Source organism: Mobula birostris, chromosome 15 (assembly GCF_030028105.1).
Source record: "Mobula birostris isolate sMobBir1 chromosome 15, sMobBir1.hap1, whole genome shotgun sequence".
NCBI classification, from domain to species: domain Eukaryota; kingdom Metazoa; phylum Chordata; class Chondrichthyes; order Myliobatiformes; family Myliobatidae; genus Mobula; species Mobula birostris.
The window spans coordinates 20,828,418-20,947,720 of record NC_092384.1 but is presented as its reverse complement, the minus strand read 5'-3'; the positions used below and the strand labels follow the sequence as shown (position 1 = coordinate 20,947,720).

Sequence of the window (119,303 nt, the reverse complement as noted above, 5' to 3'; positions counted from 1 at the left end):
GTGAGAATGGGCAGGCAGGAGGGTGGGGGAGGAGCACAAGGTGGCAGGTGATAGGTGAGAGTGGGAAGGCAGGAGGGTGGGGGAGGAGCACAAGGTGGCAAGTGATAGGTGAGAGTGGGAAGGCAGGAGGGTGGGGGAGGAGCACAAGGTGGCAAGTGATAGGTGAGAGTGGGAAGGCAGGAGGGTGGGGGAGGAGCACAAGGTGGCAAGTGATAGGTGAGAGTGGGAAGGTGGGGTTGGAGTACAAGGTGGCAGGTGATAGGCAAGAATGGGCATCAAGAGGGTGGGGGTGGGGAGTGGACACAAGGTGACAGATGATAGGTTAGTCCAGGTGAAAATATGAATGCAGGAGGTTGGGGAAGGGGAAGGATTTGAACACCTATTAACTTCCAACTTGTGGTTCTCCCCCTCCCCCTCCCCTTACTATTTTGTTCTGCATTCTGCCTCTTCCACAGGACATCCCCTTAGAACAGAAATGTTTTTTTCTTTTAGGCAAGAGGGTGGTGAATCTGTGGAATTTAATTCCACAGTCAGGTGTGGAGGCCAAGTCATTGGGTAGAATTAAAGTGAAGGTCGATAGGTTCTTCATTGTCATGGCATCAAATGTTATAGGGAGAAGGTAAGAGAATAGGGCTGAGAGGAAAAATAAATCAGCCATGATGGAATGGTGGAATAGACTTGATGGACCAAAAGGTAGAATTCTGCTCTTACTGTAAGTCTTAAGGTCTTTACAGTCCCAATGAAGGGTCTCAGCCCACAATGTCAACTGTCCCTTCCCCTCCACAGATGCTGCCTGACCTGCCGAGTTCATCCAGCAGTCCTGGCAGGGAGGTTTCAGTCATGAGTGTTACCACAGGAGAACAGGTCGTGAACTCCTGCCCTTCGGGAAAGGATGCAATTCCAGCAGATCCCTGTGCCAGCCTCTCCAGGCTGAAGGGAAAGGAAGACCTGTGGCAGTGATTAGTGGCAACAGCCAGGAGTAATCCTGAGTCTAGGGAGTTGAAAATTGGCCAGGAAGTAGAAGAGAACACCTTTTCTGACTAGAGAGGTGGAGAGTCTCGCTGGTGAAGACTCTTGGGCAGTTCATTTTTATTGACGTAATTTGGGAGAATTCCATGTCAAGATAAATCTCACCAAAGTGTCAGGGTTCAAATTACGTTCAAAGAACGAACGTAAATTACTAGTGTATACTCCTGCTGAAAAATCAGGATGTACAATTGATGCCAGTGACGACCAAAAATATTGACAGAATATTGGTTAGTTATGGATTTGGTTGTTTCATTGCTGGAGGATGGTGATTTACCACAAAGTAAAGAATATCGCTAGTGTTGGAGAGGTTCACGGACCAGGCGGAGCTCATTCAGCCCACTACGTTTATGCTGGTAAAAGATTGAGGTTGACCTTACTTCCTGGCTGGAGCCTTGGCTCTACATGATTATTATGCAGAAGGTCTCATCCTCATCCAGTTATCTCCTCAGTCTGGTGAAGGTTCTGTCTCCAACTCTCTTTCAGCTGGTAATCCATCCATAACGCTGCAGGAGCTCTCAGCAGGTCAGGTAGCATCCATGCAGAAGAATAAACAAACCAAAACCTGATGAAGGGTTTCAGCCCAAAGTATTAACTGTTCATTCCTTTCCACAGATGCTGCCCGACCTGCCGAGTTCCTCCAGCATTTTTTTAGATTATGAAGACACGCGGTCCTCTTTTATTGTCATTTAGTAATGCATGCATTAAGAAATGATACAATATTTCCTCCGGTGTGATATCACAAAACACAGGACAGACCAAGACTGAAAAAACTAACAAAACCACATAATTATAACATATAGTTACAACAGTGCAACAATACCATAACTTGATGAAGAACAGACCATGGCACAATAAAAAGTTTAAAGTCTCTCAAATGTCCCATATCTCACACAGACAGGAGAAGGAAGAAAACTCTCCCTGCCATGCTGACGACAGTCCGACTCTGAGTCATCCGAAAACTTTGAGCCTCCGATCAGCCCTCTAACACCAAGTAATGAGCACCATCTTTATCCAAACGATTCGATCTCAATCTCGGTCACCAGCAGCAGACAAAGCCAGGGATTTTGGAGCCTTCCCTCCAGAAGATTTCTTGATCGCGCAGTAACAACGGCAGCGAACTGGCATTTCAGAAACTTCTCCAGATGTTCCTCTGTGCTTTCACATCTGTCTCCATCAAATCAGAATTGTCCACGACCCCTATTTAACGGATATGATATCATTTTCACCAGAGGGCTGCGCGCGTGCGGCGCACTGCTACCTCATCCTCCCGCCATTTTGTGTGTGTTACTCTGGATTTCCAGCACCTGCAGAGTCTCTTGTGAGCAAGATCCATCCCACCAGTACTCTGAGTGAGAAGCTGTTCCTCTTTGTTACCCTCCATTACCTCATTTCAATCTCCGTCCTCTCCTGGAGGGCCTCCCTATTCCGGAGAGCAAGGAGCACAACCGATCATGAAATATCATTGGGTACGTGTAAGGCAGTGGCACCTCTGGCTGAGAAGATCACACATCATTCCAAAATTGTTGAGCTGTGCACTTGGGTGTCTGGACTGCCGAGCTTGAAAAGGAGTCTTGTCCTGGACCCATTGTTCTAAAGTTACAGCCCATGGCTGTGGGATGAAGCATGCAGAAAAGAGAAGGGGCTTCTTGAGCAGGATAGCTGTGAGGCTGGAACTTCAAGAGCAGTGAGGAATGAACTGGGACCTTCTTGTGTCATCGAGCTACGACGCTGCTCTTGTTTCTTTGTGAGACTCCTGCTGTGTGTTGTCAGTGATTTACAGTTTACTGCCCTAATCAAAATGGTAGGGCGGTATGGTGACATTACGCTACTACAGCACCAGGAGTTCAGTTCCCGCCACTCTCTGTAAGGGGTTTCTATGTTCTCCTGTTTCTACATGAATTTCCTCCCACATTCCCAAAGCACCCAGATTAGCAACAGGTTAATTGGTCACATGGTTGTAATTGGGTGATGCGGCTTCGTTGGGCCGGAAGGACCCGTTACTGTTCTGTGTCTCCAAATAAAAATGCAAAGCAGGAAACACTATTAGAAGCTGTAGTTCCTGTGGTGGGGATGTGGTTTAAAATCAACCGTGCTTTATAAATGTATTTTTGCATATATTGAGGAATTATGAAACTAGAAAGCCACCTTATCATACATGCAGGAGAACCAAATCCAGCACATGAAACTAAATGGTGAAGGAGTAGAGCTAGTTGTTGAGAAGGAACCTTTGTGTTTAATCTGGTGTGTGCATCATCGTGCAATAATGTGGCGTTCACAGCAAGTTCAGCTGTGTATTGCTGGCCTGCAGAGTGTTATCAGCAGAATTGGATCCAGTGATTCCATCAATCTTCCTCGTTTCTCTGCCAGGGCCTTTATCTTCTTCAAACAACTGAGGTAAGAAGAAAAAAAATCCTGTTAAAATTCTGAGTGAGATCTGCAGCCCCACAAGCTAATGCACATTTCAAACTAATATACTGTCTCAGTCTATTACATCTCCTTTAATTATGCACCTCAAGCCAATAACATTTTTGGGGTTACGTTTACAGGAAGTGGTGAATAGACTGGGTCAAAGTCATTTCATTATCAAAGTCTGATCCTGATGAAGGGTCTTTGCCCAAAACCTCAGCTCTTTATTCCTCTCCAACACTGCTGGCCATCCTGCTGAATTCCTCTGGCATTTTGTATGTGTTCCTCTGGATTTCCAGCAGCTGCAGAATCTGTGTTTATATACTACCTTAAGATTCTGTTTCTTCAGGGCAGAGGTTGAATTGACAGAGGTCTTTAAAACTATAAGCATAACTAGCATTTATAGGAGGTAACAAAATGCCCCAAATTGCTGAACCAAAGTGAATGGTTTTTGGTTGAAAAACCAAAAAGAGAGGTGGCCAATCGCTTTGTCAAAGGAATTGGTTTCACTTTGTCTCTTCAAGCAGGAAAGAGACTGAGGAATGTGGAGAAATTCTGAGCTAGGGCCTTGGCATCTGAAAACAAGGCTGCTGGTAGCAAAGTGAGTCAATTTAGGGCGGGTTTAGTAATTGGAATTGGGGGAGTGCAGAGCCAACACATGATTGTGGCTGAGAGAAAACTACGAAGAAGATTGAGCAACGATGCTCAAGGCTGCAGACACTACATCCTGACACATGTACATTCAGCTGGCAAGGCCGAAACGCTACTCACTTTGTTGTATCAGTAATTAATGGCAGACCACCAAATCTGCCAGCAATGGGACTCCGCTGCAGGTTTGCTCCTGCACCTCCTGTCATTCATTGTGCACCAATAAAGGCCATTCTGATCAAATGATCTTCATCCCACTTAGCTCCATCTGACACCATCAACACTTTATTCTGAAGTCAGCCCGAAGCTTCTCATACCTGCACGGCACCGTTGGCCACAGTTCCCTCCACGGAAGCCATTGTGTTAGTGGAAAGTGTTTCTGAAGGGCCGGCCCTCTCTCTCTCTGCTTTACAGCTAACCAGTACCTTACCTGGTGCTTGAGGGCCTGAAGAGACTGATACTCAACTCTGTCCATCCTCAGCTTCACCCACTGTGGGACGTCGGGAATAGCAACCGCTAAAATTACCTTTATAACCAGCAGGACATGCTGAAAGACAGAAATAAGACGAAGTAAGCAGCAGATGGCTCGTTGTCAGAACTGAAGGTTCACGAGACAAATCATTAAGCCTAAGGTACACAATAATTTTTGCGAATTTTTTTAAGATTCAAAGCACCTCCAAGGTCCATGATTCATTCTAACCACACTGAGCTGTTTGTATACACAAATGCGAGATTCTGTCATTCCCCTACATATCAGGGGCATTTTGCAGTGGCCAGATAACCAGCCAACCTGCACATCTTTGAGATGGGAAAATAAACTCATACTGTGGCAGGGAGAACACGTGAACTCCACACAGACAGCGTTGGAAGTCAGGATTGAATCTGGATCATAGTTCTACTAGATGCACTACTGTGTTGCCCACTTTGTCAGGGATGAGAACAGCATAAGCCCTTTTATTTCAAGTTTAAGATTATTGTCATGGCCATGGTACAAATAAGGTATAAATACCATTTAAGTTAGTATTACACAGCAGCAGCAGCACAGCACATTACAATCGTGACAAGCATAAGTTAACATAGGCTTAGCATAAACTATATGCACTTAGACAAGAAAATAAAGATAAGTATCTTAAACTAAAATTCCAAATTATATAAGACCTGTACCAATAAGTGCGTCAACATTCTCATTCTTAAATGTCGTAGATGCAAACCCATCTTATGTTCTAGCTGATGTGGTGCTGTGCATGTGTGTATCATAATGCAGAAGAGTGAGCCAAATGGACATTCACTTACCTCCACTCCAAGGGCCCAGATTAACACACTATTAGCGGTTACATTATTTTCTGTGCAATACTCTTTCACTTGAGGGGAAATACTAATTAACAAACAGTTGGTGATGACTGACATGAATCCTAAAGTCTCAAATGCAATCTGTGAAATAAAAAAAACGTATAATGAGAGATATACAGTGTTGTGTATTTAATTTTTCAGCAATATTTGAGTAGTATTGTAAATATATTGCTTGATTAAGCATTCTTGTTGTTTACATAATTATTATGGGTTATATGTAAAAGTATGTGAATGGCATGTGTCATCATGCCACCATGTCAGATGCCGCACTTCGCTAAAGTGAAGAAACGTACACATTCTCCTTGTCTCCCTGTGTTTTTCTTTCAAGTAGTTTTTTTTTCTTTTGGAGTTACAAAACACAACAGTGGTGATGAGGAAGGTTTAAACAAACCTGAGCTGACTACCTGCTTGTTGAAGCGTGGCATGATGTTCGAGTTAAAAACTGCGCAGTAAGACATTTGAGTTTTTAAAAAAACACAGCAAGACATTCAAGTTTTTAAAAAAATCACAGCACATGTTCTTCGGGAAGAGACAGAGGTGGTCAAGTTGAAAACAAAAGGCAATAAGTGGATGGAATTCGTAGGGAAAGTGAGCAGTATTTTGAAGCAAATGAAATAGCCAATGAAAAGTGGGTGGCAGTTTGCTGAGTGTATTGGGTGAAAAAGCAAACAATTTACTTAGAAGCTTCTAAGTAAGCCAAAATGAGCTTTGCTGGTATCATGAAAGTAGTGTAGGAACATTTAGAACTAAAACCATTGTTGATTACAGAATGCTCTCAATTTCATAGCAGAATTAAAAGGAAGGAGAGTCTATTTCAGCTGAATTGAGGAGTTTGCTTTAGCATTCTCAGTTCAGTTATGAGCTTAGTGATGCACTGAGAGGTCAGAGAGTTTGTGGAATCTTACAAGAAGGCATTCAAAAGTGGCCCCTAACAGAAGTACAATGCACATTTAAAAGAACAATTGAAATTGCTATCTCAATGGAAACAGTGGCCAGAGGCGCAATTCAGTTGCAGTCAGGAATGAAAATAAGCATGAAAAAGACTGTAATGTCCAAGCAGAAACCTGCTTGGCTGAACAAATTATGTTAGCATTGCTGCAGAGGCTCACATGCTCTACACCAGACCAATTCAGGTTTCAAGGCAAAACTTGCAGAAAATGCAGCAATGTAGGACACATACAAAAAAAAACATGCTGGGCAGACAAAAATAACTAGACTGCACAGGGAAGATAATAGTTAAGCTGCAGTTTCAAAAAGAGCTCTAATTTGTTGTTAATGAAAAATCTGACAATGATGAGATTAACACAGGACTGAGTAGTCTTGAGATTTACAATGTAATAACTAACAGGAGACAAGCAACATGGTTCACACCAGAAGTGAATGTCAAATTAATTAAAATGGAATTGGGCACTGACTTGGCTATTTCAGTCATTCCACAAAATGAGTTGGAATGATATTTCAAAGATGCTGAACTGAAGCCTGCAGATATCCAGCTAAGAACTTATACTGGAGAAAAGATCATTCCTGTGGGATTAACATTCGTAATGGTGAAATACTACAACCAACAAGCCACATTGGGCTTGCATGTGGTAAAAACAGGAGGGCCAGTATTGAGGGAATGTGAGTGGCAAGATAACTACAACTTGATTGGAGATCCATCCACCATTTTCATGCCATATCAACTGACTTCCAAAAAAAATTCCTATTTTTTGCACTACTCATTTAATTTGATTATATATATACTGTAATTCACAATTTCCTTTTTCTCTTCATTATCATATATTGCATTGTACTGCTGCAACAGAATTAACAAATTTCACAAGATATGCTGATAATATTGAACCTGATTCTGATTCTGAGAAGTACAAGATTGAGTTCAAGAGGACAACTAAACATAGAAATGTTAATGGATTGTCCCATTTACCTTTGGAAAATTTACAAAAGACGACCCTCGTCTTGACATAAACTCCCTAATGCAAATTGAAAGCAGAGTTGATGCAAATAAAACCCAGAAAGGATCCAGCACTGTGTCAGGTCTACACAGAAACTCAAAATGGCTGGAATATGATGCAGAAATTCCAGTTCCTCTATTTTTTTACCAGCTTTGGGATGAACTTGCCCTTGATGGAGGTCGCCTTATGTGGGGATTGAGAGTTGTTGTACCATCCAAGCTGAGAACTACATCTTGGGCATCTAGGTATGTTCAAAATGAAAGGCTTGGCTCCAAGCTTTGCTGGTTGTCTGGGACAGGTCAGCAAATCGAGCAGCTTACCATGCGCTGTTCAGGATGCCAACACTTTCCCAAGAAAGGTGTCCAGAACTGTCGGAATCACTTCCTGCAGTCCCAGGGTCAACTCCTACAACCATTACGGAGGAGGCCCCAGAACCTGAGATTGTTTCACAGCCAGAAGCCTCAGCTGGCAAACAGACTGATCTTTTCCCCTTGTCAGGAAAGACTAAGAGTAAGAAATCCTCCAGAGTGATTAGTTATTTAGGCCTGAATGGAGCAAATCAGAATAATTTGGAATTAAACCAGGAGGAATTAGTTGCCTGCACACTGTCTTTCATCTTCCTGTAGTGGATTAGTTTGATAATTATGAACACTGCTTTAACCCAATTTAAATGTGGAGTACGGCCTCAATGTAATAATTCACATATTCACACATTGTTGCAATTGTTTAGAGCTAAATTGTTCCTATTCTAACTATCTGTCTATATTGTTCTTGATACTCCTTGATAGCAGGAAAGTCATAAGAATGTTCAATTTAAAAGTGGGCAGTCAGGGAAATGATCTGAAATCTGCATTTCTTTATCTCTTCCTCCCTATCTCTCTCACCGTTTCTCTCTTCTGCCTTCTCCTTCTCACTCCTTCCCTTTTTCTTTCTCTATAGATCTGTCTATTTATTTATTTAGAGATACAGCACAGTAACAAGTCTATTCTGCCCAATCACAGACATGTGATCAAGTAACCCATAACATGGGAGGAAACCCGAGCTCCTGGAGGAAACCCACATGATCACAGGGAGTAGGGGCAAACTCCTCACCTCTCTGCCCACTGAGCCCACAGCAATCCTCCATCCTCACCTGCCAGGCTCCAATATTTGCTGCTGGTGAGATGAAAGGCTTTCGGAAAAGATGGCCCAGCTTCAGGGCGTCGGTGCGGATTTCCACGATGTTGTTCAAAACGATGAGTATTGCTGACAATGGGTAAATGCAAGAGAAGAGGCTGACATATCCGAACTGAACGAAAAGCTCCATGTATTCATCAAACATTCCCTGGACAATAACATGGAAAAGAGCTCAAATGTCTTTATTCTGATTTTAAGACTTTGCTTACACATCTATTGCCCGGAGCTGGAGATGGTGGTGTTTTCCTGATCTTTCTTCCCTTCTTCTTTCTTACCTGTGGTGTAGTTTGGGAAGTGCTGTCAGAACAGCCTGGGCCAGGAACTGCAGAGCATTTTGTAGATGGTTCACACTGCAGGCCGTGCTCACCTATAGTGAAAGGTGTGAATATCTAAGGGAGACAATTAAGGACGATTTTGTTACACTCCTGGCATAGCTTCCTGCTGGGAAAAGCATGGGATTTAAAGATGGAAGTCACTCGCTGCAGGACTGCAGGATGCTTGGCCTCAGACCTGATCTCCCGGCCCCTGTATTGTAACGGAGTCCTGGTCAGTGCTGACTCTCAAGACATAAAAGTGTAGTACTAATACACTGACTGGAAGGTTGGAAATTGAAAGCTAATTCCCTCCACCCTCCTCACAAACACCACCACCTCCCCATTATTCCCTGCCCACATCACCATGGCATGTTAGATTAGTACTCAGTGGGTTGTTCTATAGAAATTGGAAGATCATGAGCACAAGCTAATGGCAGCTTAGTGAATTCTGACTGCTAGACCTGGCTCGTGTGAAGAAAGAGCTTTTGTTCCTCTTTGCCCTTTGAAATTATTTCATACAGCGATGCTGGTGACCTTCGACTTAATCAAATAAAGTTCTGAGTTACACATTACTCCCACATAGTGGAGACCAAACTGCCCCAGTCAGTGCTCACAGAGCTGTTGAGATAATCCTGCTCGGGGACGTGCTCCTGCCACAATGTTTCCTTGCCGCAGGCATCTGCACCATGATGACTTCTGCACAGACAGCGCCTTCAACAGACCTTGTCAAGTCTAATCAGAACGTCGGAGAGCACAGCAGTCACCACCGAGGAACTGTTCCGTAAATAAAAGACTGATAATGTTTCAAAGAAAGTTTGGCTTTTCCTGTTCCTGAGATATGGAGCACTCACTTCCGTGAGTTAGAGGTAGAGCACTGACTAAAGCCTAAAACGATCTCACTAGGTTTGATTGATGGGCGCTTCTGGGACCTGCAAACAAGAGAAAATCTGTAGATGCTGGAAAACAAAGCAACCACACACAAAATGCTGGAGGAGCTCAGCAGACCAGACAGCATCTATGGAAAAGAGTAAACAGTCGGCGTTTCAGACCAAGAGGCTTCATCAGGACTCATCAGGATTCACCAGGAGTCCTGACGAAGGGTCTCAGCCTGAAACATCAACTGTTTACTCTTTTCCATAGATGCTGCCTGGCCTGCTGAGTTCCTCCAGCATTTTGTGTTAGTTTGGGGACTTGAACTATTTTATTCCTGTAGCTCCTAAAAAGTAAGTTCACATTTTCCTCTTTAGGTTGTTATAATCCTATTGATTGTGCAAACCTCCTTAGAGTCATACAGGACTGAAACAGGCCCTCCGGCCTACTGAGCCCATTGCCACCATCAAGCAGCCAGTGCCACTAACCCTACACTGATCCCTTTGTATTCATAGAAACCATAGAAAAACTACAGCACAGAAACAGGCCTTTTGGCCCTTCTTGTCTGTGCCGAACATTCCTCCCATCTTCTCATTAACTCCACTCAGATTCTCTCAATCACGTAGAAACATAGAAAATAGGTGCAGGAGTAGGCCATTCAGCCATTCGAGCCTGCACCGCCATTCAGTATGATCTTGACTGATCATCCAACTCAGAACCCCGCCCCAGCCTTCCCTCCATACCCCCTGATCCCCCTAGCCACAAGGGCCATATCTAACTCCCTCTTAAGTATAGCCAATGAACTGGCCTCAACTGTTTCCTGTGGCAGAGAATTCCACAGATTCACCACTCTCTGTGTGAAGAAGTTTTTCCTAATCTCGGTCCTAAAAGGCTTCCCCTTTATCCTCAAACTGTGACCCCTCGTTCTGGACTTCCCTAAAATCGGGAACAATCTTCCTGCATCTAGCCTGTCCAATCCCTTTAGGATTTTATACGTTTCAATCAGATTCCCCCCTCAATCTTCTAAATTCCAACGAGTGTAAGCCTAGTCAATCCAGTCTTTCATCATATGAAAGTCTTGCCATCCCAGGAATCAATCTGGTGAACCTTCTTTGTACTCCCTCTATGGCAAGGATGTCTTTCCTCAGATTAGGGGACCAAAACTGCACACAATACTCCAGGTGTGGTCTCACCAAGGCCTTGTACAACTGCAGTAGTACCTCCCTGCTCCTGTACTCGAATCCTCTTGCTATGAATGCCAGCATACCATTCGCCTTTTTCACCGCCTGCTGTACCCGCATGCCCACTTTCAATGACTGGTGTATAATGACACCCAGGTCTCGTTGCACCTCCCCTTTTCCTAATCGGCCACCATTCAGATAATAATCTGTTTTCCTGTTTTTGCCACCAAAGTGGATAACTTCACTTTTATCCACATTAAATTGCATCTGCCATGAATTTGCCCACTCACCCAACCTATCCAAGTCACCCTGCATCCTCTTAGCATCCTCCTCACAGCTAACACTGCCACCCAGCTTCGTGTCATCTGCAAACTTGGAGATGCTACATTTAATTCCCTCATCCAAGTCATTAATATATATTGTAAACAACTGGGGTCCCAGCACTGAGCCTTGCGGTACCCCACTAGTCACCGCCTGCCATTCTGAAAAGGTCCCGTTTATTCCCACTCTTTGCTTCCTGTCTGCTAACCAACTCTCCACCCACACCAATACCTTACCCCCAATACCGTGTGCTTTAGGTTTGCACACTAATCTCCTGTGTGGGACCTTGTCAAAAGCCTTCTGAAAATCCAAGTTGATGTGAAACTTGGTGGGGGGGGGGCAAAATCGAAAAGGGTGACAAATACAGGACGGAAGGTGTTATATTTGAACGCCCACAGTTTACGGAATGAGGTAGATGATCTCGTAGAGTAGATAGAAACTGTCCAGTATGACACTGTGGCCATCACTGAGTCATGGCTGAAAGAAGATCATAGTTGGGAGGTTAACATCCAAGGATATGCATCATATCGAAAGGACAGGCAGATCGGCAGGGGAGGTGGGTTGGCTTATTTACCACTTATTTCTTAATGTTCTTATGGTATAACTTTAGAACATAGAACATAGATTAGTACAGCACAGTACAGGCTCTTCGGCCCACAATGTTGTGCTGACCCTCAAACCCTGCCTCCCACATAACCCCCCCACCTTAAAATCCTCTATATACCTGTCCAGTAGTCTCTTAAATTTCACTAGTGTATCTGCCTCCACCACTGACTCAGGCAGTGTATTCCACGCACCAACCACTCTCTGAGCAAAAAACCTTCCTCTAATATCCCCCTTGAACTTCCCACCTCTTACCTTAAAGCCAAGTCCTCTTGTATTGAGCAGTGGTGCCCTGGGGAAGAGGGGCTGGCTATCCTCTCTATCTATTCCTCTTAATATCTTGTCTACCTCTATCATGTCTCCTCTCATCCTTCTCTCCAAAGAGTAAAGCCCCAGCTCCCTTAATCTATGATCATAATCCATACTCTCTAAACCAGGCAGCATCGTGGTAAATCTTCTCTGTACCCCTTCCAATGCTTCCACATCCTTCCTATAGTGAGGCGACCAGAACTGGACACAGTACTCCAAGTGTGGCCTAACCAGAGTTTTATAGAGCTGCATCATTACCTCGCGACTCTTAAACTCTATCCCTCGACTTATGAAAGTTAACACCTCATAAGTCATAGTCATAGTCATAGTCATAGTCATACTTTATTGATCCCGGGGGAAATTGGTTTTCATTACAGTTGCTCCATAAATAATAAATAGTAATAGAACCATAAATAGTTAAATAGTAATATGTAAATTATGCCAGTAAATTATGAAATAAGTCCAGGACCAGCCTATCGGCACAGGGTGTCTGACCCTCCAAGGGAGGAGTTGTAAAGTTTGATGGCCACAGGCAGGAATGACTACCTATGACGCTTAGTGCTGCATCTCGGTGGAATGAGTCTCTGGCTGAATGTACTCCTGTGCCCACCTAGTACATTATGTAGTGGATGGGAGACGTTGACCAAGATGGCATGCAACTTAGACAGCATCCTCTTTTCAGACACCACCGTCAGAGAGTCCAGTTCCATCCCCACAACATCACTGGCCTTACGAATGAGTTTGTTGATTCTGTTGGTGTCTGCCACCCTCAGCCTGCTGCCCCAGCACACAACAGCAAACATGATAGCGCTGGCCACCACAGACTCGTAGAACATCCTCAGCATCGTCCAGCAGATGTTAAAGTACCTCAGTCTCCTCAGGAAATAGAGGCGGCGCTGACCTTTCTTGTAGACAGCTTCAGTGTTCCTTGACCAGTCCAGTTTATGGCCAATTCGTATCCCCAGGTATTTGTAATCCTCCACCATGTCCACACTGACCCCCTGGATGGAAACAGGGGTCACCGGTACCTTAGCTCTCCTCAGGTCTACCAGTTAAGCTCTCTTAACTACCCTATCTACCTGTGAGGCAACTTTCAGGGATCTGTGGACATGTACCTTCAGATCCCTCTGCTACTCCACACTACCAAGTATCCTGCCATTTACTTTGTACTCTGCCTTGGAGTTTGTCCTTCCAAAGTGTACCACCTCACACTTCTCCAGGTTGAACTCCATCTGCCACTTCTCAACCCACTTCTGCATCCTATCAATGTCTCTCTGCAATCTTTGACAATCCTCTACACTATCTACAACACCACCAACCTTTGTGTCATCTGCAAACTTGCCAACCCACCCTTCTACCCCACATCCATAAAAATCATGAAAAGTAGAGGTTACAGAACAAATCCTTGTGGGACACCTCTAGTCACAATCCTCCAATCTGAATGTACTCCCTCCACCACGACCCTCTGCCTTCTGCAGGCAAACCAATTCTGAATCCACCTGGCCAAACTTCCTTGGATCCCATGCCTTCTGACTTTCTGAATAAGCCTACCATGTGGAACCTTGTCAAATGCCTTACTAAAATCCATATAGATCACATCCACTGCACCACCCTCATCTATATGCCTGGTCACCTCCTCAAAGAACTCTATCAGGCTTGGTAGACATGATCTGCCCTTCATAAAGCCATGCTGGCTGTCCCTGATCAGACCATGATTCTCTAAATGCCCATAGATCCTATCTCTAAGAATCTTTCCCAACAGCTTTCCCACCACAGACATAAGGTTCACTGGTCTGTAATTACCCGGACTATACCTACTACCTTTTTTGAACAAGGGAACAACATTCGCCTCCCTCCAATCCTCCGGTACCATTCCCGTAGACAACGAGGACATAAAGATCCTAGCCAGAGGCTCAGCAATCTCTTCACTCACCTCATGGAGCAGCCTGGGGAATATTCCATCAGGCCCCAGGGACTTATCTGTCCTAATGTATTTTAACAATTCCAACACCTCCTCTCCCTTAATATCAACATGCTCCAGAACACCAACCTCACTCATATTAACCCACTCTAAGATCAATGTAACCCTCCCCTCCTACATAGCCCTCTATTTCTTGATCTTCTGTGTGTCGATATAAGTGTTATTAAATGTCATTAATGTAGCTGCCTGTCCCATCACTCCTGGCAGTGCATTTCACAGGCCTACCACTCAGAAAAAACTGACCTCAGACACTCCCCCATAATGTTCCTTAAAATTACACCCCCTTGCATTTACTATTTCTGCGCTGGGAAAAAATGCCTGGCTATCCACTCTGATAAATGGCATTTCAGACCTGTTCTGCTATCTGAACTAGTAGAATCTTGTCCAATGTAGGAACCACATTACTCCCAGCCTATGCAAATCCCTGATCTTCAAACCACTCCTTCTCCATCAATATAGAGTACTGAGACCCTAACACTGCCTATTAATATTCACTCTTCGTAAGCTTCCATGTTTATGCTGGTAATGGGACTGGATTTTTGGAAGCCTTAGAACTATAAACCAACTCATCCTTGTTCTAAGTCATACCAATACTCTTGTCTCTTTCCTGTCCCTGCCTATGATCCTTAGTTATTAGTTTACTATTCTCATAAGATTGTCTGTGCAATTTTCCCTGTGTGCATCCACCACACTTTTCTCAGTACCGATACACAACCTCCAGGCCTCGTCTCTAGTGTTTCCAGTCCCAGTCCTGGTTTCCAGTGCTCTGAAGTTGGTGTGCTCAGTAATGTTGCAACTTCCATCTTAAAAAATATCCTCCTAACTGCAAGAATTGCCAAGGGGATTGATGGTAATTGCTGAAAAATATAGTGGTAGATGATGACCAAAATGAAACTGAAAATCAAACGCAGTCAGCATCAGTTCACATTCCTGTGAATCTTTATTGCCCTCATGTGGAGAAAGTTTGCAGTCCCATAATACAGAAACAGACCCTTCACCCCATTGAGTCCACAGTGACTACCTACCATCTATTTGCACTCACCCCATGCTGTTCTCCCCATTTTCCCATCAATTCCCCTCAGACTTTCTACCAACCTACTCTAGGGGCAATTAACCCACTGACCCACATATTTTTTGGATGTGGGGGGGGGAACTGAACACCCTCAGAAACCTCCGTGGCCACATGGTGAACATGCAAACTCTACCCAGACAGCATCAGGGGTCAGATTGAACCCAGATTGCCTCAGCTGTGAGAAAAGGCACATCCAGATAAGCAGAAAGAAAACGAGTGAGGGAAATTAGAGAGCACAATGAAAGATGAGTATTTTATATCAGAAGCAATAACAGAATCTTAAATTAATAGTTGTGCTCATTTTACTTGGATACTATTGACAAAGGACTACACAACACAGGAGGGAAGCGATTGCTGTCATCAGGGTCAGTCGACAACCCACAACCATTATTCAAATTTAAGGTGTGTGCATTTCCATCCTTCTTTAATTATACTTAAAATATTTACTGAGTGTAATATATTGAAAGACCTAATAAAGAAGGTTGAAAAGGATATACACTCAATGGCCAATTTATTAGGTACATCTGTACACATGCTTGTTAATGCAAATATATAATCTGCCAATCAGGTGGCAGCAACTCAATGCATAAAAGCATGGAGACATGGTCAAGATGTTCAGCTGATGTTCAGACCAAACATCAGAATGGGGAAGGAATGTGTTATAGGTGACTTTGTGGAATAATTGCTGGTGTCAGATGGGATGGTTTGAGTATCTCAGAAATTGCTCTTCTCCTGAGATTTTCACACACAACAATCTCTAGAGTTTACAGAGAATGGTGCAAAAAACAACCAAAAAAAATCCAATGAGCGACAGTTCTGTGGGTGGAAATGCCTGGCTAATGGCAGAGGTCAAAGGAAAATGGCCAGACAGATTCAAGCTGACAGGAAGACAACAGTAACTCAAATAATTCATGGTGTGCAGAAGAGCATCTCTGAATGTACAACACATTGAACCTTGAAGCGGATGGGCAAATGATCATGAACATACAATCAGAGTATTTGTGATTATTAGTCTTCTGGCAAATCTAATGGAGAATAGAAAATCAGCATGTCTGAATCTTCATCTCAAACACCATGCAGTTGTCTAAAGCCACGGTGGAGAAATCAGCATTCTGCGCTAGTATAAGAGAGTCTAAGAGATCAGAACTATCTGAGAGGGAACTGAATTCAGTGCCATTTCGAGTTCAGTGCAAGCGTTTGAAATTAGTGCATCACATCTCCGTGGGAAGCTGCATTCATTGCCATCTCTAGCTCTGTGGGAGAGTCCGACCTCAAGGACAGTTCTGTTCTTCCATTTTGGAGACCAGGTATAATGACATTCCTTTCCAACACATTTGAAGAATTTTGCCAACTCTTGGCCAGGACACAAGTAGAAGGAACATGTGTCATTAGATTTAAGATGAGCTGAGAAAAAAAAAAATTGTGAAGTGTGGAGGAGCTATCAATAGAAAACTCTCTGAAAGCACATTTGCTTGTCCCTGTTTTAAGGAGTTTTATGGTTATGAAGGGATAATGACAACCAAGAACACCAGACAAGTGGTAAATATCATTTGGAATAAAAAGCAGTTTTTAAAGTCTCCTTTACTTCAATATTTTGAAACATAGAACATTTCAGCACAATATAGACCCTTCAGGAACTTTTATCTTTCTCTAAGATCAATATAAACCTTTCCTTCCACAGAGCCCTCCATTTTTCTATCATCCATGTGCCAATTCAAGAGTTTCTTAAATATCCCTCATGTAGGTAACTCTACTACCATTGTGTTCAAGGCACCCACCACTTACTGTGTTAAAAATTATTATCTCTGACATCATCCCTATACTTTCTGCCAATCACCTTAAAATTATGCCCCTCAAATTAGCCATTTCTACTCTGGATAAAAGTCTCTGGCAGTCCACTTGATCTATGCCTTTTACCATCTTGTACACCTCTATCAAGATACCTCTCATCCTCCTTCACTCCAAAGAGAAAAGTCCCAACTCTTTCAGCCTATCACCATAAGACATGCTCTGTAATCCAGGCAGCACCTTGATAAATCCCCACGGCACCCTCTCAAAAGATTCCATATTTTTCCTATAATGAGGCGACCAGAATTGAACACAATATTCCAAGTGTGGGTATAATCAGAGTTCTAAAATCTTTGCAACAACCTCCATTTGAAGTTTTTGAAACTGTGTGATTCAATGCTTCTTTGCTAATTAAATCCTATATTTCCTGAATGTAATTGTAACTTAAATGATAAACTGTCTGGATTTTTTGTTAGATTATTCAAATATGCTCATTAACACAAAAGATAATTTTCACATTGATTCCTGGTTTTGCAGACTTTTAAGTTGATGATTACATTACTCTCCAAGTTATTATTATATGAAAGAAAGTTGTTCAAGCTTACACACTATAGCAGTGCAAAAGATAGCTGATAATTCATTTTTGCAAATGATAATAGAATTGCTTTGAACATACATTCTAAAATTTGCAGTGGTTGTTTTGGAGGCAATAGTACAAGCTTCACTTAAGTGAAGCTGCTCTCATGAAAATACTTACAGGAAATGTTGCCTTTTGTCCTTGTAGTTTTATCTTGTCAATATCTGGTGCACTTTCCTCAGTGCAGACCTCCAGACCTGCCGCTTTCCCACTAAGTGTCTTGAAGAAATAGGGCAGCAGTGTCTCTAGGAACTGATTAATGATCTGGGTCAGAATGAGAAGCGATGCAAGTTTCTAGGTTGGAAGGAAGCAGAGCCTCGTTAAACAAGTAGAACATCTAAACTAAAGATAGATTAGAGGCTACCATCAGTGAATATACCCACTAGCAAAATACCTGCCATGAGCAATTTTGATAAATGGGTTAAGAGGGTGTAAAGCTGGAATTCTCCTGCCAAAATTAGCCACTGCTAATGTTTTGGTCTTGATCAAAACGTAGCTCAAGAGTGAGAAGGATATCCCAGGCAGTTTAATTACCTACACAGCCTCAGCAAGCTTTAGGAAATCGCAAATTTTCATTTTACAATCAATTGACAGCTAAAGGTTTTTCTGTCACTAGCATACCTACTGTATATGCGTAAATTGAACATGTGCCTGATATACTGTAGGAATGCTTGCTTGCAATGTTCTTATCCTTTAATTCATTATAAAATAATTAAATTATAAATAATAATCTAAATGATAATAAATGTTTTATATTTTCAATCTTGCATTCAGTGCAGGAGTAATACCTTAGGACATTAGGACATATCTTTCAGGTTTTCAGAACAATAATCTCCTGATTCAGTGGTGGTGGCGGGGAAGCTAGTTATCTCAATATTTTGATTTGCTTTGAGGCTTCAGCTTTCATGCTTTTCACTCTGAATCTGATCAAGAAAAATGTATTTGGCATATTCCTGTTGGATGACACCATGAAGTTGATGGTTGATTTAAAGTGCTGGTCAAATTGGTTGATAATCATCCTTTCCAGGCTGTCATCCCCGTTACTTTCCAACTACATCGCAATTATAGTGCCCTGGACCTGAAGACCATTTGCAAATGCCTACCTTTCTGAGGAGGTTGAGGTCCTGGAGGTAGAAGGAGATGTAGAACAATGCGGAAAAGCAATTGACAAAGCGAAACTGAAAATGTAGAGCAATATTAATAGTTGTCCTTGGATTTTACATATTTTAATAGCAACACTAATTACTGAGAATATTTGAAACCTTTTTGATATTGTCTTTGAAACTTTTCCAATGGAGCTAACTTTATTTGATTCCATTATCAGATGGACTGACACCCCTTCTGTGTGTTAAGGGGTTAAATGTAAATAGAGTGTCAAGGAAGAGTGGTGACACAAATTGCTCATATTGGCTCAAAGTAGGTATGAGGCCTCAATGTGTGATCACAATGGTTGATTATCAGCTCAAGTATGCTGCATAGGGCTCACCTTCCATCAAAGTATTGGGTGCTCTTCTGCCACAGAATAGCGACAAGCACCACCTATCTGCAGCACTGACCATGAAATAGGAGCACGCACCATCAGACTGCTAGGTCTATCCATTTACTGCAGCTTTTGGTGAGACACCATTGCACTGAATGACAGTGCAAAGCTCAAGCCATAATTGTCCCTTGTGGATAGACAGCTGGCTGTGATCCAATTAACACACATAAAGTGCAAGAGGAGCTCATCAGCTCCAGTAGCATCTATAGAGAAGAATAAACAGTTGATATTTTGGGCTGAGACCCTTCATCTTTCATAGCTGTACGTTATGAATTCTTCTACTAAAATTAGCCATGAATGTTCTTGATGAAGGTTTTCAACCCGATACAGCCAGTGCTTATTCCTCCCCTTAGATGCTGCCTGACTCGCTGAGTTCTCCAGCATTTTGTGCGTCTTGGTCAAGATTTCCAGCATTTGCAGAATCTCTTGTGTTGGTGACCCAGTCAAGGTGGCAATTGACCTTGTTGGAAAGTTTAAGGAGGCCCCATCCTTGTCTTTGCAGCAGAATCTTGAACCAGCCTCCTTTGAAGAAGGGCATTCACAGCTGAGGTCACATCACTTAAAAACACTACAGATTTGGACATGTAGTGTGTGCTTAGGTACACTTACCACCAATACTTTGACTGTCAAATAGTTTTGGAAAGAGGATTCTAGTCGATGATTTTCTGGAAAAAAATGATGCAATATATTCTGTCAAAAAAATGTCCTCTAATTCTTCCATCCTTGTTAGCCTTTTTGTATCTTCACAGCTTTCATTCACACTAGTCACCACCATCAATCCCACCCCCTCAGCACAGTCATTGTTGCAATAGACAAGTTTTGGCACACAGTCACATGAGCAAATACCACCCAACTGGCAGGAGATGTTTGTTGGGAGTGCATTCCATTAGATAGCACAAACGGATCCTCTAGGTCCACCTAAGGTGGAGATTTGGCTCTCATTTGATGAGAAGGATGGCATTTTTGTCAAGGCAACACTCCCCCTGCACTGCAGTCTGCTGATTTGTTTAGGGAGGGAGCAGACGGCCTTCTGACTGGGAGCGGGTAGTGCTATCACAGAGTGGTGTCACCCAAGTACAATGCTGTCATTCTACCAACCCATTAGGATGTGCTGCCAATAGTTGGCTAGGAAAATCAGCAACATTTTAGGGATATTTAAGGAAGTATGGTGGCCCAGGAAACAAACAAGCCACATCCTGGAACTTTGCAGAGCTCCATTTCCTAGTCATGTTGCCAGATGAAGAGAGGTAGCACCTCTGTAGGAACAACATAACCCTGAAACCATTGATAGCTTGCCCAAAGGCTTCCTATAGAAGCAGGGGTTGTGGGCAGTGTGGCTTCTAGTAGTGCCACTTGAATGCAGTCTTCCTCAACTCTCAGCACAGCCTTACCCCATTCTGTAAGCATTTTGGCGACTGTTTTGTACCAGGCGTTGAGGACAGTGATGCAGAGAGTGTGAAGAATGCTTGGGATGTACAGCACACAGCTCCAATAGTTTTCACGTTCGCTGTAAAAGGCCTTGACCCAAGCTTCCATCCAGAAGAAAATAATCATTGTGCAGAGAGAAAAGGCGAGAAACAAACATAGGACTGGAACAGAAACAAGCCAAACTTTCACTTTACGCTTCCATGCGGGGTAATATGGCTGTTGGCGAAGGGTGATGGGGTTGGTACTCATTGGGCCTTCGTAACCCATACGGGGCTCCTCAAATTGACTGTTCATCTGCAGTGTGCCCCAAGTGTAGGATAGGACGAAGCTATGACGTTTCCACAACTCCATGATCACCGTTGACCAGATTATATTGAAAACCGAAAATAGGATGCATTTATCGACGGTGTCCATCGAGAGGGCAACCATCATGGCACCGAAGATCGCCATTGGTGCAAGTGAACAGGTGAAGAATTCCAGAAAACTGAAGTACATGGCGACAGAACCACCGTAATATCTGTAAATAGAATCTGTAAAGAAAAAAGTCACACAATAATGAGACAAGATTCAAGTTTATCATGTGTACATACAGTGGCCACTTCATTGCGTACCTTCTGTATCCAATAAATTGGCCAATGAGTGGATGTTTGTGGTCCTCTGCTGCTGTAACCCATTCACTTCAAGGTTTGACATGCGCAATCAGAAATGTTCTTCTGCACACCACTGTTGTAACATGGGGTTATTTGAGTTACTGTTGCTTTCCTGTCAGCTTGAACCAGTATGGCCTTTCTCCTCTGACCCCTCTCATTAACAAGGCAGTTTTGCCCATAGAACTGCCTCTCAGTGGGTGTTTCTTTTCATTTTTCACACCATTCTCTGTAAACTCTAGACTATTGTGTGTGAAAATCCCAGGAGATTAGCGATTTCTGAGATACTCAAATCTCCACCCATCTGGCACGAACAATTACTCCATGGTCAAAGTGACTTAGATCACATTTCTTCCCCATTCTGATGTTTGGTGTGAACAGCAAATGAACCCCTTGACCATGTCTGCATGCTCTTATGCATTGAGTTGCTGCCACATGATTGGCTGATTAGATATTTGCATTAACGAGAAGTGTACAGGTGTACCTAATAAAGTGGCCAATTAGTGTAGGTTCCTATAATTTATTGGTCATGTTGTCTGGATCTACATGACTGTGATGCTGCTGCAAACAAGATTTTCATAGAACCAGGACCTCACCATATTTGTACACATGGCAATAAACTTGAGAGCTATAATCAATGTCAAGTCCCATAATATATAGGATCCTTGCCCAAAACCACACTTCAAAAAAACTTAACTATAACCATTGTCATATCCCATTATATATTCAATCCTTGACATAACCCACAATATAGAGTCCCATCAAGTGTGTAGAACGTCTGGCAAGGAAAATGCAGTTTAATGCTTTACTTTCGTATTGGTATTTTATCAAGTTGAATGATTGAACTTACCCAGGAAAGTAAGTAAAAGGAAGAGAGAAAAACACACCAATTATTGCCAGGCAAGAGCAGTGAAACTAGTAAACATGAGCACTGGCAGTTGAGCAACTGTGAGTTTATGCCATAAGATCACATTAACTGGGATGAGAACAGAAACAGAGAGAGTTTGGATGAAGTCTAGACTTGTTGGTAAGGTGGGTTTTGAGAAGATTCTAGACATAGCTGGGAGGGCATCTTGAGCATCTGGCTGACAATATGTGGAGGGGTGGAAAGAAGGCTGGACTGACAGAACCAGTCCCGCTTCCTGACTTTGGTCTGCTCACCAACGGGTTGTAGAGTTAGCTTCCTGTGAGTATGCCAGTTTGATTCCAGCTCACTCAGCAGTTCCTCATGATGCAATGGATAGAAGGCATGCAGGATCTTGCTTTTCTGCAATCTGTGAACTAAAGCCAAACATGTTTGAGAACTGAGCACACAGGCACTAAATCAAAGCGGTCAAATGAAATTAAGTGAAGTTCTCCCTGTGGCTATAAAACTCTATAGCTCCTCTTCCTTAAGTACTTACATACAGTATATGGTTTCATTGCTCATCTGTATTTTGCATTATTACTTTTTAATGCACATTTTGTAGTCTTTTTTATATCACATTTTGTATTTTAAGGTATATATAACTGACTGAGCACCCTTGCAACAATAGTTTCCTTCAGGATAAATAAAGTTTTATCTTATCTTAGCTTATTTCCTCCAGATCATATTTCATTTAGGTTAAGGTGTCCCCCATTTTTTTTCCGATATCGCAGCTCGGATTGGTGGATCTTCTCTGCTCACTCACCAGCACACCAGTCTCCCTTTAGTTTCTCAGTGACCAGAATTAGGACACAATACTCAAGGTATTAATGGACCAGAGCAGCAGGCTATTGGACTAAACAATATGTTTTTATATTTCTCTTTTCTGCTGAATGTATTCTTGAGCATGCTCCTCAATTTACACTATTAAGTATGAAGAAAGCTTCATTTTGTGTTTCCAGACACACAAAAGATGCTGGAAATCTTGATCAAAATACACTAAATGCTGGAGGAACTTAACAGCTCAGTTTGTATCTGTGGAGTGAAAGGAGCAGTTGATGTTTCAAGCCAAAACCCTTCATCAGGATTGGGTCTTGGCCCAAAATGTTGACTGTCCACAGATTCTACCTGACCTGCCGAATTCCTCCAGCATTTTGAGAGTGTATTGATCATGTTTTCCAAGTTCTTTTGTTGGTTTTATTCTTGAGCTGACAGAAAGCACTTGCAATGCTGTTATTTTGTGTTGAATAAGAATTGTATGGCGTGGTCATTTCTCTGAATGAATGGCAACTGCAATGCACAGATCACCATTTCACTTCCAACATTTTTGTGTCATCCACTTTATGAAAGATGAAATAACTTGAATGGTATTTATATTTCAAAGAGTAAAAACACCTCTTTCTAATAGTCTTAGAACTTACAAATTGCTTCTCCTGGATAGAGGGTCTTTGTTGGATATCCTGGAATATACTCTTCATCCACGGCTTTTATGTTCTCCAGTGTTCGTAGAATGATGAACTGACGCTCGGCTAAAGTCAGAAATTCGTCAATGTTATCTGAAAGGAAGATATAGGAGTGAAAACATTGTACAACCACAAAGCAGTAGAAGTTTCTCAATGTGAAAATGATACCTGAGTTTTTAAAATTTCTTCTGTCCCTGTAGGAAAATGAGATCATGGAGCCATCTTTGTAGAGCTTGTAAAATCCAAGAACCTCAGCAGCCCTTAGGAGGACATGTTGAGATGCAGAAACAATGAGCATGTGCCCGTCGTCATCTTCACCAGGATGGACCATTAGTTCTGCACCTGCTCAAGGAAGGAGAGGGAGCTCATGGATACAAATGAAACTATTTTGTCTTGTTAGTCTTATCCTTTCAGAATCCCAGTGCTAGTGGCTTCCCTGTATGATGTCCGGAGGAAGTACAACAGGGAGGTCAGAGAGGCAGCTAACAGAAGAAATAAAAAGTGATGTGAAAGCAAAGTAATGCAACAAAGTGGTACATTCTACATTGCTTGATGTACACTGGCATGTCACCAAAATCTCTCACACATTTCTATAGACGGATGATGGAGAGCATTCTAACTGGTGACATCACAGCCTAGTTTGGAGGCTCCAATGTGCAGGACTGGGGAGAGTTGTAGACTCCATCACCTTCTTCAACGGCACAGCTCTCCTCACCATCAAGGGCATCTTCGAGAGGCAGTGCCTCAAAAAGGTAGCATCCATCATCGTGGACCTTCAGCATTTGGGACATGGCCTCTCCTCCTTACTTCCATCAGGAAGGAATACAGGAACCTAAAGACCCACACTCAACGATTCAGGAACAACTTCTTCCCCTCTGTCATCAAATTTATGAAAATTTTCTTTATTCCTTGGACCAAATTCATTATTTGTTTTTTTTGCACAGTTTATTTATTTTGTTGTACCTTTGCACTAGATTGCTGCCACAAAATACAAATTTCATGCCATATGATTCGGTGACTGATTGCGTACATAACTGAGTGGGGTATAGAAAGACAGAAAGGAAATTGAGAGACTGAAGGAAGAAATGGGACACAGAATGAGAGGTGTGAAATAGTGAGTGAGAAAGAAAATAAATGGAAATGAGGAGTAGCAATGGAAAGAGGAAATAGAATGAGAGAAAAGGAGCATCTTTGGAGGAAACGTATGCACTGGATATTTTCATTAATAAAAGAGACAGAGTGAATATGAAGGAAGAGTGCTATAATGTGGAGTGACTCAGCTGTCAAGACATGCACATGACCATCATGAGTGAGAGAAATAGAAAAAGTCTACACATTGATTTCTGCTAATCCTTGCCTTTTGACACGTCCGTAGAAGCTTTTACAAGCGTTTTTTTGTAAACACAAGAGATTCTGCAGATGCTGGAAATACAGAGCACACACACAAAATGCAAGGGGAATTCAGCAAGCCAGGAAGGATCTATGGAGGGGAATAAACAGTTGGCATTTCAGGCCATTACCCTTCATCAGGACTCGTGTTTCTTGTTGGCCTTCTGTTGCATTCTTTATCAATCTCTTCATCCTCTTCTGCTGAATTTTGATATTCTCCCAATCCTCAAGACTGCTGAATTTTACCTATCCCCTTTTTTCTTGATTCAGTACGACCTTTAACTTCTCTTGCTGAACGTAATCACTTTTCGACTTGCTTTCTTTTCTTCTTTGAGGATGTATATAACTTGTAAACCACACATTATTTTGTCAAATGTTAGTCATTATTGGTCCAATGTTATGTCTTTCAAAGTACCATAGACAAATCACGTCTCATGTCTGTGCTGTTTACATTCTTCAGATTTAAGGTCTTGGTTTCAGATTGAACTAAACCATTTCAAATCTTTGTAGTTACAAAGGGTCTTTTGACTTGAAACATTAACTCTGTTTCTCTTTCCACAGATACTGCCTGACCAGTGTGTGCTTCAGATTTCCAGCATCTACTGCTTTTATTTTAATTCCAGTCAATGCGAGGGACCTGACATGCTGTCGATTGTCTACACACTGAGTGAGGCAAGCTATGACAACTCCACACAGGCATTAAAGACTCATCACTAGTTTACAAAAGCAGACACTGAACAAAAATAATCATTCCCTTCCACTCACACATGATTGGAGCACTCTCAGCACTGGGAGGTGGGGTTGGGCAAGAAGGTGTTCACTCATGCACAGGAGGTAGATGAAGGCCAAACACTCACTCAGAGTCCCTCCACTGACCCAGCCGCGGAGAAAAGGTCAGTCTCCAAAGAGGTACAATCTTGATTAAACATGGAATTTTGGGAGTGGTGTTTATTGACTAGAGATTAATCAACTATTTTCATACCACCAGCGGCCTTCTCGGCCTGGATCCTGGCCATTAGCCATCGTTTGGTTTCCATGTTGACGTCCTCATTCATCTCCAAAGCGACCAGAGGCTGCACTGGTCGGGATATACAGCACTTACACGTGAGTCTGGTCCAAGAGCCCATGACTGCCAGCTCCAGGGGAAAGAATGCAGAGAGTTAACTGACCAGAGCATACTAACCATTGCCATCAGTCAAAGAAATACAGTGCAGACTAGAGTGTATACAATAATCTCTCCATGATAACACTATATGTACATATGAGTGAAGCTGTTAGTTTCACACAATGTTTTAATGATAGGCAGGCAGTTTCTGTTTGAAAGATCTATGATGTTTGTAGTTGTATACCAAAGCTAACATCAATCATAACGGTATTATCAGTTTGACCCGGTGACTGTTCTGAAAATAGTTTTGGGATGCAGGGAGAAAGAGGTTACAGAGATACCATTTGTTTTGTGCATTAGTTATTGATGTGTTCCTGCCTCTTGGCCCAACACTTTTGTGGAATTGACCTGATATCAAGTCCTCCTCGAACCCTGGTGATAAATTGAACAAAAGGCCACTGATGCAGCTGTCGCTATGGTAATAAGGAAGCAGTGGGGGACCTCTGCCAGCCCTCATTTCACAGTGATGAATCGCAGTTCAAATTCTGGATCATTTTTCACGGCTGCCTAAGCGTTGGACGCACACAGGTGGTGCGTCCAATTAGCAGCTGATGTGGCGGATAGCTGTTGCTCCGGCTGTACTTTCCCGCTGAGCTGACAAAGTGGAGGAGGTATATCATTCGTCCTCTCTCCCTGGTGTTACTCCAAACCTTTGGAGGGTGACAAGAGATCGGAAGCCTCTCTGGGTTTTGATTTACTGTTGTTGATTTTTTGAAAAATTTTATTTAGAGATACAGTTTCTAACAGGCCTTTCAAGCCTATCGAGACCAGGCAGCCCACTTACACTCATGTGGCCAATTAACCTCAATGAACACAAGAGATTCTGCAGATGCTGGAAATCCAGAGCAGCACACACAAAATGCTGGAAGAATCCAGCAGGTCAGGCAGTATTTATGGAAATGAATAAACAGTTGACGTTTCAGGCCGAGACTCTTCATCAGGACTGGAAAGGAAGGGGGAAAAGCCAGAATTAAGAGATGGAGGAGAGGAGAAGGACTAGCTAGAAGGAAACAGGTGAAGCCAGGTGGGTGGGAAAGGTAAAGGGATAGAGAAGAAGGATAGGAGAGGAGTGTAGACTATGGTAGAAATGGAAGAAGGTGGGGCACCAGAGGGAGGTGATAGGCAGGTGAGAAGAGGTAAGAGGCCAGAGTGAGGAATAGAAGAAGGGAGGAGGGAGGGGGAATTCTTTTTATTGGAAGAAGAAATTGATCTTCATGCAATCAGGTTGGAGGCTACCTAGATGGAATATCAGGTGTTGCTCCTCCACCCAGAGGAATGGCCTTGTTGTGACAAAAGAGGAGACCATGGACCGCATGCTGGGATGGGAATAGGGATAGGAATGAAAATGTTTGGGAAATTATGTGTTGGGCAGATGGAGTGAAGGTGCTTGACAAAGTGGTCCCCAGTTTCTCACCAATTTAGAGGAGGCTACATCAGGAGCACTGGATACAATAGACAAACCCCAACAGATTTGCAGGTGAAGTGTTGCCTCACCTGGAAGGACTGTTTGGAGCCCTGGATGGAGGTGAAGGAGGAGGTGAATGGGCAGGTGTAGCATTTCTGTTGCTTGCAGAGGTAAGTGCCAGGAGGGAGATTGGTATGGAGGGTTGAGCGGACAAAGGAGTCACACAGAGAGCAATTCCTGCAGAAGGCAGAGATGCGAAGAGGTAAAGATGCGTTTGGTGTTAGCATCCCATTGAAGATAGTGGATGTTGTGGAGGATGATTAGTTGGATGTGGAGTCTCATGGGGTTGTAGGTGAGGACAAGAAAAGAAAAACTCCGTCCCTGTTAAGGCGGTGGAAAGATTGGGTGAGCACGGATATCCGGGAAATGAAGGAGATGTGGATGAGGGCAACAGCAATAGTGGAGGAAGGGAAATCCCGTTCTTTGAAAAAGGAGGACATCTTTGATGTCCTGGAAAGGGAAGCCTCCTCCTGAGAATCGATGTAGCAAAGATGAAGGAACTGGGAAAAGAGAATATCATTTTTTACAGGAGACAGGGAGGGAAGAGGTATAATCAAGATAACTATGGGAATCAGTAGGTTTATGAAAAATGTCATTTGACAGTTTGTCTCCAGAGATGGAGATAGAGAGATCAAGAAAGGGGAGGAAGGTGTCAGAGATGGACCAAGTGAATTTATGGGCAGGGTGGAAGTATTCCCCAAGGAAAGCTTGGAACATGGACTGTTCTACATAGCCAATGAAAAGCCAGCCATAGCTAGGGCCCATATGGGTGCCCATGGCTACCCCTCGAGTCTGGAGAAAGTGGGAGGAGCCAAAGGAGAAATCATTGAGAGTGAGGACCAGTTCTGCCAGTTGGAGGAGGATGCTGTCGAAGGGGAACTGGTTGGGTCTTTTATTGAGAAAGGAGTGGAGTTTTAAAGCCTTCATGATGGGGGATAGGGAGTGGACATCCATGGTGAAAATGAAGCAGCCAGGGCCAGGGAACTGAGATCGAGAGCATGTGAAGTGTTGCGGATGTAGATGGGAAGGGACTGAACGAAGGGGGATAGAATAGAGTCGAGGTTTGCAGATGTTTAGTAGGGCAGGAGAGGCCAGAGACAATGGGCCTACCCAGACAGTTTGGTTTGTGGATCTTGAGCAGGAGGTCGAAATGAGCAGCGCCGGGTAAGGCAACTATGATCTTGGTGGCAGTGGATGAGAGCTCTCCAGAGCTGATGAGGTCAGTGATGGTGTCAGAGACAATTTTCTGATGGTCCGGGGTGGGGTCCATTTCAAGGATTGGCAGGAAGACTGTGAGGGGATCCAGGAGTGCCCCTATTAACTGTTTGAAGAGAGACAAAGAGAGACATTTATCATTGATGGTTTGTTTGGAAAGGAGAGAGAGACAGAGTTATTTACCACCGATATGTTGCTTTTGGAAAAGAGAGAGAGAGACGAAGATTAACAGTTGGACTGTCACTTTAAGGCATTGGAAGTAACTTCGGATTTTTACTGAGCTGGAATTGGAGACAGCACCGAGCAGCTCGAAGGTTGCTATGGTGATCAAAGGCAAATTGTTGATATTTCTTCAAGGACTTGTTGCCTGCTTGTGCACTCCTTTACAGACAAAGGAAGGAGGGACTCTTTGAATGGCAGGTGATGCTGAGCCTGGTGAAATAAATGGGAGGTCAGATGATACAGACCTCAGACTCATGATCTGGACGCTGAATGAGCATTGTTGTGCCCGCAGAGAAAGTGGGTTTTGGAGGATCGATCAGGCGGATTGATCCAAGTTGCTATTCCAGTTTGAGGAGAAGGGGTTGACTGGTGGGGAGTTGTCTATGTGTCCACCCTCGCCTGGGTGATAGCTCCACCACAGAAGACTGGTCCCCCTGGTTAAAGTCACATCGGTGACTTGTAAATGATTTCGGAGGACGACGAGAAGATCGACGGCGTCAGCTCACCTGAAGACTCAACTCACTCTCTCTCTCTCTCTCTCTCTCTCCATCACTACTCAACTAAATACCACGAACTGAACTGAACTGAACTTTACTCTACATCGTAAGACTGTATCTTTTTACCCCTAGACTTAAAGTAGCTTGGTTTTTTCATACATATATATTCCATACTTATATTGCATAGTTACTAATAAATATTATTAGTTTATAGCAATACTGGACTCCAAAGTGTTTTCCATCTCTGCTGGTTCTTTATCCCCGTCACAGGGTACGTGGCAAAGACATACCTGAGAGTGTCCGCCTGGCCTCAGCAAGGTAGAGGTCAGTCCTCTGGGAGTTGCCCCCCCGGTCTACTAACCTGTACGTTAGTGGGAGGAAATCGGAGCAGCCTGAGGAAATCCGTGCCCTGGGGAGAACAAACAAACCCTTCCAGGCAGTGGCAGAATGAACATGGTCACCGGCGCTGTAATAGTGTTACGCTAAACGCCACATAACCATGTCCACACCAAAACCTTTCTCAGCCCCAAACTTTCATCCCAGTCTCTAAATGTCACGTAATCATATCCACGCCAGAACTTTTCTCAGCCCCAAACTTTCATCCCAGTCTCTAAACGCCACAAAACCATGTCCACACCAAAACCTTTCTCAGCCCCAAACTTTCATCCCAGTCTCTAAACCTGGAATTCTCTGGGAAAGACTGTGGGGTAGATATTGGAGGAAAAGAATAGAGCTTGCATCTAAAACTATACAAGATAATTTGTAATAAGTAGCCGAGGGCCCAAATGCTAACATTCTAATACAGGATCACCAGCAGGTCACCAGTTAAGTGATTGGCCAGATACTGTCCACCAACAAACAGCTTCTAGGCAGTGTGAGGAGTGGCAAGTCTGTTACTAAATATATCGAAGAGGTGTTTGCTGACAACTCTAGTGGAATATAACTTTGATAGAAATTTATTTCTACAGAAAGTCAAAGTGAAGGCAGACAAGGAAGTACGGCATTTGAATTCCAACCAGTTAGTACAAAAGTAAGCCTTACCTGCTGGGGTGTGGATTTCAGGTGGAATCCTAATCGCAGCATAACAGGGGAAGGCCACTGTGGGTGAGCAGCGTTGTCAACTGCATTCTTCCATCCAATAACAAGATGCTGCTTTGCTTCTATCAACACGTCCAGGGTAAATGCAAACAGGTTCGACAATTTTTTTGAAATGTTGTCGCTGCTTTTCCGATCACTGGATCAGTGCAAACTCTCCTAAGTGAACAAGAGGGAAGACTTAAATACAAGGATCTCCAGATGCTGGACATCTTGAGCAACACACACAAAATGCTGGAAGAACTCACAAGCGAGGCGGATCTTGGAGAGGAAGTACAGGATGAGAGGGCACACAGGAGTGAGATATGCCAACTAGTGGAGTGGTGCCGCAGCAACAACCTGGCTCTCAACGCCTGTAAGAAGAAAGAGCTGATTGTGGACCTCAGGAAGGGTAAGATGAAGAAGCACATACCAATCCTCATAGAGGGATCAGAAGTGGAGAGAGTGAGCAGCTTCAAGTTCCTCGGTGTCAAGGTCTCCGAAGATCTAACCTGGTCCCAACATATCGATGTAGTTATAAAGAAGGCAAGACAGCAGCTATACTTTATTAGGAGTTTGAAGAGATTTGGCATGTCAACAAATACACTCAAAAACTTCTATAGTTGTACTGTGGAGAGCATTCGGACAGGCTGCATCACTGTCTGGTATGGAGGGGCTACTGCACAGGACCGAAAGAAGCTGCAGAAGGTTGTAAATCTAGTCAGCTCCATCTTGGGCACTAGCCTACAAAGTACCCAGGACATCTTTAGGGAGCGGTGTCTCAGAAAGGCAGCGTCCATTATTAAGGACCTCCAGCACCCAGGACATGCCCTTTTCTCACTGTTACCATCAGGTAGGAGATACAGAAGCCTGAAGGCGCACACTCAGTGATTCAGGAACAGCTTCTTCCCCTCTGCCATCCGATTCCTAAATGGACATTGAAGCTTCGGACACTACCTCACCTTTTTTAATATCCAGTATTTCTGTTTTTACACATTTTTTAAAATCTATTCAATATATGTAATTGACTTGCTTGTTTACTTATTATGTTTTATTTTATTTATCATTTTTTTCTCTCTCTCTCTGCTAAATTATGTATTGCATTGAATTGCTGCTGCTAAGTTAACAAACTTCATGTCACATGCCGGTGAGAATAAACCTGATTCTGATTCTGAATAAACAGCTGACTAGCCAGCTGACACCCTTCATCAGGACTGGAAAGGAAAGGGTAAGAAGCCAGAATGAAAAGGTGAGCTCTATTGTTCTATCCAATGCCAAGAAGTTGAATTGCTCCTATCAAATCCGAACGGGTTTGACAATTTTTTCTTTTGGAACGTTGCAGTTTTTCCTGCCCCAGGCTCAGTGCTCCTTCCCAGGGGAGGGGAAGGAGTACAGGCTGGGAGGTGATGGATAAAACAAGGTGAGGGGGAAGGTGGGTGGGTGGGGGAGGGAGATGAAGGAAGAAGCTGGGTGGTGATAGGTGGAAGAGGGAAAGGGCTGATGAGGGAGGAAACTGAAGAAAGGGAAGGAAGAGGAGAACCTTAGGGTGGATATGGACAACTGAGGAGAAGAGAACGGATGAGAGATAACCAGAATGCTGAAGGGAAAAAGAGAAGGAAAGAGGGGCAGAGTAACATAGAAACATAGAAAATAGGTGCAGGAGTAGGCCATTCGGCCCTTCGAGCCTGCACCGCCATTTATTATGATCATGGCTGATCATCCAACTCAGAACCCCGCCCCAGCTTTCCCTCCATACCCCCTGACCCCCGTAGCCACAAGGGCCATATCTAACTCCCTCTTAAATATAGCCAATGAACTGGCCTCAACTGTCTCCTGTGGCAGAGAATTCCACAGATTCACCACTCCCTGTGTGAAGAAGTTTTTCCTAATCTCGGTCCTAAAAGGCTTCCCCTCTATCCTCAAACTGTGGCCCTCGTTCTGGACTTCCTCAACATCGGGAACAATCTTCCTGCATCTAGCCTGTCCAATCCCTTTAGGATCTTATACGTTTCAATCAGATCCCCCCTCAATCTTCTAAATTCCAACGAGTACAAGCCCAGTTCATCCAGTCTTTCTTCATGTGGAAGTCCTGCCATCCCAGGAATCAATCTGGTGAACCTTCTTTGTACTCCCTCTATGGCAAGGATGTCTTTCCTCAGATTAGGGGACCAAAACTGCACACAATACTCCAGGTGTGGTCTCACTAAGGCCTTGAACAACTGCAGTAGTACCTCCCTGCTCCTGTACTCGAATCCTCTCGCTATAAATGCCAGCATACCATTCGCCTTTTTCACCGCCTGCCGTACCTGCATGCCCACTTTCAATGACTGGTGTATAATGACACCCAGGTCTCGTTGCACCTCCCCTTTTCCTAATCGGCCACCATTCAGATAATAATCTGTTTTCCTATTTTTGCCACCAAGGTGGATAACTTCACATTTATTCACATTAAATTGCATCTGCCATGAATTTGCCCACTCACCCAACCTATCCAAGTCACCCTGCATCCTCTTAGCATTCTCCTCACAGCTAACACTGCCACCCAGCTTCGTGTCATCCGCAAACTTGGAGTAATTACTATAAGTTAGAGAAATTGATGTTCATGCCATCAGGTTGGAGGATACCCAGGCAGAAGATAAGGTGTTGCACCTCCAACCTGAATTCAACCTCATCATGGAGTAGAGGTGGTCTTGGAAAGACATGTCAGATTAGCAATAGAAAGTTGAATAGAAATAGATAACCACAGAGAGATTCTGCCTTTTGCAACAGACAAAGGAAAGGAGCTCAACAAAGGAGTCTTCTAGTCTGCATTGGGTCTCAATGGCATAGAGGAGTTTGCACCAAATACCAGTGCCAGTGACTTCGCTTTAAGTGTCCAGAGCAACTGGTCCTGAACGGAGGTGAGGGAAGAGTTGCAGGGGCATGTGTAGCACTTGTGTTTACCGGGATAAGTGCCGGGGAGATCAGTGGGAGGGATGAACGGACAAGGGAATCGCATGGGCAGTATTCCCTATGGAAAGCAGAGAGTGGGGAGGGGAAGAGGGAAAGGTGTATTTAGTGGTAGGATCCCAATGGGGATGGTAGTAGTTTCAGAGAATATTGCGTCGGATGCAGAAGATCATGGGATGGTAGATAAGGAAAAGGGAATCCTATCGCTGTTCTGATGACAGGGAGGATGTGGTGAGGGCAGATGTGTCAGAAATGGAGGAGACTCGTCTGAGGGCAGCATCGACGGTGATGGGAGGGAATCCCATTCATTGAAAGAAGAGGACATCTCAGGTGTTCTAGAATGGGAAGTCTCACCCTGGGAACAGATGTGGCAGAGACAGAGGAACTGCGAGATGTAATTACATTTTTACAAGTGACAGAGCGGGATGGGGTATAGTCAAAGTAACTGGCAGAGTTAGTACGTTTGTAAAAGATGTCAGTGGGTAGTCTGCTTGTAGGAATGAAGACAGAGAGATTGAGAAAGGGAAGAGAGGTGTCAGAGATGGGCTAGTATAGTTGTGGGCAGGATGTAAGTTGCAGGCAAAGTTGATGAACACAGACGGCTGCAGGAAGCAGCATCAATGAGGTGTAGAAAAAGTTGGGAAACATTACCAGTGTAGATGTAGAACATGGACTGTTCCACGTAATTGATGAAAAGGCAGGTATAACGGGGGCCCACACAGTTACCTATTGCGACACCCTTTGAGAAAGTAGGAGGAGCCAGATGAGAAATTGTTGAGGATAGGACTAGTTCTATCAGACAGAGAGGGTGATGGTGGAGGGGAACTAGTTAGGTCTGTTGTCTAGAAAGAAGCAGAGAGTTTAAAGTCTACCAGATGGAGGATGGACGTGTACAGGGACTGGGTGCCCATAGTGAAAATAAAGCAATCAGGGTTATCGAGAGATGAAAATGACTGAAGGGATGTAGGTGGCAAGGGACTGAACCTGGTGGTGGGGTGGGGGAACAGAATGGAGTCAAGTTATGTAGATACAAATTCAGTGGGGCAGGAGCAACCAGAAACAATGAACCTAGCAGAACAGCTGGGTAAGATTTAGAAATGAGTAGCGCAGAGTACAGGGACTTTGGGGTTGGCGGCAGTGGATGGGAGGTCTCCAGAGTTGATGAGGTTGGTGGTGGTATGGGAGACGATGGCCTGATGCTACTTAGTGGGGTCCTGCTCAAGGGGTAAGTAAGAGGAGGTGTCTGAGAGCTGCCGTCTGTCCTCGGAAAGGTGGAGATCAGTCCTAGTACTCCCCTTGTCGGTGGGTTTGATGGTGATGTTCGGATTGGTGTGGTTTATGAAGAACACTTAGACAACTATAATGAATACTGATTACAACCGATGTCCTTAGGTTGCTTGCAAGCTACCAATGGAGGCAATAATTTTGCTCATGAAGAATCTGCTCCAAGATGGAAGCAGGTGTTAGTTAGTTGTGCTCAGTATCCTGCTATCGGGAAGCAATTCATCAAGGAGATGTTTCTCAGCATGAAACGCGGACTGACCCTTTCATTCCATAAATGCTGCCTGGCCTGTTGAGTTCCTCAAGTCTATCATGTTATGTAATACTGTAAATACATGGCCTCATGGCAATTCTGTCAATTCCGCTGCAGACTTCTAAAATTATCACCTGAACCAGAGACTGTAAGGACCTACGCCTTGACAGCTATTATAACTGTGCTTAATCTGCCCCTTTATCTTCAGCAACCCAGCCACCCAAAACAAAGTAACATTGCCATAAGGAAATGGACAATTCGTCAGTGGTCTCTCACAGACAACCCTCAACCAACCAGAGCTGCAGGGAGTTCTCAGAATTTGCAACGCCCTGTGAAAAGGCTCCTGGCTTCGCTTCTAGAACACACCAGGACAGGTTCAGTGAAAATGCGTAAGCGAACCAGGACTGCAAACTTGACACATTCCTGGAGTGGAAATTCTACCACAGCCCAAAGCCAAGGTCCGATGGAAAACCTGCAACTAAAGGGAGATGCTGGGTGGAAACAACATGGGGGAACACAGAATGCAACAAACAAAAATTTTAAAAAACCAGAAAATATTGGAAATCTGAAACACAAACAGTCAGCGGATTGAGCAGCATCTGTGGAAAGAGAAAAAGAGTTAACATTTCCTGTTTGTCAGTTTGAAACGTGCAGCAATTTCAAATAACCTGCCTTTCTGGTTTAAATCAATACTAATAAGCATCCAGAACATTCTCTTCATTTTTTCTTTCCTTCATCTGCTGCTTGATAGGCTGAATTCTTCCATCAGTTCAGAATTTGTACCAGCAGTGATTTGCAACTCCAATGTGCGTGCCTTCAAACCAGCATGGCTTTTAGTTCCTTTATTCTTTCTCCCACTTCTCTGCTTTCATAGACACAAGGGATTCTAGAAATGCTGGAAATCTAGAGCAACATAACAAAATGCTGGAAGAACTCAGCAGGTCAGGCAGCACCTGTGGTGAGTAATAAATGGTTGACATCTTGGGCCTGATGAAGGGCGTTGGCCCGAAATGTCAACTGTTTATTCCTTTCCATAGATGCTGCCAGACCCCCAGGGTTTTTTGCTTACTTCTGTTCCACCCTTTAAGAAGGGAGGAAGACAAAAGAGAGGAAACTATAGGCCAGTTAGTCTAGCCTCAGTGGTTGGGAAAGTGTTGGAGTCCATTATTAAGGATGAGGTTTCGGGTACTTGGAGACCAATGATAAAATAAGTCAAAGTCAGCATGGTATCTGTAAAGGGAAATCTTGCCTGACAAATATGTTAGAGTTCTTCAAGGAAGTAACAAGCAGGGTGGACAAAGGAGAGACAGTGAATGTAATTTACTTAGATTTTCAGAAGGCATTTGATAAGGTGCCTCACATGAGGCTGCTTAACAAGTTAAAATCCTGTGGTGTTACAGAAGATATACTGGCATGGATAGAAGAATGGCTGACAGGCAGGAGGCAGTGAGTGGGAATAAAGCGGGCCTTTTCCGGTTGGCTGCCAGTGACTAGTGGTGTTCCTCAGGGGTCAGTATTGGGACCCCTAGTTTTCACATTGTTTGTCAATGATTTGGATAATGGAATTGATGACTTTGTGGCAAAGATTGAAGATGATACAAAGATAGGTGGAGGGGTAGGTACTGCTGAGGAGACAATGCAATTGCAGCAGAACTTAGACAAATTGGAAGCTTAAGCAAAAAAGTGGCAAATGGAATACAGTGTTGGGAAATGTATAATAATGCATTTTGGTAAGAGAAATAATAGTGCAGACTATTATCTTAATGGGGAGAAGGTTCAAACATTAGAGGTGCAGAGGGACTTAGGAGTCCTCATGCAAGACTCCCAGAAGGTTAATTTACAGGTTGAGTCTGTGGTAAAGAAGGCAAATGCAATGCTGGCATTTATTTCAAGGGGAATAGAATATAAAAGCAAGGAGATAATGCTGAAGCTTTATAAGACACTAGTCAGGCTGCATTTGGAGTATTGTCATCAGTTTTGGGTTCATTATCTCAGAAAGGATGTGATGTCATTGGAGAAAATCATGAGAATGATTCTGGGAATGAAGGGGTTAATATATGGGGAGCGTTTGGCAGCTTTGGGCCTGTGAGAGGATGTTTCCTATGGTGAGAGTATCCAGACTAGAGGGCACAGCTCAAAATTGAGAGGTGACCTTTTAGAACGGAGATAAGGAAGAATTATTTTAGCCAGAGAGTGACGAATCTGTGGAATGCTCTGCCACAGACTGTGGTGGAGGCCAAGTCCGTGGGTATATTTAAGGTGGAAGTTGTTAGTTTCCTGATTGGTCAGCACATCAAGGGATATGGCGAGAAGACAGGTGTATGGGGTTGAGTGGGATCTGGGATCAGCCATGATGGAATGGCGGAGCAGACTCGATGGGCTGAATGGCCTAATTTTGCTCCTATGTGTTATGGTCTTATGTTTTCATCTATCCCCTTCTATGAGCTTTCTCTCTGCGCTGTCTGCAGTTAGCAAGGGGTTGCCACCCTCCCTCAGCCAGCACTGCCATAGCCTCTCTTGTTCTCTGCCCTTCACAAGCTCTCTCTCCGTTCTCTCCGCTTCTCCTTCACTGCAACATGAAAAATGTCTGATTTCTAACTCTTTCCCAGTTCTGGTGAAGGGTCATCGAGCTGAAACGTTAACTGTTTCTTCCTCCTCAAATGCAGCCTGATCTGCTGAGTATCTGCACCATAACCTGTCTTCTTGTAATTTGAATCAGATTTTAACTTCTGCAGCTTTGCATTCTGTACTCTCTGGGAGAGGAGGATGCACTCCTGGCACCAAAATGGGCCATTATAAAGAGCATGTGAATGTGCAGAGAATACAGGGGCATGGACATTATTTAGGCGGAAGGGATTACTTTAGTTAGGCTTTTAGTAACCAGTTAATTAGTTTGGTGCAACATTATGGGCTGAGTGGCCTTTTCCTGTGCTGTACTCTATGTTCTATATAGAGAGAGATTCTCCACGGTAACAAGTTCAGGGGTCAGAGAGCACCATTTGAGAGATCTCAGGGCAGTAAAACCAAACAAAGAGAGGGGAAGATGACAGTTTCACTTCCAGCAGGAGGTCCTGAGAGTGGCTGGTCTGACAGGATGAGGAAGAGGGGCTGTGAGTCCCTGGCAACGGCCACACCCTCTCTGGACGCAGCCCTGAGCCCTTCCCCACCCCCCACTGCCTCCTCAGCACTACGTAGCTGTGCAGACACCCGGCACCAGCCCATACAGACAGCCTCTCCGCACCGAGTCATGGGGGAGACGGCGAGGGAACCCATGTTTCTGGCACAGCAGTGAGTGGGAGGTGTGAGGAGCAGGGGGTTGTTTCAGATTCTAATCACAGCAGAGCCTGGCACAGGTCAATGTATTCGCCAAGGTTAGAAGTGGTTATATCTAATAAGCATTCAGACTGGGGGGCCAAGAATGCTATAACTAATCAGCATTCTGCAGGGTGACTCCAATGTATCTCTTCGGCCAGCCCTAATTCCATTATTTTTTAAAGACTACTACAGTATATCCCAGTGTTTGATGGTAGCATGAACTGGAATTTTTATAGATTCCATCTACTTGTGAGAATATTCCAATCTTCCAACTCAAGTCAGACGGAATGAAATACCCAATGGCTTCACCTTCTCACCCAGCCTTAAGCTTGGTTTGATTGAACTGGGACTGTCTTTATCCCAGTCCAGCAGTTAATCTTTGAAATCGTGCTGAGAGGGGAATGTGAAGGAGTAACACAGATGGCTATTGGAATTCAATTGTTGACCATTAGCTGCTCTGAATTACTGAAACACTAGGATCTGCTCCTGCAGTGAACTGAACCAGGAAATGAGCTGCTCTATACTTCCACCATGTGAGAGGTGCTAAGGAATGTTTTATGTCCTCTATAAGATCCTATTTCTCGGGTGGGGCTGACTTGGTCTCATTCACTTGCCATCAGTGACAGTAAAGGAGTGAAAAGGGTTTTAAGTCCGCCTTGGTGAGAATCTGTGTAAAAGGTGTTGGGAGTTTGCTGGAGAAGGAAGGAGACTAAGCTCATTCCAGCTGAGGCATACTAAGTCCAAAGATGCAACACGGCCCTGAAGTCTTCGAGTTGACGCCAGCTTCCTGGCAGCTTACACTCCTCCTCAGTCCACCGGTCACCTCAGACTCCTGTCTTGCCACTTTGTACCGGTCACATCGAGCCTCCAGTCTCACTCCGGATGCAGGGCTTCGAACTGACACATTGGCAATTCTTTCCCCAGCCGTGCCGGCCCCCTTCCTCCCTCCACAACAGAAGCTGCTCCTCCGTCCACTGAGTTCAGAATCAGAATCAGGTTCATTATCACGAACAGATCGCGTGACGTCTGTTATTTTCTTGCAGCAGGACAGGGCAGGACATAAAAAGAGACTATACAACCATATAATAAATAGATGGGTAGATGGATAAATCAATAAACTGCGTGAAAGAGGGATAGTAAGGGATAGTTTTCGAGGACTGTTCAGAAATCTGATTGCAGAGGGGAAGGATCAGGGTCCTGTCCCTCCTTCTTGATGGTAGTAATGCAAAAAGAGCCTGTCTCGAATGAGGAGACCTTGAAGCTGGATGTGCTCCTCTTGACGCACCAACTTTTGAAAATGTCCTCAGTAGGGAGGGTTGACCCCACGATGGAGCTGCCGGAGTCTACAACCAGGAGACTGTTAGTTGTTTCAGTCAGCCCTGATTCAACGGCCTTTAGATATTAAGCACCGGCCCTCGGGGACTATGCAGATGTAACCCGTCCTGGCGTAAGAGCCCACAGCTACAAGAGGTAAAGGCAAACGGGAAGTGGAAGTGCCGCTGAACGGGTGAGTCAAAGCTGTAGCGGCAACTATTTGTCAGCCGTATCTGCGGGGATTGTCACTAACAGGCACAGGGAACTGACAATGTAATCCAAATGCAGCAAGTGGTAGTGTCGACGGGGGTGGGGGGAGGTTCAATGGGGAAGGTGACTGAGAAGGAAGCAGCCAGTTGCCTGGAAGCACCATGTGACAGAAATGTGATTTTCCAAAACAGCTTCAATAGTCCAAAATGTGACAAGAACATCAAAAATGACAGCGATATCTCGAGCATAACCCTGCCAGGGTTGTCAGTGCTCTCAGCTGGAAACAGTAATGCTATAAAAGCAGGGGATTTTTAATGGTGATTTGGTTTTTGATTAAAAAACATCACTGAGACAGATCATCATGTCAGGGTGCTGTTTGTGTGTAAATTCACGAATCATATAGCATTTCCTCCGTTTGGTTTTTTCTTGAAGATACTATCCATTCTAATCAAAATCAATGGCCTTAATTTGCATACAAAGTCAGTGCAAGGGATGATGGGGAAAGAAACCAATGGCTGACTTTCTACTTTTCAACAATATCTACTGACACTACCGACCGACGGGTGACGCAATAGCCATTGCTCTACATACTGTCCTTACAAATCTGGAGAAGAAGGATGCTTATGTGAGAAAGCTGTTCTGGGCCGGCTGGTGACGCAACGACATTGGCGCCAGACCCGGGAGCGGAGGTTCCCGGGTTCAAAACCAGTCAGGTCCTCTCCCGAGTACGCTTTCCATCCGTGCCAGGTTGAGTGTTGAGATCGCAACTCAACCTCATAAAACAAAGGGAAAATACTGCGAAAGTGTGAATTAGAGCGGCGAGCCACACAGTCTCTCGTTCCGCACCATGTAAAAAGCCATGAAAAGGACATCATCATGGACACATGCACGCAGACGCACACGCACAGACACGCACACACAAGCAAACTCACACACACAAGAAACTCGCAAGCACGCAGGCACACGCCAAAAAAAAAAGGGAATGCTGTTCAGCATTCAACACCATAGTTGACAAGAAGCTCAGAGACCTCGGCCTTCACCTTGCCTTGTGCAGCTGGATCCTGAACTCCCTGTCAGACCGCCAGCAGGTTGTAAGAGTGGGCTCCCTCACCTTCAACCCTCTGACTCTCAATACAGGAGCCCCTCAGTGCTGCGTACTGAGTCCCCTCCTTTACCCCCTGTATACCCATGACTATATCGCCACCCACAGCTCCAATCTGCTAATTAAGTTTGCCAATGACACTACATTGATTGGCCTTATCTCAAACAATAACAAGGTGGTCATAGGGAAGCAGTCATCTCTCTGACACAGTGGCGTCAAGAAAACAACCTCTCCCTCAATGTTGCAAAAACAAAGGAGCTGGTTGTGGATTACAGCAGGAATGGAGAGGGGCTAACCCCTATTGACATCAATGGATCTGGGGTTGAGAGGGTAAACAGCTTCCAGTTCCTCGGCATCCACATCACCGAGGACCTCACGTGGTCTGCACACACCAGCTGTGTGCCTCTTTCACCTCAGACCATTGAAGAAGTTTGGTATGGGCCCCCAGATCCTAAGAACTTTCTTCAGGGGCACAATTGAGAGCATCCTGACTGACTGCATCACTGCCTGATATGGGAACTGTACCTCCCTTAATCACAAGATTCTGCAGAGAGTGGTGCAGACAGCCCAGTAAATCTGTAGTTGTGAACTTCCCATGATTCAGGACATTTACAAGGACAGGTGTATAAAAAGGACCCATAGGATCACTGGAGACCCAAGCCATCCCAACCGCAATCTATTCCGGCTGCTACCATTCGGAAAGTGGTACCGCAGTATAAAAGCCAGGACCAACAGGCTCCAGAGCAGCTTCTTCCATCAGGCCATCAGACTGATGAACTCACGCTGATTTGAGTGTACTCTACATTACATTGACTGTTCTATTTATTATTAATTAATATAAGTTACTATGATTACACATTGCACATTTAGATAGAAATGTAACATAAAGATTTTTACTCCTCATGTATGTGAAAGATGTAAGAAATAAAGTCAATCAATTCAATTCAAATGTGCTTCGCCTGTCATAACGTAGCCTAGGACATTCAGGCATGTGACAACTGCAAAATAAAATGCCCCTTGCTGTTTAAAATGCCTGGAATACGTTTTGAGACCACCACGCAGTGAGGATAGTCACCTGATCAGCAAACATGGAGCAGGTGGAGGCATCTGGAAGATAGTGAAGGAATAATATCATGACTTACGACGTGTTAACAGAACTCCTTCTTCATCCCCGCTCTGAGTACGGTGGCCATTGGCACCATCTCCCATATGGTGGTTTTTGCTACAGCACAGCTAGGAACGTAGCTGGGGGATTCAACGAAGGAAATCTCTTTCAATATGGTAAGTGTGTCAATAACTTGAAGCTCATTCCCCTCAGCAACCCAGGCAAGATATCACCAAGGAATTGTCTAAACAAAAGAGAACATTTGACCCATGGTGGCTCAGTTGTTACACTGGAGCATCTGCTTTATTTCTGTCCCCTAGGTCTGAGCATGTGTGTATGAGTGATTCCCCTGTATGGTCGCTCCATTCTCCCTGCTTTATGGTTACATCATCCGAGGTCCAAACCTGGCCTGTGTAGAGTTTGTATGTCCCCTCCTCTGTAACTGTGTGGGTTTCCCCTGGGTGCTCTGCCTTCCACCCACATCCAAAGAGCACATGGGGGGGGGGGGTAGCTTAATTGGTCACTGAGTGTGTAAGTGAGTAGTAGAATCTGGGGGGTGGGGGTATGGTGTGTGAGGGCGGCAGGGGGATGGTTTGGGAATGTGAGAAGAGTAAAACATGAGTAAGATAGGATTCATTTAAACTGATGCTTGATAATTGGTGCCAACTCAGTAGTCATACAAGACAGGAACTAACTCATTGGCAACAGGCCGATGTACAAATGACTCCATTTGTAAGTTTGCATGTATTTGCATGTGACTCAACGAATGTTTGTGTATACAGTGTGTCTGTCTATTGCTTTCTACCCCATTCTATACACCTGCACGTGTGTGTTTTCACCCTCCCCCCCCCACAGGCACATGTCTCTGAGTGTGGCACAGTTGGAACATTGTGCTCTCTGACGCAGGCTGGATTAGTATCACTTGCACTACTGAATCCTATTACTGGTTGAGTACCTCTTACCTGAAATGCTTGAGGCCGGCAGAGTTTCGGATTTTGGAATTTTTTGGATTTTGGAATATTTAGTGAGATAGCTTGGGATCACCATCATTTCCAAATGAATTTATGTGCTACCGGTAAGCAGTCTTTTTCTTACACTTGTTCATCATACATATGTACTTAACAGTAATAATTATTACGTACCATTAATATAATGAAAATATAATGTGTGCAGGGTAACAAAAGCAGCACTGCAGCATCGGGAGAATACCTGAATCGGTTGTTCAACAACAACAAGCAACGACAGGCCTTCAGACTCCACTTAAAATGCCATTTTTATGAAAAGGTAAAAGTACACTGTATTTGTAGGTTTTATGTAAGGTACAAAAGCAATCAGCAAGGTAGATTTTCATCAGCGACGATCTTCACAAAGTCATCAATGAATTTCTCTGCTGCTTTGTGATCAGCAGAAGCTTCGTCTTTAAGTTTTTTTCAATCTTTAAATATTTAATGACATGCCTATTATGTTTTGTAACACCAAAGATTAATTAAAAGAAAAAAACGGGAGCCAGAGAATGCATCTGCTTGGTGTCACTTTAGTGAGTTGCTCAAATGTGACGTATTAACGTAGTGACGTACGCCATTCACATGCATTTACATATAACCCATAATGAATTATGCAAACAATAAAGAATGGTTAATCAAACAATATACAGTGTTTACAATATTACTGAAATATTAAATACATAACACTCCTCCCTGCTAAGTTATAAGCTCCTACTCAATATAGAATATACTCAAGTATGCAGCATATTGCTCTCTAGTCATCTTATATATACATTGAATTGAATTGATCTTATTTCTTACATCCTTCACATACATGAGGAGTAAAAATCTCTACATTACGTCTCCATCTAAATGTGTAACGTGCAATCATAGTAATTTATAATAAATAGAACAGTCAATGTAACATGGAAATACACTCAAGTCAGCCTGAGTTAATCAGTCTGATGGCCTGGTGGAAAAAGCTGTCCCGGAGCCTGTTGATCCTGGCTTTTATGCTGCTGTATTATTTCCCGGATGATATCAGCTAGAATAGACCGTGGTTGGGGTGACTTGGGACCCCAGTGATCCTACAAGCCCTTTTTACACAACTGTCTTTGTAAATGTCCTGAATAGTGGGAAGTTCACATCTACAGATGTGCTGGGCTGTCCACACCATTCTCTGTAGAGTCCTGCGATTAAGGGAAGTACAATTCCCATCCCAGGCAGTGATGCAGCCAGTCAGGATGCTCTCAATGTGCCCCTGGAGAAGATTCTTGGGATTTGGAGGCCCATATCAAACTTTCTCCAAACAACAGGAATTCTGCAGATGCTGGAAATTCAAGCAACACACATCAAAGTTGCTGGTGAATGCAGCAGGCCAGGCAGCATCTCTAGGAAGAGGTACGGTCGACGTTTCAGGCCGGGACCCTTCGTCCTGACTTCGTCAAACTTTCTCCACCGTCTGAGGCGAAAGAGGTGCTGTTGTGCCTTTTTCACCACACAGCTGGTGTGTACAGACCACGTGAGGTCCTCAGTGATGTGGATGCTGAGGAACTTAGAACTGTTTACCCTCTCAACCCCAGATCCGTTGATGTCAATAGGGGTTAGCCCTCCTCCATTCCTCCTGTAATCCACAACCAGCTCCTTTGTATTTGCAACATTGAGGAAGAGGTTGTTTTCTTGACACTACTGTGTCAGAGAGATGAATCTTTCCCTGTGGGCCACCTCATTATTGTTTGAGATATGGCCAATTAATGTAGTGTCGTCATCAAATTTAATTAGCAGATTAGAGCGGTGGGTGCCAACACAGTCATGGGTATACAGGAAATAAAGGAGGGGACTTAGTACACAGTCCTGAGGGGCTTTCGTGTTGAGAGTCAGAGGGGTGCAGATGAGGGAGCTCATTCTTACCACCTGCTGGCGACTTCACCTGCCAAGTAGAGTGATCCCCTTGTCTGGAAAGACGTTATTCCACAGAAGTAAGAAATCCTCCACAGTGATTAAATCTTCAGGCCGGAATGGGACAATTTAGAATTAACTAAGTAGTACAAGGTGAGCAGGTGAGATGTCTCTGTGAAACAATCTCAGGTTCTGGAGTCTCCCCTGTGCTGGTTGTAGGAGGTGATTCTGGGACTGCAGGAAGTTGTTCTGACAGCTCTGGACACATTTCTTCTCCCACCATTGACTCTGCTCTCCCCTACTTGTTGATGTGTTGTTTCCAGGTAATATCAGGTGCAATCTCCATTGCGTCGGAGAATGGTCCAGATCTGTCCTTAATTTTTTCAAGTCCTCACTTTTGATCATCTCTATAGTCCCTCATCAGGACTGTTTGTTCTGGAGTGAAACATCAAACGTCCTTGTTTGAGGGGCCCTCAATTTGCCTCAGCTGTTTGTCCTGCATACTCCTTCTGAGATTGGGTTTGAGAAGATCCGAGCGTGAGCACAAGGGACAACCCAGAACAGCATAGCTGGTGAGCTGTTGGTTGTGGAGTGTCCTACATAGTGATATGCGAGGAGAAGGTTGGTGAACTTCTGATTTAGTGTCAGTGTGCTGTGTTTTGCTGACGTTGCTCAGGGTGTGTGCTGAATAAGACTCTGAACAAAACTTTCCACCAAGCGATTTATAGTCGGGTGGTACGGTGCAGATGTAATGTGTCTTATTCTATTTATTTTCGGGAATGACTGAAACAGTTCTGCAACAAACTGTTGTCCATTGTCACTAACTAAGTGTTCTGTTACACAAGTCTTGCAGAAGAGACTTCTCAACGCATAACAGTGTGTGAGAGACTGTAGTGGGGGCTATTGGAAACACTTCTGGCCACTTTGTAGCTGCATCCACTACTACCAAGTGCCCATGAATGGTGTGGCATAATCCACACGAATCCTCTGCCAGGGCAATGAGACCATTCCCAGGTGCTGCTCTTGGCAACCTCTGGACATGTTGGCATCCAGAACAGTGCATGGAGTGCTGCACAATCTATTGTTCTATCCCAGACCACCAGGTAAAGCTTCCTGCCAACGCTCTCATTTTGACCCTGATGACCAGCATGTAGCTCCTCCTACTCCTTAGCTCCCAGCTTGGATGGTACAACTCTCAACCCCCACATAATAACAACCCCCGTCAAGGGCAGGTTCATCCCAATGCTGTTAAAAATGAGGGAACTAGAATTTCTGCTGCACATTCCAACCATTTTGAATTGCCTTGTAGACCTGAGATAGTGTGGGATCCTTCCTGCTTTACCTTTTGATCGTCTCTGCTATAATGGGGAGACTTTTGATTTGTGTTAGGGAGAATACGTCAAGAGGAGTGTACCCTTTTGTAAATTTTTTCAGATATTTCCTTTTTCAGGGATAAGCAGAACAATCCAATAGCATTTCCATAATTGGTTCTCCTCTTGAATTCGATCTTGTGATTGTGTCCTCCATCTCTGCATTCATGCTGCTGCTCTTAGTGGACCATCCTTCCATGGACAGAAAATGGTCACTAGTGGTTGATGATCAGTAATGAGGATGAACTCTCTACCATACAGGTACTGATTGAAACCTTTCACACTCCAAATCTGACTCAAGGCCTCGCTGTCAATCTGTGTGTAATTTTTCTCGGCAGCAGTAAGGGAATGTGATGTAAAGGATATGGGGCATTCCCTTCCATCACTGATAATGTGTGACATGGCTGTACATATACTGTAAGGTGAGGCATCACAGACAAGCTTCACTGGATGATGTGGATCACAATGTGTGAGTACAGTGTCTGGCGTTACCATTTCTTTTACCTTTTTGAAAGCCACCTCACACTACTTTGTCCATTGCCATTTCTTCCCGAATCTGCAGTAATGATTTGAAGGGTGGAGCACAGTAACCAGGTTTGGCAGGAACCTTTTACAGTGGTTGACAAATCCTAAAATGGACCACAACTGTGACACATCCTTTGGCCTGGTGGCATCCACCACTGCTTGAAATTTTTCCACACACTTGCGTAAATCTTGTGCATCAATGAGGTGACCACAATAAGTGATTCTTAATTTAAAGAATTCACACTGGTTGCAATATCTCTGAGCCCATAATCCTCTAATCGTTTTAAAACTGTCTTGAGATTTTGGAGACGTTCCTTGTCATCTGCACCAGTAACAATGATGAGTGGCTAGGCAGCCTTTGCAGCACCTGGTCCATAGCATTCAGCCAGAGCGCAGGTGCAGATGCTACTCCAAAAATAAACCTATTGTAGCGACAAAGCTCCTTGTGGGTGCTTATGGTGAGAAACACCTTGAACTCCTCTTTCATCTCCATCTGCAGGTAGGGCTCAACTAACACACATCAAAGTTGCTGGTGAACGCAGCAGGCCAGGCAGCATCTCTAGGAAGAGGTACGGTCGACGTTTCAGGCTGAGACCCTTCGTCAGGACTAACTGAAGGAAGAGTTAGTAAGAGATTTGAAAGTGGGAGGGGGAGGGGGAGATCCAAAATGATAGGAGAAGACAGGAGGGGGAGGGATGGAGCCAAGAGCTGGACAGGTGATTGGCAAAGAGGATATGAGAGGATCATGGGACAGGATTTCCGGGGAGAAAGACAAGGGGAGGGAACCCAGAGGATGGGCAAGGGGTATATTCAGAGGGACAGAGGGAGAAAAAAGAGAGAGAGAGAAAGAATGTGTGTATAAAAATAAATAACGGATGGGGTACGAGGGGGAGGTGGGGCATTAGCGGAAGTTAGAGAAGTCAATGTTCATGCCACCAGGTTGGAGGCTACCCAGACAGAATTTAAGGTGTTGTTCCTCCAACCTGAGTGTGGTTTCATCTTTACAGTAGAGGAGGCTGTGGATAGACATGTCAGAATGGGAACGGGATGTGGAATTAAAACGTGTGGCCACTGGGAGATCCTGCTTTCTCTGGCGGACAGAGCATGGGTATTCAGCAAAGCGGTCTCCCAGTCTGCGTCGGGTCTCGCCAATATATAGAAAGCCACATTGGGAGCACCGGATGCAGTATATCACCCCAGCCGACTCACAGGTGAAGTGTCGCCTCACCTGGAAGGACTGTCTGGGGCCCTGAATGGTGGTGAGGGAGGAAGTGTAAGGGCATGTGTAGCACTTGTTCCGCTTACAAGGATAAGTGCCAGGAGGGAGATCAGTGGGGAGGGATGGGGGGGAACGAATGGACAAGGGAGTCGCGTAGGGAGCGATCCCTGCGGAGACTCTGCTCTCAAACACATCTCCCCCATTTCACGCACATCTGCTCTCACTCCATCCTCCCGCCACCCCACTAGGAATAGGGTTCCCCTGGTCCTCACCTACCACCCCACCAGCCTCCGGGTCCAACATATTATTTTCCGTAACTTCCGCCACCTCCAACGGGATCCCACCACTAAACACATCTTTCCCTCCCCCCTCACCCCCGCTTTCCGCAGGGATCGCTCCCTATGCGACTCCCTTGTCCATTCATTCCCCCCCATCCCTCCCCACTGATCTCCCTCCTGGCACTTATCCTTGTAAGCGGAACAAGTGCTACACATGCCCTTACAATTCCTCCCTCACCACCATTCAGGGCCCCAGATAGTCCTTCCAGGTGAGGCGACACTTCACCTGTGAGTCAGCTGGGGTGATATACTGCGTCCGGTGCTCCCGCTGTGGCCTTTTATATATTGGCGAGACCTGACGCAGACTGGGAGACCGTTTTTCTGAACACCTACGCTCTGTCCGCCAGAGAAAGCAGGATCTCCCAGTGGCCACACATTTTAATTCCACATCCCGTTCCCATTCTGACATGACTATCCACGGCCTCCTCTAATGTAAAGATGAAACCACACTCAGGTTGGAGGAACAACACCTTATATTCCGTTTGAGTAGCCTCCAACCTGATGGCATGAACATTGACTTCTCTAACTTCCGCTAATGCCCCACCTCCCCCTCGTACCCCATCCGTTATTTATTTTTATACACACATTCTTTCTCTCTCTCTCCTTTTTCTCCCCCTGTCCCTCTGACTATACCCCTTGCCCATCCTCTGGGTTCCCCTCCCCCTTTTTCCTTCTCCCTGGGCTTCCTGTCCCATGACCCTGTCATATCGCTTTTGCCAATCACCTGTCCAGCTCTTGGCTCCATCCCTCCCCCTCCTGTCTTCTCCTATCATTTTGATCTCCCCCTCCCCCTCCCACTTTCAAATCTCTTACTAACTCTTCCTTCAGTTAATCCTGACGAAGGGTCTCGGCCTGAAATGTTGACTGTACCTCTTCCTAGAGATGCTGCCTGGCCTGCTGCGTTCACCAGCAACTTTGATATGTGTTGCTTGAATTTCCAGCATCTGCAGAATTCCTCTTGTTAGGGCTCAACTAAATCCACTTTGCTGAAGTGTTTTGCTGCAGACAGGTTTGCAAAGATATCCTCTATCATAGGCAGAGAGTACTGATCTATTTTCTGTACTGGGTTGATGGTGACCTTAAAATCACCACAGATCCTGACTAACCCATTCTCCTTGTCTACCGGGACCACTGGCATTGCCCATGGGCTCCACTCAAACTTGGAAAGAATTCCTCCAGCCTCTATGCGAACTAGCTCACTGGCTACTTTATCACGGATGATGTTTAAGGAACCGGACAGGCTTTGTAAAACTCGGTTGTGGCATTTTCATTTAACACTCTTTTATCTTTGGTATGTTTGAGTTTTCAAAGCCATCCTTGAACCAAGCCCATCCTCACATCATCCAGTACCTTTTTAAATTCACTTTCAATTGACCGTATTGCAGGAGATGTGGCATGAAAATGGTGGGTAGTTCTCCATTCATGTGGTAGGTGTATCAGTAATCAAGGCCCCACAATGCCACGTACAAGCTCAATCTGGCTTGTTCGTGGTTATATTTCACTGTTACGAATGTCTTTCCTGCAGGAGCTTTTTCTCCCCAGTGTAAGTTCTTAGCTGGATATCAGCAGGCTTCAGTTCAGTATCTTTGAAATGCCAAACTTGGTTTGTGGAATGACTTAAACCGCTGAGCCAGTGTCCAATCCATTTTAATTAATTTGCCATGCACTACTGGTGTAAGCTCGACACTCGAGGGGCCGAGTGAATTTATGATGGTGCTAAACAGTGACTCTTTTGTTTGCATCTCTGGAAACAGCTCTATTCCTATCTTTGATATTTCTTTTCTTCCTTTTCAAGGTTCTTTTGAAGACCCTGACCTGAAGTTACACTCTGACTTCGGTTCTTTACGGGAATAGGACCCGCCCTCAGGGCCTCACGACCGGCTGCTTTTTGTTATTCCAAGAAGGCAGCCTTGAAGACTAGCACTCCTTCAGGGTGTTGTATTTTCGTTGCTCTGGAGACCTGCTGATTTAAGGCTGGTGCTCCTGACTGAGGCGTTGCGGGAGAACACAGAACATCGGTAGCAGCGGGTTAGCTGCCATGGACAGTGTGTCCAGAAATCTGAGCCTTGGTGCCGACTGTCTGTACACGGAGCTTGGAAAAAGCGACACAACATCGTAAATCAGCGAGTTGTTTGTTTTGTCTCCCCTCTCGCTGTGAAACGAGGACACCCCTTTCTCCCTTATTAGGGAGAGAGAGAGAGAGCCTGTAGTATGTTGAATTACCAGGTGAACGAGTAGTCTTTGGGGTACTGCAAGTCGGTGCCTTTATTGATGCTTTGCTGCACGCTCGAGTGCTCGTTGGGAGGCATCAATGCTTTTTTGCTGGCAGGGGTGGGGTTGGGTTGTTGCCTTACTGCTGCTTGTGCGGGGGAGGGGGGAGCTGGAGGGGGGCTTTGATGTTCTAACATTTAACACTCATTCATTCTTTGGGGTGCTCCTCTGTTTTGGACCATAAGAGCATAAGGATATAGGAGCAAAAGTAGGCCATTCGGCCCATCAAGTCTGCTCTGCCATTCAATCGTGGGCTGATCCAATTCTTCCAGTCATCCTCACTCCCCTGCCTTTGCCCCATACCCTTTGATGCCCTGGCTAATCAAGAACCTTTCTATCTCTGCCTGAAATGCAGCCAATGACTTTTCGTGGATGTTTGTGAAGTACAAGAATTTCTTTATGTATATTGTACACATTACTCTGACATTAAATGTACCTATTGAAACCTACCTATTGAAGCCATATTACTTGTCTATTGTTAGTTTTCATCATGTAAATCTCAAGGCTACTCAGTCCTGTGTCACTCTCATTATTATCACATTTTTCACATACGCATGCAGATTAGTGCTCTTTTTGAAACTGCCACTTGACTTTTTAATCTTCTTTTCTTCCCTGTGCAGTGCATTTATTTTTGTCTGCCTGGCATGCTGTTCGTATGTGAACTACCTTGTTGTAACTTCTGAACGCTTTGCCTTTATACCCACATTGGTCTGGAGTATGTGAGGCCCTGCCAGATCGATTTCTGTTTAGACGTTATAATTTTGTTCAGGCTCACTTGAATTCCTGACAGCAACTCAGTTGCATCTCTGTCAGCTGTTTGCATTGATACAGCGATTTCAACTGCTCTTTTAAATATGAGTTGTGCTTCAGTTAGGAGACATTTTTAAATGCTTTCTTGTAAGACTCCACAAACTAAATAATCTCCCAGTGCATGATTAAGCCCAACACTGAACTGACAATACTCATACAATCTCTTCAATTCAGCCATGCAAGCTGAACTGGACACCCCTGCCTTTTGATTCCGCTTATGAAATCTAAAGCGTTCTGCAATCAACAATGGTTTCAGTTCTAAATTCTCCTGCATTACTTTCACAACATCAACAAACCTCTTTGTGGCTGATTTGGTTGAAGCAGTTAAACTTCTAAGCAAAACAGGCACACGTTTTTTATCCGCTATTCTGTTTGCTTTAAATACTGCTCAGTTTGTTCAGTATGCATCATCCAGTTATCTGTTGTACATCTCAGCATGTTTGTCTTTCTAATGTAGCCAGCTATTTTTGCTCTTTTAAAATTTATTATTATTATTATCACCTGATACTCATTCTTTATGAACCCGTGAATTCTGTCTGTTTTCTGCCTTTTTTTTAACTCGACCATCTCGCTCCCCTTCTGAAGAAAAATGTGCTGCATTTCAACAGGTAGGTAGTTTCCTATGTTTACTTTAAAGCTTTCTCATCACCACGTTATGTTTTGTAACTCCAAAAGCTGATCAAGAGAAAAATATGGGAGCCAGGAAATGTTCTCTACTTAGTGCCACTTTAGTGAAGTGCTCAGATATGATGTGACAATAGGCAATAGACAATAGACAATAGGTGCAGGAGTAGGCCATTTGGCCCTTCGAGCCAGCACCGCCATTCACTGTGATCATGGCTGATCATCCACAATCAGTATCCAGTTCCTGCCTTATCCCCATAACCTTTGATTCTGCTATCTTTAAGAGCTCTATCCATCCCTTTCTTGAAAGCATCCAGAGACTTGGCCTCCACAGCCTTCCGGGGCAGAGCATTCCATATATCCACCACTATCTGGGTGAAAAAGTTTTTCCTCAACTCCGTTCTAAATGGCCTACCCCTTATTCTTAAACTGTGGCCTCTGGTTCTGGACTCACCCATCAGCGGGAACATGCTTCCTGCCTTCAGCATGTCCAAACCCTTAATAATCTTATATGTTTCAATAAGATCCCCTCTCATCCTTCTAAATTACAGAGTATACAAGCCCAGTGGCTCCAATCTTTCGACATATGACAGTCCTGCCATCCCGGGAATTAACCTTGTGAACCTACACTGCACTCCCTCAATAGCAAGAATGTCCTTCCTCAAACCTGGAGACCAAAACTGCACACAGTACTCCAGGTGTGGTCTCACCAGGGCCCTGTACAGCTGCAGAAGGACCTCTTTGCTCTTATACTCAATTCCCCTTGTTACGAAGGCCAGCATGCCATTAACTTTCTTCACTGCCTGCTGTACTTGCATGTTTGCTTTCAGTGACTGATGTACAAGAACACCTAGATCTCATTGTACTTACCCTTTTCCTAACTTGACTCCATTTAGATAATAATCTGCCTTCCCGTTCTTACCACCAAAGTGGATAACCTCACATTTATCCACATTAAACTACATCTGCCATGCATCTGCCCACTCACCCAGCCTGTCCAAGTCACCCTGCATTCTCATAGCATCCTCCTCACATTTCACACTGCCTCCCAGCTTTGTGTCATCGGCAAATTTGCTAATGTTACTTTTAATCCCTTCAGCTAAATCATTAATGTATATTGTAAACAGCTGTGATCCCAGCACTGAACCCTGTGGTACCCCACTGGTCACCACCTGCCATTCCAAAAGGGACCTGTTAATCGCTACTCTTTGTTTTCTGTCAGCCAGCCAATTTTCAATCCATGTCAGTACTCTGCCCCCAATACCATGTGCCCTAATTTTGCCCACTGATTTCCTATGTGGGACTTTATCAAAGGCTTTCTGAAAGTCCAGGTACACTACATCCACTGGCTCTCCCTTGTCCATTTTCATAGTTACATCCTCAAAAAATTACAGAAGATTAGTCAAGCATGATTTCCCCTTCGTAAATCCATGCTGACTCGGACCGATCCTGTTACTGCTATCCAGATGTTTCCTAATTTCATCTTTTATAATTGATTCCAGCATCTTTCCCACCACCGACGTCAGGCTAACCGGTCTATAATTCCCTGTTTTCTCTCTTCTTCCCTTCTTGAAGAGAGGGACAACATTAGCCACCCTCCAATCCACAGGAACTGATCCTGAATTTATAGAACATTGGAAAATGAATACCAATGCGTCCACGATTTCTAAAGCCACCTCTTTAAGTACCCTGGGATGCAGACCATCAGGTCCCAGGGACTTATCAGCCTTCTGACCCAACAGCCTATCCAACACCATTTCCTGCCTAATATAAATTTCCTTCAGTTCATTCAATACCCTAGGTCCTTTGGCCACTATTACATCTGGGAGATTGTTTGTGTCTTCCCTAGTGAAGACAGGTCCAAAGTACTTGTTCAACTCGTCTGCCATTTCCTTGTTTTCCTGTGGTGGCATAATGATGTATGTCATTCATATATATATATAACCTATAACAAATTATATAAACAACAAAGAATGCTTATTCAATATTTACAGTATTACTCAAATATTACTGAAATATTAAATATACTACTGTGCCTTTTCTTAAATTTCTGTAACCAGCCTGCTGAATACTCACAATTACTTTCAATTTTCAATTCATTGTGATAGATCTTTGCTTGTTTCATGATCAGCACACCATTAAACAGTATATGTTCAATCCGACACTGGCAAATCCATTCTTTCAATACACGATTGAGATCTTCAATTTCCACTTTATGCAGTGTTCTTGTGTTTTTCATTAACTTCTGTTCATTACATATGTGAGGTGATTACTTAGAACTGTCTGTGATGCCTGTGCACGCCTGGGAACCTTCCCAGCACCTTGTGGAATTTTCCATTTGTGACGTCACGTCAGTGCTCAGAAAAATATTTGGATTTTGGGGGTTTTCAGATTTTGGAATTTTGGATAAGGGGTACTCAACCTGTCCTGGCGTCATATTGAGAGGATCTATTGAGTAGGAATGGAGCCAGATTTGAAGGAAGAAAGCCTAAACTTGGAATGAGTGTGAGACCAAAATAGGAAAAGACTGCATGGGGATACTCTGCCCAGAGACTCACTGCCACCATATCTAACTACTGTTACGCGGCGGTACAGTTCCACATCTAACTACTGTTACGCGGCGGTACAGTTCCACATCTAACTACTGTTACGCGGCGGTACAGTTCCACATCTAACTACTGATACGCGGCGGTACAGTTCCACATCTAACTACTGTTACGCGGCGGTACAGTTCCACATCTAACTACTGTTACGCGGCGGTACAGTTCCACATCTAACTACTGTTACGCGGCGGTACAGTTCCACATCTAACTACTGTTACACTGCGGTACAGTTCTAACTTGATTTGATCAATTCTGTGTAAGTCTGAATAAAACTAAACCCATCTCTGCATTTGATTTACAAGTATATTTTGTGCCAGGTAGTCGATATCAAAGGTTTGTGACTGTCCTGTGGTTTGGGGGATTGTGGCAGCCTCTAATTCATAAGCTCATCTAAATGTCTTCTCCCTGTGCTTAAAGTTTAGTGTGAATCCCACTTCTCTCCCTACTTCCTGGGTTTTCACTCCAGATAATTTGTTACCTGGTTAAGCAGGTCTGCTGACAGTCAACGGCACAGCCTTGATGAATGAACTTCCCTCCCTCCCCTTCTCTTCCTTTTTGTCGAGAACAAGCGATTGGCCGTGTACTACTTTTGACTCAGGTGAAGTAAGTCTGCATGATACTCTCTTGTGTTGTTCTGTGAATGGAGCTCACTTCGACAAGAGCTGAGAATAGGGCATCAACTGTAACTCTAGGGACAGGCCCTTTGTGAGTCAGTTACCTGCTCTGCCGGATGCAGGACTAAAGAGGGGAACTGTAGAGGGCAGAGGCCCTTATCCAAGCACACGCACAGCAAACATGAACAAGACAAACTTTATCAGAAAAGACCAATATAACTGGAGCGAGGGAGGCAGCCACTTACCTTAGCCCATTTCATGGTTTTCATGCCGGAACTGATGACACAGTAAATGACTACACCCATCCTCTCAGATAAACTGCTTACAGATCACCTCACCCTGCAGAAGTATTTAACCACTTCTGATCAGGAGCCTTTTTGGCACTTTCCATTTTTGTGTACGCTCTCTGCTTCCTGGTCAGTCAAGTCTGCAAAACAGCTCAAGCAAATGAGAATGATTGCACTTACATAACGTCTGTTTGAATATGCTATATTTAGGGTTAGGCCATAACACGTAGGAACAGAATTAGACCATTCGGCCCATCGAGTCTACTCCACTATTCAATAATGGCTGATTTATTTTCTTTCTCAACCGCATTCTCCTGCCTTCTCCCCAAAATCTTTGATGCCTCTACTAGTCATGGAGGTGGTGGGGGGGGGGGGCTGGGCGGGGGTCGGGGGCTTCAATATACGGATAGATTGGGAAAATCATGTTGGTGCTGGATTACAGAGGGGGGAAGTTTCTAGAGTGCCTACGAGGTGGCTTTTAGAGCAACTCGTGGTTGAGCCCACTAGAGGATCAGCTATTCCTGACTGGGTGTTGTGCAATGAATTAGAATTGATTAGAGAGCTTAAGGTAAAACAATCCTGAGGGGAAAGTGATCATAATATGATCAAATTCACTCTGAAATTTGAGAAGGAGAAGCTAAAGTCAGATGTATCAGTTTCACAGTGGAGTAAAAGGAATTCCAGAGACATGAGAGAGGAGCTGGCCAGAATTGATGGGAAAAGAACACTGGCAGGGGTGATGGCAGAACAGCAAATGGCTGGAATTTCTGGAAACAACTCGGAAGGCATAGGATATATACATCCCAAAGAAGAAGTATTCTAAAAGAAAGATTACACAACCATGGCTAACAAGAGAACTCAAAGTCAACATAAAAGACAAAGAACAGAGCAAAGATTAGTGGGAAGTTAGAGGATTGGGAAGCTTTTAAAAAGCAACAGAAGGTAACTAAAAAAGTCATTAAGAAGGTAAAGATGGAATATGAAAGTAAGCTAGCCAATAATACTGAAGATAACAGCAAAAGTTTCTTCAGATACATAAAGTGTAAAAGAGAGGCGAGGGTGGATATCGGATCGCTGGAAAACGATGCTGAAGAGGTAGTAATGGAGGACAACAAAATGGTGGAAAAAACTGAATAAGTACTTTGTATCGGTCTTCACTGTGGAAGACACCAAGAGCATGGTGGAAGTTCCAGTGTGTGAAGGTACCATAACTAGAGAGAAGGTTCTTGGGAAAGTGAAAAGTCTGAAAGTAGATAAGTCACCTGGACCAGATGGTGTACACCTCAGAGTGCTGAATGAGGTGGTTGAAGAGAGCATGGAGGCATTAGTAATGATCTTTCAAAAATCACTGGATTCTGGAATGGTTCTGGAGGACTGGAAAATTGCAAATGTCACTCCACTCTTTGAGAAGGGAGAGAGGCAGAAGAAAGGAAACTATAGGCCAGTTAGTCTGACCTTAGTGGTTGGGAAGATGTTGAAGTCGATTATTAAGGATGAAGTCTTAGCGTACTTGGAGACACATGATAAAATAGGCTGAGGTCAGCATGGTTTCCTTAAGGGAAAGTCCTGCCTGACAAATATGTTGGAATTCTTTGAAGAAATAGCAAGCAGGATAGACAAAGGAGACTCGGTTAATGTTGTGTACTTGGATTTTCAGAAGGACTTTGACAAGGTGTCACACTTGAGGCCACTTAACAAGCTATGAGCTCATAGTATTACAGGAAAGATTTTAGCATGGAAAAAGCAGTGGCTGATTGACAGGAGAAAAGGGTGAGAATAAAGGGATCCTTTTCTGGTTGGCTGCCAGTGACTAGTGGTGTTCCACAGGGGTCAGTCTTAGGACCAATTCTTTTTACTTTATATGTCAATGATTTGGATGATGGAATTGATGGTTTTGTTGCAAAGTTTGCAGATGATGTGACGATAGGTGGAGGGGCAGGTAATTTTGAGGAAGTAGAGAGGCTGCAGGACAGATTAGGAGAACGAGCAAAGAAATGGCAGATGGAATACAGTGTCGGGAAGCGTATGGTCCTGCACTTTGGTAGAAGAAAAGAAAGGGTTGACAATTTTCTAAGTGGAAAGAAAATTCAAAATACCTGAGGTGCAAAGGGACTTGGGAGTCCTTGTGCACGATTCCCAAAAGGTTAATTTGCAGGTTGAGTCTGTGGTGAAGAAGGCAATTGCAATGTTAACATTCATTTCAAGAGGACTAAAATATAAAAGCAAGGATGTAATGCTGAGACTTTATAAACGACTGGTGAGGCCTCACTTGGTGTCTTGTGAGCAGGTTTGGGCTATTTATCTCAGAAAGGATGTGCTGAAACTGAAGAGGGTTCAAAGGAGGTTCACAAAAATGATTCCAGGATTGAATGGCTTGTCATATGAAGAACATTTGATGGTTCTGGGCCTGTATTCACTAGAATTCAGAATAATGAGGGGTGACCTCATTGAAACCTATCGAGTGATGAAAGGCTTAGATAGAGTGGATGTGAAGAGGGTGTTTCTTATGGTGGAAGAGTCTAAGACCAAGGGACACAGCCTCAGAATAGAGGGGTTTTGTTTTAGAATGGAAATGAGGAGGAATTTCTTTAGCCAGAGTGTGGTGAACCTATAGAATTCTCTGCCATAGGCAGCTGTGGAAGCCAAGTCTTTTAAAGCAGAAGTTAATAGATTCCTGATTGGTCAGGGCATGAAGGGATACAGGGAGAAGGCAGGAGATTGGGGCTGAGGGGAAAATTGGATCAGTCATGATGAAATAGTGGAGTATGGGCCAAATGGCCTAATTCTGCTCCTTTATCTTATGGTCTTATGGTCCTATGATCAAGAACCTATCAACCTCAGCTTTAAATATACCCAGTGACTTGGCCTCCACAGCCACCTGTAGCAATGAATTCCACAGATTCATTATGGTTATGTCTACTTTCTTAAAAGTAGTTATACATAACCTGGTTAAATATATATTTTCACAATCATTTAAATACACGGCATGTAGATAGTCCTTTTTAAAATATACTACATATACTAACCATTTAAATAAACTACATTACATAATGCATTTAAGTATTCTGCAATTACAGCCTTTGTTTAAATTCAATACATTTATATAGTCCCTATCTAAATATACTGCATTTTAGTGCCAATTTCAATACACCACACTTACATATCTGAATTTGAATGGTCACTATTAAGTATACTACATACCACCCGCTTATGTGTACTACATTCACACGATAACACACAAAGTGCTAGAGGTTCTCAGTAACTCAAGCAGCATCTAGGGAAGGAAGTGGACAGTCAACACTTGGGTGATGAACCTCTGGAGAAACTCAGCGAGGCAGGCAGTTTTGAGTCAATTGTCCATCCCCTACCCATAGATACTGTCTGATCTGCTGGGCTCCTCTACAGCAGAGGTTCCCAACCTGGGGTCAATGGACCCCTTGCTTAATGATATTGGTCCTAGCAATAGAAAAGGTTGGGATGCCCTGCTCTAATGTTGTGTGTGTGTTGCTCCAGGTTCCAACATCTGCAACATGTTTAAATTTACATTTACATGGGACTTGTTTAATCCAGTTTATACGTAACTTTACAAGGGGCCTGTTTAATCAAAGCACATTTACACAATCTATGATTACACACACCACTTTTACACAATTCCTGCTTAATACACTCATTCATATGGTTGCTGATTGAACATAGCTCTTAGTACGTAGATGTAAAATCAGTGTGCAAAATAGTCAAATTGTTAAAATATGCTATTTTATGTAGCCCCTATCTAAATATCTTCCTAAATATATTAGATTTACTGGGCCTATTTAATTATAATTCATTTACACATTCATGATTCCTGTCAGAGTCACCTATGTACAGACATTCCTGTGCCTAGCTTCACCTCATAGACTTACAATCGATCTATGCATGTAAGCTACCTTGTGTATTTATATTTATTGTGTATATTTAAATTATTGTGTTCTTTATTTTATTGTGTTTTTTTTGGTGCTGCATTGAATCCAGAGTAACTGATATTTTGTTTAGTTGGCAAGTCACGGCGACATTTTACAGGCAGTAAACTAAACTACTAACTTTTCTATTAATTATATTTTTTCTGGATTATGATCACTGCATCTGCAGCCTGTAATTTCTCTTGCGAAATTGTGATTTTGAACAGTCTGTACAACCTGCAATTTTTGCAGTATCCTGACTGAGTCAGTGAATTCAACTTTCGAGAATGCAGGTATGGTTGTGGCAGCATTGTTGGACCTGGGGCCAGATTGAAACTTCAGGCTGGATCAAAGCGGCGGGGCTCAGGCCCGAGAGAAAGCTCTCAGCCCCAAATGTCGACTGTTTGTTCATTTCCATGGTTGCTGCCTGACCTGCTGAGTTACCCCAGTGTTTTGTGTGTTACTTTGGATTTCCAACATCCGCAGAATTTCTCATATTTATGAACTGATGTTTAGTTGATTTAAGCACAGGGCCAGACTAAAAAGATCAAGGTTTTGAGCTGAGGGTGAAGGACAAAGCAGAGTTCAGCTCATTACACCGAGAGGCCTTATTGCCTCAGTGATGAACTGGCTCTGCTGAGTGTGGCCTGTGGCCTTTGGCCGTCGGGCTCTAGGACAGGCTGTAGCGTCAAACTGAGCCTGCTGAGTGTGGCCTTTGGCCGTCGGGCCCTAGAACAGGCTGTTGAGTCAAATTGGCTCGGTGGCTTTGGATTCAATTTTGGGAACTCTGCAGTTCATGTTATTTACTTACCTTTTTGTTGTTTGTACGAATTGCTCTTATTTTGCACATTGGATGTTTAAAGGCTTTTTTTGTGAGATCTATTTTGAAAATTTGATAGGTTTCAGTGAGATCCCTCCCCCACCCCTTATTCTTTCAAACTCCAGCAAGTACGGGCCCAGAGCCATCAAACTTTCCGCATGTGTTAACCCTTTCATTCCTGGGATCATTCTCGTGAACTCCTCAGGACCCTCTCCAATGCCAGCACACCTTTTCATAGACATGGGGCCCAAAACTACTCAGAGTAGTCCAAGTGTGGTTTGATCAATGCCTTATAAAGTTTTATAAAGACTCAAGAGTAGACAGAAAGGAAATGTTTCCAGTGGTGGGAGCGTTGCTGACCAGATTTAAGATGATTGGAGAAACAAACAACTAGGAAAAGCAGAGAGGCTTGTTTTATGCAGCTGGTTATTGTCTCTTATTTTGCACAATATGGGGAGAAGCAATGGGATTAATGGGAATTCTGCCATCTGAGTTGGCAGGAGCATGAAAGGGTGAATGGCCTCACTCTCATTGTAAGTATAGGCATAACAAAGATCAACACAGCATTTGCATTCTTAACTGTTTGTTGCACTTGCATATTTGCTTTTAGTGACCTGTGTACAAGGACACCCAGTCTCATTGTACATCAACATTTCCTAATCTACAACCAATAGGCTGCCTTTTTATTTCTCCCTACCAAAGTGGATAATGATTAATTTATACCCTTTATATGGCATCAACCATGGACTTGCCCCTATGATTCAACTTGTCAAAATCACCTGGAAGATTATCCTATAAAGTGCCAGCAGTTATTACCCTGGTCAAGTGGAGTCCAATAACAAAGGAGCAACAATTTATAAACTCGAGAGATTCCGCAGATGAGGAAAATCCAAAGCTACAAACACAAAGTGCTGGAGAACTCAGCAGGTGAGGCAGGATCTGTGGAGGGGAATGAACAGTTGACAAATGACGGGCAAGGCCGTTCATTAGGTCCTTAAAGAGGGGAACAAAAATTATTCACAGGACTCTTGACATGGTCCCACTCATGCCTCATACTGTTGCAGTAGGATTTCCCCGCTGTTATATTCCATACACCTGGAAGTATTCCATTAGCCTTTCCTATTATCCACTACTCCAATCTGCTGGCGTATCATGTTTCAGGAACAAGCTCTGATTCAAGGAATAGAACAAAGCCAATAAGCTGAACTGGCATCACCGGATCTTTATCAAAAAGAATTCCTTTCTTCGGCGCTGGAACATTCCTTGTATGGTTTCAGTGAAATTTTGAAGCATAAAATTGAAGTAAATATGTCCTGCAAAGTTTGACTAATTCTATTGCAAACATCAATCTATTTTTCCATTCACACACATGGTTATAGAGACCAAAATGCAGACAAATATGCTTCACACCTATTGACTTCGATTTTTCCGGTACACTGAGTAACAGTTGCACCATGAACTGTTACAGTCGTCAAGGCAAAGGATGTTGGGAATGGCGAGGGCGTAGTGCCGTGGGTATGATGTGGGGCAGGTGGTAGAGAAGGAGTGCAGGGTTGGAGCGTGACATGGGTGCAGACACACCCAGTCCTGAGACATCAGGCAGGGTCATTATATTCCTAACAATTGGGTTATTGATCATTATAGAATGGTTCTCTGATACTTCCTCCCCTCTCCTTTCCCCTTTTCCCAACCATGATTCTCCTCTTCCTGCCCCCTTCCCACTCTCAGTCCACAACAGAGACCCATATCAGAATCAGCTTTATCTTCACTCACATATGTCATGAGATTACAGTGCAATAGATAAAATTACTACAGTACTGTGCAAAAGTCTTAGTCCCTAGGTATATATATGTGCTCAAGACCTTTGCACAGGACTGTTGATTTCTAACCTGTAAGAGATTCAAAGGACGAAGAGTCCTGACGAAGGGTCTCGGCCTGAAACATCAACTGTACCTCTTCCTAGAGATGCTGCCTGGCCTGCTGCATTCACCAGCAACTTTGATGTGTGTTGCTTGAATTTCCAGCATCTGCAGAATTCCTCATGTTTGAGAGATTCAAAGGTTATAGGAAAGGGTCAGGAAAATGGACTTCAAAAATGTGATCAGCTGTGATGCTGTTGAGTACTGGAGTAGATCTGAGGGGAGAGATGGCCTATTCCTGTTTCTGTTTATGGTCCATGGCCTATAGTCTAGCTCTCAGACCAGATATTTAAGCAAAAATCTAGTCTAACCATCTGAGGAAGCATTGTACTGTACATCTGGAGGTGCCTTTTCCAGATGAGGTATTTGAAAGTCTGCATTTCAGTTCCATGTTACTGGCTTTGCTTTCGAGATAACGTTGTCTAATGACATCAACTGATCTCAGGTTTGAGAGCTGAAGTTGCTCAAGCGTCCGCGATGTAGCCAGTAGAGCGTTAGCCTTCTGGTAAACTTGAGGGAGATCCAGGAAACCATGACATGGGAGAAACAGGAATAACAGAAAATCTCCTTTGTCCCATGCTCATGGTGCAATGCTGTTTGAGAACTGGTGTAGGCATCAGGTCAGGTGTTGGAGAGGGTTCCATGTTGTCTATTAAGGTCCCTCTGCTGCAGCTGCATCATTGTTCCTTGTGAATGGTTGGATCTCTCACACCTCTGGCCTTGCTGAGGGAGACAGCAATACCTCCTCCAAGATACTTCCAGCTGTTGTTAGACCATTACAATAAAATCTAAGTGCAGGCTGGTGCAAATTCATTTCCTTAGGGTCCATGTCCAGAGATGGACCTCCACCTTTGTGCAACAAAGCTGCAGCACAAGTTGATAGGGTTGTTAAGAGGGTGTATGGTGTGTTGGACTTCATTTGTTGGAGGTTGATTTCAAGAGCCATGAGGTAATGTTGCAGCTCTATAAAACTCTGGTTAGACCAAACTTGGAGTATTGTATTCAGTTCTGGTTACCTCATTATAGGGAAGATGTGGAAGCTTTAGTAATCAAAATCTGATTTAATGTCACTGGCCATGAAATGTGTTGTATTGCAGTAGCAGTACATTGCAATACATAAGTAGTGCAAAAAAGAGGGAAAAAATAGTGACATATTGTTCATGGATTTATTTTTCAGTCAGAAATCAAAGGGTAGAACGGGAGAAGCTTCTCCTGAAACATTGAGTGTGTGCCTTCAGACTCCTGGACTTTAACTTTGATGGCAGCAATGAGCAGAGGGCACGTCCTGGGTGATAGGGGTCCTTCAAGATGGAATCCACATTTTTGAGGCATTGCATTTTGAAGGTGTCCGTGATGCTGTGGACGCTGGTGCCCATCACGGAGCTGGCTGAGTTTACAACTTCTTACAGTTTTTTAAATCCTGCGCAGAGCCCCCCATCCCCGCCCCTGCATACGAGACAGTGGTGCAGCCAGTTAGAATGCTCTCCATGGTACCTCAACAGAAATTTGGCTAGGCACAGCTCAAATGTCATCCCTAAATTTGCGGATGGCACAACTTTCATTGGCAGAATTTCAGAAGGTGATGAGGAGGTGTACAGGGGTGAGATACAAATTCTCCTCAAACTCTTAGTGAAATATAACATCTGTATGCCATCTCTGTAAATGATTCAGTATGTTGGGCCCAGGATAGATCTTCAGAAATGTTGGCACCCAGTAATGAAGCTGATCATCCTTTCCCCTGCTGCGCTGACAAAATTGTGGGCTGAAGGGCCTGTAATGTTCTATGTTCTAAAATCCTTTTTGCAAATGCTATAATCTTCATTTACATGTGATATATTATAGATAGAAAACTCACATTTTCGGCAGTGTTTAGCAGCCGGAGTCACGTCACATATCCCATCAGATACTATCCTAAGTGGGAGAACACAGAACAAAAAGGTATACTGAAAGAAGATCCTTTTTTGACAAGTGATTGTGTCCAAGATATCCTGAAGTGGGAGGGTGAGGAGCCAGAGGTCGTGGTACATATAGGTACCAATGACATAGGTAGGAAAAGGGAAGGGGTCCTGAAAGGAGAATATAGGGAGCTAGGAAGGGAGTTGAGAAAAAGGATCTCAAAGGTAGTAATCTCGGGATTACTGCCTGTGCCATGTGACAGTGAGAGTAGGAATGCAATGAGGTGGAGGATAAATGCGTGGCTGAAGGATTGGAGCAGGGGGCAGGGATTCAAATTTTTGGATCATTGGGACCTCTTTTGGTGCAGGCGTGACCTGTACAAAAAGGACGGGTTACACTTGAATCCTAGGGGGACCAATATCCTGGCAGGGAGATTAGCGAGGGCTACTGAGGTGACTTTAAACTAGAATGGTTGGGGGGTGGGAATCAAATTAAAGAGGCTAGGCGTGAGGAGGTTAGTTTACAACAGGGGGATGGGAACCAGTGCAGAGAGACAGAGGGATGTAAAATGAGGGTAGAAGCAAAAAGTAGTAAGGTGAAAAGTAAAAGTGGCAGGCCGACAAATCCAGAGCAAGCATCAAAAAAGGCCACTTTTCAACATAATTGTATAAGGGCTAAGAGAGTTGTAAAAGCGCACCTGAAGGCTTTGTGTGTCAATGCAAGGAGCATTCGTAACAAGGTGGATGAATTGAAAGTGCAGATTGTTATTAATGATTATGATATAGTTAGTTGGGGTGTATGGGGTGTCAGTGAGGGGTAGCACCTCTGGTGGGGGAACATGTTGCGTCCTTTTCAGGGCGGTTAGTCCACCTTTGGTCCCCACCTGGCACTCAGCTCTCACCTGTGGCTCCCCGTAGCTGTTTGCATGCGACAGCAGCCACACCCCGAGCAACAGCTTCGACAAGCCGGCTAAACCAGATGAGGGTAGCCGACGGGTCTCAAACCCTCAGTGTGATAGGGAGTTGTCTATCCCAGCAGGTGAAGACAGACTCCGGCGGATTGAGCGGACGAGACCTATGGAAGGTCCAACGGTCAAGAAGGCGGTCTCTGCAAGCGTCGTGGAACATGTAGAGCAGGACAAGACACAGAAGACGTCCCGGTCATCCACTGTGCCTAGTCCCATCTCCAGCTGTCTAGACTCCGTCTTGCCACTGGATCCAGATGGGAATTGGGAAGAGAGAGTGAGGCTGACACCGTGCAACTCTCCCTCACTTAAATCCAAACCAAGCATGAGTCTCGACACCATCATAATGGTGTCGAGGTCCTCATCGACGTCAACGATGGACGAACAACAACAACATAGTTAGGATCACAGAGACATGGCTCCAGAGTGACCAAGGATGGGAGCTCAACATTCAGGGAGATTCAATATTCAGGAGGGATAGACATGAAAGAAAAGGAGGTGGGGTGGCGTTGCTGGTTAGAGGGGAGATTAACACAGTAGAAAGGAAGGACATAAGCCGGGAAGATGTGGAATCAATATGGGTAGAGCTGCATAACACTAAGGGGTAGAAAACGCTGGTGGGAGTTGTGTACAGGCCACCTAACAGTAGTAGTGAGGTTGGGGATGGTATTAAACAGGAAATTGGAAATGTGTGCAATAAAGGAACAGCAGTTATAATGGGTGACTTCAATCTACATGTAGATTGGGTGAACCAAATTGGTAAGGGTGCTGAGGAAGAGGATTTCTTGGAATGTATGTGGGATGGTTTTTTGAACCAACATGTCGAGGAACCAACTAGAGAGCAGGCTCTTCTAGACTGGGTATTGAGCAATGAGGAAGGGTTAATTAGCAATCTTGTCGTGAGAGGCCCCTTGGGTAAGAGTGACCATAATATGGTGGAATTCTTCATTAAGATGGAGAGTGACATAGTTAATTCAGAAACAAAGGTTCTGAACTTAAAGAAGGGTAACTTTGAAGGTATGAGACGTGAATTAGCTAAGATAGACTGGCAAATGACACTTAAAGGGTTGACGGTGGATATGCAATGGCAAGCATTTAAAGATCGCATGGATGATCTACAACAATTGTTCATCCCAGTTTGGCAAAAGAGTAAATCAAGGAAGATAGTGCACCCGTGGCTGACAAGGGAAGTTAGGGATAGTATCAATTCCAAAGAAGGAGCATACAAATTAGCCAGTAAAAGTGGCTCACCTGAGGACTGAGAGGAATTCAGAGTTCAGCAGAGGAGGACAAAGGGCTTAATTAGGAAGGGGAAAAAAGATTATGAGAGAAAACCGGCAGGGAACATAAAAACTGACTGTAAAAGCTTTTATAGATATGTGAAAAGAAAAAGATTGGTTAAGACAAATATAGGTCCCCTACAGACAGAAACAGGTGAATTGATTATGGGGAACAAGGACATGGCAGACTAATTGAATAATTACTTTGATTCTGTCTTCACTAAGGCGGACATAAAAAATCTTCCGGAAATAGTAGGGGACAGAGGGTCCAGTGAGATGGAGGAACAGAGGGAAATACATGTTAGTAGGGAAGTGGTGTTAGGTAAATTGAAGGGATTAAAGGCAGATAAATCCACAGGGCCAGATGGTCTGCATTCCAGAGTGCTTAAGGAAGTAGCCCAAGAAATAGTGGATGCATTAGTGATAATTTTTCAAAACTCTTTAGATTCTGGACTAGTTCCTGAGGATTGGAGGGTGGCTAATGTAACCCCACTTTTTAAAAAAGGAGGGAGAGAGAAACCAGGGAATTATAGACTGGTTAGCCTAACATCGGTGGTGGGGAAACTGCTAGAGTCAGTTATCAAAGATGTGATAACAGCACATTTGGAAAGCGGTGAAATCATCGGACAAAGTCAGCATGGATTTGTGAAAGGAAAATCACATCTGAGGAATCTCATAGAATTTTTTGAGGATGTAATTAGTAGGGTGGATAGGGGGAACCAGTGGATGTGGTATATTTGGATTTTCAAAAGGCTTTTGACAAGGTCCCACACAGGAGATTAGTGTGCAAACTTAAAGCACATGGTATTGGGGATAAGGTATTGATGTGGATAGAGAATTGGTTGGCAGACAGGAAACAAAGAGTGGGAGTAAACGGAACCTTTTCAGAATGGCAGGCAGTGACTAGTGGGGTACCGCAAGGCTCAGTGCTGGGACCTCAGTTGTTTACAATATATATTAATGACTTGGATGAGGGAATTAAATGCAGCATCTCCAAGTTTGCGGATGACATGAAGCTGGGCGGCAGTGTTAGCTGTGAGGAGGATGCTAAGAGGATGCAGGGTGACTTGGATAGGTTAGATGAGTGGGCAAATTCATGGCAGATGCAATTTAATGTGGATAAATGTGAAGTTATCCACTTTGGTGGCAAAAACAGGAAAACAGATTATTATCCGAATGGTGGCCGATTAGGAAAAGGGGAGGTGCAACGAGACCTGGGTGTCATTATACACCAGTCATTGAAAGTGGGCATGCAGGTACAGCAGGCGGTGAAAAAGGCGAACGGTATGCTGGCATTTATAGCAAGAGGATTCGAGTACAGGAGCAGGGAGGTACTACTGCAGTTGTACAAGGCCTTGGTGAAACCACACCTGGCGTATTGTGTGCAGTTTTGGTCCGCTAATCTAAGGAAAGACATCCTTGCCATAGAGGGAGTACAAAGAAGGTTCACCAGATTGATTCCTGGGATGGCAGGACTTTCATATGATGAAAGACTGGATGAACTAGGCTTACACTCGTTGGAATTCAGAAGATTGAGGGGGGATCTGATTGAAACATATAAAATCTTAAAGGGATTGGACAGGCTAGATGCAGGAAGATTGTTCCCGATGTTGGGGAAGTCCAGAATGAGGGGTCACAGTTTGAGGATAAAGGGGAAGCCTTTTAGGACCGAGATTAGGAAAAACTTCTTCACACAGAGAGTGGTGAATCTGTGGAATTCTCTGCCACAGGATCAGTTGAGGCCAGTTCATTGGCTATATTTAAGAGGGAGTTAGGTATGGCCCTTGTGGCTAAAGGGATCAGGGGGAATGGAGGGAAGGCTGCTGCAGGGTTCTGACTTGGATAATCAGCCATGATCATACTGAAATGGCAGTGCAGGCTCGAAGGGCCGAATGGCCTACTCCTGTACCTATTTTCTATGTTTCTATGTTTCTATGCAAGTGGGCAATCTCAACTGAGAACATAGCTGAGAATCCCAAGCCTATCAAAATAAACTTAACAAATTTAAACAGAAAGCACCAGGAGACCGCATTATGAAGAGCAAGTTGCTCGAGAAAAAACACAAGGAACTCTTAACAATTAACAACTCTCAATAAACAGCAATTAACCAATGTGAGTGCTCTAAAAGCCTTGGAAACCAATGCCCTCCAGCTCCCCACACAAGCCCAAAGAGCTCATTACAGTACCCCCTTTCCTCTGCCTGGCACCTGACTGCCCAGGGAGACCTGAAAACTCGAAAGAGACCTTGGGAACTTGGGGCAGACTTGGGAAACTTGAGATAGGGAGAACATTGAAAGAAAAACCTTGGAAACAGTAAATAAACCTTGAATGAACCTCAGAAATCTTGAGAACTTTGGTGAACATTGAGAAATGGAGAAGCTTAGATCTGGAAAAAGCTTTGAGACCCAGAAAAAAAAAACTTGAAACCCTGAAAAGACCTTGAACGTAGACTACAAAAGCTTGAAACATGAACTTGAGAAACTCAGAACATAGATAAGAAAAGTTCTGAACATGGATTCATTATGTAGACCAGAGATACTTGGAACCTAATCTCAGAATATGGACTTGAGAGACTCAGATTGTAGGCATGAAAAACTCAGATCGTAGATTGGAGCGACCCATAATATTGTCTCAGAACATGGACTTGAGAGACACGGAACACAGACCAGAGACACTCGGAACGTAAACTTGAGGAACTCAGAATTTGGACTTGAGGATAGATGGCATTTTTCGATGTAAAAACATTGCTATTCAAACTCCGCGGGGTCCATTATTTAGTGGGCTCCTTCTGTCACCATATGTGCTGGCAATGTCGGAACCCAAATGCAGAGGAAAGACAGACCCCAATGTAGAGATGGTGACCAGAGTTTTTTCATAAAAATTCCAACAGAATATTGGTGGCTCATCAGAGCGACACTTCGAGATGAAACATTCTCAAAATTAGGACCCCGCGATAAGCGTTTGTAAGGGGTTTCTTCTTTTATGTTACTGCGTATGTTAATCAAAATGGCTTCCTTGTTATGTTAATCTTTTACGTCACTGCGTACGTGAATTAAAATGGCTTCTTTGTTATATTAATCTTTTATGCTGCTGCGTACGTGAATTAAAATGGCTTCTTTGTTATGTTAAATGCAGATAATGTTTCTAGCTAGCACTTTGCTTGGGTTATAACAGATAGCAGATGTACTATGAGCCAATGGGTGTTCATGTTATTCTTTCTTGGGGTGATATGCTGTCTCATATGGCTGGGAACCAGGGGCTTTTGGCGGGGAGTCGGAGGAGAGACCGTGAGGACAACGGACGTGCGGGGAAATCTCAGGCTGATCTCTCTGGGTGGTCCCAAGCTGCGAGTCGAAGGGGTCAGAGTGGTCCTGAAGAGGTCCCCAAGCTCCAACGTGTGCACAAAGAAATTGAACTTTGATAAGTCTGGCGCCTTTTCCATTCCTTTTTTGTATTGAACTTCTATTAATCTCATAGACTTAGTAATATCTATAAAGTGTAATTGGTAAAACGTACGTTGTGTGCTGGCTGATGATTGATGTTTGAAGCTGAATCAGGTGGCAGTCGTACAGCAACCGACATCACCCGGAGACCAGGTGGGCAGCGGACGGGGTTTCCCCTAGGAAAATACCAGCCAATATAGCTGAGCGTTACATGTTAATCGGGCGCCTACTTAAATAATGCAAGTAAGACCGAATCCCCAAGCCTATCAAAATAAACAGAAAGCATCAGGAGACCACATTACAAAGAGCAAATTGCTCAGGTAAAAACATACGGAACCCTAAATGATTAATGACTCCCATTAAACAACAATTAACCAATTCAGGTGCTCTGAAAACCTTGAAGTCCAGTGCTCGCTGGCTCTCTGCATAAGCCCAAAGAACTCATTGCACCTACATGTTTTATGCAGACATCTAATCAGTCAATCATGTGGCAACAACTTAGTACACAAAAGCATGAAGACATGGTCAAGAGGTTCGGTTGTTCTTCAGACCAGACATCAGCATGGGAGAGAAATGTATGCTAAGTGACTTTGACTGTGGATTGATTGTTGGTGCTAGATGGGGTGGTTTGAGTATCTCAGAAACTGCTGTTCTCCTGGGATTTTCATGTACAACAGTCTCTAGGGTTTGCAGAGATTGGTGCAAATAACAATAAAGCATTCGGTGAACAGCAGTTCAGCGGGCAAAAATACCTTGCTAATGAGAGAGGTCAGAGGAGAATAGCCAGACTGGTTCAACCTGACAGGGAGGTGACGGTAGCTCAAACAACCTCTCATTACAGCTGTGGTATGCAGAAGAGCATCTCTGAATGCACAACACACTGAACCTTGAAGTGGATGAGCTACAGTAGCAGAGGACCACACTGGCTTCACCGGGTGTACCTACTAAAGAAGCCATGGAGAGTACACCCTCATCTCCTGGCTCTCAATGGGCATTAGGCTGATTGTGGTTCCCTCCTGATTTTCCTGAATTTATGTCCTTTCATGAAGGGGCAGTCCATGTCCTGGTTAAAATTTACTACATTTGCATACTGTTTAGCTAAATTCTGACTAAATTTACATACAGTTGTAAAATTGGAAATTCTTCAATGGCTTTGTATATCTTAAAATTATATTAAAAAGCATTGCACAAAATACATATATAATGTAAAATACTCCACAAAATAAGCAGCAAAGCTTATATTTTATTTCCAGGATTCCTTCACTTATTAATTGTGGTCTTTTTGTTTTTTTGTTTCTTGCTCTTTTCCACTTGAGATTAAAGTTGAATCCATTGTTGGCAGACGGATGGGTATCAGCCCATGAGTATTTACTCAGCCTGAACTATCTGACTTTCAAGCAGCAGAACCTTGAGAGCTCTGCTCGTTTCCAGTGAGCTCCTCTCAGCTTGAGAGGGAACACCAAAAATATGAGAGATCTCCCTTCACCGCGTTCTGTCCTCTCCCTGATCTTAGTGGGCCTCTCTATCCAACTGACGGCAGCAAACTCAACACTGTGGTTCATTAATGTTCTGTTTTCGCCAGTAGGTCCAGAAGATGCAAGCGTGTTGCAGAGAGAGCTCCCACCTCTGATCATTGGTAAGTATGGCTAATGGGGCAACTACGTTTAGTTAGTTCCTTTGAGTTTTTCTCAATGAACTGTATTGATCTTGCTTGCATTTAATGAGTGGTGTGTATAGGGACCATACGTTCATTCACTTCACCCCAAGACAAGCAAGGCGTCTGCACACTGATGCCAATTTACTGACACACTTGCAAAGTGGTAGGACGTTTCATTCACTTTTGTGAGTGTAACAAGAATTTTAAAAGAATAGTTATTTCCATATTATTCTGCACAGTGCTTTAGAGATTGTAGTAGAAAAACAGAATACCCCAGTGAGGTATGTGCTATAGGAAAGAGCAGTGGTATCCAGCTCATCAGTTTAGTTTGGCAGCTTACCTTTGCATTGATTAACTTCCAGTAATTGTATGGTTTTCATCTGAACCGAAATCTATAATGGGCTGCTGATCTACCACATTCGTTCTTCAGGTCAGCATCAAATTGTACCGAGTTGTGTGAACAGAATACATGCTACTCCTCAGCTTTACTCAGAGCGAAAGTCTTCTTAAGATGATAGTTTGCTTGGTATTGTAAGTTCCACAGACCACTATAAGGTTCAACAATGCTTCGGAGAGCTTTCTGCTTTGACCTTCCCTCAATCCAGTTTGAAGTGGCTTCCGGTGAAAATCGAGCTGTACAGTGATCCCAGCAAATGAGCCAGAATAATCACAGTAAACATGGAAGGTGCAGGTCTCTGGTCCGAGTGCAAGAAGTGATGTGAGAATAACGTAGCCAAAACCTAACCCAGTGCTGGCAGCCTTTCCTTCTACTCCTGTTTAATAAAGCACATTGTTTACTTCAGATAATTTATCAGGCTATCATAGGATCTTGTTACAGTCATTTTAAAGCAATCTCATGCCGTTAAACAGATTGTGAAATGTTCAACCGTGCTACATTGAAAACTGACTGACAGAAAGTATGAGCTTAGTCCAAGCAAGAAGTGGTTTCTGTCATTCCCTAGTATTTTATGTTTGAGGTTAGAAAAGCAAGATGTAAATAAAGAGGCTGAAAGATTGGACAAGATAGAGTATAATTTGTCCCCAGATCCTTTGCTTGACCCTGATCCAGTGTGGGTATGGAACTAATTAACATGAGCTGTTTGGCATTTCATTTTGGCATGTCATGAGTGAACAGTCTGACTAGCTGACGCACTTGTTATGGCTTTCAGCAGTCTATTAGTGTTTCAAGAGTTTCAGTGGTGTGCTAGAACAGCAAAGATCATAGTCATCTTTGTATGGTACCATGTTTGCACTAAGCTTGAAGACTGTTTCGTTTTTAAAAAAAGGTAGATCAAAGTTCACGCACTGTAGCCAGCACTGACCCTGTGCAGGCTGCTGTTCGCGCTATTTAAATAAAGTCTTGGATTTGTATAGTAACATTTGCATTTTTTAAGTACGTCCCAGCTCACAGCCTGTGAAACTTTGAAAAGGGTAGTCACTGAAGAGATTGCTTAAGAGATTGTGGAGGCATTAGTAATAATCTTTCAGGAATCACTGGAGTTTGGAATGGTTCCGGAGGACTGGAAAACCCCTTCTTTAAGAAGGGAGGGAGGCAAAAGACTGGAAATTATAGGCCATTTAGCCTGACTTGAGTGATTGGCAAAATGTTAGACTCCATTACTAAGGATGAGGCTTCAGGGTAATTGAGGCACACAATAAAATCGGCCAAAGTCAGCATACGGGGGGAATCTTGCCTGACAAATCTATTGGAATTCTTTGAAGAAATAACAAACAGGTCAGACAAAGAGAGTCGGTGGATGTTTACTTGGATTTTCAGAAGGCCTTTGACAAGGTGCCATACACGAGGCTGCTAAGCAAAGAAAGAGCCCTTGGTATAACAGGAGAGATATTAGCGTGGATATAAGATAGACTGTATGACAGGAGGCAAGGAGTGGGAATAAAGGAGTCTTATTCTGGTAGATTGCCGGTGACTAGTGCTCCGCAGGGGTCAGTGTTGGGACTGCTTCTCTCACGTTATGTCAACAATTTAGATGATGGAATTGATGGCTTTGTGGCCAGGTCTGTGGACAATACAAAGATAAATGGAGGGACAGGCAGTGTTGAGGAAGAAAAGGGAGTCTACATAAAGTCTTGGATGAGTTGGGAGAATGGTCACAGAAGTAGTAGATGGAATATAGTGTAGGGGAGTGTAAGGTCATGCACTTTGGTAGAAGGAATAAAGGTATAGGCTATTTTCTAAGTGGGAAGCAAATTCAGAAATCAGAACAGCAAAGCGACTTGGGAGCTCTGGTGTGGGGTTCCTCAAAGATTAACTTGCAGGTTAGTAAGGCAGGCGAGTGCAATGTTAGCATTCATTTCAAGAGGAGCAGAACATAAAAGCAAGGGGGTAATGCTGATACTTTATAAGGTATTGGTCAGACCACAGTTGTGAGCAGTTTCATCTAAGAAAGGATGTGCTGGCATTGGACAGAGTTGACGGGAGTTTCACAAGAATTACCTTGGGAATGAAAGGGTTAACATATGAGGAGCATTTGATGGTTTTAAACATGTACTTGCTGGAGTTTAGAAGAATGAGGGAAGATTTCATTGAAACCTGTCCAACATTGAAAACCTAGGTATAGTGGACATGGAGAGTTTAGAACACAGCCTCAGAATACAAGGATGTCCCTTTCGAGCAGAGATGACGAGGGATTTAGTTAGGCAAATATTGGTGAAGCTGTGAGTGGAATTCATTGCCACAACTGGCTGTGAAGGCCAAGTCGTTGGGTATATTTAAAGCAGAGATAGATAGGTTCTTGATTAGTAAGGGCGTCAAAGGTTACAGGGAGACGGTGGAGAGTGGGGTTAGGAGGGATCTTAAATCAGCCTCGATCGAATGGCAGAGCGGACTCAATGGGTCGACTGGCCTAATTTTGCTCCTGTGTCTTAGGGCCTAAGGGTCACTATCAGAAAACCTTTGGTCAAATGGCCAGAGACAGCAGGATGATGAAGGCCAGGAGATCTATTTTTCACTGAAATAATTATTTGCCAGTTTGTCCTTATCTGTACAGTAAGTGACAACCTCAGAACATTCCAGTGGATCTGTGCGGCACGATTTCCCACTCACAAACCCATGTTGATTCCATCTAGTCCAGAAGTCAAAGTTAACCTGTCCAGGAAATAAATTAACCAATGTTATATACATGTTTCTGTATTTTTCCTCTTACCGATGAAGGCTCACTGGACTCTTGTTCCCCGGATGTTCATAATTTCCTAGGTTCTCATCACACGTGGGGGCCATTCACCCCACTGAGCCTATGCCAGCCCTCTGAGCTACCTCATCTGTCCCATTCCTCTTTCTATTTCCCCCTATTCTCTCACACATGTTCTTTAACCCTCTCCCTCCGATCCCTGACCCCACCCTGTCACACCAACTTTCTGGCGATGATTTACACCAAGGGTAGTTCACAGGAGGGACAGGGATGGGGTGAGGCTGTGACCTTTCATTCTAGACTCCCCCCTGCCCCACTCAAGGTAACATCCTCTCCACATCCTCTCTATTCAGGAATTTCAATATTCGATAGGTTTCAATGAGATCCCGCAGCCCCCCCCCCCATTCTTCTAAGCCCCAGCGAGTACAGGCCCAGAGCCATCAAACACTCCTCATATGTTAAACCCTTTCATTTCCAGGATTATTCTTGTGAACCTCCCCTCAAATCTCTAGAATGCCAGCACATCATTTCTTCAATGAGGGGCCCAAAACTACTCACAATACTCCAGGTACGGTCTGACCAATGCCTGGACATGGAAATCCTGCATATGGATTCCCAAATCCCTTTGCAACCGAGATTTCTGAATTTTGTCACTGTTTAGAAAGCAGTCTAAATCTTTATTCCTTCTACCAAATTAAGCTGCCAGAGGAAGTGGTAGAGGTGGCTACAAGTGCAACATCTAGTTGCATTTAGATAAACACATAAAATGGAAAGGTTTGGCGTATTAGAAACCAATTGTGGGCAACTGGGTCCAGGATGCTGTAGTTGACACGGATCAGATTGGATAAAGGGCCTGATTCTGTGCTGTTTCATGAACCGCTATCTAACTACTTGGAGATCCCAGTGGCTCGTTGCTCAGCAGAGTCCTAGTCCCTATACCCACCACGTATTCACTGGGAATGGGTCCCCACACATCACTTCCATTCCCAGTGGCCCCAGTTCCTGCACGGTCTTTAAACACGCCAGCCTTTTTCCCACACTTTCTCTAAATTTACTAGGTCTTGACTCCCAGGTTCCCTTTAAACTTACTGAGTCCACTGGAAAACGTACCATTCTACTGCATGATGGTTGAGGAAAAAGTGAATAAAATGTGGATTAATATAGCATCCAATTGCCTAGGAATTTGCTGGAACCATCAAAGTCCTCAACATGCTGGATTAATGGAGTTTAATTAATCAGTTCAAGTGTATTAATAATGGGCAGTTAATGTTGGTCTCGGTGAGAAAAATCGCAAGCCAGGGGCAAAAACCCACATCTTGCATTCAGCTTTCAAGGAATCTGGTAAAAAGGACTTGAGGGCTTGCCGTTCCATCACAGAGGCTATCTGACGCCCATTATAGTGAGAGTGAATGCACAACACTAATTTCACTTGCAGATTTTAGCTGAATGATTTTGCAATAACCCTGTGGTCCTGCTGTTTGCCCAGTGCCTGGACACACTGGGAATCATCTGGAGGCGAAGCTGAACAAACCAGACTTGGTCCACTGGCTGTGTGTGAAGCGCAGCAGACATTACTTCGTGCTGTGGCTCAATCTCAACATGTTTCTGCCCATTGGAATTGACTGCTGGATAGACAACATGAGGTAATGTAAACTTGCCACAGCCTTGCTGACCCTTTGGTAATCTGCTTTCTGATTGCATGGGCTTGATTTAATGGAAAACGGTCCTGTTTGAGGGTTTTACTGTGTACCAACTTCTGTCATCTGAAACAGACCATCACAGATGTTTCAATTATGATTCATACCTGTCAGTGTTATGTCTCCATGAATGCAGCATGTCTTTATAAGTAGCATGCTATTTATTCCATGGATTGTCATCTATAGTTCCTACTGGCTTTATTGAAGGGAACACTCACGGATCAATCCTTCAGCTGGAGTGGAAACTCACAGCCATTTCCAATCTCCTTTTCTCTTCTTGTACTCTTAAACTTGCTTCCTTTGAATGGATGTAAGACAACGCATGTATTGGGGCTAAACTCCACCATCTATCTCTTCAATAGTGACTAAACTTCATGATTCCAGAACAACAGACACACAGCAGCTGGCATGGAACCATGCAGCTTAATGTTTCTTTTTCCCGTCCTTCATTCTCTCTACCTCTACCCTTCTCTCTCTTTCTTCGGGATAGGCCTTTCCAGTCCTTCGAGCCATGGCGCCCAACAACCCCTGACTTAACCCTAGCCTGATCATGGGACAGTTTACAATAACCAATCAACTGGTACGTCTTTGGATTTGGGAGGAAACCAGAGCATCTGGAGGAAACCCATGCAGTCACCGGGAGAACACACAAACTCCTTACAGGCAGCGGCGGGAATTGAACCTGAGTCACCTGTCTTGCAAAACATTGTACTAACAACCTCACTACCATGCTGCCCTACCTGCCGAGTATTTCTAGGACTCTGCCTTTTTTTCAGATTTCCAACATTAATTTGTTTTTCATGTTTGCTTCAAGATTCTGATTGAAGGATGACACAGTACCACTCCTTCCCTTTTTTCGCACAGCAAGCAGAGCCATTGCATCAGCGTACCAGAGGCCCAGGTTCAATCCGAACCTCAGTTTCTGACAGTGCAGAGTTGGTATGTTCTCCCTATGACTGCATGTGTTTTCTTGGGGTGCTCCAGTTTCCTCTCACACACTAAAGACTGCGAGCCTGGAGATTGTAAATTACCACTTATGTGTAACTGAGTGGCAGAATCTGGAGAGAGGATATGAGAATGTGCAATTAGCGTAAATGGGTGGTTGATAGCCAGTGTCATCCTTGTGGGCTGAAGGGCCTGTTCCCATGTTGGATCTCTCAATGACTATGACTCTTTGATCATGCCTCTCCATTCCCCAACATCTCTCTCCAACTCTCTTCTCCCCAGATTGTACAAGAATCAAAGTTCTTCCAGGGCCTTTACCATGCCAGTTGCTGGTATTCCGGGCCAGGAACTGTTCCCACTCTTCCTCCTACTTGAGAGTGATTGTGTTTGGCTTCCAATTGTCCCTGTTGTAATGTGAGCATTATTAAAAGTAAGTTAATACTAATTAGGATAATGGGGGTTCTGCTTCCGTTCTTTTTACTTCCAGTGGGCTTTGTATATAGTGTTCCTGCCATGCCATACGGGTTGTGAAAGCCTCTGTATGTACATAATGGTTCTCAAGTTCGAGATAAAGTTGTTTCTTTGGCATGAAGTTGTCGAGTGTGCCTTTTACAAAGTAGAAGTTACTACATACTTTTTTGCGATGAGGTGAACTGGTTTTGTGAATGTATCGGCACGTTTTTCAAACGGGAGCTTCGCGTTTAAGATGGCTATGTTTGGAACTATCAGTGAATTCCTGGAAGGAAACGAGGACTGGCCAGAGTATGTGGAAAGGTTAGGACACTTTTTCAGTGCTAATGGAATTACTGAGGAGGCTAAGAAGCGCTCTATTCTCCTGAGTGCGTGTGGGGAAAAGACTTACAAGCTAATAAGGAATTTAGCCACATCGTGGAAGCCAGGGGACATTCCATATGATGAACTGATCAAGCTCGTGGGGAACCACTACAATCCGAAACCTTCTGTGATAGTCCAACGGTGTAAGTTTCACAGCCGTTTCAGGAAGCCAGGTCAGTCTGTGGCCAATTTCGTGGCCGAGCTTCTGCAGCTGTCAGAGTATTGTGATTTCGGAGCGGTGTTGGATGACGTGCTCCGCGGCATTAATAATGACGGCATACAACGCCGCCTGTTAGGGGAAACTCCACCGCTGACTTTCAAGAAAGCCTTAGAGATTGCCCAAGGCATGGAGATGGCTGATAATCATGTCAAGGATATCCAGAAAGGACATGGAGGGTCGCAGTCGGCGGCAGTGCACCAAGTCAGGAGGGAGATTGGTAAACAGGCAAAGTGGGTGGAATGTTTCCGGTGTGGAGGGACGCACTATGCAAATGATTGCAAATTCAAAGACACTGTCTGCCATGCTTGTAGCAAAAAGAGACACTTAGCTAAAAAGTGCAAGAGTTCAAAGGGTAAGATTAAGCCTGGGCAGGGGAAAGCTCAACAGGCTCAGGCAGCCACACACCATCTAGAAGATGCAGATGAAGAGGCAGCGTGTGCCTACAACATATTTGCAGTGGAAACAGATGAGGAACCACCTGAACCATATTATGCCACAGTCACTGTCAGGGGAAAGCCATTAAGTTTGAGATTGATTCGGGGGCTACTGCATCGGTCATTAGTGAGGAGACCTACAGGAGGACATGGGGGTCCAACCTGCCTCCCATCAGACCGTCAAAGCTCAAACTTAGGACCTATATGGGGCAGGCCATACCTCATTTAGGGGTGTTATATGTGGACATTTCAGCCGGAGGTCAGAAGGTTAAAGCCAGGCTAGTGATAGCAAAGGGCAGGGCACCCAGTCTTTTGTGTGGCGATTGGCTTCGCAAAATCCAGCAAACTGGCATGAAGTTAAGTATGCACACACAACGAAGGACATTCTGCAGCGATACAGTGACGTTTTCAGGGACGAGCTGGGAACACTGAAGGGCGTGACAGTGGAACTCCATGTCGACCCTGAGGCTACACCACGTTTTTTTAAGCCCAGGTCGGTGCCCTATGCCATGAAAGACAAAGTCAAGGAGGAGCTGGAACGTTTACAGAGGCTGGGCATGATTGAGCCCATCCAGTTTTCAAGGTGGGCGGCTCCCATTGTTCCAGTTCTGAAGGCAGACAAAATGGTGAGGATATGTGGGGATTATAAATTTACGGTGAATCAGGTCGCTAGGCTGGAGGAGTACCCATTGCCACAGGTGGATGACCTGTTTGCGACCCTGTCAGGGGGCAAACTGTTCACAAAGCTGGACATGAGCCACGCCCACCAACGGCTGCTGATTGACGAGGATTCAAAGGAGTACGTCACAATTAATACGCACAAGGGATTATTCAAGTACAATCGCCTGGTGTTTGGAGTGGCGCCTAGCCCTGCCATTTTCCAAAGGACAATGGACACTTTGCTGCAGGGGATTCCACACGTAGCAGTGTACCTTGATGATATTTTGATCACAGGGGCTGCGGAGGTGGAGTATCTGGCTAATTTAGAACGGGTGCTGAAGAGGCTCTCAGACGCAGGGCTGTGGTTGAAACGCGGAAAGTGTGTGTTCCTGGCATTGAGTGTGACTTTCCTGGGACACAAGATCACAGCTGAGGGGCTTTGCCCTGTGGAGGACAAAGTGGGAGCTATTAAGGAAGCCCCAATCCCTAAACCCGTCACGGAACTCAGATCATTTTTGGGCATGGTGAATTATTATGGCAAGTTTCTTCCGGACCTCTCAAGGGTTTTGACCCCACTGTATAAGCTGCTTCACAATGATACTCAGTGGCAGTGGGGTGAAGAGCAGGAGAAAGCTTTCAAGGAAGTGAAAGAACTCCACTCAGCAAAGCTGCTTGTTCACTAGGACCCAGACAAGGAGATCACCCTTGCATGCGATGCCTCGCCCAATGGAGTCGGGGCAGTTCTCTCACATGTACATAGAAACATACATAGAAAATAGGTGCAGGAGTAGGCCATTCGGCCCTTCGAGCCTGCACCGCCATTTATTATGATCATGGCTGATCATCCAACTCAGAACCCCGCCCCAGCCTTCCCTCCATACCCCCTGACCCCCGTAGCCACAAGGGCCATATCTAACTCCCTCTTAAATATAGCCAATGAACTGGCCTCAACTGTTTCCTGTGGCAGAGAATTCCACAGATTCACCACTCTCTGTGTGAAGAAGTTTTTCCTAATCTCGGTCCTAAAAGGCTTCCCCTCTATCCCCAAACTGTGGCCCCTCGTTCTGGACTTCCCCAACATCGGGAACAATCTTCCTGCATCTAGCCTGTCCAATCCCTTTAGGATCTTATACGTTTCAATCAGATCCCCACTCAATCTTCTAAATTCCAACGAGTACAAGCCCAGTTCATCCAGTCTTTTTTCATATGAAAGTCCTGCCATCCCAGGAATCAATCTGGTGAACCTTCTTTGTACTCCCTCTATGGCAAGGATGTCTTTCCTCAGATTAGGGGACCAAAACTGCACACAATACTCCAGGTGTGGTCTCACCAAGGCCTTGTACAACTGCAGTAGTACCTCCCTGCTCCTGTACTTGAATCCTCTCGCTATAAATGCCAGCATACCATTCGCCTTTTTCACCGCCTGCTATACCTGCATGCCCACTTTCAATGACTGGTGTATAATGACACCCAGGTCTCGTTGCACCTCCCCTTTTCCTAATCGGCCACCATTCAGATAATAATCTGTTCTCCTATTTTTGCTACCAAAGTGGATAACTTCACATTTATCCACATTAAATTACATCTGCCATGAATTTGCCCACTCACCCAACCTATCCAAGTCACCCTGCATCCTCTTAGCATCCTCCTCACAGCTAACACTGCCACCCAGCTTCGTGTCATCCGCAAACTTGGAGATGCTGCATTTAATTCCCTCATCCAAGTCATTAATATATATTGTAAACAACTGAGGTCCCAGCACTGAGCCTTGCGGTACCCCACTAGTCACCGCCTGCCATTCGCCAGTCTATCTTAGCTAATTCACGTCTCATACCTTCAAAGTTACCCCTCTTTAAGTTCAGAACCTTTGTTTCTGAATTAACTATGTCACTCTCCATCTTAATGAAGAATTCCGCCATATTATGGTCACTCTTACCCAAGGGGCCTCTCACGACAAGATCGCTAATTAACCCATGTAATGGAGGACTGATCAGAGAAGCCTATTGGTTTTGCTTCACGTACCCTGACAGCTGCTGAGAAGGAATATTCACAGCTAGACAAAGAAGGTCTGGCCATTGTTTTTGCGGTCAAACGCTTTCATCAGTACCTTTATGGATGCGTATTTACAATTTATACGGACCACAAACCACTTGATGAGCCTGTTCAGTGAGACTAGAGGCATCCCACCGCTAGCCTCAGCCAGGATACAGCGTTGGGCTCTTACCTTGTCAGCCTACCGGTACACTATAGTGTACAGAGCGGGTGGGAATAATGCAAATGCTGATGCACTGAGTCGACTACCTTTACCTGAGACACCTGCAGAGACTGTATTTTCATTGGAGAGGCTGTCAGAGACACCTGTAAAGACAACCCAGTGGACAGAGAGGGACCCAGTCCTGTCCCAAGTCAAGGCTTTTCTTTAACAAGGTTGGCCCAGAGTCATGGAAGGAGAGGAACTGAGGCCTTATGCCAAACACAAGACAGAACTCAATCTGCAGGATGGCTGCATTTTCTGGGGGGCGAGGGTCATCGTGCCTCCCCCTGGCCATTCACAGATTGTGGAGGAAATTCATGAGACTCACCCAGGGGTGTCTCGAATGAAAAGCCTTGCAAGATCCTCGTCTGGTGGCCAGGAATGGATCAGGATCTGGAGAACAAGGTAAAGTCATGCACGCAATGTCAGACTAATCAGAATATGCCACCACCAGCTCCTTTGCACCATGGAAGTGGCCAGACCACCCCTGGACTGGGCTACATTTGGACTTTGCTGGCCCTTTTATGGGGCAGATCTTTCTTGTAATGGTAGATGCGCATTCGAAATGGATCGAAGCTCACATCATGAGCAACATCGCAGCCCCCTCAACCATAGACAAACTCAGGCAAGCGTTTGCAGTCCACGGGTTGCCTGACATTCTGGTCACTGCTAATGGCCCGACGTTCACCAGTGAACTGTTCAGTGAGTTCATGCAGCAGAATGGCATTCATCACATTCGGACGGCTCCTTTCCACCCAGCCTCAAATGGTTTGGCTGAGCGGGCTGTTCAGACAGTGAAGGAAGGCCTGAAGCAGATGACAGGGGACTCTCTTAGCATTTGGCTTTCACGTTTCCTGTTTAAATACCGCCTCATGCCACAGACTACGACTGCCCGCACTCCCGCAGAGATGCTGATGGGGCGTAGGCCCAAGTCAAGATTGGACCTGCTGCGCCCGGACATGAAGGTGAAAGTGGAGAGAAAGCAGGAAAAGCAGAAGGAGGAACATGATCAACATGCTCGAGGAGGCAGATAAATCCGGATGACAATGTCTATGTGAGAAACAATCAGCAATGGCTGCCTGGGGTTATTCTTAAGCAGAGTGGTCCCGTCTCCTATGTTGTTAAGCTGACTGATGGGCGTGTTTTCCACAGACACCAGGACCATGTGCGCCTGCGTCATGATACCAGCTCAGAGACAGGCAGTTCCATGGAGTTTCCATTTGTGAGTCAGACGACGGTGGAAGCATGTCCACCAGTGACTTTGCCAGAGGGCGAGACACTGGCAGAGGGGTCAGGGTCCCCTGAAGAGGATGGACATTCTCACGCAGACACACAAACCCCTCTCATGCACCCAACACCAGATCCACCCAAAACACCCTCACCAGCGGTGCCTGCTGGTTCACCAGGGGTAGTGCGCAGATCACAGCACTGAATCTTTGACGGGACAGTTCTTTTTTGTTGTTGTTAGATTGAATGTTGAATCTGTCATGTTTTCCAGATGTTTTGTATTGATAAACTGTTGCTGAGATACTAGTATAAGTTTTCAGGGGTACGCAAGTTAATAACATCACTGTTTTTATTTCCTAGTTTTTTACATTTGGGGATGTTGGATTTTAAAGGGGGAGAAGTGTTGTAATGTGAGCACTATTAAAAGTAAATTAAATCTAAATAGGATAATGGGGGGTTCTACTTCTGCTCTTTTTACTTCCGGTGTGCTTGTATATAGCGTTCCTGCCATGCTGTACGGGTTATGAAAGCCTCTGTATATTCAGAACGGTTTTGAAGTTCGAGATAAAGTTGTTTCTTGGGCATGAAGCTTTCGAGTGTGCCTTTTTCAAAGTAGAAGTCACTACAGTTCCCACAATGACAAAGTTGAGACGGGACTTCATCCGAAGGGAAATCAAATGGGAACCAGCCGATGCAAACCAGGCCCCTGCTAAAGGGAGGTCAAGGACACAGGAACAGACCAGGGGCCTTTGTTACTGCCTGAAACAGAGACACTGAGAAAGCTTTAGATGCAAAGAGCTACATTCTTTGTTTCCAGTCTGAACCAATGCTTGCAGCTTGGGAATCTCTTGTAGAAAGCAAGAGCTTTCATTCTTATTGATGAAGAGCAAAATTGCATATGCTTGAAATCTGAAAAAAAAATGGAGCTTGCTAGGAATGCTCAACAAGTCAGGCAGCTCAAGAGGAGAAAGAAACAGAAAATTGTTGCAAAATGTTACATTTAGGCGGCAATTTAAAGTTCCATTCCTGTGTTAGCCCTGTATAGACAAATACCAAAGATTATAGCTAGTTTCCAATTTGTTTTAATCTGTTAATATTTTAACTTTACTGGCATTTGACACAATTGCACCTTTTTTTAGACGTGTCTATAACCGGACAACAGGCAGATCTTCCAACGCACCTGGGGTAGAGACCCGAGTCCCTGGTTTTGGGAAGACCTATTCAGTGGAATATCTGGATTCACTGAAGCTAACAGGTTTGAATGCCATGCGCAGTAATTTTTCCAAACTTTTCTCTTGAAATTAGCTCCCTGCAATATTGACTTTTCTGTGTCCTGTAGAATGCTGTAGAAAAATGGATCCATGGCAAAGAACAAAAGACATGGATTTTTCTGATACCTCGTAAAACTTGGCAAGCAGTGTAGCACTTCTTAAAATCAGTCACTGTAGTGCAGGAACATACAACTAACTATTTGCACACAACAAAACATCTATTAGAGACCAGATAACATGCTGTCATATAATGGTTGTGCTTTCATTGTGCACACCAGGCTAGTTCCCTTAGTATCAGATTTATAGTTCCTTCACTGGGTTTAGCATTTATAGCCCTGAGCAAAACTCCATACTCAATGCTACCATCCCTGTCACTTCCATATCATCAGCTCCTGGGATCCCATCTGCTACTACAGAGTCCCACCATCCTTGTACATGATTTGTACACCATTTCAATGTTCAAAGTAAATATATGTCACCATATACAACCCTGAGATTCATTTTCTTGTGGGCATTCATAGTAGATACAAAGAAACACCATAGAATGAAAAGCTGCTCACAAGATGGACAAACACCCATGTGCAAATACAAAAAATAACAATAATAAATAAATAAGCAATAAATATTAAGATTATGAGATGAAGAGTCCTTGAAAGTGTGTCCACAAGTTGTGGCAACAGTTCAGTGCTGGGTTGGGTGAAGTTATCCCCTCAAGAGGCTGATCGTTGAACTGTTCCTGAACCTGGTGAAGTGAGTCCTAAGGCTCCTCTACCTCCTTCCTGATAGCAGCAGTGAAGAAGAGAACATGGCTCAGATAGTGGGGTCCTTGATGATGGACACTGCTTTCCTGCAAAACTGCTCCGTATAGATGTGCTCAATGGTGGGGAGGACTATACCTGTGACGGACTGAGCTGGGTCCACTACTTTTTCTAGGATTTCCATTCAAGGGCAATGGTCTTCCATACCAGACCCTGATGAAGACAGGCTCTTGACTTCTGGTTTCCTCCTCCTGCAGTCAATAATCAGCTCCTTGGTCTAGAGTGAGAGGTTGTTGTTGTGGCACCACTCAGCCAGATTTTCAGTCTATAGGGGACCGCCATTTACACAGATCATGGCTGACTGGGTTCTTTCTCCATTTTACTACTTCATATCAGGCAACTGAAGGGAAACAATCAAAGTCTGAGGCAGGCATCTTAATGTAAAGCCAGGCATGAAATAAACTAAAGCACAACAAGTTTTGCTTTCAGAGAATTAAAGTCTTTGAGGGGGAACATTACCATTGAGCAGGCCTCCATCATGTAACCTTGCATTGAAATTCACAAATTATAGAGTCAGAGAGTCATCAGCTTAGACATAAGTCCTTCAATTCACTATGTCAGTACTCAGAATCAGAATCAGGTTTAATATCACCGGTCTATATTGTGAAATTTGTTGTCTTTCTGGCAGTAGTGCATAATAATAGAAAAAATGTGAATTTCAGTAAAAAAATATATATATATATTGGTTCAATTAAATAAGTAGTGCAAAATAGAAATAAAAAAATAGTGAGGTAGTGTTCATAGGTTCAATATCCATTCAGAAACCAGATGGCAGAGAGAAGAAGCTCTTCCTTAAACATTGAATCAGGCTCCTGTACCTCCTCCCTTGAGAGGTAACAATGAGAACAAGGCATGTCCTAGATTATGGGGGTCCTTAATGATGGAGTAACCATCTATGCTATACTAGTTCTATGCCAATCCCATTTTCCTGCAGTCCATCTGTGCTCCTCTATGCCTTGGCATTTCAAGTTCTCCACTGAAATGTTGTGAGATAACCTGCCTGTCGGGTAGTGTGCTGCAGGTTTCAACCAATGCTGGGTGAAGAAATTCTTCCTCTAAATCCTTTACCTTAACCCAATGCCCGATGGCAGCTTCCTTCAGTGTTTATTGGCCTGGAATGTATTAGTTATTCTGGAAATTTTGGCATTTGTAAAAACTGCACTTTTGTTTTGGCAGGATATTTTCACACCTTGGTGCAGTTCTTGGTAAACATAGGTTACACTCGTGACGAGACTGTTCGAGCTGCTCCTTATGACTGGAGAGTGGCGCCGTGTAAGTAGGGATAATGATATGTTGATAACCTTTACCTTCACACCTAAAACAGGAACCAGGTGAAAAAGAGTAACATGAAATTTCAAAGGCGAGTTTTGGTGCCAACACTAAAATAGGCCATTCAGCCGAGTGCTGTGCTAACCTTTAAAACAGTTATTGAATTATGCCGTTCCCCTTTCCTCCCCATACTTTGCTGCCCATAATTGAGTTCCTTTAAGACATTGCTCTGAAGATTGTTTCAGACCAAGAACAACTTGCTGAATTAAACAAAGTCATCCTCATTTCTTCTCTCATTCTTTTGCCCATTATGTGAATTCGGTGTCCTTTGTTCCTCATTCGTGTGCCAGTGGAAATATTTTCTCCAATTAGTACAACTACAGAATCTCCCAGCTTTGAGGAGTCCAAGCACTAGGATTTCTATGATGTGTCTTCATTTATTGGAGGGGAATGGTACAAGGTCCCTTGGGCTTCCATATTCAACTCCACAAACCAATTAAACTAAAGGGGGAAGTAGTTTAGTCCCTGAGGGTATGATTAATCCTTTCCTCTGCAATATGTGGAGGTGCTGAGCTGGAGGGTGGGAGAGAGCACAGAGATGGAGAAGGGAGCTGGAATCTAGATGGGGCGAGGCCAAACAGAAGTGAACCAGGTAAGGGATTAGGAGCAACACACACAAAATGCTGGAGGAACTCAGCAGGCCAGGCAGCATCTATGGAAAAGAGTACAATCAACATTTCTGGCTGAGACCCTTCAGCAGGACTGGAGAAAAAGAAAGATAAGGAGTAAAGTCAAAAGGTGGGGAGAGGAGGGAGAAATGCAAAGTGATAGATGAAATTGGGAGGTGGAGGGGTGGAGTAAAGAGCTGGGAAATTGATTGTTGAAAGAGATACATGGCTGGAGAAAGGAGAATCTAATAGGAGAGGACAGAAGGCCATGGAAGAAAAACAAGGGGGGAGGAGCACCAGAGGGAGGCAATGAGCAGGCAAGGAGAAGGAGATAAGGTGAGAGATGAGGGTGGCCACTAGGAGATCCCACGTTTACTGGCGGACGGAGCATAGGTGTGTAGTATCTCCTTGGCTGCTCATTGGCTCCCTCTGGTACTTCTCCCTCTTTTCTTTCTTCCATCGCCCCTGTTCAAAACGGCAACTATACTCTTTTCTATAGATGCTGCCTGGCCTGCTGAGTTCCTCCAGCATTTTGTGTGTGTTGCTTGGATTTCCAGCATCAGCAGATTGCCTCCTGTTTGTGAAGGGACTGGAAGAACGATCTGGGGACAAGTTATGATGGATTATTGGCAGGAAGGTGGGAGGGAGTTCACATTGGCAACTGGAGGAGAATTTCATGAAAATATTGAGGATGATGAGGGAGACTGGGGAGAAGGTCACAGACAGAGATAGGTGGTATACCAATTGGTGAGACAGGATTATGGGCATGGAGGTGAGGAGAGATTGAAGTAAAGTATCACAGAGATATGTTTGTGGGTATCCGTCAGTAGAGCAGGATTGTTGGAGAGAAAGAGCGGACGAGGATTGCAGTGGGAATTTGGGGATATGTGAGTAGGTAGAGAGGACATTAAGAGAGGCAGATTGGGAGGTTGACTGGAAGGGTTGATCTTGGGAAAAGATTACATGAGAGTTTAAGGATATATCAGTAGATGGGAGAAGATTATAAGGAGGGAGACTGGAAGAACATCAAGGGAGAAGATCATATTGTGTTCCACTTCTTATGCTCTCATTCTCTATCTACCCATCCACGTGCTAGGCTCTTACTTTCAGTCATCCGTCAAGATCTTCCCCCCAAACGTTGCTTCAGAATAGGGTTGGATGATTTTTTTTTGCAGAAAACGATTAGATGAATCAACTGCTATGAAGCAACGATAGTAAAGATTAAAGAGATTTTAAAAATTAGCTTTAGTTGTCATGTGTACATTGAAACACACTGTTACTCGTGTTACTTGTGTCAAAGATGTGCTGAGGGCAGTTTACAAGTGGTGCCATGCTTCCAGTGCCAACATAACATGCCCACAACCTACTACCCCCTAACCCCTACATCTTAGGAATGTGGGAGGAAACGGGAGCACGCAGAGGAAACCCACATGGTCATGGAAGAACGTGCAAACTCCTTACAGACAGCAGCAGGAGGTGAATGCCAGCTTTACAGCTGGCATACTGTAAAGCATTGTGTTAACCTCATCGCTACTCTGCCACCCCGTGGATGTAATCCCAAGACCATAAAAGGAAAATGGTTTAGCCTTCTGGTCCAGTTACAGGTGGGATTTATTGATTTGAAGTTTGGGCACAGCAACTGATCTGTGAGTGCATCTGGTGACTCATGGGATGAAGAGCAATTGATATAAAGTTTGTCCTCTCCTAGTGCTGATGTGGTATGCGGCAGCGCAAATGTCCCATGGCTTTAATAGCTGGCACGTTTCCTTTGACAGATGAGCAAGAAGAATATTTTGACAAACTGAAGGAGCTGATTGAGGAGATGTACATGACATATGGGAAGTCCATTTACCTGCTGGGACACAGTATGGGGAATCTCTACATCTTACACTTCCTGAGGCAACAACGTCAAGCATGGAAAGACAAGTTCGTCCACTCGTTCATATCACTGGGGGCTCCATGGGGTGGAACTGTGAAATCCCTCGCCGTGCTTGCTTCAGGTACCAACATTTGTAGTACATTTATCTTCTTTTTATTCTCTGCTGCAGATAATAATAAATTGCTAAAGTCTGTTAAATTTCTTCTCTGACGTTATGAGAGGTACAAAATAGTGAAAATCATTTTTTGTTTATGGAAAGAAAAAGTCATCTCACCTCTTATAATCTCAGGACATCCATTGTTGCACTTTGGAAGTAATGTAGGAAAGGCCGGAAACATTCAGGCAGAGCGTGGAAAGAGAAATATTTGTCTGTTTTTATTTCAGACTTCCAGCATCTGCAGTTTTTTAAAAATGTCATTGGAGTGAATAATTTGTGAGGAAGAGTTATATCACAATCACAGGTATAACAATGATCAGAATATCTGTTTTGATGGTGCTATGAGATAAATGCAGACGATTCCTGCAACCTTTTCTTGCTGAATAGAATGATAGATATTAAAATGTACCTAGTGTCTATCACAGCTTAAAGAAAAAAATAATTGAAAATGGCAGAATGTGGGTTTGAAGTTCTAACTGGGCTTTCTCTTCTACCCCAAGTCTCATGTCATAGAGTCATAGAGGACAGAAACAAGTCCTACAGCCTGCCAAGTCCACACTAACTATCAACCATTCATTTATACTAATCTTACATCACTCACCTACCTACACACTACCGGAAATTCACAGCGACCAGTTAACCTTCCATTGAGATACAATGGAATCCAGAGCCAGACAGTCACAGGGAGAACATGCAGATGCTGCACTGACAGCACTCAAGGTCAGGATTGAATCCAGGTATGTGACACAATGTGAAACAGTGGCAATGCTGTTTGGCAGAGTGTGTGCAAGTAGGCACTAGTAATTGTCTCAGCTTCCTTGTGTTGTGTTGCCTTCCATACTGTTACTTTGCTGTCAATAGGCAGAAACCATTGAGTATTCATTAACAATTAGGAAGCCTTACCTCTTGAACCAAGGTTATTTACTGAACCAGGTAGACTATGAGAATGGGATTTATGACACAGCGTTGCTCTTGCCCAGTCTTTCTGCACTTACAAGAAACTCAGACAACACCAGAAGAATGAGAACCGTCCAGAGTCCAGTGGTCTAGGGTTAACTTTCTCCTCTGGGGAGGAATATTCTAGCACTCTCGATGAGATGTACATTGCTCTTTTGATTGAATATCCTGAAGACTGCAGCATGCATACAACTTCTGCAGCAAATGTCTACCTTCATTCCCTCAGTTTGCCAAGGATATTGGTGGGTGCTGTTATTAGTTAGTCAGACTTTCTATTTAAATTCCTGGTAAAAAACCAAAGTTACCTGTTGCTTGCCTGTTACATGAACCATTTGATTTTAATTTCTATTTATTTACTTATTTTATTTACTTATTTGGAGTTATGGTGCAGAACAGGATCTTATGGCAACCCGCCTATTTAACCCTAGCCTAATCACAGAACAATTACAATGGCCAATTAGCCTACTAACCAGTACGTGGTTAGACTGCGGGAGAAAATCGGACCACCTGGAGAAAAACCCACGTGTCATGGGAAAGAATGTACCAACTCCTCACAGATGACACTGGAATTGAACTCTGACACCACAAGCTGTAATAGAGTTTTGCTAACCACTACACTACTGTGATTTAGATCAGGCCACAAACAATTTCAAAGTTTAATTTACTTTCTCTGAGTCGTGTCCTAAAGTCCACTATCTCATCTGTACTGTAAATCTAAAACGTGTACAATGAGCTTTAAACCTGGTCTATTCCTTCACCCAGGGAGTACTGACCTTAGAGACTTGGACACAATCAGCAGAGAAACAAAATTCTACCATGTCCAACTCATTCGGAAATTTTCACCTTCAGTGAGATAGGTTTAAAACTTTTTTGATTTTTCAAGGGCATTGATATAAATGAATAGGTGAATACTGGAACACTGGCAGAAAAATATTATTGGCATGAATGCATAAGGACAGAAGGTAAACAAATAAACTGTACTTGGTCATGGTCCCTCTATTGGAGAGCAAATGACTGCAGACTGAGTGATAGATTTAAAGAATCTACATTCTACCTGCAGGTTTGATGCCAGGCATCTGGTCAGCAAATATCAACAGTTATTTTACTATCACCTGCTTGGGCCCCCTGCGCCATTCAGGCAAAGCCTAGCCTAACTTTAAGCAGTTGCACCTCACCTTCACATCAAACACCTTACAGCCTTCCGTGCTCTCCAATAACTTTCAATAATCAGCATTCCAGTAGATTCAAGATTCATATTTATTTATCACATGTACATCAAAATATACAGTGAAATGCATCATTTGCATTAAAAACCCAACACACCAAAGGGTGTGGTGGGAGCAGCCCGCTGGTGTTGTTAGATATTCCAGTGACAATATAACACACCTACAACGTTCAACAGAACACAACAAGCAACAAAACAACAGCAAAACAAGACCCGTTCCTCCCACCCACCCACCCACCCTCACAGACCCCAGGACAGGCCACCTTCTTTGACCTCCAGCCTCCATCGGACTTAGACTCAGAGACATCGGGCCTTCGACTACCCCAGCAGACTCTAATCTAAGTTAGATGTCTAACATTCACCCTTCCTTCATTTGAATCTCCTCATACTGACTTTTCATTCCCTCCCTTGTCCCATTCGCCCTCATTCAGTTTGCACTGTCTTTTATGATATCATTACTCCTGCCATCTCCCACTTCACCATCTTCCACTTTTGTTCTCACCCTCTCCCTCTTTTGATCTGTATCTTAAACCTTTCCTAACCCTGATGAAAGGGCTCAAAACGGAAACTTTAAACTGTTTCTCAGCTTTTATGAACCTGCTTCTCCGCTGATGTTGCCTGACCTGTCTAGTACTTCCAGCATATTGTGTGTTTATTTTCTAACAGATGACAGTTCAGGATAGCCTGCCAATCATGTCCAAAGCAGCATACAGCTCAAAGACAGATAAGCTTCTGTGGCCAGAATCATAATGAAGTGTTTCTGTCTTTAATCTGAACAGTTATATTGAATAACAGAATTCACACAGCACAGAAAAAAGCTACTTAGTTCGAGCAGACTGCCTAGGCCTGTCATACGGTGGGGGCTGGGAACGGACCCAAGTGCAAGACACAGACACTGAAGTACTAGGGACAGGACTAGGATACAGGGCGATGGCAAGGACATGGACAGGAAAACCAGGAACAGGACTGAACAAGAGAGCTAGGAGCCCGGGCTTGGACTCCGAGCCAGAGACTGGACAAGGACCCAGTACCTGGGTCTTGCCTCTGGCTCGAACCCCAGAACTAGGCAAGGACGAGGCTTGGCTGGCAGGCAGGACAAGGCTGGAATCTTCAGGCTTGAGGCTAGAGGCGAGTCTTGGCAGGAGGCAGGAGGCTGGAGGCTGGAGTCTTCAGGCTTGAGGCTAGAGGCGAGGCTCGGCAGGAGGCAGGATGGACTCCGAGCCAGAGACTGGACAAGGACCCAGTACCTGGGTCTTGCCTCTGGCTCAGACCCCAGAACTAGGCAAGGACGAGGCTTGGCAGGCAGGCAGGACGAGGCTGGAGTCTTCAGGCTTGAGGCTAGAGGCGAGGCTTGGCAGGAGGCAGGAGGCTGGAGACGAGGCTTGGCGGGAGGCAGGAGGCTGGAGTCTTCAGACTTCAGGCTAGGCAGGCTCCACCTGGGCAGGGCGTGGTACTCCTGGGCAGGGCGTGGTACTCCACCCGACGGAGGCATAGGACAGGAGGGGACAGAACCAACCGTAGGTAACGGCAAGACGGCCTGGCTTACCTGGGCGGAGGCAAGGGACAGGAAGGGAGCCAGGTACAGGGTGGCTCCAGGACAAGACTGCAGGCGAGACGAGGCGAGAGTTACCAGCAAGACAAGGCAAGGCTTCAGGCAATTCAAGGTGAGATGAGGACTTCAGGTGAGGCAAGAGTTACCGGCAAGACAAGGCAAGGCTTCTGGCAAAGCAAGGCGAGACGAGGACTTCAGACAAGGCGAGAGTTACCAGCAAGACAAGGCAGGGCTACAGGCCAGGAAACAGAAGGCAGGAAAAGGGATACAAGGAGTAAGGACAAGAACAATCTGGTCTCTGAAGGTATTTATGCAGCCAGCCCCAACCAGCATCAGCTGCCTTAATTAGTGCTTAACAGGAACAGAAACAGGGTAGGCAGGTAAACCTGGATCAAGGGTCAATGGACCGGACCGTGAACCGGAATACGGACTTCACAGACCGGACCATGACAAGTCCGAGAAGAATGGCTAGTCCGAGCAGAAAGGCTAGTCCGAGCAGAATGGGTAGTCCGAACAGAAAGGCTAGACCAAGCATGACTTAGTCCAGAGTCAGAACCAAGTTTAATATCATTGGCATATGTTGTGAATTTGATAACTTCGCAGGAGCGGTACAATGCAATACATAATAATAGAGAAAAACTGTGTGACAGTATGAATGTAAACATTAAATAGTGTTCATTGGTTCAATATCCAATTAGAAATCGGATGACAGATGGGAAGAAACTGTTCCTGAATCACTGAGTATGTGCCTTCAGGCTTCTGTACCTCCTTCCCAATGAGAACAAGGCATGATGGGGCACTGTTTGTTGAAGATCTCCTGGATTCTACAGAGGCTGGTGCCCACAATGGAGCTGACTAACTTTACAATTCCCTGCAGCTTACTTCGATCCTGTGTGGTGACCAGATGGTGATGCAGCCAGTTAGAATGTTTTCCATGGTACATCTGTAGAAATTTGTGAGTGTTTTTGGTGACATACCAAAGCTCCTCAGCTTCCTAATGAAAAATACCCACTGTCTTGCCTTTGTAGCTGCATTGATATGTTGGGTCCAGGTCTGGTCCTCAGCTATATTGACACACAGGAACTTGAAATTGCTCACTCTTTCCACTTCTGATCCCTCCATGAGGACTGGTGTGTGCTCCCTCATATCTTACCCTTTCTGAACTCCACAATCAGTTCTTTGGTCATTCTATGCAGAATGGCTAGCGTCAATCTGCTGTCATATTTTTATCCATCCTTTTGAAAGCAGTGTATTTTGACCAAAGGAGTAACAGTGTTTATTAGAAGAAGAAAGGCAAGTTGGGGTAAATAATGAAAAGATCTCTACAGCAGACTCAATGGGCCAAATGGTCTAATTCTGCTCCTATATCTTATATCTTTATATCTTATCTAAGATGTTTATCCTTGGACACTGCCTGTAGAAGTGCATTCCGTACTCCAAACACTGGGCAGTAAAATGGTTCTTTATTCCCATTTAAATTTATTATAAACAATTTGAACCCCTCGATTTAGTTGCTCCAATATATTTGTCTCTTCTTCCAAACAAGAATCAGGTGTATTATGCATTGTGAAATTTATTGTCTTGTGGCAGCAGTACAGCGCAAAAAATTTACTATAAGTTACAATAAGAAAGATAGGAAAATAAGTAGGTAGTGCAAAGAGAGAGCAAAATTGTGAGGTAGTATTTATGGGTTCATGGACCATTCAGATATCTGATGTCAGAGGGGAAAAAAGCTGTTCCCAAAACATTAAAAGTCAGCCTTCAGGCTGCTGTACCCGTACCTCCTCCTAGATGGCAGTAATGAGACAAGGGCTTATTGTGGACAGTGAGGGTGCTGAATGATGGAGATCACGAGTAATCTCCTTTTGAACATCAATGAGTTGAGCAATCAACGTGAGGGAGTGCGTAAAAAGAGCTACATTTCAATCAGGAATGTGACCAAGATTTAAAAGGCAGGGCTTTGCAGCAGTTACTCTGAAATGGGCAATCAATGTAGGGAAACAACAGGAATTCTGCAGATGTTAGTCCTGACGAAGGGTCTCGGCCTGAAACGTCGACTGCACCCTTTCCTACAGATGCTGCCTGGCCTGCTGCGTTCACCAGCAACTTTGATGTGAATCAATGTAGGGAGGTGTGTAAAAAGAGCTACTTTTCAATTAGGGCCACGATCAAGATTTAAAAGTCAGAGCTTCGTGGCAATTTCTCTGAATTGGGCAGCAACCAATCAATGACAGGGATTCATTAGAAAAGGCCAATAAAAATAGCGCAAGCCCAAGTGGTGTGGCCATTCTTTGAGCGCGCCAGTTTTAGACTGGCTTTGGCTCATCAGGCCTGGCCGAGGTAAAGTATTTGGTAAGTTTCTCTCTTTCTGTTCTGATAATAGTCATCTGTTAGGACATAGTACCATAGCGAGAATGGCTCCAGGGGCAGTTTTTGTACTATGTATGGGATGTGGGAAGTCTGGGAGACCTCCAGACCCCCAGATAAACACATCTGCACCAGGTGCACTGGCTGCAGCTCCTCAGAGAACATGTTAAGGAATTGGAGCTACAGCTCGGAGACCTTGGACTCATACGGGAGAATGAGGAGGTAATAGATAGGAGCTACAGGGAGGTAGTCACCCCTAGACTGCAGGAGACAGGTAACTTGGTGACTGTCAGGAGGAGGAGGAGAAATGCACAGCCAGTGCAGAGTAACCCTGTGGCCATAGGTACACAACTTTAGATTCTGAGGGGAAATGACCTATTATGGGAGAGCCACAGTAATCTGGTCTTCTCCACTGAGTCTGGTGCTATGGCTCAGAAAAGCAGAGGGGTGAAGAGGACTGCAGTGTTAATAGGAGATTCCCTAGTCAGAGGAACAGAAACAAGGTTCTGTGGGCACCATAGAGTCACCTGGATGATATGTTGCCACACAGGATCAGGGATGTCTTGGATTGGGTCCATGACATTCTCAGGGGCGAGGGAGTCTCAGGGGCAGGTACAACCTGTACAAAAGGGATGGGTTAAACCTAAACCCGAGGAGGTCCATTACACTTGTGTGCAGGTTGGCTAGAGTTGTTCAGGAGGTTTCAAAACCAATTTGGCACAGGGATGGAACTGGAGTGATAATGCAGAGGATGTGGTAGTTGGCTTACAAACAAAGGCAGTGTGTAGTGAGGCTCCTAGCAATGACGGGCTGATGAGCGGGCAAAATTGCAGTCAACAGGATGAGCTGCAGTGTAAAAGGTGAACAAATCAAAGAGGGTGAATACAGGTCTGAAAGTGTTATATTTGAATGTGCACAGTAAACAGAATAAGGTAGATGAACTTGTAGCACAGTTTGTAGCAAAAGGACTGGCAGGTAGGCAGAAGGGTGGCATTGCTCTGTTGGTAAAAAATGAAATTAAATCATTAGAAAGAAGTGACATAGGGTCAGAAGGTGATGAATCATTGTGGGTAGAGCTAAGGAACTACAAGGGTAAAAAGACTTTGATGGGAGTTGAATACAAACCCCCAAACAGTAGTAAGGATGTGGTCTACAAATTATAATGGGAGATAGAAAATGCATGCCAGAACAGCAATGTTACAATAGTCATGGGGGATTTCAATATGTAGGTAGATTGGGAAAGTTAAGTTGGTGCTGGATCCCAAGAGGGTGAATTCCTAAAATGCCTATGAATAGATTTTTAGAGCAGCTCATGGTTGAGCCCACTATCATATTCTATAATAATATAATCGAATTCACCCTGAAATTTGAAAAGGAGAAGCTAAAGCCAGATATATCAGTATTACAGCTGAGTAAAGGGAATTACAGAGGCATGAGAGAAAAGTTGGCCAAAATTGATCGAAAAGAACACTGGCAGGGATAATGGCAGAGTAGCAATGGCTAGAATTTATGGAAGCAATTTTTAACGCACAGGATATATATCCCAAAGAGGAAGAAGTATCCTAAAGGCAAGATGACACAAGCATGGCTAACAAGAGAGGTCAAAGTCAACATAAGAGCTGAAGAGAGGGCATATAATAGATCAAAAATTAATTGGAAGTTAGAGGATCAGGAAGCTTTTAAAAACCAGCAGAAGGCAACCAAAAAATCATTAAAAAGGGAAAGATAGAATATGAAACTAAGCTAGCCAATATTATTAAAGAGGACAGCAAAAGTGTCTTCATAAAATGTAAAAGAGTTGAGAGTGGATATCAGACTGCTGGAAAATGACACTGGAAGAGGAAGTAATGAGGGATAAGGAAAAGGTGAACAAACTGAATAAGTATTTTGCATCAGTCTTCACCGTGGAAGACACTAGCAATGTGGTGCAAGTTTCAGAGTGTCAGGGTTCAAAATTGCAGAAAGCTGCCATTACTAGGGAGAAGGTTCTTGGGAAACTGAAAGGTCTGAAGGTAGCTATGTCTCCTGGACCAGATGGTGTACACCCCAGGGCTCTGGAAGAGGTAGCTGAAGAGATTGTGGAGGCATTAGTAATGATCTTTCAAGAATCATTAGATTCTGGAATTGTTCCAGAAGACAGGAAAATTGCAAATGTCACTCTACTCTTTAAGAAAGGAGGGAGGTAGAAGAAAGGAAACTATGGGTCTGTTAACCTGACCTCTTTTGGACTTCTCTGAAGAAATAATAAGCAGGATAGACAAAAGAGAATTGGTTAATGTTGTGACCTTGGATTTTCAGAAGTCTTTGGCATGGTGCCACTCATGAGGCTGCTTAACAAGTTAAGAATCCATGGTATTACAGGAAAGATACTGGCATGGATAAAGTAGTGGCTGATTAGCAGAAAGAAAAGAGAGAGAATAAAGACAGCTTTTCCTGGTTGACTAACAGTGACTAATAATGTTCCACAGGCAGTCTGTGTTGGGACATTTCTTTTTATATTATATGTCAATGACTTGGATGACAGAATTGATAGCTTTGTTGAAAAGTTTGCAGTTGATACGAAGATAGGTGGAGGGGTAGGTAGTTTTGAGGCAGTAGAGAGGCTACAGAAGGACAGTGATTAGGAGAATGGGCAAAGAAGTGTCAGGTGGAATACAGAGTTGGAAAGTATATGGTCATGCACATTGGTAGAAGAAATAAAATGGTAGACTATTTTCTAAATGGAGAGAAAACTCAAAAATCAGAGGTGAAAAGGGACTTGGGAGTCCTTGTGCAGGATTCCCTAAAGGTTAATTTGCAGATTGAGTCTGTGGTGAGCAAGGCAAATGCAATGTTAGCATTCATTTCAAGAGGATTAGAATATAAAAACAAGGAGGTAATGTTGAGACTTTATAAGGGACTAGTGAGGTCTCACTTGGAGTATTATGAACAGTTTTAGATCCCTTATCTTAGAAAGGATGTGCTGCCACTAGAGAGGGTTAAAAGGAAGTTCACGAAAATGATTCCAGGATTGAGTGGCTTGTTGTATGAAGAGCACTTGATGACTCTGGGCCTGCGTTCACTGGAGTTCAGAAGAATGAGGGGTGATGCAATTGAAACCTATCAAAAGGTGAAAGACCTTGATGGGGTGGATGTGGAGAGGATGTTCCCTATAGTGGGAGAGTCTAGGATCAGAGGACACAGCCTCAGAATAGTGGGGTGTCCTTTTAGAACAGAGATGAGGAGGAATTTCTTTAGGCAGAGAGTGATGGATCTATGAAATTCGTTGCCACAGGCAGCTGTGGAAGCTAAGTCTGTATGTATATTTAAGGCGGTGGTTCTTGATTGGTCATGGGGAGAAGGCAGGAGATTGGGGCTGAGGGAAAATGGGTCAGCTATGGAGAAGTCGCAGAGCAGACTTGATGGGCCAAATGGCCTAATTCTGCTCCTGTATCTTTTGGTCTTATGGTCTTATAATGGGGAGGCCAGTGCCCATGATGGAGCTAACTGAGTCTATAACCCTCTGCAGCTTTCTCCAATCCTGTGTATTAGTGTCTCCATACCAGACAGTGACGTAACCAGTCAGAATGTTCTCCATGACACATCGGTAGAAATTTGCTAATCTTTGGTGACATACTAAATCTGTTCAAACTCCTATAAAATATAGCTGCTGGCATGCTTTCTTCATAATTGGATCAGTATATTGGGACCAGAATAGATCTTCAGAGATGTTGATACCTAAGAACTTGAAGCAGCTCACTCTTTCCATTGCTGAACAATCAATGAGGACTGGTGCATGTTCTTCTGATTTCTCCTTCCTAGCATCCACAATGAATTCCTTAGTCTTGCTGACATTACTTCTCCTCTGACTGACCCATTCATAATCTTTAAGACTTCCATTTGGTCTCCTCTTTCTTTCTTTTTCTGAAAAATGACCCACTCTGTTCACATGCTTCCAACTCCCTCAGTCCTTTTAAATCTTTACGAACTTTGTTCCTTGTTTCTATAGACTACTGTACACAGTACTCTAAATGCAAACTGACAAGGATCAGGCCTATTAAACAACAACTCCACTGGTCTTGAATTCTGTGCACAAGTAATGAGTTTCTTTATTTCACAGAGAAAATAGGAGCAAGGATGGATATGTAAATAGTCCCTCAAGCCCACTTGCTCCTCACTGTGAATGTGCCTGATTTGTTCTTGCCATCAGCTTCACTTTACTTCTCTGTCAGGCCCTGATGTCACTGGAGTCTATCAATGTCAACTAATAATATGCATAATGGCTTAGCCTCAACAATTTTTTTCATATCTCTCTCTCTCTCTCTCTGTATATATATATATAAAATTATACACATACATATATATGAAAATTCTGCTGAATCTTAGATACAAGTCTTAACTCTTACCTCTGGGTAGCTAGACTCACAGGATAAGCCCTTCATACCTGTAAACAATCTAGTAAACATTCTGGGAGCAAGTATCTTCCTATAAATTAGGGGAAACGAGCTATGGTCTCATAAAAGTCTACTTAGTTGCAGCAAAACTCTTCAACTTCTATGCCATGTCATCCTTGGAATATGAACTGACATTTCCTTTGCCTTCCTCTTTACTTGCTGTATCTCCATGCTGACTTCCTGTATTTCATGTATGAAGACCCCTGTCTGAATACCACCATTCACCTAATGTTAATATTCACTTAATACTAATATTCTACCTTTCTCTTCTAGCTATCAAACTGGATAACCTCACATCTTTCCACATTAAATGTCTCAGTTCTCCATCTCCATTAACGTTTCCAATGTATCATTTTTAATCACTTTGTATTTTACTTATGTGCATCAAAGTTTAGAATAAATTTATTATCAAAGTACATGTATGTCACCATATACTACCCTAAGGTTCATTTTCTTGCAGGCATTCACAAAAAATACAAAGAAGTACAATAGAATAAATGAAAAACTAAACACAAAGACCGGCAAACAACCAATGTACTCAAGACAACAAATTGTGCAAATACTAAAAGAAAAAAGAGAAAAATAAATAATAAATAATATAGAGATTAGGAGATGTAAAGTCCTTGAAAGTGAATCTGTAGGTTATGGAATCAGTTGAGACCTCAGTGTTGAGTTGAATGAATTTATCCCCTTTGGTTTAGGAGCCTGATGGTTGAAAAGTAATAGCTGTTCTTGAACTTGGTGGTGTTGGACCTAAGGTTCCTGTATCAACCTCATGATGACAGCAGTGAGAAGAGAGCATGACCTGGATGGTGGGGGTCCTTGATGATGGATGCCACTGTCCTACCACAATGCTTCTTGTAAGTGTGCTTAATGGTGAGGAGTGCTTACCTGTGATGGAGCAGGCTGTGTCTGCTTCCTTTCATAGGCTTTTCCATTCAACTGCATTGGTGTTTCCATACCAGGCCATGATGCAAGCAGTCCGTATACTCTCCACCTGTCAGCACCTCCAGTCTTTTTGTGTGTTTTCCCCTAGCCGTCAGTCTGTGGTTTTGTTTTGCCATGTGCTCCCGTCCCTGCTCCTGCTCTACTCTGGCCCCTGCATTACTGAGTACTCCGTCTCTCATATTTCTCGTTATTACCTGTATTGCTGCCGCCTGTGACTCATTGTGCTCCACCTATCATCTGCCTCTCTGTTTATTGCTCAGTGTATTTCAGTCCGTCTTTTCAGCAGTTTGTTACCAAATTGTGCTGGTGAGTTTTTATGAGCTTGTCCAGTATGTATGTATGTATGTATGTATATATATATATATATATATATATATATATATATGTGTCTGTCTGTCTGTCTGAATATCGACTCTGCCTGTTTCCCGATTCTGGTTTTTGGATTTCTCTGAATGCTTTGATTTCTGCCTGAACTTTGACACTGACTTTGTTTGCACCTTGGGATTTGTCCCTCAATTAATATCACAGTGTGCACAGTACTGGGTCTGCGATTGGATCCCTGTTCCAGTATCCTGATACCACCGTGCAAAGTGTTAGATGACATGTCGGATCTTCACAAACTAAGAAGGTAGAGGTGCTGTTATGCCTGCTTTGCCACAGCACTTTTGTGCTGATCACAGGAAATGATAACTCCAAGGAATTTGGACTCCTGCCTCTGAGATCTGAGGTCTGACTCATTGACTTCCAGTCTACTCCTCCTGTAGTCAATAGTCAGCTCTTTGGTTTTGCTGATGTTAAATAACTCTGATCCACCCTTCTAAGGGATAAGAAGTCCAAATATTCAGAAACATGTTTTTCATTCTTTGGAAAAGGAAACAAAAGACAATAATGTTAGGGTGAGCCTCAGGACGTGTACACAACCTATGGAAGTCTAGAACTGGAACAGATGTCATGAGATATTTCACTTTGCTTTTGATCTTTTTCTGCAAGTGATCTTTTGAACAAGTTGCCAATTTTGCATCTCTTGACTTTTATTCAATGTATTTCTAGGTGAGGTATAATCAAAAGGTAGAAAAGGTGGGTAAAAACCAAGATGTAGCATAGCTACATTTTATATATGGGCAGTGCCATGTATATTTACATTCAGTACAGGAAAGCAAAAGAATCAACTGTACTTGCCATATACACTTACCTGTATCAGTAATTTGCTGTAGTGTGTTGTTCAGGGTGCAACATGCAACTAAAAACAACCCATTCAACAATTACAGAATTACATAAAAACCAAATTTGGTGGTTGAGGTATGGGTATGGAATAAAATGTGCATAGAAACCATAGCAGAAATGTGTTATTTATGCGGACCGAGATGCGGGACTCTCGGGGAAAGGGAGAGGAGGCGGAATCTGTTTCTACATAAACGAAGGTTGGCGCACGGAGGTCATGGTGCTAGGAAAATCATGCAGTCCACATCTAGAGACAATTCTTATAAACTGTAGACTGTTTCATTCACCGCAGGAGTTCTCCTCATTTATTCTGGTCGGCGTCTACATTCTACCTCAGGCCTGTGTCAGGGAGGCGCTACAACACCTGGCTGACCAGATAAATGAAGTGGAGAACAAACATCCAGACTCCTTGCTCATTGTTCTTGGTGATATTAACAGAGCAAACCTTGGCCACGAATTGCCAAAATTTAGACAACATATTAAGTGCCCCACCAGGGACACTAACGTACTAGACCACTGCTACACGACAATAAAGGATGCATATCACTCTGTTACATGGGCAGCCTTGGGACTCTCCGACCACTGCCTGGTTCACCTTCTCCCAACATACGGGCAGAAACTAAGATTGGTTAAGCCTGTTGTCAGGACAGTCAGGAGGTGGACCAACGAGTCAAAGCTGGAACTTCAGGCCTGTTTCGACTGCACTGATTGTAGTGTCTTTGAGGCTGCAGCTACAGATCTTCATGACCTGTCTGACATCGTGACCTCATACATTAGTTTTTCCAGTCCCTAAGAAACCCATATCAAGAGACTAAACGATTACAGGCCTGTTGCCTTGACATCTGTGGTGATGAAGTCCTTTGAGAGACTAGTGTTGTCTCACCTGAAGAACATTACAGGCCCCCTGCTGGACCCCCTGCAGTTTACTTATTGGGCAAATAGCTCAGTGGATGATGCAGTCAACATGGGACTGCATTACATACTACAACACCTCGACAACCCAGGAGCTTCTGCGAGGGTCCTGCATGTTGACTTCAGCTTGGCATTCAACACCTTTGTCCCAGAAATCCTTCACTCCAAACTCACCCAGCTCACTGTCTTCCCCGCCATCTGTCAGTGGATCACAAGCTTCCTGACTGACAGGGTGCAGCAAGTGAGGCTGGGGAGCATCATTTCTAGCACCTGGACAATCAGTACTGGTGCCCCCAAGAGCTCTCCCCACTGCTCTTCTCCTTTTACACTAATGACTGCACCTCACAGGATCCATCTGTTAAACTCCTGAAGTTTGCAGACGACACAACTGTCATTGGCCTTATCCGAGACGGTGATGAGTCTGCATACAGACAGGTGGTGGAATGGGCGATCCTGTGGTGTGGTCAGAACAATCTGGAGCTAAATACGCTCAAGACTGTGGAGATGACAGTGGACTTCAGGAGGAGCCCCCCAATACTCCCCCAACTCACTATACTCAACAGTATTGTGTCTGCTGTGGAGACCTTCAGGTTTCTGGGTGTCACAATCTCCCAGGGCCTGAAGTGGACACCCAACACGGACACTCTTATCAAAAAGGCTCAGCAGAGGTTGTATTTCCTACGTCAACTCAGGAAGTACAACCTGCCTCAGGAGCTGCTGATTCAATTCTATTCAGGAATAATCCGGTCTGTTCTCTGTTCGTCCATCACTGTCTTGTTTCGATCAACTACCAAACAAGACAAGAATAGACTTCAAAGAACCATCAGGGCTGCAGAAAAGATTATTGGTGTGAAGCTGCCCTCGATCCAGGACTTATATGCATCTAGAGTCAGGAAGCGAGCAAGCAGCATCATTGTAGACCCATCACACCCTGGACACCACCTGTTCCAACCCCTTCCTTCTGGTAGGCGCTTTAGATCACTGTATGCCAGGACAAATAGGTACAAGAACAGTTTCTTTCCGTATGCCATCAGTCTTATGAACACTTGAATTTTAGTCCATTATAAACCAAGTCCACCTGTACATACATAGGTATACCTCATTGTATATAGTTCACGATTATTTGCACTATTGTTTTGTTTGCTTTTTGATTCTGTACAGTGAGAGCTCAGGGACACCGGCATCAAATTCCCTGTATGTGCCCACATACTTGGCAATAATAAAGGATTCTGATTTGGATTCTGATACATAAATAGCAGCATGTATTTACAATGTAAACAGCATTATAAAAGGTGGTTTAAGGTATTTACAGTGCAGTGATGAGGTAATAGAGGGTAGTGGGTGTGGCTGACTAGAATGATTGATCAGATTAACTGCCTGTGGGAAAAAGCTTTGTGATCGCATGAATTTTTTTAAATAGCCCTATTGTAATTTCCAGAAAAATTGTTTTGCAATGATAATTCCTGTCCGTTTCTTTGTCCTGGGCACAGACAAGTCCTGCAGTGATGGTAGACACAACGAATGACCTCTTCTGCTGACCTGATAGTTCAGTGTAATTTTTGTACATTGTGAGGGGATATGCTGTGCCAAACCAGGCAGTAATGGCTGATATAAAGATGTTGTCTACGATTTCTAAATCTGATGCATAAAAGGCATTACACATGGACTGAAATATAGGAAGCATGTGCTAAAATGAGAGGTTAAGGGATAGGAATGTGATTTCTGCATAATTTGTCTATTTAGTGTGGATTAATGATGAATGCAGATAACTTTAAACCAGATCAACACCATGAATAAAACCTTTAGCTCTCTGCAATCAGGCCAACCCTTGATAAATTGAATACAGTAGTTGCCACTGAGCCACAAAGGAAATGCTCCGGCTTGAGATCAGTGCAGAAAGAGTTACAAGGCTCTGTTTGTTAAAGCAATCTAGAGGTACACAGGCAATTGAGCAATAAAGGTCATTTTCTATAGCTGCCTTGAATGCTGGTTCCAAGAGATTCTGGACATTGGTCTGTCATATTACTGAGTCTTGAAGTACTGTAGTTACAACATAAAATATAAAACCCAAAAGTGATACACAGAAGAAATGTTGCCCATTATGGCAACATAGAACGTGGTTTAGTACAAGAAATGTCTGGAACTTTATTGCATGCTAATCAGTGACATTAGGATGCAGCTACAGACTGACCTGAGAAAGAATTTACATTTGAATGTAACCCACTCACCATAGTGGGTTAAATCAACAGCAACATAATTCCACAATGCATGGGGAATAACGATGAAAAGGCCATTTCCAATAAATAAACAGGCCTGGGGTGGATATGATTCAGGTAAACACAAAACATTAAAGTTTGAATGTTTTTTCCAAGGGAAAATAAGACCTGTATGAATACTGACACACCCATGTAAATTCACTGTTTGCCAGGAAGCAGTAATTTAGCTCACACCAGTGTGAACTCAGATTGAAATGGTATTGACAGAATATTTTAAACTAAATAAAGAAAAGGACCATCATTTATATATCAGTCTATATTGTGCACGCAACCATTGGAGATCATTATTGCGTTATCAATCCAGTTCGCTTCACTTCGTTTATTCATGGTACTGAAATGGTTCTGCACTGAAGCACCAGTCCAAACAAAAAAAATCATTTACACAACATCCAAGGAAAATGGCATTAAACTTTCCCCAATGCTGTGTGCTAGCTGTCTAACTGAAAGTTATCTGCACATTCTCGGTGAAACCATGGTCTGCATGAGGATTGTCTGATATCGGTATCTATCCTTCCAAATTTGGTTCTGTGAGCGCTTCACCACGTTCTTCTGCTACGTTTGTTGTCCGTTTCTTTCCTTCATCTTTCTCCAAAATTCCTTCAGTCCCGCACTCCCTCCAGAAAATCACAAGACAAATCCTATTGATGAATTACAAGCCTAACCTAATCGACTATTTTTAAAATTTTAAATAGCAAAAAATTGAAATACTCAATTGTACAATATAATTAAAGGACAAGTTTATATATAGATTTCATTTTGAGATCTACATAAAATAAAATACCCAACAGCGTAACTGTATTAATAAACTAAAGCATGGTCTTAAACCAGGGTATTACATTCTTCCCCCACCAAAACAGGCATGCCCTCTTGAATTTGTAAACATTTGAAACTTATGAAAATCATTATTAATAACACAACACTTACACAAATAACAATAATAGTTATGTTCACACTTATGTTCTGCAAGTAGTCAGGCATATGGCTTAAAGCATTCAAATGAATTAAGTGATTACAGGACCTCCAATCCATTTGTAAATGGAAGTAACAAATCTCCCCATTGATATTGACACAATCCTCTGATTTCCAGATTTGTCATATCTGGAAGGTTCCCTGACTCTCAGAGATCTTCTTACCTCAGTTTTAGTTCCTTCAATTTCATCTGCCTTTAATAGTTGACTCTTAGTCACTATTTCATTAGTTTGAGTCTTTCCTCGTGACCTTTCATGTTTACTTTGAGATGTCCCATCCTGTCTATCATTTGTTTCTTCCTGCGACTCAGTTTCTCCTGCCCTCTGACTAGAGTCACTTCACATTCAATTATATTGGAGCCATTTCCCTTCCATGATCCACTATCACTTCTGGTTGTCCAATGTTTGTAAACCCCACTATACTCACGTCTAGACTGAAAGACTCTGACATCTAATCACCAACTCCCCTTGGGAGTTTTGCATAAGGTAAGTCATAACCCATTCCAATTTCCTTATCTTCTGAGTCTGTCCATATGAAATGTATTTGGTTTCTCTTTTACACTTTCTTCTGCATGCCTTTCCATTGAAACCATACTATTATCTGACTTATCTTCAGTTTGTTTCTTTCATGTTTTCCTTCTCCTTTGCAGGGTTCTTTTTACTAGGTGTAGGCTCTATGTCGCACTCTGGGTCAATATATACTTTCTGCCCTAGATGGTTCTGATGGAGAATTTATCCAGACCTATCTATATCTTCTGGTTTCAACTGAAAAACTGGCAAGTTTGGCATCTGCCTCTTCACTACGGAAGGTGTACAAACTCAGCGGTCGGCCAACTTACGCTTCTCTTGTAGCCCGAATTTTCTTATTAGAACTCCATCTTCAGGCATCTGTTGAGAAGATTCATTCTTCTGATCATATCTCTTCTTGTTTTCTTGGTTTTGTTTTCTAGCTGAAAACGTTGCCAATTAATAAGCTTTTTGCTGTTCCTTCTTCACATCGGACACATATTTGAGTTAAGTTTTCTGTGGCAAGTCCTCACTGGAGGGTCCAAAATAAAGATCTACAGGTAATCTGACCGTGTCCAAACATCAAATAGTATGGCAAATAGCCAGTAGCTTCATTCTGAGTACTGTTGTCCAATACACTAATTACACTCACTCTTTTTCTTGGCATCAAGAGTTCCTAGCATGTCTAACAATGTCTTGTTGAATCACTCAGGCTGAGGATTGCCTTGAGGTTGATATGGTGTTGTCCTTGACTTCTCGACTCCAAGAATGTGCAGTAACTCATGTATGAGATGGCTCTCAACGTCTCTTCCTGATCACTGTGCATGCTTCTTGGGAGGTCATAATGTTTCTCCCACAACACTTTTACAACTGTGGATGCTCTCTGATCCTTTGCGGGAAAGGCTTGAGTGTATCTGGTGCAGTGATTGGTGATGGTCAAAGCAGTTGTAGTGTTACTTGAATTGGGCTCTATGGAAAGAAAATCCATATACACTAGATCAAGTGGTCCAGTGCTTTGCATGGGACACAAAGGAGAAAATCGTTTAGGTAGCATCTTTCTCTGAATACAATGAATGCATGACTTAAAGTAATCTTCAACTTCAGGCTTTATTTGTGGCCAATAGAAACTACCTTTGGCTAACCCGTAAATCTTGTCAAATCCCAGATGAGCTGATTCATCATGAAGTGACCTCAGTAAAATCTTCCTGTACTTCTCAGGCAAAATCAACTGAAAATGTTGAGTTCTATTTGGAAGAGAAGAAACCCTGTATAAAACTTTGTTCCTCAACTCCAGTATTCCCATTCTCTCATCAGTACGGGTGTAATAGGATGTTTTATCTTTTTAACTTTTGAAATATCTCCCTTGAAAATGGCTGACCAGATTTCACCTATACAAGGGGCATCTTGCTGGGCTACTGACAATTCAGCAGGGCTCTGATTCATATTCTGTGTAGTCAGGTTGCAATATGCTTGGGGAATTGCATGGCTAGAAGTGCCCAAATAATCGACAGCTCTATCAGGCGATAGCCTTTACTCTGACTGGTCAACCGTGGAAAACTGGCACATTGCTTTAACACCTGGGGCAGGAATGTTAGGAATCTCATAGGAGTGCCATAATAAAGCATCCACATGAATGCTCTGAATTCCCGGCCCATATTTAAGGCTGAAATCATCGACAGATAATGCCGCCAGCCAGCAATGATCTGTGGTATCGAATTTTGCTGAGGTCAAAATATACGTTAGTGGGTTGTTTTCAGTTCTCACCTCAAACTTGGCACCATATAGATAGTCATTGAGTTTGTCTACCACTGCCCATTTTGAAGCCAGAAACCTCTAATTTGTGAGCAAGGTAGGTTCCTTCGGATGGTGACAAACCCCGGCTAATGAGAGCAACAGATCTCAGGCCTTCACTTTGGTCTTGGTATAAAATGCTCTCTAACCCTTCATGGTTAGTGTCTGTATACAATACATATGGAAACTGGGGGTTTGCAAAGGCAAGCACAGGTGCTTTAGTCGGTAATTCTTTAAACATCAGAAAAGCCTCCTCACACTTTGCATCCCATCTTTCCCTGAAAAGCTCCAAAGGGTTAAGATAAGCCTTGGGTCCCTCTTCCTTTGGCTTTCCTCCTTTCTTTGCTGAGGGAAGATACCACACAGGAATTGATTCAAAGGGTGACTCACCCTCGAGCAGTTCTTCACAAATCTCCGGTAAAACCCACAGAATCTAGGGAATGAGCACAGAGTATTCACAATTCTGGGTCTTGGTCATGTGGTTACTGCCTCTATCTTAGAAGGATCTGTAACCACTCCATCTGAGAGACTGTGTGTCCTACATAGCTGATTGACATCTTATAGAACTGGCTTTAAACCTTCAGCTTTCAGACGCTCTAAACACCTTCAGTAATCTTGTCTCCTGGCCCCAGATCATCCAAGTACACAAGTACTTCAAGCAGCTTCATGTCTCCAACACTCTGCTCCATGATGCATTGGAAAGTAGCTGGTGCTCCTGACATACCCTGAGGCATCCTTTCAAACTGGAAAAATCTGAGGGCACATGAATGCTGCCTTTTCTTTATCAGATTCATTCATTGTTATTCAGTAATATCACTTCTTAGATCCAACACACCCAACTATTTGGTTCCACTATTTGCATCCTCAATCTGTGGAACTGTATATTGGTCTGGGATTGTATGTCTGTTCAGCGTTCTATAATCAACACACATTCATATTTCCCATTGTTTTCCTCACAACCACTATAGGTGATGCAGAGGGACTCCTCGATTCTGATAATTCCAGCTTCCTTAAGTTTCAGCAGGCGCTGCTGAACATCTACAAGCTCGGCTGGTGCTAACCGGTGAGGCCTCTCCCAGGAAGCTGTGTTCTCTGTCACTCTGACAGAGTGGTGAGCACTCTTGGGGCAACTATCATCAAACTTGTCAACAGAAAAGACGTCTTTGCATTCCAAATTCTTATCAGTTAATCTCTTTTTCTGTTCTGGTATTGCTGAGTCATCAAAGCTGAATGACTTTGATGTCAACTTTTCCGATACTGGAAGCTGTTTCTCTTTCTTTTTCTCCACCGAAAAGCTCGAAACTACCACCTCAGGAAAGAGATGTGCGATCTGCATGTCCTGTTTGAGAGTAACATCTCTCCATGAGGTGTTGCTGACAATCACTGTTATCCTGTTAGAATAGACAGCCAAAGATTCCTGCAGTTCGGGTTTCACCAGCAGGAGCATCCACAAGAATGGCTGGGGTGCTGGGCAGTCCCGAAAATCTGGGTGTTCCAGTCACTCTAACTACTCCACCGTGACGTAAAGTAACTGGTTTAGAGTGAGTATACCACACAGCTCCTGTTTCATTCTCATTATCCTGTACAGGAGAAACTTGAACATTTTCAAAAACATCTCTGAGTAGACAGGATTCTCAGAAAGTTCTCATGCTCCCATGAGCCTTCTCACAATTGAAGTATTTGTTCCCACAAGAAAGGAAGCTTTACTTTTTATGGCCAGATCTGGGAAGACCACTAGTGTATCAATAGTCTCAGTTATTCCAACATCTGCTTCCAAAAACTCCAGTTTCAATGACAAATGACCATCGTAAGGGTAATTATCAGCACTAAACTCACAAATCTCAAGAGCACTGATAGGAGGAGTCAATGGTAAATGCGTCAAATACCAGTTGTAAAAGGAACTGTAAAGTAACTTGAGAACCTATGTCAGTATGGCTCTAGCATAAATGCCTTCAATCTGTATAGATACAGCACATCAGAACTTGGCCCCACTAAGCCTTCAGGAATAGGGTTTTGCACTTCTGTTGATACACTGATGAGAACATATTTGCTCCAGGGCGTCAGTCAGTTCCATTACTGGATCCCTCTGTGGTTTCCCATTTTCTTTTTTGGTTTGATTAACCGTTACTTTAATTTCCAAAGATTTTCCTGTCCCTCATAGTCGCACTGGAGATGCCCCGGCTTCTTCACATTTGTAGCAGGAAATACCCAACCTATCCTCAGTCAAGAACGCTTTGTAGCAGCGTTCCTCTGCTTTGTGATTTTCACAGGTTAGTCAGCTTTTCCCACGGACATGTCACATTAGCAGACATCAGCTGAGTCATCTCCACGACAGGACCCTTTAAACTCTCTAGTTTATTGTCAGAGCACTGCCATTCACCTCATAAATAAGGTGTCTTCTCAGCCCAAGCCCCATGTATTTTTTTTCTTCGTTTGGTGTGGCTTTGACTCCAGAGAACATTCTCAGCTTACGATGACCTTGGATCTCAGAAGGTATGCTTTGGCATTTATCAACCAGTGATGCGATCGCAGACACCAGCTCAGAATTTCAATGAACAGCTGAAGGACTTAGTAGATTTTTAACACAAGTCATAGTTTTTCCTTTATTCCTCAGAAAAGGGAACAAGTTAAACCGAAAATCTTCACCCTCAGCAGCATCCATATCCTGGTACCTTAATTATGGCGCACTTTAAATTGTACTAAAAAAAAATCACTTGTGTAACACTGGCTTGAACACAAATAAACAGGCTATCCAATCATTACACAGCCAAGGCACAGCATTCATACAGCATTAAATCATACAAGCATTTTATCACGGACAATGCCCCCAAAAATGTATCGCTTTCAGTGTAGGCTTGTAGCAACTTAGCTATTTACTGTGAATAGAAACTAACAGCAACATAACTCCACAATGCATGGGGAATAACGATCCAAAGGCCATTTCCAGTAAATAAACACGTCTAGGGTAGCTATGATTCGGGTAAACACAAAACATTAAAGTTTGAATATTTCTTCCAAGGGAAAATGACAATTACTGTACCTGTATGAATACTGACACAACCATGTAAATTTTCTGTTCGCCAAGAAGCAATAATTTAGCTCACAGCAGTATAAACTCAGATTGAAATGGTATTGACAAAATATTTTAAACTATAATAAACAAAATAAAGAAAATGGCCATCATTTATATATCAGTCTATATCAGAATCAGAATCAGGCTTATTATCACCGGCATGTGATGTAAAATTTGTTAACTTAGCAGCAGCAGTTCAATGCAATACATAATCTAACAGAGAAAGAGAAAAATAATAATAATAAATAAAATAAAACATAATAAATAAACAAGTAAATTAATTATGTGTATTGAATAATTATTTAAAAATGTGCAAAAACAGAAATACTGTATATTAAAAAAAAGTGAGGTAGTGTCCTAAGCTTTAAAGTCCATCTAGGAATCGAATGGCAGAGGAGAAGAAGCTGTTCCTGAATCGCTGAGTGTGTGCCTTCAGGCTTGTATATCTCCTACCTGATGGTAACAGTGAGAAAAGGGCATGCCCTGGGTGCTGGAGGTCCTTAATAATGGACGCTGCCTTTCTGAGACACTGCTCCCTAAAGGTGTCCTGGGTACTTTGTAGGCTAGTGCCAAAGATGGAACTGACCAGATTTATATATCAGTCTATATCGTGCACGCAACCATTGGAGATCATTATTGCATAATCAATCCAGTTCGCTTCACTTCGTTTATTCATGGTACTGAAACAGTTCTGCGCTGAAGCACCAGTCCACACACAAAAAAAAACTTACACAACGTCCAAGGAGAATGGCATTAAACTTTCCCCAATGCCGTGTGCTAGCTGTCTAACTGAAAGTTATCTGCACATTCTTGGTGAAACCACAGTCTACATGAGGATTGTCTGACTTTGGTATCTGTCCTTCCAAATTTGGTTCTGTGAGCGCTTTACCACGTTCTTCTGCTATATTTGTTGTCCATTTCTTTCCTTCATCTTTTCCAAAACTCCTTCAATCCCGTACTCTCTGCAGAAAATCACAAGACAAATCTAATTGACTAATTACAACAAGCCTAACTTAATCAACAATTTTTTTTGTTTTAAACATCAAAAATGAAATACTCAATTGTACAATGTATGAAAGGAACACTTTTTATGTATGGATTTCATCTTGAGGAGATCTGCAGAAAATAAAATGCCCATCAGTATTAATAAAGAGTGGTTCTAAACCAGGGTTTTACATAAAAGAGCTTTCTACATTTTCTGTCCAAGCTGAAGTGCTTCACAATTAGTTTATAAAAAATTCAGAACTATTTTACAGCCACCATAGTGATCTGATCTTCAAGTCTCCTGTCGCCAAGTCCATTAAGCTAAACTTCATAGACATGTAAACATACATTAAGTGAAAGGCTCTTTTCCCACTCCTTCCCCTGCTACACAACATATTTTATTGCTCACAGCAAAGGAAGTGTGACATTTGTTTTTTTTCTAATCCTCATTGTCCAGGTGAGAACTATGGTCTCGCTCTCGATCCTCTGAAGTTACGGCAACAGCAACGCACCACAACCACCAACCCGTGGCTGCTTCCCACCAGACGAGCCTGGCCAGCTGACCACATCTTCGTCTCCACACCCACCTACAACTACACATACAATGACTACAGGAAGTTCTTCACCGACATTGGATATGAAGATGGCTGGTACAAATGGCAAAATGGAAAAGATCTTCTATCGGACTTGCCTCCACCAGGGGTGGATGTTTACTGTATGTATGGAGTAGGAGTCCCAACACCTGTCACATATATATATGATGAAAGCTTTCCTTCGAGCCAGCCTGTGCAGATTGTCTATGGTGACGGAGACAATACCATTAGCAAGAAGAGCTTATCTCTTTGCAGAGAGTGGACAGACCAGCAAAAGCAGAAGGTTTATGTTATAGAGTTGCCAGGCACGCTTCATTTAGACCAGATTTATGACATTCATGCATTAGAAGCAATTCAAAATGTATTGTTAGGAAATTATTCCCAGCAACAAGAAGGTTCCAGGAGATAGACATGTTTTCTCGCAGAGATAAATTGGCCTGATTCAGACACCACAAGCCTTCACCTTCAGACTGAAAGCAACTGCCCTGAGAGCATCTAAACATCTTTCCACTGGAATTTCAGCTACTTTTACCTTCATCTTGAGTTGTTCATGCACTGAGATCTTGAAATTATTAAAGGTCGCACTGATTTAAACATGGTTGGTATGAGCTACGCTTTTATTTCAGGAATGTAAACCTAGACATAAGCCAGAGGTATAGTGACAAAAGATGCTTAATACATTCATTCTGCTGTTCTAGCTGATACCTTTTTAACCATTTCAAAATAAATTAATAGAACCTCAATATTCTAGAGGAATGTTACATTAAAAGATCTAATTTTTTAAAATAATACCAGTAGTTTTAATATCAAAGTTACTGCCTCGTGAATAATTACTGTATAATTTAGAGAATGACAATTTGTGTATGATAATTGATTATACATCTAAAGAAATAGTGGATTCCTAATTGTAAGAATCCATTTACCTTTCCAACTACAGTCTCTACATGTTGTGTATAAAGACTAATAGTTCTCTGAATTATCAAAACTATTGATCCAAATACCAGTTGATACACTTTGTAAAAAGCATCCAAGGATAGAGTCGGCTTGCATCAATCAACAAATGCAAGAAGTTTGAGAAGTGTTAAAATGTGTAACATTGCTTGGAATGAGACCGCACAGATGTCAGTCGTGTCAGGACCAGATACTGGGACATTGGTAAACTAAGTGCCAGTAAATGTGGGACATTGGATACCCCAGGTAACAGAAAAGCTTCCAGTTCATTCCAGCTCAGTTCTTTGGGAAATTATGGGATGTTACAGCTTGAAATTCAGACTCAGAGGTCAGAAGAAATATTTCACTATTACATAGTTGTTTCTAAAATCAAATATGGAATGCAAGTTCTTGAAGCACGAACTGTAAGATAAGTTTGTGTATGTCCTAACAACTGAACCCACCCACCCCAAGTTACTACATATGCTCAGAAAGGACTTTACAATTGGGATCCTCAGGAAGGAGGTTTACATAATATTCAGAGTATAAGTAATGCAAAAAGTGCATTTAAATAGCATGTATCTCACTAGTGAAAAAAATACAAACAAAAGCAACTTGAATAATTAAGTAATATTTAATAATCAAGACTTTGATATGGACATTGACAAAAACACACTCTGACATCATAGGAAGGGAGATGTATGTCTAGAAGATGCTATTAGTAAATCATGTTGTAGTTAAGAACAATTTCCAGTGAAGATACAAGTACATTAGGACAAATGGAATGTGCAGTCCTGCTAATGGGCAAAAGGCACGTTCATAGGTTATATGATCTGCCTGTGTAAGCACAGCATCTGTGGTGGGTTCAGAGTGGTGGAATGTGTTGAGGATGGACTGGAAAAAATATACACATTATTAGGTACACCTGTACACCTTGTCAATGAATGCAAATATCTCATCAGACAACCTTGTGGCAGTAACTCAATGCTAAACAAACATATTTTAGAACAGAAATCAGGAGGAATTTTTTAGCCACAGGTGGTGAATCTATGGAATTCATTGTCACCGATGGCTGTGGGGGTGAACTCATTGGATATATTTAAAGTGAAGGTTGATAGGTTTTTGATTATTAAGGATGTCAAAGGTTAGGGGGAGGAGGAAGGAGAATGGGGTTGAGATTGATAATAAGTCAGCCATGATGGAGCAGGTGCAGCAGACTCAATGGGCCAAATGTCCTACGTTTCATGGTCTTATGGTCTTATATGACATGGAATATTGGTGGAGGTATCATATATTGATAAGGGGACTTAAGGCAGAAAAGAATTTCTGGCTCAGCAAAGATTATTAAGTGACATTCATGAAGTATTAGCAATGCCCTGAGGTATGCCTCAAGATTTATACATTGAAGTAGCAGAGGATAAAATCTGCACTACATTAGACAGGTTTCATGCTTGTACTCAGGTCAGTCTTGAAAAGGAAGCCAAAACTGCTTGACGACCAACACCAACGACGCTTACACCAGGTAACCAAGAAAAATCTGGCTGCAGGGGATCCACCAGTGTTTGTGTAATCTGGATATTATCCTACTTCCACAGAGGTGCAAAACCCTTCAGAAACTGGAAGAAATGTTCAAAAGACTTCATCAACATGAAGTCACTTAACAAAAGCAAATGTGCCTCTCTGTAACAGGAATTAGTTTATTTAGATCTGTGAGTGGATGAAGATGGGCTTCAGTCAGCGAAAAAGGAAGCTGGGGCCATCACTGACGGGACACAGGTTCATGATACCGAAGGAATTGTAGAACTAGACAGGATACAGAGCTGGGCTGAGAAGTGGCAGATGAAGTTCAATACACAAAAGTGTGAAGTGATTCACTTTGGATGGTCGAATTTGATGGCAGGATACAAGATTAATGGCAGGATTCTTAATAATGTGGAAGAACCAAGGAATCTTGACGTTCACATCCCTCAAAGATGCAGCACAAGTTGCTAGGGTGGTTAAAAAGGCATGTGGTGGGTTGGGCTTCATTAGTTGGATGATTGAGTTCAAGAGCCATGAGGTAATGCTGCAGCTCTATAAAGCTGCAGGGGGATCACACTTGGAGTATTGTGTTCAGTTCTGACCGCCTCATTTTGTGAAGATATGGAAGCTTCAGAGAAGATGCAGAGGAGATTCACCAGGATGATGCCTGAATTAGAGAGCATGTCTTATCAGGATAGGGTGAGTGAGCCAGGGCTTTTCTCTTTGAAGAGAAGGAGTATGAGGGGTGCTTGACAGAAGTTTACAAGATGATAAGAGGCATAGATCAACTAGTCAGCCAGAAACATAATCCCAGGGTGGAAATGGCTAATACAAAGTGACATAACTTTAAGGCTTTGGGAAGAAAGTGTCGAGGGATGTCAGAACTGGGTATTTTAGAGAGAGTGGTAGGTGCATAGAATGTGCTGCCAGGAGTGGTGGTAAAGGTAGATACATTAGGGATATTTAAGAAACTCTTGGGCACATAGGTGAAAGAAACACAGAAGGCTATGTGAGAGGGAAGTGTTAGATTGATCTTAGAATAGGTTAAAGGCTCGGTACAACATCATGGGCCAAAGGGTCTGTATTGTTCTAATTATGCTAATATTATGGAAGAACTGGATGCAGAATGTTTAGTTATAATGAACATGAAGGCATGCCTTGGGACGGTTGCCTGATGACCTGTACTCAGAAGATCATGCGGTACATCCACAGTATGTCAGGACTGCAATATGCAAACTTCTGAGGCATCCCTCCAGGTGTGGAAGTAAACAGCTATAATAATTACCTTATTAAAGAAGTGGCCAAGTGGTTAAGGCATCGGTCTAGTGATCTGAAGGTCGCTAGTTCAAGTCTCAGCTGAGGCAGCGCGTTGTGTCCTTGAGCAAGGCACTTAACCACACATTGCTCTGTGATGACACCGGTGCCAAACTGTATCAGCCCTAGTGCCCTTCCCTTGGACAACATCGGTGGTATGGAGAGGGCAGACTTGCAGCAGGGGCAACTGCCGGTCTTCCATACAACCTTGCCCAGGCCTACACCCTGGAAACCTTCCAAGGTGCAAATCCATGGTCTCACGAGTCTAACAGATGCCTATATAAAAGAAGTGCTGTTAGGTAAAACAATTTAGATTTAAGTTAAATTCAGAAACTCCCTTTAAGCAAAATGCAGAAGTCCTTTCATATATATAATTTCCTTTAGACACATTAAATAAACAGTGGGAACACTTAAAATACAGATATGAAGATCATGTACTGAAACCTGGCTCTCTTTACATCAGGTTACATAGGTAAAACACTAAGCTGTAAAGAACCCTTTCAGTATCATGATCTGTATTTTCTTTCAAGGAAGTTACTTATGTAACCAGGTGACCGTTGGATCTTATTCAGTATTGTTAAAAGTGTACTTCGGCATCCATCCGGGTAATGCTAGAATAGTTGTCTGTGCCTTTAAGGGGAGACGGTGATGTCATTATGCACGGGTGGGATAGTGGGGAGACCATTTTGTTTCCGCTGAAGACGTGGTAGGGCGTTGGAATTGGGTTCCTCCCAGAGTGTGCTGGGCATGGTGAGGAAAAGTGAGCATTAATTGACAATATCCATGTGAATTCATTTATACTTGTTGGCAGAACGAGAATATCGGTAATTTGACATGTTTTACATGTGGATGCTTCTGATTTTCTCGAGTAAATGACTCAATGCTGGATCGCGTGGCTTGGGCAAAGTTCCTCACCACCCAAGTAGGTCAGTTTTCCTGTAATTTAACTACCAGGCAATACTTCGTAAAAGTTGTGCCAAAGTATACCTTTTGTCTAACTTTATTGTATGGGTAAACACGAGGAACTACACACATTCTCTCTCTCTCTCCTTTTTCTCCCTCTGTCCCTCTGACTATACCCCTTGCCCATCCTGTGGGTTCCACCCCCCCTTGTCTTTCTCCCTGGGCCTCCTGTCCCATGATCCTCTCATATCCCTTTTGCCAATCACCTGTCCAGCTCTTGGCTCCATCCCTCCCCCTCCTGTCATCTCCTATCATTTTGGATCTCCCGCTCCCCCTCCTACTTTCAAATCTCTTACTAGCTCTTCCTTCAGTTAGTCCTGACGAAAGGTCTCAGCCCAAAACGTCAACTGTACCTCTTCCTAGAGATGCTGCCTGGCCTGCTGCGTTCACCAGCAACTTTGATGTGTGTTTATTGTATGGGGACTGATTGTGTTTGTAACCACGTAACGTGAATGTTTAGTCTCTGTTCGGAAGTTCAGCACGTGTGTACGTCTTAGATGAGATATATTTGCTTACATTTTTCGCTGTTATGTATAAGATGCAGGGTGGGTGGGATTCTAATGTTGTTTGTATTGAGTTCCTTCAGAATTGCCACTACCGTATTAGTTCTGGTATTTTTATACTGCATATGCAATTCTGACCATACCCAAGGGTGTGAATCAGAAGTTAAACTGAGATTGTAATGGCAAGAAATGGTTGTAAATTCGTTCATTTTGTTTCCTGACCCTCTTCTGGCACTTAAACATCTAAAGCAGATAAAGGAATAAAAACCCGAAAAAGGTCTTTGTTGTCCTGAGTGTGTACTTTTCCCCAGGTTACAAAATCTGGTACCAGGAGTGGGGCTAATTCCAAGCCATTTTAGAGGGTCTCTGATTGTTGTATGCAGTATAATATACAATACCTAATACGGTAGTGGTGAAGACAGGACCGTCTTCAGCGCAGTAGAGCCTCGGGAACGGGCTGAGACGTCAGCAACTGACGCCAGGTCACAGAGCGGAGATGTGGACCCAGGCAACTGCGGGCCCTGAGGCCATCACGTTCACAGCAAAGGACAGCAGCAGCTCCCTTTTGCAGGCTTGTTGTGTGAATTTTAAAGACTTGAGGTTTTACTCTGTCACGCTCAGAGGACACACCAGTTGAACTTGATTTGAATGAACAAATTAGGGAATTGCATAGTAGGTATGATGAAGCCATGGCGACCAGAGATAAATTAAGCAAAAGGTCCTCTGTATATGTCCCAAGGGAAAGACACATTGTTCCATTTACGGGGAATGTTGAGAAAGATGGGAGGTCTGTTGATGACTTCATTGAAGAAGTACAACATGCACTTCATAGTAGAAATCAGTCTGACCAGGATCAGTATGACTTTGTTATGTCCCTGCTCAGGGGTACAGCCTTACAGGAAGCACGTATGTGCAGTGATGCTGGGGAAGACCGCGCTGATGAGTTGTTCACCTATCTCAGGGAAGCTTTTAGAGACAAGCGTAGTGCACCCCAGCTGTGGCATAGCTTCTACAGTCGCAAACAGCATGAGGGTGAAGATGTAAGAGAGTTTTCACATGCCCTAGCCCAAGCTCTTAACTTGATACTGAAGCACTTCCCCGGATGCTGTGACCAATGAGAGGGTGGTGCTAAGAGATCAATTTAT

The 119,303-nt window shown here is 43.6% G+C and overlaps 2 protein-coding genes across 5 annotated transcripts; one reads left to right on the top strand and one right to left on the bottom strand.

The window, feature by feature from the left end:
* Window positions 1-1,758: 1,758 nt before the first annotated feature.
* On the bottom strand, window positions 1,759-55,711 carry ano10b (anoctamin 10b). 4 transcript variants are annotated; one of them, XM_072279423.1, is made up of 14 exons: window positions 55,677-55,711; window positions 30,614-30,826; window positions 25,991-26,144; window positions 23,788-23,961; window positions 23,578-23,712; window positions 22,414-22,533; window positions 20,569-21,135; window positions 19,787-19,842; window positions 18,741-18,815; window positions 17,758-17,931; window positions 8,518-8,709; window positions 5,377-5,514; window positions 4,514-4,630; window positions 1,759-3,418 (listed from the first exon to the last, which is right to left on the bottom strand). In XM_072279423.1, the coding sequence occupies exons 2-14, from the start codon at window positions 30,653-30,655 to the stop codon at window positions 3,302-3,304; spliced, it is 2,061 nt and encodes a 686-aa protein (XP_072135524.1). In that variant the 5' UTR covers window positions 30,656-30,826; window positions 55,677-55,711; the 3' UTR covers window positions 1,759-3,301. The 4 variants fall into 4 exon arrangements, 3 of the variants coding, with proteins under 3 accessions (XP_072135524.1, XP_072135523.1, XP_072135525.1); XR_011889235.1 differs by having other exon boundaries at window positions 3,384-3,418; window positions 4,207-4,630; XM_072279422.1 differs by having other exon boundaries at window positions 3,349-4,630.
* Window positions 55,337-113,623, top strand: lcat (lecithin-cholesterol acyltransferase). The gene is made up of 7 exons (XM_072279378.1): window positions 55,337-55,415; window positions 71,564-71,614; window positions 76,274-76,430; window positions 84,198-84,313; window positions 86,324-86,419; window positions 88,860-89,084; window positions 112,792-113,623. Exons 1-7 carry the CDS (start codon window positions 55,337-55,339, stop codon window positions 113,334-113,336), a joined length of 1,269 nt encoding a protein of 422 aa, XP_072135479.1. The 3' UTR covers window positions 113,337-113,623.
* Window positions 113,624-119,303: the final 5,680 nt, after the last annotated feature.

Excerpts from the sequence above, each read along its gene's own strand:
- ano10b (XM_072279422.1), bottom strand. The coding sequence starts at position 30,655 with ATGCTGCGATTAGGATTCCACCTGAAATCCACACCCCAGCAG. Across the intron at positions 18,816-19,786 it reads TGACAGTCAAAGTATTGGTG|TTTCGCTTTGTCAATTGCTT; the intron begins GTAAGTGTACCT and ends CTACATTTTCAG. Across the intron at positions 8,710-17,757 it reads GACAAAAGGCAACATTTCCT|GGAATGTTTGATGAATACAT; the intron begins GTAAGTATTTTC and ends GTTATTGTCCAG.
- lcat (XM_072279378.1), top strand. The coding sequence starts at position 55,337 with ATGAATGAACTTCCCTCCCTCCCCTTCTCTTCCTTTTTGTCGAGAACA. Across the intron at positions 76,431-84,197 it reads TGCTGGATAGACAACATGAG|ACGTGTCTATAACCGGACAA; the intron begins GTAATGTAAACT and ends ACCTTTTTTTAG. Across the intron at positions 84,314-86,323 it reads GGATTCACTGAAGCTAACAG|GATATTTTCACACCTTGGTG; the intron begins GTTTGAATGCCA and ends TTGTTTTGGCAG.